Raw genomic sequence first — 126,968 nt, 5'->3', positions numbered from 1 at the left:
AGCTCAGATTACCATTCTTGCAGTTATGTGGATGATCAAAGAGAGCCATTCAAGCCTTTCAAGGTAGATGATTATTACTTATAAGATGCTTACTGTAACAGAGATTATAAATGCCTTTTAACCTTCTCAAAAGGAAAAAAAAAAAAAAAGGATATTAGAGATATCCCTTCGTATGTTGGCATTTAGGCATAGGGAAACATACTAAGGAAAGAAAAGAGAAACATCTGCATAAAAGTACAGATACGTATACATACAAGAAGTTTTTATCTATCAAAATTAACTGGATGTTCCTCAACTAAGAAAGGTGTGCTTAAACCACAAGTCTTTTAACCCTTCCTTGAAACTAGGTGATGTTGGTATGATCAAACTTCTTCAAGATGAAATGGAGCTTGATATCATTGTTGCAGGACCTAGAGCATCATTTATTAGAAATAATGTTGCAATCTCTTTCAGCTTAAGATCCAGATCATACAAATCTAAAAAGAACAGATTGCTGATGGAATGTGAACCTTTGACCAGACAACCTGTGGTTCTACACAAGTTAAAGGTCACAAGGAAGTCATTGTATCATTGGTTACAGTTACACAGAAAAGTCGGTACAATCAGAAGGTAAGAACCACAGAAAGTAACAAAGCCAATGTCTGTATAATACCACTCATGGGTATTACAAAGAGAATGGCTCACCTCATTGTAATAGTTATGATGTAAATACAGTAAAAATGCAGGCCCACTGCTAATGCCTAATTGTAGCATGCAAATATTGAAATTGGAATACAACTCTTTTACTGATTTTCCTTCTTTCCCTTTTGTTCTTCTATTTCAGTTAAAAAAAGGATGAAAGTGGTTTTACCAGTTGGCTCTTACAGTTTCTTATATTGGTAACTGAACTATCTTGATTTTATATAAATGAATAATTGATTTACAAAGTCATAAAGGGAACCAATGAATCCTTCTTTTAGTAGGCTAGTCGAAACTACCTACCCCCATTCCAATTGTTATCTTTCAAGGTACAATTCAATCTCTATGAGAAACCCGACCACAAATTCATGTTTAAGAGCCCCTTGCAGCTAAGGTGTAAGCCAATCCATTGGCTAATCTCTTTACCCAATTCAATATGTTCCTATTTTCCTATCCAGCTGCATTACCTCTCTTATGATGTGCCTATACATCCAAGGTCCTTTGTTTTTAACCCATTCCACCACCACCTTAGAATCCCCCTCCACCACGAGATTATTGTAGTTAAGGAATTTAGCCATTCTTAATCCTTGCAATACTGCTAACACCTGAGCTCTAGTAAAATTAACAGGTAGGCACAGAATAGATGGTCAGTATCACACAGCAATAGTCCCTAAACACACTCTTTTGCAATGCTTTTTGTTTTTTTTTCCCCTAAAGGGCAGCCAATATAAATGTGTGCATCCGAATTTTGCCTATTAACATCTCTCTGAAACTTAATGCTTAGCTAGCACTTTTTCATCAGCAACAAGGATAATCCTTTACTGAAAATGAAAGAAAGAGACCTAGAGAGTACAATGCCTACTCTCCAAAGGATGTAGGTCTTCCATCACCAAGAGCTGTTCAGTTGGCAAAACAAATAATGAAGAAACTGGAAAAATTACATGTTAGCATCCTCCATTTTAAGGTCATCTTTATTGACACCTTCCCTATTGTCAGCAAAGCTTTTGGAAAGCCTAGGAATCCACCCAAACAAGTAATTCAAGTTTGAAGCCAAAACTTTAACTTCTCTAATCAGAAATCTTAGGGTTCATGATCCTTCCTTTCCTGATAGAAACCAACCCACTGACATCTGACAGTTGCCTTTTACAAGTCATCTACTCCAGCCCACATTGAAAGTTAACTTAGCCCTTGGAGCACTGCAAGAAGTTTGGCTCTTAAAGAGTTTCCAACTCCAGCATGATCTGAAAAGCTTATCAGAATATTTCTTGCATGATCTTTGAAAACACCCCCAAACTCCCAGGTTGCCAATAAAGCTGCTGTCAAAATCCAATTTTATGCAATCATCACTGGTGCCTCACAAGGTCTAGAAGTCACTTGTAACCTATGTTTGATCAGGGAAGCCAACCACTGTCGACCATCCTTTTAAAATAGAGCCCACCACTGTCGACCATCCTTTTAAAATAGAGCCCACCATAATGCCTTTCAACTCTTTCCTAGTCAACGCACACTTTATAACTCTTTCTCTTACAACATTAAGATCAACAATGGTGTTTGTAACTTCTTTTGATTCTGGAATTGCACTCACTACAAGCACTCCAGAGAAGGGCTGTTCTAGTGTACTGCCACAGAAAGGTGGAACATTCTCTCTACTCCTTAGAGAGATGATGCATGTGTGAGGAGATAGGTACCAATTTGCCTATCTACACTGGAGCATTTCATCTGTGTCGATGATCTTCAAGAAAGCTTCTCAACAAATGCTTTAACCTTAGGAGCAGGACCAACCCAAAGGGCTCTAACAAGAAATGGAGGTAAGGAATAGGGAGTATTAACCAGGGCTTTGAAGAATCAAGCACAAGAGAAAGGGATTTAAGGACCCAACATCTTATCAAACTCAATAGGAGAAATAAATGCATGTTTAAGATTTCTAAAAGATGGATTAATGAGAGCATTTTGCTAACAGCACTGAATAATTTATTGGCAAATTTACAGGAAATATTTATGCAGCATTTTCTTAAGGCATCATTGGCTGGAAAACCCATGCTATGGAAATCCCAATAAAACCCATAAAAAGTCTGTTAAAATACTGAGTGGCATAGATACTGAAAGGCAATGAAAGAGAAAAACTCAATGACAGAATGCAGACTGTATATTTCTATTTGTGCTCTTTAGAACATCCATCATTGGCAGGAGAAAACTAATTGACAAAATTAATATGATCTTGTGACTACCGTTTAAGGGAACAGTGCATGTACAACTGTAGCTAGACAGTCAAACAAACTCTTGCATATAGAACAAACCAGAAAGAAAGGTGCACATGATGCATGCTTTGCCATCTAATTTGTTAAGATGATTAAGCTGTATTAAAATGCAAAATGCATTTGTATGTGCAGCAGTGTGACCAAGAATAGCCTAGGGAAAATCCATCATGTATTATTGATATGGAGCCACCATCAAAGCCAGTGTAGCATATGATAACTTATAAATGACTGGTTTTCAAACTGAATGCCTTGAAACTAGGGGCTGGAACCCTGAAAGTTCAAGATGCACTGCACACAATCTCTGATAGATTGAATTGCTGCTTGATGTGCTATGCATGTAAATCTGCAGTTTAAGGGTCTAAAGGCCAGATTGAGTTTCCAGTAAAAATCTTAGGGTCCTATTATCCTAATTTCCATTTACTGATCTTGATCCTTTTCATCTATATAAGTACTGCCATCACCAACAAGTTGATGATGAATGAGAAGGCTAATTGGTTTTGTTCTGGACTTTGTTCAAACCATCAAATTGGGATCAAGAACCTGAACATCATAAAAGCAGATTCCCATTATCCAAGCTAGATGAATAGCATTGTAAACAATGTATAGATATTACAAATTGGAACCCTTTTAAAAATGGCACAGAATATAACCGGACACATCCTACTTCACTGTGGCACTGCCAGACCTAAGTACTGCAGCAATCATGGACACGCATGAGAAGGAACTATTCTTGAATGCAATACAGCACTACTTTGAGATGTCTTTCTGTGTATCCGAATATCCAAATGAAGCTACTAACTATGGTCTGATCTGTTTTACTAAAATACATGTAAGATGATTAAACAAGTCATAAACAACCATTCCATCCCCTGGTCCCCCAATTGGAAAAAACAAGTATGATGACAGCAATGGAAATTGATACACTTCTACTGCAACAGACAGAATTACAAAAAAAATAAAATAAAATAAAAATAATAATAATAATAACTGATGATTTCTTATTTCTCGTGCATTAGGAGAACAGGTAAAACAAGTACCAGTAGTCTCTTTTTCCCACTTAATCATAACCAGTCCTTTTGTTGTAGCTTCAGCGGCAGATACACTTCAGACAAGTATTGAAAACCAAATGAACTCAAGGCCTGAATCTCAGCTTTTTGCTTAGTCTTAACCATCAAAGTTAACTCTTCAACCCATCCTGGATTCTTCTTCACAAAATCTTCCTCTAGCAAATCCTTCCCAGTCTTAATATCTTGCTCTGTCATGGGCAACCTACATTGTTCAGGTATTTTATACTTGTCCAAGTCGCTTGGCCTGATCCCTAACCACTTAATATCAGGTGTGGTCAGATTCGCACTATCATACGACATATTCTTGGATCCACAACCATATACCGATAGAATCTTCAATCCATAGGGGTCACTATCCACAAGTGCAAGTACAGGAAGCTTCAATTCCATTTTCATCTTCCTCAAGAAGAGCCTCGTTGCCACGTCTGGTTGCCCTTTTGCAGTAACTATAATACAGGGAAAGCGATTATAGAACCGATCCTCGGCCAATCTAATATAAGCAGCATCCTTCTCCACGAGAAGAATAAAGAAGGCGTCACTCTGCATATCGCCAACCCTGTCAATATTCGGAGGAATTGCCTTCCCACCCATCCCCATCTTGGTACAATCAATCATATCGCCATTGTCGCTAAAAATGAGCCTTCCAACAACAACCCCCTTCTCCGCAGCGATCACATTGAGACTCGACCTGGTGCATCCAAGCATACAAGCAACGTCATCAAGTACAGCGTCAGACTGCGTTTGATCTTGGAAAAGCTTGACATCCGTGTAGAAGAGGTCACGCTTGGTGACATGAATGCTCTTGATGCAGAGCTGGTGGACAAGCTGGAGAATTCGAGCTGTAATTGTTGTTTTACGAACGGTGGATGCGTTGGAGTAAGGGCGGAGTGAGGTCTTGTCCTTGAGAACAATACGGTCGAGTTCGGGTACGTATAGTTGGTTGGCGTTGCCGCGGGCGGGGACGTCAAAGGCGAAGCCGTTGCCGGAAAGGATTGACTGGGCAACACGGAGGATAAGGCGTTCGATGGTGTCCTGGACGGAGGAGAGGTCGAGGTCGCAAACTTCGCGGCAGGTAGAGGAAAGATCGAGGTCGGAGAGGGTTAGGGTTTTCTCAGAAGTAGAGCTGGACCTAAAGGAATCGGTAAGATCTTTTAGCTCTGACAGGATAACGGAATCAGCCTTCAAGCGTTTCTTGAAGGGGAGGGGTTTGCGTCCTCCTCCTCCATAATCTTCTTCATCATCTGAGCTGGGATCAGCTCGACGGCGTTTCTTCTTGTCCGCCATCAAAATCTCTCAGATGCAGTAGCGGTAAAAGGGACTTGATCCTGCTCTGGCCTCTGAGTGTGAGTGCTGTCTGTCAAGTGTATATACCAGGTAAGGGCTCTCGGGCTCTCGGGCTCTCGGATGGGCCATTCACAGACGCGAGTCATGTGACTCCCATGCCGTGAGTGGACAGCCCGGCCCAGAAATTCCAGGCGTCGCCGCTTGGACCTATTTATTCGGGTTCGGATCGGGCCTGAACCCGGCCTACCTATGCATAAGCTATTTTATATATTATATGTGTATATATTATAATATGATATTTCCAAACTTCACTTGCCTGCAACCACAAGTCCATAAATTGTTTTTTAGGCCGTGTTTGGTTGCAGTGAATATGGGAGTGCAAATGAAAAGAATGCAAATTTTAATTTGATTTTGTTTTAGGTTTTACTTCATTTTGTTTTAGATCTCATTTCATTTCATTTATATTGCCTTCGGTCTACTTTGTTGTTTGTCCGGTTTTCCTTTGAGAGAGAATCCTAATATCTTTATTTTCAGGTCGCCTTCTATACATTTTGCCACTTGTTGGATTTTCTTTTTTAAGAGAGAGTCCTAACTTATATACGTTTTGTGTGTGTGTTTGTCTTCATGTGTAGGCAATTTTTATTTTTGTTTTCCTACAAAAAAAAATATGATTACTATTTGATATGTGACTCAATCCCAAAATGATTCAGGTTGGTCCAATTTGACAACATTGGTAGATAGGTAGATAGTGGACTTACCTCACCCCATTAGAATTACAAGATCATGCATACCAGCCTTCCTGTTTTCTCCAAATCCAAGAGCTTTCAATGGCACAAACCTGGTAACAATTACGTTACATATCATGCCCATGTCAAGCCATCAAATGATGCTTTTTGGCCACCTAATTATCAACCGTTTGTAATGGAACTTGAAGTTACTATTGTTAGCAGAATTTTTGGGTACAAATAAAACAAAAAATCAAAGAAGAAGAAGAGAGAAGAGAAGAAAATAAGAGGAAGAAGAGCAAGAGCATGAGAGTGATGGGAAAAAATCACTTACTGCCGCCCAAGGCAATATTATTTATATGTTCAACATAATATTAGGTAAAAGGACAAAAATGCCCTGCTACCTACAATAGTACATGTAAGCAAGCATAAATGCAAGAAATAAGAAATAAAAACTGAACTTAAGGACTACATAAACAAGGAACATTATGTCTAGTCCATTTTATCACTACACTCCCCTTAAGTTGGGAATAGACATTTATCATTCTCAACTTGCACAAGTCTGATTCCAATTTGACTCTGGTGACTATTTTAGTGAAGAGATCAGCGAGCTGGATATCAAAGGTGACATAGGGAAAACAAGCATCTTGAAAATCAACTTTCTCGTAGATGAAATGATGGTCAACCTCAATATGTTTAGTTTTGTCATGTTAGATGGGATTATGAGCAATATTGATATCAGTTTGTTTATCATAATACAACCTCAACGGTTTCTCATACTCAATCCCTAGTTCCTCGAGAAGATATCTCAACCATAACACTTCAGCCACACCATAGACCATGGACCTGTATTCTGCTTCAGCACTTGAATGGGCAACAACATTTTGTTTCTTACTATGCCATGTCACAAGGTTACCTCCAACAAAAGCCAGAATATCTTGAAGTTGATCTTCTATCATCAACACATTCAGCATCAATATACACCTCAATTTTCATATGACCATTATTTTTAAAGAGTATTCCTTGACATGGACATTTCTTCAAGTAAGCATGGATTATTTTCAAAGCCAATAAAAGATTTGTTCTAGGAGAATGCATGTATTGGCTTACCACACAAACAGCACAAGAGATGTCAGGACGAGTGAGACATAGATAAAGGAGCTTTCTAACTAGTGGTTGGTACATAGATTTGTCTTCAACAGGCTCACCCCCTTCAGCACTGATCTTATGATTCATCTCAATGGGTGTGTCTACGGGTTTAACCCCTAGTTTCCCGGTGTCCTCAAGAAGATCAAGGACATATTTCCTTAGTGAAATAAAGATACCATTTCTAGAGCGGGGCACTTCAATTCCCAAGAAATAGCATAGATCACCAAGCTCTTTCACTTCAAATTCCACATGAAGGAATTGTTTAAGAGAATTAATCTCATCGGGATCACAATCAATCACAACAATGTCATCAACATACAATGCAAGAAGAGTGTGAGAAGCACCATTTCTCTTAATAAAAAAAGTATGATCGAAGTGGGCCTATACATAGCCAAACCTTTCAAGAGCCAATCTAAATCTGTCAAACCAGGCTATTGGAGATTGCTTTAAACCATATAAAGCCTTTTGCAATTTGCAAACTTTATTTCCTATAGCAGCATCATAAAAACAAGGAGGTAGTTCCATATACACCTCTTCCTGCAAGTCCCCATTAAGGAAAGCATTATTGACATCGAGTTGGAACAGAGGCCAGGAGAAATTTGCTACAAAGGATAGTAGAACTCTAATGGTATTCATCTTGGCAAGAGGTGCAAAGGTTTGTAGGTAGTCAATGCCATAAGTCTTATTATACCCCTTTGCCACCAGCTGAGCTTTATACATTTCAACCGACCCATCTACATTATGCTTCACAGTGAACACCCATCTTGCGCCCAACTGATTTTTTTTTCCTTTTGGCTTGTCAATTAGCTCCCAAGTCTTATTTTTAACGAGAACACCCATCTCTTCTTCCATTGCATTCTTCCACTTAGGTATTGCAAGAGTTCCTATAGAGATCTAGGAATATGTGTAGCTGAGATATATGCCAAGAATGACTTATAGGATGGTGAAAGATGATCAAAGGTGATAAACTAAGATATGCAATGAGCAGTAGATGAAATGCATCGACGCTTTCCTTTGTGAACTGCAATGGGAAGGTCAAGATCATACATAAGGGGTAGAGGATCATAAGATGAGGGTAATGCATCAACAGGCAAGGAGGGAGAAGTATCAAAATCTGGAACTCCAGATGAGAAAGGAACTGGCCTATACTAATTATGAGCACCGAAATCAACCTGCCTCCATCTCTTGTGGTAAAATTTCAACTCCCTACACTTCTAACAAGCACCTTCACTACACAACTCTCCTTAAAGAATAGGGATAGGTAGAGGAACTCTAGGACAATGACGATCCTTCTCATTATTCTCCCCCTGAGAAAAAACATATGGGTAATAGGGGATATCCTCAAAAAAGGTAACATCCATGGATACAAACCGAGAACCAGAACTAGGACTATAGTAGCAATATCCCATTTGTTTCTGTGCATAGCTAAGGAATATACCTTTAGTAGCTTTAGGATCAAACTTAGAACGATGGGGTCCTAGAATTTAAACAAAACAAGTGCACCCAAACATTTTAAGAGGGGTGGTGTATAAATCTTTCTTAAGATACAACAATGAAAATGAGTTTTCATATCCAGAACACAAGAAGGGATTCGGTTGATGAGGTACACAACTGTATTAATAGCATCCCCCAAAAAATGAATGGAAACATGAGAATTCAACATAGTACTTATTGCAACTTCCAGGATATGCCTATTTTTCCTCTCGGCTACTCCATTTTGCTGAGGTGTATGAGGAAAAGTACTTTGATGAACAACCCCATACTCAATAAGATATGAATTCAGACATTTAGTAAAATATTCTCTAGCATTATCATATATGAAAATTTTGATTATGACTTCAATTGGGTGAGCACCATTTGATGGAAGGCACTGATTAAGGTAAGAACCTCATATCTATAACGCATAAGATAAACCCATGAGAAACAGGAGTAATTATCAACAAACAACAATAAATACTTATACCCCCCCATAGTAGGAATATGATATGGCCCCCATACATCAGTATGCACAATTTCAAAAGGAGTATTGCTTCTTTTATTACTAAAAAAATATAAAGATCTACAATGTTTTGCAAGTTCACAACTTTCACACTTCAAAAAAGACATATAGACTGACTTAAACAAAGTAGGAAACAAGTTTTTAAAATACCCAAAAGACAAATGACCTAAACGATTATGCCAAAGCATAATCTGACTCATAGACTAACAAACAAAAGACTCTGCAACTCTTTTATCACTTCAAGGGGTTATTGTGCAATTTTGGCTTTTTGTAAGGCTACTAACTGAAAGTAGATTAGTGCTAAGCTTAGGTACATGCAAAGTTAAGGATAAAGCAATGGCATCAGAGATTCTGATGTATCCCTTACCATAAATGGGAACAAGGGAGTTATCAACTATGGATACTTTATCCCTGCCTGAAGACAAGTTGTAAGAAGTAAATAATGAAGACAAAATTGTCATATGATCTAATGCACCAGAGTCAATAATCCAAGTAGGGTTAGTGTTACCTGGAATAGTGGCATGAAAAGTAGTGGCTCTTGTACCTAAGTGGGCAAATGTTGATGTGGAGGAATGAGGTGCAGTAATAGTAGAAATAGACTGAGATGATCCTGCAAGCCCAACTTCATTCTCCAACTGAGTCAATGCTACCCTGGATGCAACATTGGCCTCCAAAGAAGTGGATCAAGGCCCCTAAAGGGAAGAACCATATAATGTAATAACAACATTTGCATTCCCTTTCTTATTCCTGAGTCTTTCCGGAACAAGATTCGGGTGAAGCTTCCAACAGGTGTCTTTTGTGTGCCTAGGTTTCTTGCAATACTCACAAAACACACCATTGTTTCCTTCATTATTTATCTTTTTCTCCCTCTCATTGCTATACATGTGTCTTGTAGTTGCTAATGCCACTTCCATTTGATAATTTTGAAGCCCTTCCTCCTACTCTCTTCACTATATACTAGAGAGTAGACTTGAGACAAGGTAACATTTTCCCTAGTGAAAAGATGTTGTCTAACAATGTCAAAATCAAAATTCAGACCCACAAGAAATTCAAAAACTCTATTTCTTTCAACCAACTTGTTAAATGTTGCTACATCTTTATTACTCTCCCACTCGATTGTTTCAAGGTGATTTATCTCATGCCATAGGGATTTCAAAGTGGAGTAATAAACTGATACGGGTTTCTCCCCCTGCTTCAAATTGTTAACTTCGAATTTTAACTCAAAAGCCCTAACCCCATCAAGTGGCTAGGAATAAGTCTCTTTCATATTGTCCCAAATATCCTTGGCAGTCTTTGCCATGTCACCACAAGATAATTTTCTTGAACCCATTTGGAATGGGAAGAGTCATCATTGGCTGGTTTCTTAGTGTCTCCAATCAAATAGCTTATCTTTCCCCTTTCTCCAATTGCCGTCATGGCAAATTGAGTCCACTTCAAATAGTTAGAACCATCAAACTTGGTTGTAGTAACTTGGAAAGGGTTGTTATCAATAATACTAACTGCCCTTTTAGCACCCTCTCTAATAGGTTTATGTTCACCCCCCAAAGAACTCCATGATGAAACCAACACAAAGAATAACAAAACCACACTCGACTCCCCTTCAGAAACCCTAATTAGTCCAATGAACTTCAAAAAGTAGTCGCACCTTTCAGAGGTTTCAGAAAAGAGCAAAATTCAAAACCCTAACCAGTCCAGTAAACTCCAAAAGGTAGCCGCACATCTCAGAGATTTCAGAAAAAAGAAAACTCTTCAGTAATAGTCCTTTGGAAGGTTAAGGAGAAAAAAAAAACTACCCAAAAATTTATGGGTGGCACCTTCAATATGAGATTAAACCCTAAATCTCACCTCAAAACTTTTCTTTGGTTCTTCTTGATTGTTGGGCAAACTCCAAGAACAGAAACATCTTGGGCAAGGCTTCAAACTCCACCAATCTCCAACAATCAGGTCACGAATAGAACTAGAACTCCAGTCCTATTAAACTCTCATGTAGCCGGCTGGGAAGAGCCTACATGAGATTCACGAGCAGACCTAAACCAGCTCTAATACCAACTTGAAGTTACTGTTGTTAGCAGAACTTCTGGGTACAAAACAAAACAGAAATCAAAGAAGAAGAAGAAGAGAGAAGAAGAGAATAAGAGAAGAGAAAAGGAGGAAGGAAAGGATAGAAGAGAGTAGAGGAAGAGCAAGAGAGTGATGGGCGAAAATCAATTATTGCCACCCAAGGCAGTATTTTTTATATATTCAACATAACATTAGGTAAAATGACAAAAATACCCTACTACCTACAATAGTACAAGTAAGCAAGCATAAATGCAAGAAATAAGAAATAAAAACTGAACTTATGGAACCACATAAACAAGGAACATCATGTCTAGTCCACTGTATCACTACAATGGAGATGGCAGTTAATATATCAGCAACAACCTAACTAATTGAACAACTGAACCAAGTTCCCAAGTTGGCAACAGTTTGTTAATTGGTTGAGGAATTAGTCACATGTAATAAGAATCAGTATAAAAGAAAATATGCACAGAACTGAGAATAATGAAAAAAGTATGGATTTCTTTCTATCACCTCTCTCTCTCTCTCATTCTTGAAGGAGGCAGCTCCACCTTGAAGAGGGGTTGAGTTGGGGCAGCAATCCAATAAGACTCTTTTTAAGTTTACTTTTACAATTACCTTGGTGAAACAAAACTCTTCCGTGTTCCCTAGCCCTTGGAGGAAAATAAAATCCTTATTATAAGCTATAGGGTTCCAATCCTGAAATTTAGCTCATTTGGATAAATGAGACTGTGAACAATTAGCTTAGATACCATAAGACATATGATGTTTGATGTATTATAGATATAGTATTTTGGAAGCAGTAGTGGATGAAGAGAATCACCTTCACTAATAGAATAAATGCAAAGTAGCTAAAACCTTCTAATAGCAATGAATTTTGAAGTTAAAATTGTTGGGGGTACATCTACATCCAACTTTTGAGGAATCCCCTATTATTGTGCTTGATGTCGCATGAGCACTAAGGGATTTCAGTATTATATATGTCATCAACTATTGGTTCCCAAAGTTGACTCCTTAATTCCCTTAAGTCAAGCTGACTTCAAGTTTGCCGATTCAATATGACTGATAAATCCAAAAGGTTGTGTAAATCAATCTTTGGAACTTGTCATGTGATTTCTCTCCCTTTAGTCAAGTATAAATTCGACCTGACCTAGAAAAGAATCACAAATTTTCAATCTTATCAATTTCGGACCATGACTGTTGTATGGTGTTATAGCAGCTCCACTAGCTTCATGCATTTAGCATCCACAAACCCAACAATTAATTTGAGATCTTGTTAAGGGGCTTAATATGGGAAAAGCATATTGATGGAATTCAATTTGCTTACTCTGAAATCCTTGGAAACAATTGAGAAATATCCATCTTGTTGTTGTGGCTTGAGACCATCTAAGTACAGAATTGGAGCAATAGGAAAAGCCTATTGTATTTGTCGTCGTGGCTTGAGACCATACTAAGTACAGATTTGGAGCAATATGTATGTATTTGTACTGTACATAATATATATATATATATATATATATATATATATATATATATTTTATATATGTACTTTTTCAAACTGAGCCTTCGAAAAGCCATTGGCTAATACATTGAGAATTATTTTTCAAAATTACAAGTAAATTAGTCCGGATCTGCTCCTATCACCAGCCTCACGGTTATATTATCATTTATGGGAGATGTTCCCAGTACACGATGGATGTAACTGTGAGGTGTGAGGTCGGTGTAAAGTATGGTATGCCAAGAGCAGATGGCAAGTCCAAGGAAAAGTGGGGAAATAGATAAGTGTGACTTTTAGTCAAAGAACATACGTTCTTAGCTAAGCAATTACATGAGCAATCATATTACCTGTACAATAAACAAAAGAAATAGAACTAGAAGTAAAGCTTCCCAAAAGTCTCATGCACTTCCCTATTACAAAATGTAACAACAAAGGAACCTCAACATTTGGGTTCAACCATTACCCCCCCCCAAAAAAAAAAAACATCTAGGTTCAACAGGAGATGAACAACCTTCAGGGCATCCCCTTTAATAAGCAACTAGCGGAGGGGGCCCTATGTTGCAGTGGACAAAAAAGGTATAGGTTCATCATCATCATCATCATTATGGCAAAGTCCTTCATTCTATTTCACGTTCTGTCATATTGCCCTTTATTTTCCTATGCGTGCTTGTGTGTGTTTTTTTGCCCCAACAAGCATTGAAGTTACTGCAACCTTGATTTTGAGATGGTATTTCTCTTATTCTTTACAGCTCCATCAGCCATCTATCTTTTGAAGGGTTTTGGAGATTTATCCAGAGATAAAATGCTTGTACGGGGTAAAATTAGTATAAGTGCCCTCTTATGTAGAACACTGGTAAGATGATCTTCGTGTTAAATCCAATTGGACTTCATACGAGAAGCATGGACAATCAAATAAGTAGAAGACTAATACACCATGACCCATTGTTTATATGGAACACGTATATATCTGGTTACTGGCTGATATTTCTCAAACCAAGATAGTCATACAGGTTGATAAAATGGATCACTTGAAAGTAAGAGGTTCCAAAGCCAAAATGTTCCAAAATTTACATCATCACAATTCACAAAATTAAAACATACATAACCACAAGTAGCATCTTCATGTCATTTGATATGATATTGTACATCAAGAAGACCAATAAGTAATTCCACCACAGTTTTCAGCAACTAAAATGTAAGAGTGGTTTTTTTATGAGTAGCATGCCTCCAGAACATCTTCAATATCCGGGTCATCCCCAGCTTCTTTGTCCTGTTTAAGCAAAACAAAGAATAATGCATGAGCAACCCATGTTTGGAAAGAAATCCTTAATCATGTCATTGCAAGAGCACTCACTTATGGTATACTACAGGGTTATGGACTTATGACATGGTTTTACTGAATGTTCCTTTTTCCTAATTCACTGCTACATGAACAAAAGATGGTTTCAATTCCCAAAAAGTATTTGAACAAGTGTTACATCAAGGATACCAACTGATGGTGGCTCGGTTGGTAGGTTCTCTGGCTTGTTGTAGTGGATACCTGGGATCAAATCCCATTGCCATCAAAGGTTGGGAGTTTATGGGCATGGGTGATAGGCCCCCCCTTCCCCAACCGTGTAGCCCCATGAAGCCACTAAACAGAGCCTTATCCAAATTATATTGGGTCTGATTATAGTCTACAATTCTTTACATTTCGAGCACGAATCTAGCCAAATTATTTCAACTCGATTACCTTTTCAGGTGCTGCACAAAAGAGACACTTTTACTCTGTAAAAATTGTTACTTCTCTTATGTTCTAACTTACCTGTTACTTGTCCTATTGCAATTTATAAATTTGACATGGAAGAGACATGTCCACAACTCCACATTGCCTATTACTGTAAGTGGAATTTGAACTTCACAACTGACAAATGTCACTACCCATAATGTAAGAACGGTACTTGCAGAAAGAAGAAAGGAAACATAAAGAAAAGGGGAAAAATGGAAAACTAACCTTGTGGACGTATGAGATATTATTTCTACCAGGACCTGCAACAATTATTCCTCCTTGCTACCTGGAAAAAGCAAAGTTGGGTAGCTTTATCTGTCTCTAGATCTAGATTTGTTTATAAAATGAATACAAAGGTAGAGTAGTTAAGAACATGCTCCCTATGACATGCTAACAATAAAAAGAAACTATCATTTTTCATACCCCTTTCCATTGTCGTTGTTTTGATCAATCACATGAAATGTTATAGGCAACAGGAATAGCTTAAAATTTGTTGTGAATATTTTGACCTATCTATTTTCAGCTAGATCTTACAAATGCTGAAAATATAATCACATGGACCTTTTTGGCAATAATTGATAGAAAGACAACTTCTAGATGAAACTTTTAAATGCCAATTAATAAATTTCCCCTGATTAAGTGTCACAATCATGAGAAAAAAATACACATTAAGGAAAACTTTCTTAAACAATTTTGGCAGCATTTGATAAATAGGTGAAAAGCAGTATCTTTTTTTTTCTGTTATATCAGGTAATGACTATGAATCTTTAACTTTAAGGACTTATTTCCAATTTTTATGGTAGCTAACATACCAGCCACCTCTTGTCACAGTATCTTTCTCAAAGGAAAGCCTCCAGTCTTGTCTGTACCCTTCCATGTACAACTGTATTATCTTCAGACCAGCCTACAATATCATGAACGTAATTTGAATAGTGATCCAAGATTTAGTCAATAAACACAGACTCCATAAATTTTGAAAATGAAGTTTACATGTGCATGTGTTTCATGTATCTAATTTTTTCCCTCTACTGATGTTTCTTACATACCCCTGGAGTGAATGTTGTTGAGACCCCAGAAACAAAACTCAATGCCTTATATGACAAGTGACTAGGATCTGCATAAACTTCTGCATTGAACAATAGATTTTGTTAGTGAGATACAGTGGTTAGAAAATGATAATAGTAAGAAATTGAGAAAGGCTAAGAGATAATATTGCCAAGAAATGGCCTTTTTCCAAGTCTTCAACAGAATTCCAAAGGCAAAAAAAGTTTGAAAGTTATCTGAGTTGCAATTAGGTTACTTACTAGTTTGCTCTTAGATGCAACAATTATTTCCTGTTCTGGGTTTCTAAGCTAGCATTAAATGGTGCCATCATCAACTATGATTAGTTCTTTTATAGCAAAGCACAGAGTGCCAGTGGATATGGTGTGCAATTTGAGCTAGATTGGGTCAGGTTGAGGTCAACCGATTAGTTCTTTTATAGCAAACAACAGAGTGCCAGTGGATAAGGTGTGCAATTTGAGCCGGATTGGGTCAGGTTGAGGTCAACCGAAGCCCAGACCTAGGCAATGGAACCCTGATCTCAATCCAAGCCCAACATAACCCAAGTAACCCCAATTTTTGTAATCAGGTTGGGTTGAGTTAGCCTGATAGATGTGTGAAAAAAAATCCTATATTATTTTTTCCTGAAATGACTTTTTAGGTCTCATAAAAATTTAATTATATTTCAACAATACTTCAAGGAATAAATAGGAACATACTAATTTATACGTTATACATGTGTATATAATAAAATATAATACTTAAGTATATAAGGAGTCAGGTGCCTGAGGCCTCAACCCTATCCAATTCATCCTAAACTGGGTTGGATTGAACTTTATTTTCATCAACTTGATTTCTAAACATCCCACCCCAGTGGGGCCCAATGTTAGTTGGGTTTCAGGTTGATCCAAACCAAAATTGCACCCTACGTGTTCTGAATAAGACTTGAATCCCAAGGCATTTTCTGAATGACCAAATGGCATTCTTCCATGGAAACAGAGAATACATAACCCTGATGCCTAATTGAGTAATCTGATGATTTTAGAATGTAAGATAGACATTGATGTCCATAAGCAAAACTTAGGACATGACAAATAGTGAATTTCACTTGGTTTCCGGGTTAAATAATGTTTGGTGAATAAAGGACAATGGAAAAACAGATTATTGTTGGGATGGTTTTATCCCACCAAGAGGTTTCTTTTTGGCCAAATTAGGTCTCTCCTTGTTATCTATCAAATGATGGATCACGGTCCCTTAATCTCTAACACGTCCCAATAATCAATTAAAGATGCTAAGAATTTGCACAATCTTGTAGACTGATCCCCACCTTGTTTTAGTTAAAAACACCAACTGTTATGAATCACATGTAGTATCTTAGGAGATTCCATGTTTTTTTAGAAGCATACCTCCTTTGAATTTTGTCTGCTCAGAAAATGCCTTTGCCTAGAATCAGAATACATAACAGTGATAAAAGAAATCAGTCTAGTTGTCAAAAGAAATCAGCCTAGTTGTCTAAAGCAAAAATAAATAAATAAATAAAAGGTTATATATACAGAAAATGATTCTGATAACAGGTAATAGTTACAATATTTTGTTAGCTATGCTTTGACCATTAGAAAAATATACTTTTTCCAAAACCCTCAACTTTATTACAAGAGCCACAGATTACTTTATCTTCTGTAGAATCGGGAAAACAAATCCTTCTTTTCCCTTTCTGGGGTGAAGGAATAAATCCATCAAATTCACCTATTTATAAGGCGGTACATACAATGCCATAGGAAAACCTCAGTTTACATATTATCATTTTCATACACGGTCATTAACACGTGGATTGAAGCGCCTGAGCATGCATGCGTTGGAAACCCATGAAATTTTTACAGCATACCTGATCGACACTACCTGGTCCAATTATAACAAGAGCCACTCCAGATGCATCCATTCTATCCTGTAAAGGACCAATAAAATTACAAGTATGCTGGCTTGATAATGAAAAAAATGTTCCTTTTTCTTTCTGTTCTTTTGATTTTTCTAAAAAAGAACATGTAAACTAGTTGCAATTCATACATCAATAAATGTGAAGTAATATTACATCTACCAGTGGCACAGTAAGTTCTTTTAGTCAATAAACACACTACACAAGAACAACGCCATTATCCATAGCCATGGTTAGCAGAGTTTTAGCCTCATATAGGTAACCAAAAGTAAAATTCTATGAACTTTTGTAGTAGTAAGAACAATTTTTGGGAGGGGTAGACTGGATATGGACCTAACCTTTATTTATTTCCATGCAAAATGGCCTCTCTCATAGTCAAACCCATGTTCTCAAGCTTATCAACCCGAGATTTTATAATTACACTAAGCAATGACCCCTAAGTCTGGGTTCTTTGAGTATCTTGAACTAAATGATTGGGAAAACAACCAGAAATGTATCCTAATCAGGCCAATTAAGCTTCTTTTCTAGATGCCCTGACTACTCATGCCACATGCCTACAAGGGACCTGGACTGTCCATATTTGCACTCCCCAGCCCATTGCAGCTCCTTAGCGTCTCTGTAGTGGAGTTTTTGTCAGGTGATATTAGCCATAAAAATATTTTATTTTTAACTTAAAAAATGCATCCAAGATGGCTTATTCTGGATGTAAGGCCAATCTTTTTTCGACTGAAATTTGCTCTATGACTAAAGAATTATAAGAATAGCAGAAGGCCATATTGCTACTAGGAACATTCTTGGGCTGTTATTGACATACTCTCTACACAACCCAACAAAGATTGTATTTCAAATTGCAATGTTTTTTAACATATTGTGAAAATGCAGAATGAGAAAATTATTGAGGTAGATTAGTCGTTTCTTAGATTCATTCAGTACACCACATTCAATGTTGATATATACATTTCAATGATATCATGAACCTTTCTCTTTGATAGCAACATATTTGAAGACAAAACCCTCTAGTGGAAGTTGTGATTGGAGAAGGAAGTCTAAAAATCCCACATCAATTATTATTCTCAAATGAATTGATAACAAAATGACGAAATTTTTTCTCTTGGATTCTACATCATTACCTTCTTAGAAGCAAGAAAATCAGCACGCCGACGACAAAGGACACACCTGCGTCGACAGAAAAGAAAGAAGCATTAAGAAGGTATTACCAGATTGAATAAGTTGCAGCAAAAAAGAACAAAATTTCTCTGCCAAAACATAGAACATGAAATCAAAAAACCAAAAGATGATCACCCGAAATGACGAGCAAATGCAACAACTGCTTTCGTATCTTTCCACAAATCAGATATTGGAATTGATTTTCCATTCAAATCAAACACTTCCACCGTATCCAACGAACTTATGGAGTCTTCACTGACACCAGAAGATGCAATTCCTATCCATATTACACGAGAAAAATCCGATTATATTTGATAGGAACTTCATTAAAAATGGTTTCCAGACAACTTTTTTCCTACACAACATGAAACTTGCCAGGAGAGCCAGCAGTTGCGAAGACAGTGAAGCGGCCTCTTCCTTCGGAGAATTTCGACAGTTTGCCGATCTCTTTGAGTTTGAGATCAACCGAGAAACCTAGATTCCGTTTTCTTGTAGCTTTTAGTACACTAGTTGCAACGGGATTTTTCCCATGCGAAACAGCACTCTGAGTTTGAAACACGGTAGTTTGGATTGAAGCCGCCATGGGTGCTCGGAGAGGGAAGACAATCAAGCCATACACGATAGTTTGGATTGAAGCACCTAGGCTGTGTTTCGCAACTCTTATTCCGGTGGACGACACAATTACTGTTAATGATATTGAAACGTGGAAACCCAAAAATTATACACGTGGCACATAATCAACTCACATTTTGAGTTGGGATTTACTACCGACAAAACACGTTCCAATAGCGGTGATGGGATCTACTCTCACCAATGGGCGCCTCACAGGCACATCTACCGTGCATTGGAAATATCTCCTGTAAATAATAATAAATAAGTACGGAAAATGATTCCAATGCATGATAGGATGTGCATGTGAGGCGCCACGTGTGAGGAGCAGATCCGGTATCTAAATAGTTATTACAAAGAATTGGGAATTTGGGATCTGTTCCTCACGGAGCGGTGTCTACATCGACTTCACAGCTATATCCCTTAATAATAAATACAAATATGAAAGATGTTCTCAATGTGCGGTGTGAGGAGGAGATCCGGACTGTCTTTAGAATCTTCTCCAACTCATAAATATATTAACCAGTAATGTGTATGTAATAAGGCCTAAGGACTAGGGAAATGAAGCCTAACAATATTTTTTGTCTTTTTCTTATAAATTATAAGAATGTCACTTTCTACCAACTCTCTATTTTGCTTTTTTTTTCTTTCAAATTACAATAATACCACACTCTCCTACCAAATTTCTATCTCTTGCTTTTTTTCCTTTCAAATTACAAGAATGCCACCCTCTCTTCTACCAACTCTCTCTATTTTTCTTATAAATTACAAGAACGTCATCTCTCTCTCCATATAAATTATAAGAATGCCACTCTCTCTCCAATTGAGGGAGACCTCAACTCGGCATCTCGAATGCTAGGGGACCTGTAATCAAAGGTAATCGAGCTGAGCTCAAACTTTTGAACTCAAGCTCAAGTCTCTAATTCGAATCTAGCTCGAGCTAGACGACACCTCGAACACTGAGAGAGACCTTGGCTCAACACCTCGATCACTGAGGGAAATCTCAGTTCAGCACCTCGACAACTAAGAGAGACCTCAGCTCGACACCTTGTCAACTAAGGCACACCTTAGCTTGACACCTTGTGTCTCTAATTTGAATCGAGTTTGAGCTAGATGACACCTCGACCACTGAGGGAGACCTTGGTCACTGAAGGAGATCTCGACCCAACACCTCGACAATTGAGGGAGATCTCAGCTCGACACCTTGTCAACTAAGGGAGACATTAGCTTGACACCTCGCCTACTAGGTAAAGCTCAGCTCGACACTTCAGTAGTTGAATGAGACTTCGGTTTGGCATATCAGCAATTGAGGGAGACCTCGGCTGCTTTAGAGATATGTAATCAAAGGTATTCGAGATTTTGACTCGAGTTAAGCTGAGCTCAATCTCAAGTCTCTAATTCAAATCGAGATCGAGTCTGATAGTTTATGAGGGAGCCCCTGCAACGTAGAGCCCCCTCCGCTAGTAAATATATTAAGCTTAAATGCATACATAAGAAGGCCTAAGGATGAGGGAAATGGAATCTAACAGTAATTTGTGTCTTTTTTCATATAAATTACAATAATGCCATTATCTCTTACCAATTCTCTCTCTCTCTCTTGCTTTTTTTCTTTCAAATTACAAGAATGCCACTCTATCTCCTACCAACTCTCTCTCTCTCTCTCTTACAAATTACAATAATGCCATCTCTCTCTTTGCTTATAAATTACAAGAATGCCACTCTCTCTTCAATTGAGGAAGACCTCAACTCGGCATCTCGGCTGCTAGAGGACTCGCAATCAAAGGTAGTTGAGTTCGAACTAAGCCAAGCTCGAATTTTTGAGCTTAAGCTCAAGTCTTTAATTTGAATCAAGCTCGAGCTAGACGACACCTCGACCACTAAGGGAGGCCTCAGCTTGGCACATCAGTCACTGAGGAAGATATCGGCTCAGCACTTCGACAACTGAGGGAGACCTCAGCTCGACACCTTGTCAACTAAGGGAGACCTTAGCTTGACACATCACCTGCTAGGGAAACCTCAACTCAACACTTCAACAGCTGAGGGAGACCTTGATTTGGCACATTGGAAATTAAGGGAGACCTTGGCTCAACACCTTAGCTGCTTGAGAGACTTATAAATATATTAAGCTGAAATGTGTACATAAGAAGGTCTAAGGATGAGGGAAATGGAATATAACAGTGTTTTTTGCCTTTTTCATATAAATTACAAGAATGCCACTCTTTACCAACTCTTTATCTTTTGCTTTTTTTTTTCAAATTACAAGAATGCTACTCTCTCTCTTACAAATTACAAGAATGCCATCTCTCTCTTTCCTTATAAATTACAAGAATGCCACTCTCTCTTCAATTGAGGGAGACCTCAGCTCGGCATCTCGACTGTTAGGGGACCTGCAATCAAAGGTAGTTGAGTTCGAACTGAGTTAAGCTCGAACTTCTAAGCTCAAGCTCAAGTCTCTAATTCGAATTGAGCTCGAGCTAGACAACACCTCAACCACTGAGGGAGTCATTGGCTTGGCACTTCGGTCACTGAGGGAGATATCAGCTTAGCACTTCAACAACTGAGGGAGACCTCAGCTCGACACGTTGCCAACTAAGGGAGTCCTTAGCTCAACACCTCACCTGCTAGGGAAATCTCAGCTCGACAGTGCAGCAGTTGAGGGAGACCTTGATTTGGCACCTTGGAAATTGAGGGAGACCTTGACTCGACACCTCAACTGCTTGAGAGACCTACAATCAAAGGTAGCCGAGCTTGAACTTCCAAGCTTTTGACTTGAGCCGAGCTTGAACTTCCAAGCTTTTGACTTGAGCCGAGCTTGAGCTTAAGCTAAAGTCTCTAATTCGAATCGAGCTCGGGCCTAATAGTTTATGAGTGAGCCCCTACAACGCAAGGCCCCCTTTGCTAGTAATGTATTAAATAAAATTGGACAGTTCATGTTAGCATGTTTTTACTCTGAGAAAAGTTATTTATCTGTTTTTTCATTTATTGCAATTTTTTCTATTTTATTTTATTTTAAATATATAAAAAAGTAATAATTGCTAATTTTGACTATATTAATCAAACTGCACACTATTAGAGAGAGAGAGAGACATTTGGATTTTCTAATGCCTCTTATTTTAATGCATGTTATTATTATATTTAAAAAAAAATTTAAAAGATAAAGGGAGAGAGAGAGAGAGGGATGGAGGGAGTAGTAATAATAATTAGTGTATTTTAAAATTTACAATATTAATGACAGTTAACAATATTTTTATTAATTAATAGTATTAACCATGTTCATTAAAAATAGTGTATTTATTAATTAACTATATTTTTAATAATTATAGTATTTTAAAATAATCATCAGTATTTATTCAAAATAGTAATAAATACAACATTTTAATTAACATAGTATTTTTAGTAATTACAACATTATTAATTAATTAATTAAAAGTATTTATCAAAATACTGAATATATTAATTAATAGTATTTTAAATTAATATATTACTTTTAATAATTACACCAATTTTAACAATTACTGAATTTTAATTATTTTTTTAAAAATAATTTATCATTTATTAAAAATATTTTTAATAATTATAGTATTTATAATTAACCATGTTTTGTAGTGTTTTAAATAATTGTAGTATTTATTAATTAATAGTGTTTATTAAAATACTATATTTATTAAAAAATGTTTACATTTTCAAATTGTTAATTATTGTAAGTTATAATTTAAATTGTATTTTAAGTATTGTTTAAATTATATTTAGTTATATTTTAAATTGTAATTAAAAGTAATTATAATTAATTAATTTATTTAAATATAATTTAAGCTATAAATAGCATAAAATTACATTTAATGAACATAAATTAGCCAATAAAATAACCAAAAATAAAGTACCAATAATTTTGTCATAATTACAAAAAATTAACTAAGAAATTACCAAAAATGGATTAACAGGATTTCCAATAAATATGATACATTACCAATAATTAAAAATATATAACCATTAAAATTACTTTTTGAGATAAGCTATTTATATATATTCTCAAAATTTTGCATTGTTCCTAATTTTTTTGTTTTAAAAAATATAAAAAAAGTAATCATTGCTTATCTTGATTAGATTAATAAAGTTGCACACTATTAGAGAACGAGACCTTTGAGTTTTCTAAGGCCTCTTATTTTAATTCATATTATTATTGTATTTAAAAAATACATTTAAGAGAGAGAGAGAGAGAGAGAGAGAGAGAGAGGAGGGAGGGAGGGAGGGAGGGAGTAGTGAACTAGTGATAATATTTATAGTATTATTAATTAATTAAAAGTATTTATTAAAATACTAAATTTATTAATTAAGTATATGTTTGGCATCAATGTTGTAGATACAGCACGGTGATGCTGATGTGTGGGTTGGAAGCACATTTTCTTAGAAAACGGTGTTTTTTTTTGTTTGGAATCTTTGCTACCAGGTAAGACGTTTCTTGGAGCAACAACACTGTTTTCTGTTTAGTACCAATGCTCCATGAAACGTTTTAAGCACTGATACCCATTATCCAGTGCCACATTAATTACTGTCACCTCACATCCTTGTTGGCAGCAACAAGCTACAATTCCAGGAAACGCCAAATTCGGTGTTACTCCAAGCCATGCCTTCTTAATTCCTAAGGTGTGGCTTAGAGCATCGTTTTTTATGAAAAAAAATGATTTTGAACAAATGCATGTTTCCTAGAACATCATTTTTTCCGACATGGCACTGAAGTGACACTGTTTTCTAGAGCAATGGCAACGATGCCAAATGGACGCTAAGAGTATGATTGGAATCTTCTTATCATTGTGTCTTCTATGTCTTGGTTTATAATCTGTGCCATTCGTCTTAGTCCGAGGGCAAGATATTTAATCAATGAACATCCATTGTAAGGTATTTGATCACCTTAATAGTCATCAGATTTCTCATAAGCCGATACATTACACAGGTTTATATTTCATTTTGATCCCTTTACTTTATCCAATTGAACATCACAATTTCATTGCACCGGCCCCGCTAGTAAAAACATATAAATATAAAGATATTCGCAATGCACAGTTGGAGTAGACTGTGAATACCGAATACAGTCAGGTGAGGATCAAATCCGCTCTCTTTTCAACAGGAAATCGGATTCAGTCCTCTCACAAATCGTTCTGACACCTTGCTCAGTTCTCACAGCCGCTTGTAGCTGTGCATTCCCCGGAATAAAGACATATAATTATGAAGGTTTTCAACGCATGATTGCAAAAAAGCTGTGTGTAAGGAAGGTTTTGTGATGACTGAATCCGGTTTAGACACTAACGGGAATTCGGATCAGGTCCCAACAACTGGTGACAACAGCTTTTGCAGCCGTATATTGAGAGTATCTCACAATGAATTTATATTTTATTTTCGTTTAGGCTGTATTTGTTTTAGGTGTAAATTCAGTTTTATAATGATAGGAAATGTGAACTGGTTTAATTGTCGATGAAAATTGGGACCAGTAGATTTTGAAAATGTACACCGATTATGTTTGGTTGTCAAGGTATAAATTTAGTGAGACGGGAGCTATAGTTGACACAGAAAGAGAAGATAAGCAAAGGAAGAAGAAAAAGGAGGACGAGAAGAAAGAATGAGAGAGAACGAAAGAGAGACATATAGAGAGAAAAAGGTCTGAGATGGGTTCACACATTTATTGCGGTGGAACAGAGAAAGAAAAAAAGAGAAGAAGAAAAAGGAGAGAGAGAGAGAGATCGTATTACCACTGCCGCCTTGGGGTTCAGATCCACCCTGGTTCATATTGTTACTGCTGCTGCTGGGTTTTTCTTCTGGATGTTTGATGGAGATGCATTGGTGCTAGCGAGAGAAAAAACGATAGGAAAGAGATGTTAATTTTACATCGACAATTTTGATGTATATTTTACATTGATTATTGGTATAAACAAGTTTAAAGATAAGTTTTACACCGATTTACAATGTAAAATCACACTCTTTTCAAACATTTGTAAAATCAAACCAGGGTGTAAAGTTTACCCGGTTAGATTTTCCACCCCAAACAAACGTGGCCTTAACCTTTTTTTAATTATTATTTTCAATTTTGAATTCCGCAATCGGTAATTTGATATCCATCTATCCGAAATTCGAATTCAATCTGTTTAGATTAAATACGGATCAATTCCTATCCGATCCGAAATAATCCGATTCAGTTGAAAGTAAAAATAAATATTTTTAAATAATTAAAAATTATTTTTATTTAATTATATCAATTATATAAATATTTATCTCATTCGAATCCGATTTCAAATATAAAAGAATCCGATTTCATGCGTATTTTGCACCCCGCGCTTCTGGTCGGAATCGTGAGCCCAAGCATTACTGTTGAAGAGAACATTTCTTCAGCTTAACAGCGCTGATGGCAATCCTTTAAGCATCGAGAAGGGGAAGAAAATGAGAATTGCTACCTTATTTAGGGTTTTGCGGAGTAGAAGCAGAGCGCCATTATCACTGCTTCACACTGTTGCTTCACGCTCGTTCTGTCAACTGCTATATCGGCCCGAAAGGTTCGTTTCTCCATTTTCTTTAGTCTGTTTAATCTCCTGCTTGTCGCATCCGTTGGCTTCTCAGTTGATTTGAATACTAGCAGACCTTCTTTTGGGATCGCTTTTGATATCGATGGAGTTATAATTCGAGGCCACACTCCTATCGGAGGCTCTCAGCAGGCACTAAGAAGATTATACGGTGATTGTGGTAATTAGACCTTAACATTTCATTCCTATTATTTGTTACGTACTCGTCAAGCACTCTATATTGTTCTAAATGCGAATCTTATCGCACTTGCTAATTTCTTGTTTTGTTTTACCTCAAACAATTTAGTTGCTTAACCTATAAAATTGTTTTCTATTAACAAAAGTTTAGGATGATGTAATACTGATGATTCTTATGGTCTGGAATAAATGTGGTGATTCTAAAACACCGGATCCTAGATTATGATTATGAAAGGGAACTAGAGATTCCTAATTGGGAAGCCAACAATATTCTTATTGTGTGTGTGGGGTGGGTGGGTGGGTACTTGCACCTTCTATCCTGGGGATTAATGATGCTAATGAATAATTAGATGCCATGGCCAATTGGTTAGTTTCCTATATATAGCACAGTGACTTAGTGAACACCCTGTTGATCCTTGTGGCTTGGAGTACCTACTAGAGATTCTAAAACAAGGATCCTAACCAATGTTTCCACCTGTGTACTGCAATGTGGAACTAGATAATTTGAATTGGACAGCCACAAGTTTTTCCCACTATTTTCTTTTGTGAAAGGTGGGGAGGATAGGTGTACCTTGTTTACCTTTCACTTTTGAGGATTAGTATTGCTAATGGTGATTAGATGCTATTGACAAGTAGTATTAGTTTCAAACATATAGAACATTGAACACCCTCTTCTAGTCTAAACTCTCTCTCTCTCTCTCTCTCTCTCTATCTATCTATATATATATTTGTAACTGTGGAAATTTTAATGATTAAGTGAAAGAATGAATGTTTATGAAATGCTGAAAATCCCCAAGATATAAGTTGTCCAGCACTCCATTGAGGCAATTCCTCACCCGACACTTATTCTCTTACAACAAGTTGCCCCAAAAACATCAGTTTCCTGTTCTCCCCTTGCCTAGCCATTGCATCAGCTAGCACATTTTCTGATTTGTAAGCCTAAGTGAAGCTTTACATTCATTTAAGTTTCAAAATATCACAACGTATCAGTGTGCATTGTATATATTGTTTTTTAAACCCACTGAAATGCTGAATAGAGATACTTATGAGGTTTCTATGGGTGTAAACATTAGAAACCATCCTAATAATATCCCTCCTGAAAAGTCAGACAGAGAAAAGTACAGAAAACAACAGAATCACACATTTTACACGTTCAGTATTGAGTGTGTTGATACTTTGAACCTTGCATGCATTTTAGCTGCCAAGGTTCTCAGCTCCTTGGCTATCAAAAACAGAAAGGTTCTCAGCTTCTTCAATTAGTACCAATATTGCTAAAGGCCCTGTTTGCTTTTCTGTAGCCAATGCACTGCCACCTTTGAGCCCCCCCTCCACCACTAGGTTCCTCAATCTTAGTATCCTTGCCATTCTTAGACCTTGCAATGCTGCTATCAACACAGCTCTGATTGAATTGCTCTCCTCTATGGGTCCATAGAATAATGCCAAGATGTTCCCACTTTAGTCTCTAAAAGTACCTCCTATTCCAGATGTTCTGGGGTTTCCCATGCTACATTTCATCAAAGTATAATTTGACTCACCTTCTAATGGAGGAACTTACATGATCATGGATGTTTTTCTCCTGCTTTACTTGGTCTTCCTTTCTAGAGCTAGGAAAGAAAAATCTTACATGATCATGTTTGTTTTTTTCCCACATGACTAGGGGTGCAACTTGGGTTGGCCCAAGTTAGCATATTACACTGCTTCTGTCTTGGGTTTCTGGGCCAGGCCCATTCAAGTTGTCACAAAAGTCCAACCTGAGCCCACCTAAGTTGCACGCCTACACTTGACCACCCAACCTTACTTAGGTCAAGATTTTCTCTTCATTGACTTGATAAATGTTGATACAATGTGATCAAAGTGTCATCCACACATGCTACAAAACCAAGGATGAAACTTTATAAAAAAATAAACAAAATAATATTAATTGTCATTATCATCATCTAAGCCTTGTCCTAGCTTCTGGTTAAACGGGTCCTTTTTCACTATTCTGTTCTATGCAATGCCATATCCATTGTTAGAAATAATATTAATTGTTATATTATTAAAAAATCCTTGGTATGCATTCATCATTTGTTTAAATAGAAAAAATGACGTCTAATTTGTCGACAGATTGCTTGTCTCTTGGTCACTGGATTAGTCTACACCTTGAAGATTTTCAATCAAGGACCCATGTTCACTCCTTCTGATCTCTTGCCAACTAGGTCAAAAATTGTCAGCTTGCCTTTAACCCCATTGACTTCATGTGCCTTCTACAATCTATAGCCCTACAAGTTTTGTCAATGAGATTGCAACCATCATATCTTTTGGCATTTGTTTTACGAGGATCTTTTTCCATTGGTAAGCATTCCCCAAAGCAGTCTCCTTAAGCTTTGCTAGCTTTGATGGTGTTTTGCACAATAATAAAAGAAAATAAAGAAGAAAAGAAATAGTAGAATAAGAGAAAAAAAAGATTGCTAGGAGAGTCTCACTACTAGATTCTAATTATTTACTTCAAAGTCACTAACCAAGAGAAGAGAAAGGAGGGGACTTGTCACCAGGAGGGAGAAAACGCCTCTCTTCTCCAAAGAAAACAAGTTGATAAAGCAAAGTTGGTAAAATTTCATTAATTTGGTAGAGGGATATATCACTGTTTATAGGGAAGGCTAGGAAGGAAGAGTCAACTCATTATGAGGGTGTGGGGGAGGAGGTGGAGAGAATACGGAAGCTGATTTGTACAGAATCTGATGAAATCAGAATGAAGGTTACTTGGAAGTGAATCCTCAGAAAAATGGATTGTCTAGTGAGGAAGGAGAGGGTATTGAAATAAAAGTTGATAAGGAGATAGAATTGAATCCTAAAACAGGAAGAGGTTATCAAAAGGTTGACCTTGGGGTGGGGAAAGAAGTAGATAAAACATACCATAGGAAACCTGAGGAGAAAAAAGAGGAGAAAAAGGAGCATAAAAAGAAGAAAAGAACTGAGGTGCAAAGGCTAATATCTGACATTGAGGCTGATCTTGAGTTTAGAGGAAGGGGAGAGAGGAGGAAGAACTCTAGGTGAGGAATCGACTTCAGGAGGGACTTTATTGAAAGTGTATCCATGAGAATTATCAGCTGGAATGTGAGAGGATTGGGAAGTGCTAGGAAAAGGAGGGTAATAAAGGATTTATTCACAAGAGAGAAGCCTGGTATTGTGATGGTGCAAGAGACGAAGCTCTCTGAACTGGATGGAAGATGGATAAGAAGTTTTTGGAGGACTAGGGGTGTTAGTTGGTCCTTGGCTCCATCTTGGGGAGCCGCTGGAGGAATTGTCACCGTCTGGAAGAATGAGGTAGTGGAAGCGGTGGAGGAGCTAGTGAGTAGATGCTCTGTCTCCATTAAATTCAAGAATTTGGAGGATGGATTTTGTTGGGTACTTACCAATGTGTACGACCCTAATACCTATAGAGAAAGGAATGAATTGTGGGAGGAATTGTATGCAATTCGAGGTTTATGGGATGGGCCTTGGTGTTTAGGAGGGGATTTTAATGTCACAAGATACTCAAAGGAATCTAGTAATCATGTACAGTCAATTACAACAAGCATGAGGAAATTTAATGGGTTTATAGAAGATTGTGAGTTAAAAGAAATTCCCTTGATGCAAGCTAGATTCACCTGGTCTAAGTTTCAAGATAATCCTCTGTTCAAAGCTGGATAGGTTTCTATTCAACCTAGAATGGGAAAACTACTGGGGAAATCTAGTCTCTAGTGCTTTGCCTAGGGTCACTTCAGACCATTGTCCCATTAAGATCGGTGTGGAATCCCTAATTAGTGGACCTAAACCATTTAGGTTTGAGGATATGTGGTTAACTCATTCGGATTTTGAAAGCTTAGTGAAGGATTGCTGGAATGAGGAATTAAGGGGAATAAAGTGGAAAGGAGTCAAATTCCATCAGGAGTTGAAGAGACTGAGAGTTAAGTTGAAGGAGTGGAATAAAGATCACTTTGGTAGGGTAGAGGAACAAAAGCTGAATCTGTTCACACAAATTGAAAAGCTGGACGAGAGGGAAGCCCAAGGGCTGTTGAGTGTGCAGGATAGAGAATCAAGAAGGCAATTGAAAAAGGATCTAGAGGAGGTTTTACTCAGAGAAGAGATTTGTTGGAGGCAGAAGTCAAGGCACAAGTGGATTAGGGAGGGGGATGGGAATACTAGGTTCTTTCATGAGTTGGCAAATGGTAGGAGGAAGAACTTAGTGGCTAGACTAGAGTTAGAAGGGCAGGTAGTTACCAATCAAGCGGATCTAGCTAGGACCTTTGTAGATCATTTTAAAACTGTCTTTAGAAGGACATTGAATGAGAGGGTGCCTATGGAAGGATTGGAATGGCCGAGTTTAGATGGAGAAAAAGCAAGGTGGTTAGAAAGGAATATTGAAGAAGAGGAGACCAGAAGGGCAATGTTCATGATGGACAGATCTAAGGCGCCAAGTCCGGATGGATTTACTATGGCTTTCTACCAAGATCGTTGGGACATTTTGAAAGAGGATTTATGTGATGCTGTTAAGGAATTTGTTGAGAATCATATAGTAAGTCCGGGAGTCAATGCCACCTTTTTGGCCTTAGTCTCTAAGAAACCAGATGCTTTCCAACCTAAGGATTTTAGGCCAATTAGTTTGGTAACTAGCATTTACAAAATCTTGGCTAAGGTGTTGCTTTTGAGGCTTAAACTAGTTCTCCCATCCCTAATAAGCCAAGCCCAAGGGGCCTTTGTACAAGGGAGACAAATAGTAGATCAAATCCTAATTGCTAGTGAGTGTGTGGAGGATATGAGAAGATCTAAAAGAAAAAGTCTTTGTTTGTAAGTTGGGTCTAGAAAAGGCCTATGATTTGGTGGACTAGCACTTCTTGGTACAAGTATTGAGAAATTGTGGCTTTGGGAATAAGTGGTGCAGTTGGATTTTTGGATGTGTTATTTCCCGCCATTACTCTGTCCTAGTTAATGGAGTAGTGAAGGACTTCTTCCTAGCTTGTAGAGGTATCGGGCAAGGGGACCCTCTACACCTTTCCATTTCACTCTAATAGCAGAGGTGCTTAGTAGAATGATCTCAAAGGTTGACAAAGAAGATGCGATTAAAGGGTGGAGAATAGGTAGGGATGGTATTCTAGTCACCCATCTCCAATTTGTAGATGATATTCTGATTTTCTGTGAAGGGGATGATATTGAGAAAGTGAGAAATCTCAAGGATCTGGTTAGAAGCTTTGAGAGATTGTCAAATTTGAGTGTCAACTTTGAAAAGATTTGTGTAGCTAGTGTTAACTTGGAGGATAGGGAGGTGGAGGCTATAGCAAGAAGCTTAGGGTGTTCTATCTTGTCCTGGCCTATGACCTACTTGGGGCTTCCATTAGGGGCAAACCCTAGGGAGAGTAGCTTTTGGTGTCCAGTAGTAGAGAGATTCTAAATGAAGTTAACCTCATGGAAAAAAAAACTATATATCTTTGGGGGGTAGAATCACGTTGATAAGAGCCACACTTGCTAACTTACCAACCTATTTCCTGTTTGTGTTTAGGAAACCACCTAGGGAGGCTAAGAAGCTAGAGAAGTTGATGAGAGAGGAAGGGAGATTAGGGTTAGGGAATTTGATTGAAAAAAATAAAGCACTGCTAGGGAAGTGGTTGTGGAGGTGGCTAGTGGAGAGAGAAAGACTTTGGCATGAGGTGGTGGGTATTATTTACGGTCATGGTTCAAAGTATCGATACGCCTTTGCGTATCGATAGAGGTGTATCAGTACTTTGAACCATGCAAAAATATGGTTTTATTTTCATTAAAAAATAGTGGGGTCTCGAAACACCTGTAAACAGGCGTATCGGGACCCAAAGGACATGATACGATATGCCCGATATGGGGAGTATCGTATCGATTTTTTGAACCTTGTTCACGATCGCTCAGAAAATGGATGAGATGCTAGAGTATCATGGCGGACAACCTTGGCAGCACCTTGGAAAGCTATTCATGGCATTCTCCTTCAGTTTCTCAGTTTTGTCAGGTATGATGTTTGCAGTGGTAACTCTGTCCTATTCTGGGAGGATACTTGGGTTGGAGAGGCTCCATTGAAGGACCTTTTCCCTTCTTTGTTCTCTATTTCAAGGTATAGAAAGGATTTTGTGTCAAAGTTTTTTTTTTTTTTTTTTTCATTATGAATAATCCATTAACACCAAATTGGGACTTTGGGTTTTGTAGAGGTTTAAGGGAAGAGGAAATTGTGTCTCTAACAACTCCGCTAAGCCTACTTTATATAGTGTGTTTGGACCCTTTTGAACCTGATAAATAGATTTGGATACCCCAGTCGAATGGATCCTTTTCATGTGCTTCTTTCTTTAAATCCACATTACTCAGTCTACTCCCAACCAGCCTTTCCCTCTTAAGGAAATATGGTGTAGGCCTGTCCCCCCTAAGGTTATGGATTTTTGTTGGGAAGTGCATCATGGGAAAATAAATACCTTAGACATTCTACAAAAGAGAAGGCCTTTTCTTTGTCTCTCACCTTCTTGGTGTATTCTTTGCAGGTCACATGGTGAGGACTGTAAGCATATACTAATTTCTTGTTCATTTACTGCAGAGTTATGGGAGTGGCTCTTCTCATTGTTTGGGTGTAGGTTGGTTAGGCCAGCAGAAGAGGAAGAATTATGTGGAGGTGTGCAAGAGCAACGCTGATCTGGTCCGTGTGGGAAGAAAGGAATACCAGAATTTTCCAAGAGAAGAAGAGAAGCCTAGAAGAGATGAAGGACTGCATTCTAAATAGGGTGAACCTGTGGCTAAAATCACTGGACCTATTCCATCAATTCTCGTTTAATGATATTTGGAGGAATTTGTTAGCAATGGCTAATTGTTCATCCATAAATACTAAAGTGAGTATGGCTTGGGAACCCCCTCCTGAAAGCTTCTTGAAGCTGAATTTCAATGGAAGTAGTCTTGGTAATCCAGGTCCGTCAGGGGTGGGAGGGGTACTGAGGAATGAGACTGGGAATGTGGTTCTTATTTACTCAGGACCTATAGGAGTTGGGAACTCTACTAGGGTGGAACTTGCTCCTGCTATCCAGGGAGTACAACTATAAATGCAGATAGGTGTGGAATAGTTGATAATAGAAGGGGACTCCAAGGTGGTATTGGGCTGGCTACAAAACCCAGACTCTATAGTGTGGTGTTTTAAGAATGAAATTAAAAGATTCTACAAAACAGTAGAATCTGGACAGTCACCCCCTTGGGTTCTTTCACTTGTGCTTCTTTCTTTAAATCCCTAACACAACCTTCTTCTTTGGGTTTGTCCTTCCCTGTTAAAGAGATGTGGTGTCTTCCTATACCTCCAAAGGTTGGGAGTTTTTTGTTGGGAAGCCTTTCTAGAAAGAGTTAATACAGGAGATTTACTTCAAAGAAAAATACCTAATAGTTGTTTGTCTCCTCACTGGTGTGCTCTTTGTAAAGCTGATGGTGAGTCTGGATACCATTTACTAATCTCCTGTCGGTTTACTAAAGTCATTTGGGAATGGTGTACTTCTTTGTTTGGGTGCAGGTGGACCCCCCCTTTGAATGGCAAAGTTTGTTCAGTTCCATGCTGAGTTGGTCAACAAAAAGGGCCAAGATTATGTGGAGATGTATGAGGGCTGCAGTTTGTTAGACTGTTTGGGGGGAGAGAAACTCACGGATCTTCTCAGAAAAGGAGAGAAGCTTGGAAGTAATATTGGAGGTCATCCATTATTAGGGTGATACATTGGTTGAAAACTTTGGCATTGTTTGCAGATTTCTCAGTGGATGAGATGCTAAGAAACTGGAAGGAGATCGCAGAATTAGCTTCAACTAAGAAGGCATCAATCTCTTGTTGGATTCCTTCACCTCATGGCTTCATTAAACTGAATTTTGATGGCAGCAGTATGGGTAACCCAGGGCCATCCGGTATAGGGGGAGCAATAAGAGATGAACAAGGGAATCTGTTAGCTATGTATTCTGGACTAATAGGGGAGGGAGATTCCTTGAGGGCTGAGATTCTTGCAGCTCTTGAAGGGGTACAAAGAGTCAGGGATATGCATTTTAATAAACTGATCATAGAAGGAGACTCTGAAGTTGTGGTGAACTGATTAAAAGAGGATAACTCTAGGATATGGAGTTACAGCAATGAAAAGAGAAAATTTAAGTGGCTGACTAAGGATATTGAAATTCAGTACAAATGGGTAAACAGAAGTGCAAACTCACTGGCAGATGGTCTAGCTAGACAAGGGGTGAACAGAAACTCTATATTTTGGGCTGTATTGTAATTGTATCTTGGTGTTCAATGGTTGTACTTGGGTGCTAAGATTGTTTAGCCCCCTTGCTTTGTAATTTTTCATAATCACAATTCAATACAATTCACAGTTATTGATCCAAAAAAAAAAAAATTCAACTGCCTAACAAGGAGCTTGACAGTGAGAATACAGTGGGTGGGGAGATCAGCAAACTGTATGGCTGATGGTCTTGCAAAGCAAGGGGTAAATAGGGAAAGTTTGTATTGGGCTCAATTGTAGACTGAATCTGTTTTCTATCTTTTGTCTTTCTTCCTATTGTTAGGAGAGGACGCAACTCATGCCTCTCCACAGGAAGCTTGTAACTGCATTAGTTTTCTATTAATAAAATTTATCTTATCTTATTTATCAAAAAAAAGCCACAAATATCTTCATAGAGCATTCTTCTAGAATACTCCCCCTCTTGGACTCTGGTTTCTTAAGTAATACACAGTGGAGTTGGCTTCAACTTTTGGCCATGGATATTGGGCTTACTAGAAAGCCCACTTAGTTTTGGGAAATATAAGTAGTAAAGGAATTGGAATGAATCTAAAGCCACATGGCGAGGTCTATCTGTGCTGTATTAATAGTGAAAATTACTTCATAGGATTTGCAAGGAAGTTATCCATGTCTAGTTGCGAGCTCAAGAGTGTTTTGAGCTCCTTGCCTACTTATGCCCTATCTTTATTTCCTATCCCTGCTAGTATAGTAGGGAAATTGGAAAAAACTGATGAGGGATTTTTTATGGAATGGTTGGAAGGAGGGGGGAAACTTCATTCAGTGGGCTGGAAAAAGGTTTGTTAACCCAAAAAGAGTGATGGTTTGGGGGTAAGAAGCTTGAAGCTCCCAAACAAGGCACTTTTAGGGAAGTGGCATTAGAGGTATAATGAGGAAGTGGGCAGTCTGTGGAGGGAAGTTATCCATGACAAATATGGCCAAAGGGGAGATAGCTGGGATCCATGTGGTGTTGTTCCTTATGGATGTATTCAAAGTACTGTGGAAAGGTATTCAAAGGAGATGTTGTTGTGCACTGTGGAAAGGTATTCAAAGTACCAAATCAGAATTCTTACAAGGAATAAGATACAAAATTGGGGATGGTATGAGAAGAAGGTTTTGGGAGGATCTCTGCTTTGATGAAGTTAGGTTGAAAGATTTATATCCTGGATTGTTTGATTTAGCTGTGAACAAGGAAACTTTGATGGCAGACCGGTTGACGTTTTAAAATGGGGCAGCAGTTTGGTCTCCTACTTTCAGGAGGAATTTAAATGATTGGGAGGTAGAGCAGTTGGCTGACATGCTACATAAGCTGTATAGTTTTATACCAAGTAGACTAGGGGAAGTTGATAAAAGAGATTGGAGATGGTGCAAGGATGGCTGTTTTACAGTTAATTGTTTTTATATTAAGCTGGTAGAGAGGGGGAGAGAAAATTTCCTTGGAGAGTGCTTGGTGCACAACTGCTCCAAAGAAGGTTGCTTTTCTTATGTTGATGACCTCTCTTAACAAATGTTTGACTAGAGATTGTAGAGAAGATGGGCCGAATGGCCCATAGGCTGTTTATCTTTTTTATCTTTTATGTTCTTTGTTGTAATGGGCCTTAATCTGAGCTTTATTATTTCTTATGTTATTTTTTTAATTTTCTGTCCAACTAGGGGTATCTCTGTAAATTACTAAAGTTTAACTTAATGAAATGGAATTAGGGGTGAAAGAGAGGAGGCTATGTTCGAAAATCTCTCTCTTTGAACCCTAGTTGCCGCCACCTTCTTCTCTCTTCTTGCAACCTGATTTCTGCTACTTTTTAATCAGTCCTTTCTTTTCAAAAGGCTGTTTTTCTTCTTGGTATCAGAGCAGGCTTGACTTTTCCCTCTTTTCACCTCTTTTTTCCCATACACAGTATGGAGAACTGAATCGTATGAATAGTTAAAGAAACATGTTTCAGCCCAGTTGTTAGTGGTTTCTGGAGAGAAGGGGACTGGCTTTGTTGTCCTCCTGACAGATTCAAGTGTGTTTCCCGAAACCCTAATTTTTTAGAGAAATTTGATTGCGGGCCCCACAGGGAGTTTGACCTGGGCACTCAGTGACTGAAGGTCTTCTCATCCTTCATCTTGAAGATCGAATCAAGTGGATTGGTGTTCTGTGAAGTCTACAAGGAGTGGCTGAGATTTCTCTGTTTCTCCCGACTTCCGGGTGTGATGCAGGTACCTGGTACGGCTGCATAGAGGTTGGCTCACAACACAGTTTTTGTTCTGCCTTCATTTGTTGTTATTCGAAGTTGTTAGAAGTTATTTTCGAAGTATTTAAGAAGATGAACCCTTCAGAAGTTGAAAACAAGTATGTTGTTGAATCCAGACAGGTTCCGGGAGCCTCTGTAGACTCTCTACCGGCTGTGACCACAGTCAAGCTGGATGGAACTAATTATCTAGCTTGGTCACAATCAGTAAAAATTCAATCTGCAGTAGAGGCAATTGGGGTTCTATCTCCGGGAGCAAGAAAGCTCTTTCGGAAGATGATCCATCATATGAAAAATGGATGCAAGAAAATTATACGGTTACTGGATGGCTTGTGAATTCAATGCAACGACAGATTAGTCAGCACTATTTGTGGATGAGTTCAGCAAAGGAAATTTGGGATAGTGTTGCTGAAACCTATTTCCAGAAATTAATTGTTGCCAGGGTTTACAAGTTGTGAAGTGATGTGAAGAATTTGAGACAGGGGGAGAAACCATTAGCTGTGTATTTCTCAATACTGAAGTCTTTATTGGCAAGAAATTGGTTTGATAGAAGCTGTAGCCTAGGACACCACTAATGATGATGAGACCTATAGGAAACTTGTTGAGAGAAATAGGGTGTTTGAGTTTTTGACAGGGCTGAATCTTGAGTATGACATCACAAAGCAAAATATTTTATCCAAGGATAGTGTTTTATTGTCTCAAGCCTATGCCTTGGTAAGTAGTGAAGAAAGCAGGAGACTTGTCCAGGTCCAAGGGGCTGGTCTAGATGATCACTTTGCTAATATGGGAGTGAAACCCAAGGGAGTTGTAGGGAATCTAAGTGGCTCAGGGAAGAAATAAATTATTTGTGAGTACTATAAGAAGCCAAAACACACTATAGACAAGTGTTGGAAATCGCATCCTGAGCTTCTTCCTCTTTGGTTTCAAAAGAAGACTGATAATATGAAGGCAGGGAGTGCCAATATTGCTGTTGGTCAAGATAGTGACAGATACCAAACTAAAGAGATGACTGCTAGTGAGCAGTTAGCAGTTATGAAGGCAGAATATGAGAAGTTTGGAAGGATGATCAGTCACTTAGAGGGTGTGGCCTCTTCTTCCAACCCTCTAAGAAATTCAACCTCTTCTGCATTTGCTCATTCAGGTATACGGGCTTCTGCTAATCATGCAACTATTTCAGGTAATCGTAGGATCCCTTGGATTATCGATTCTGGTGCTTCTGATCATATGGCCAGCCTTTCCACTTTGTTTCTTATGGTTTACTTCCTGGCCGTGGCAAAATAACCCTAGCCGATGGCTCTCTTGCTCCTATCTCCGGCAAGGGAACCATCAAGGCTACAAATTCCTTGGTACTTCCTTCTGCTCTTCATGTACCCAAGCTAAATACATATTTGTTATCTATAAGTAGCCTAACTAAGTCATTGAACTGCTGTGTAACCTTCATTTCTTCCTACTATGTTTTTCAGGATCTGGAGTCTCAGAATGTGATTGGGAGTGGCCATGAGGCGAATGGAATATATTTGCTGGACATTCTTGGACAAAGCCATGAACAACCTGGAAAAGCTTCTTTTGGGTCTACATCTACAGAGTCCATCAGTCAAGTCATGTTATGTCATTTTCGTTTGGGTCATCTTTCTTTTTCTGCATTAAGTCATTTATTCCGAGAACTGTTTAAGAGAATTAGTCTGTCCAGTCTTCATTGTGAGTCGTGTGAATTGTCAAAACATTGTAGCAGCAGTTATCCTTTGAGTAATAAAAGATCTTCTTCTCCTTTTCATATTGTGCACTCTGATGTGTGGGGGCCTTACCACTTACCTTCTGTGGGTGGTTACAAATATTTTGTCTTGTTCATTGATGACTTTTCTCTCGGTTCACTTGGATATTTTTGATGAAGTCCCGTGATGAAATTCCCTGACTTGTGAGGCAATTCCATGAATTTGTCCTAACCCAGTTTGATACCAGAATTGAAATTTTTAGATCTGACAATGCAAAATAATATTTTGAGAAAAACCTGACCTACTATCTTACTGATTTGGGGGTTATTCACCAAAGCTCCCGTGTTAGGACCCCAGAACAGAATGGAGTTGCTGAAGAAAATAGGCATATTGTTGAAGTTGCAAGAAATATTCTATTTGCCTCACATGTCCCTACAAAATTTTGGGGTGATGCTGTTCTCATTGTAACCTACATAATCAACCGTATGCCATATAGGGTTTTGGGGTTTAAGTCTCCATTCAGTCTTCTTCATCTGGGCAAGGATCTTTTTCCTATTCCTCTTCATGTCTTTGGCTGCACTTGTTATATACATATCCCAAGTGTCTAGAGACATAAATTTGAACCAAAAGCCCACAAATGTATCTTCCTTTGTTATTCCCCCACACAGAATGGTTATTGTTGTTTTGATCCGAAGACTGGCACTTGGTATGCCTCCATGGGTGTCACCTTTGATGAGCTCTCTTCCTTTTATGATTCTTCTCAGGAGAGGCAATGTCCAAAGGGGGAGAATTTGTCAAAGTTGTTTGCTCTTCCCCTTCCTGTCTCAGTTGAGTCTTATGTTGAGACTCTTCCTCCTTCAAATGAGTCAAGGGAAGACCAGTCATTTCATTCTCATTCCAGTGCTCCTATCCCTCATCCTTTACCTCTTCGTCCCTTTTTAATCTCGCGTTGTACCAAAGGCAGAGAACCAGAAATGAACAGATTGTTTCCCTTACAGCACATGAGCCTCCTACACTTCCAGTCACAGAAGAGATAACAGGTATTGATATAGCCCCTTTGGAGTCATCATTCCCAGACCTTGATACCCCATTGTTATTAGGAAAGGAAAAAGGAAGTGTACTACACATTGCATTTCCAAACACCTTTCTTGTAGTTTGCTCTCTCCTTCATATTTTGCCTACATTTTTTCTATTGCTTCTAACACAATTCCTAGGTCTGTGTCAGAAGCTCTTACTATTCTAAAATGTGGGGATGCTATGAGAACAGAAATTGATGCCCTGCACAAGAATGAAACTTGGGAAGTGGTTGATTTGCCTAAAGGGAAGGATCCAGTAGGTTGTAAGTGGGCTTTTACTATTAAATATCATGCTGATGGCACCATTGAAAAGTACAAGGCTAGGCTGGTTGCTAAATGTTATAAACAAACATATGGGATTGATTATTTGGAGACCTTTGCTCCTGTTGCCAAGATGACTTCTGTGAGAGTTCTGCTATCTCTGGCTGCACACTCAGACTGGCCACTTTATCAGCTGGATGTAAAGAATGATTTTTTGAATGGAGAGTTACATGAGGGGGTCTATATGTCTCTTCCTCCAAGGATGTATGAAACAGATATGAAAGGGAAGGTCTGCAGGCTAAAGAAATCTCTTTATGCACTTAAACAATCCCCTAGAGCATGGTTTGAAAGGTTTAGGGCTTCCCTTCTTAGCTTTGGCTATGTACAGGCACAGTCTGATTATACCCTCTTTGTGAAGAGGAGAGGATTCTTGGCCGTTTACCTGATTGTGTATGTTGATGATATTGTTGTTACTGGTAATGATGTATCAAGGATTAATGATCTCAAATCCTTCCTTCATACAGAGTTTGAGATCAAAGATCTGGGGGAATTGAGATACTTTCTTGGCATAGAAGTTGCTAGATCCAAGGATGGGATCCTTATCTCTCAGAGAAAGTATGTACTTGATTTACTCTCTGAAACAAGAAAGATAGGTGCTAGACCAGTTGCTACTCCTATTGATATGAGTCATAAACTCTCTGCCTTAAATGGAATATTGTTGAAAGATAATGGAGTCTTCCAGAGACAACTTGGAAAACTTCTCTATCTGTGCATGACTCGGCCAGACTTTGCATATGCTGTCAGTTGCATTAGTCAGTTCATGCATGCTCCCAGGGATACTCACATGGCAGCAGCAGAGCGGATTTTGTGTTCTTTGAAGGGTTCCCTTGGAAAGGGAGTTCTATTTGCTAAGCATGGCCATATGAAACTTGAAGCCTACATAGATGCTGATTGGGCCGGAAACATTGATGACAAAAGATCTACCTTTGGGTACTGTAGCTCGGTGGCAGGTAATATTGTCTCTTGGAGAAGCAAGAAACAATCAGTTGTTGCCCGATCTTCAGCCAAAGCTGAATGCAGAGCCTTGGCTCATGGAGTTTTTGAAAGATCCTTGATAGAGGAATTGGGTATTGAAGCCAATGATGTTATACTGTGATAATCAGACTGCCATCAACATTGCTCACAATCCAGTACAACATGACAGAACTAAACATTTTGAAGTTGACAGACACTTCATTCGAGAAAGAGTAGCTTCTAGAGAGGTGTGTCTACCTTTCATCATTTCTGAAGGATAGTTAATTGATTTCCTCACCAAGGGCATTCCCAAAGCTAAATTTCAGCATGATACTGGCAAGCTTGGCATGATGGGGGAGTGTAGAGAAGATGGGCCGAATGGCCCATAGGCTGTTTATCTTTTTTATCTTTTATGTTCTTTGCTATAATGGGCCTTAATCTGGGTTTTTTTCTTTCTTATGTTATGTTTTTTAATTTTCTGCCCAACTAGGGGCCTCTCTATAAATTACTTAAGTTTAACTTAATGAAATGGAATTAGGGGTGTAAGAGAGAAGGTTATGTTCGAAAATCTCTCTCTCTGAATCCTAGTTGCCGCCACCTTCTTCTTCTTCTTCTCTCTTCTTGCAACCTGATTTCTGCTAGTTTCTTTTGATTTTCTGCAACTTTTTAAGCAGTCATTTCTTTTCAAAAGGCTGTTTTTCTTCTGAGATAATTTACTGAAAAGGGGGATTTTATTGTATAGTACTATGTTTTCTGTACTGGGGAAGTGGAATACGTTGACCCCTTATTTTTGCCTTGTTGTTTTTCTAGAAGGTTGTAGTCTAAGGTTTTAGACATTTTAGGGCTACACTTTTGTTTTTCAAATTCTGTGCTGCAGCTTCTAACCAGTTGGCATTTGAAGGGACTGAGTGAAAAAAGGGATAGTAGTTTGGGAAATGATTCCTATGACAATTTTTTGGACTGTGGATGGAAAGAAACAACGGAATTTTTGAAGCTGTGGAGAAATCAGGAGTTTTAATTGTAAAGGAACTATGGGGTAGAATTCACTCTTGGTTTGCAGTGAACAGAAGTTTTTTAGATATTCCTCATAGCTCTTTTCTGAGTTCAACTTTATTATTTTGTAATGGTTGAACTTTATTTATTTATTTATTTTTGTACAGATGGTTATATTGTATTCACAACTTCTTGCTGTGTAGAGTGGGGGTGTTTTTCTTTAATACAATACATTACCTTTTTTCAAAAAAAAAAAGGACATAAGCTAGTGTGACACAAGTTGTTATTCCTGTTTTTCTTTCTGTAATACCCATATGAAGAGTTCTATGTAAAAGAGGATTCAATGTCCTCCTCCTTTTGTGTCTTTGTCATACTGTATATGTTTTGTTGTTATTGGTGAACATAGCCCCCCTCAGTACAGCTCATCCTCTCAAGCACGACCTAGAAAGGTTGTTTTATTAAAAGAAATTAGCAAACTTGAGAATACAAAATATTCACTTTAGAAGCACTTCTACCCTTCAGTTTTAGGTGTCTAAGCTTCATGGACTATTGGAACCTTTTGGCATCCATCCAATAAAACATGAGCATCCAAGCCCCATTGCTATTTTCTTGGAACTTCTATTTTGGATATCGCGGGGTTACTTTTACATGACTTTTATTTTAGCTTAAGGCCATTTCTCCCTTTTAAGTTGTTATCACTTTATTTTTACTATTAATAAAATTTTTAGGTGGCCATACCTTCACCCAGAATAAAGTTGGGGGCTATCAAATATTAATTGTTATAAGTGCACTTAGAACCATTTTCTGACCTCTATTGGAACTGGTTTTCTTGCCTTATATTGCTTTTATATATTGGCAGAGTAAATACAAATAGACCAGTGACATTTGCTCAGAATTTGCAGTGCTTTATGAACTAGTTTGCATTATATATTTTTTTCAAATCACATATATGATGGCTTTGTGAAATGTTCAGTTCCTTTTGATCACTGGATCAGTTCTTTTTGTATGTGAACTGAATTCAGAGCAAGAAGAAAATAGATCTAGGGCTGTCAAGAATAGTCGACCCCCACCACAAAGAGTCTCTTTTATACTAAAGAGATAAAAAGTAAGTACAGTTATAAGAATGCCCTTACAGGGCTGAAAGATAAAAATAACAAATAAAATAATAAAAACTAAGATACTGTACAACAAGAACTACTCTAATAATGTACATCAAGATATATCTTCACGCTCCCCCTCAAACTGATGCGTAGACATCAACATCAGTTTGCCTACAAGAATGAGATGTCGACTTTTAGTCACGGCCTCGGTGAAGATGTCAGCAATTTGCATGTGAGAGGCAACATGAGGAAGAAATATAGAACCTGCAACAAGGTGGTCTCTAATAAAGTGACAATCCACCTCGATATGTTTAGTCCTCTCATGAAAGACTGGATTAGATGTGATCTTGATAGCACTGGTGTTGTCAGCATAAAGAGGGATAGGAGTAGGAAGAGAAATACCAAGATCAATGAAAAGTGACTTCAGCCAAACAATCTCGCTACATGCAGAAGACATAGCTCTATACTCGACTTCAGTGGAAGACTTAGAGATAGTTTGCTGTTTCTTGCACTTCTAGGAGATGAGAGAGTCACCCATGAAGACGCACCACCCAGTAGTGGATCGGCGAGTGTTAGGGAAACCAACCCAATCAACATCAGCATAAACCCTCAACTGTATGGATGATGAGGAAGAGAAAAACAGTCCCTGAGAGGTAGTGTCTCTAACATAACGGATGATGTGGTGTACTGCAGTCATATGAGGTTGTCTTGGGGCAGAGACAAATTGACTGGCGACCTGAACAACATGTGAAATATCAGGCCTGGTCATAGTAAGATAAATCAAAGAGCCAACAAGCTGACGGTACAAGGTAGCATCAGGAAGGATGAAGCCTTCAGATTTAGATAGCTTGACATTCAGCTCCAGGGGGTATCAACATGCTTCTCATCAGTGATTCCAGCTAGTTTGATGAGATCAGAGGCGTATTTTTGTTGATAAACAAAATATCCTTGATTGCTATGATGAACCTCCAAACCCAAGAAGTAAGTGAGAGGACTTAGGTCCTTCATGTGAAATGAGTTATGAAGTAAGGACTTCAGCTCACAAATGTCGTCATGGTCATCCCCCGTTAGGAGCATGCCATCAACATATAATAGAAGAATAGTAATACCCTGGGGTCTTCTCTTAACAAAGAGGGAGTATTTAGAGGAGCCCTAATTATACCCAGCTACAACAACAACATTCCGGAAGCGCTCAAACCAAGATCTAGGTGCTTGTTTCAGGCCATATAAAGACTTCTTCAGGCGACAGACACGTGAATGATCATTGCAATATATAGGCGGAAGTTTCATGTAGATTGTCTCCTTTAATTCACCATGAAGGAACGCATTCTTCACATCTAATTGGTAAATAGTCTAGGAATAAACAACAAAAATGGCCATAAGAGTCCGAACTACGGTGGTCTTAGCAACCGGGGCAAATGTTTCTTCATAATCAATCCCATACTCTTGACTGTATCCTTGGGCAACTAACCGAGCCTTATATTGATCAAGAAAGCCATATGATTTCAGTTTGATTGTATAGACCCAACGGCTTCCAACAATTGAAGCATCTAGAGGAGCTGGCACAAGATCTCAAGTGTCATTCTCATGGAGGGCTTGAATTTTGGCATCCATATCTTCTTTCCACTGAGAACTTCTAATGGATTGCTGATAAGATCTAGGGATATCTGTGGAAGAAAGTACAACAGAAAAGGAACTATGGTTTGAAGGAAAACCATATTGGTTAGGAGGTCGAGAGATATGGGTAGAACGACGAAGTGGAATAACCGAACTACTATCTCAAATAGGAGGATCTTGGGTCAAGGTATTACTTACAGAAGATATCTGAGATGAATGCTCTAGACCGGGTGGAAGGGAGGGTTGTAGGCACAGGAGCTGGGACACGTAGCCGCTTGTGGGTGAAGACAAGAAGATCTCTCTCAGTTGAGGAAGTAGTAGTGTCATTTGAATCAAAGTCCTACAAAACAGAGATGAAAGCAGCAAACAATCTAGCAACCCCAACAAAGGAGATATGTTCAAGAAACACACATTTTGAGAAATCCGAATATGACGAATAGCAGGATCATAACACAAAAATCCTTTGTGGTCAAGACTATACCCCACAAAGGCACACATAGCAGACTAAGCAGTTAATTTAGATCATCCACGAACAAGAAGATGAACAAAACAAAGACAACCAAAAACATGAAGGCTAGAGAAATCTGGGGGATAACCAAAATATTATTGGAAAGGAGAAGTGTTGCCTAGAACAGAGGATGGAAGAAAATTGATCAAATACACGACTGTACTGGCTGCTTCTACCCAAAACGAAGTTGGAGTATGAGACTCCTGTAGTAATGTCCGCACAACATTTAGAATATGCCCATTCTTCCGTTCAGCCACACCATTTTGTTGTGGAGTGTCTGGGCAGCTGCGTTGAGACTGAATTCCATAACTCCTCAAGTAGGCCTGAAAGTCTCTGTCTCTATATTTTTTGTGCCGCAAAAAATAAATCCAAGTATATCTGGTACAATCATCTATAAATAATATGAAATATCTGTACCCCAATCGTGAAGTAATAGAAGCAGACCAAACATCACTATGTATTATCTCAAAAGGTTTAGTGGCATGTTTAGGTGTACGAAGAAATGGTAAAACATGACTTTTACTCAAACAACACGTAGTGCAAGAAACATCAAAAGTATCAGCAGGGGAAATTTTATTCTTAATCAAACCAAAGTCAAAGGGAATATGGATGACCCAATCGTTTTTGCCATAAATCCCAAACATTATTTCTATCTCAACAGAGAATCAAACAAAGAAGAACTAAGTAAAGCTGAGGATGCCCCGATTGAGACTTCTCAAACTCCAACGCAAATAGACGGCCTAGCCTACACCCTTTTCCCTTCACCTTCCCTGTGTACCGGTCCTGTATCAAGCAACCATCATCAGAAAAGGTGATCTGGTTGGTGACAGTTGAATGGACAAATCATTACTACCAATGATGTCTAACTTTTCACCACTAGCAATAATAATATGTTCATGGTGAGTTTTAGTGGAAGGGATTGGGTGATTGAGGTAGGCTCCTGTCATATGGTTGGTGGCACCTGAATCTATAATCCAAGCATGTGAAGGGGAAGAACAATATGCAGAGAACTTACCAGACAAGCCAATAGCAGAGAAAGCAGAGGAAATAGCAGAAGATACTGGTTGCCGAACCCTTTCTTCATGTATGACACCTATTGATTCACCTTTCATTGAAGACTCACCCTTGGTAGATACAATGTCTGTTGCTGGTCCATCTGTTGCCTGATAGGTCCGGGGCTGAGTCTTTTTCTGAGAGCCCTTAGCTGGTCGGACTGGACAGTCTGGAATGATGTGACCATGTTGCTTGCAGTAGGTACACACATTCTTCTTCTTACAGTGAGATGCAATATGTCCAAAACCCTTACACTCATATAGCACTAGGTTTTGGAGAGGTCCTTGGGGGTTGGTTTCTTACCCCCATGAGCAACAAAGGCTGTTTCACCCCAACTTCAGCCATCTTCCCATCAAACCTGGCTGTAGTGAGAAGTCTAGTCTCTTCTCTCAGAAGTTCCCCTAAAATAGAATCCATATTTGGAAATGTACCCCTACTTAGAATGTTGGACCTGATTATCTCATATTCAGGTCTAAGTCTCATCAAGAACTGAGTCACCTTTCTCTTCTCAAAGTGCTTCTGAAGATATTTCACACACTCCATTGGATCCGAGGGTTCAATGTGAACAATCTCATATTCAGCCACTAATCAAGAAAACCAGAATAATACTCCTGTATCCTCCAATTTCCTTGGCTGTAAGAGAATATTTCTGATTCTATCTGATATTGTTTAGATACGTTAGACTGTTGATAAACTTTTTCTTGATACATGTACATCTCATATGCTGTTTTCATTCTCCTCATAGGTATAGATATATGATAGTCAATAGAACTCAGAATCCAAGAAACAAGTTTACCATTATCCAACTTCCATTGTTGTAAAGCTTTGGCCTCGGTCTCAGCTGGTTTGGTAACTGTTCCATTCAGATATCCTTCTGAACCCTTTCCCTCAACATAAAAGTCGAAGTGGAACTTCCACATCCCATAGTTCTGTCTACTCACCTTTACAGGAATGATATCACCTTTGTATGAAGCCATTACAGCAAGAAAATAGCACAAATAGGGTTCGACTGAAGTTTAAAGAAATTAATCTGAAGTAAAACTTGATCCAAAGACAAGTGAAATAGGCTGTAATCAATCCAAGAGAGTTAAAAAACTGAGATAGAAACCCCTTACTTTCACCGGAGATTGTTCAAGATCCAAAACAAAGAAAAGCTGAACACAGTCTAGAAAAGGAAAGTTTGGGTGCAGCCGCCAAGAAGAAGAGTCCAGATCTCTCTCAAAACTTCACGGATCTCTGTAAAAATTTTAGAATATGTTGAGAAGGGCTAGGCGACAACTCCTTTCAATTCTTGCTGCAAACGGAGGTCAAACGAGAGAGATCCAATAAAATCTCTCTTTGGGTGCGCAGAAAATAGAAGAGTTCTTGGATAGATCAAAACAGTCCAGGACCACTTGGCAGAAATGTAGGTTCTCAATAGATCACGAAGACAAGATGGATCAGAGAGAAGGAAGATCAAAGAGCAACAATCTGCTCTGATACCATGTGAACTGAATTCAGAGCAAGAAGAAAACAGATTTAGGGGTGTCAAGAATAGTCGACCCCCACCCCAAAGAGTCTCTTTTATATTAAAGAGATAAAAGTATGTACAGTTACAAGAATGCCCTTACAGGGATGAAAGATAAAAAGAACAAATAAAATAATAAGAACTATGATACTTTACAACAAGGACTACTCTAATAATGTACATCAAGATATATCTTCACATTGTCAATGCATCTTTTTATGCTATTGAGTTTTGTTGTATGTTGTTATGGTGCACTTTTAAACTATTATATTCATCATTCTTTATTCTGTCAGTGCAGCTTAGTCACCACAAATTTTCTTGTCTGCAGGCATGTTGAAGATTCCATTTGTATTCTTGACAAATGGTGAGTCTCTCTCTAGCCAAAAGAGCACATTAAGCTATCTTCTACTTTTTTTTTGATAACAAATAAAAAGAAACTTTATTAATTAAAAGGAAAAAAGTACAACTTAAGTACCTATCAAGAAAAAGTACAACCACAGAGAGGTAATGGGGCAGCACCCAAACAACAAAGAGAAGAAGCACTATACATTTTTTATTACAATTTATAATTGGCTGCTGAAGCTCTAAGCAGGCCCAAAAGAGAGATCTAATCCACTACTTTTCATTATCTATCAAGATCTAATCCAATATTTGTTGTTCTCTTACAAAAACACTGTGATATGCAATGTTGTTGCAGCTTAGTATATCTCTGATTCTGAATGTAGTTGTTCTGAAAGGACCTTTCACACACTCCCAATTAGAATTGTTGGTCTAAAGTCTTTGGGATCTTCAACTCCAGATTTCTTTGGGATCAGAGAGATGAAGAAGCGATATTGCTGATTAAATTTAGACACAACTCAGTAGGATGCTGGACAGAATTTTATGGATGCTTTCTGTTTTATTCGTCTTGCATATTATCATCAGTTAGATGTCCTTCGAATGGATTAATTCAGTGAAATTGTGCATGCATGTATGAGCTTTCATCCTTTTGAACTTTTCTTATTGCAATTTGGACATTGTTTCGAATTATTTCCAGATAAGGAATCCTCTGGGTACTTGTCTTATAATAGGCTAACACATATTGCCAAACTATTTTAATAGGAGGTGGTGTACCAGAATCTAAACGAGCCTCTGAGTTAAGTGAACTTTTGGGAGTAAACATTCTACCTTTACAGGTATTATTCTGAAGATCCAAATATCTTTCTGTGGCCATACGACAGTCATAGGACTTGGCATCTCCATTGGTATTTGTTCTTCTGCAGGTTGTACAGGGCCATTCACCTTTCCAAAACCTAGCAAAGAGGTAGGTCTTGATTGAAATATCGCACTACTGAAATTCACCATCTAAAAATGCATTTGTTCAGGCACATTATTTACATTGTTCTCTTTTTCGCTTAGGTTGCAAAATGTTCATTATTCTACTAATTAGTGGAATCTGGAAGTGTATTCGATGTGTTATGTTTTTATTAAAGGTTATTTGCTTTTAGCAGATATGAGAATCAACTCGTTGTTGCTGTTGGAAAAGGGGAACCTGCTACAGTGATGTTTGAATATGGTTTTAAGTAGGTATTCGCATGATTGTCATAGTTCAGTTATTCCTTGATCTTTTGAGTTGGGACTTTCTATTCCATTAAACTATTACATATGCTATCCAGCATGCATCTTCCCTATAGTTATACCTGCTTAATTGATTTTATTTGCAGAAATGTACTTTCAATAGATGAGTACTCTTCCTACTTTGATGGCATTGATCCCCTTTCTCAGTTTAAAAACTGGGCAATTAATGGGGAAATTAAAAAGAGGAGCACCTCCAAGGAGATCACTGCAAGACACAATATTTTCTCTGAAAGAGTTAAAGCAGTTTTTATTGTTAGTGATTCTGTTGACTGGAGCAGGGACATCCAGGTCTTCTTCTTGAGCTGTAGCTTACCTCCTTCCTCAGCAAGACTTATTTTTTGGCCATGTGTCTTTTAAGAATATTGTTGAATACATCACTCAAATCAGGTGATAATTGAACATTCACTGGTGAAAACATAGCAAGGATTCTCCTTTACCAGTATAAGCGATCAAAGGACTAGATGAATCAATGTCTACTTTGAAAATTAGAATCCATTTGTGCCACACCATGAAGTGATTCTTATTTTCATTTTCATTTTCTTTCTTTTATTTTTTTAGCGAGAGGGGGAGAGAGTTTTAGGGAAATGCTTCCAGTGGGAAATCCCATCTGGTTGGAACTTACCAAGGAAACATTTCTGCTCGAATACAAGGTAACCTACTGGAATTGCATGTAGGAAGAGGACAGTGTTTCTTTTTTCTAGATTGAATAGGACAATGTTTGCTGCATCCATCTACCCCCTCCATAAGAAAAAAACAGAAAACAAAAGAAGCTCTTGATAATAATGATAACAACAACAACAACAACAACAACAACAACAACAACAACAACAACAACAACAACTATTATTATTATTATAGAAAACTAAATTTTCTTATTTCTTAGAAGGCTCTTGGGCCAAAACCAGTGAGGTGCATGCCTTTTTTAAGCAAGGTGCAAAAATACAAAAAAAAAAAGCTAAAAATCAAAATAAAAATGTCAGAAAATTAAAAAAAGCCAAAAATTTAAAAAATGCAAAAAATTCAAAAATATTAAAACATAATGTTAATAAAAAAATATAAACTTAAATTTTAAAATAAATGTTTTAAATAACCTATTATCTAAAGTTAAAATACATACACATAACATGTAAAGCATATTCAAATGAAAATTTAAAAATAAAAGCAAACATATAAGGCATTTTCAAGCATGTAAAACCCACAATCTCTTTTTTTTCTTCAATTGCATTACTTCAAGTAGCTAATGTGATGTAAAACATATTGCATTCTTGATTCTACTGCCTTTGTACCACGCCCCTCGAGGCAAGCCCAATCAAATCCATGTTAGGGTCTTAAATTATTATTCCTTACATAAAAAATAATGATTTTATAACTTGAATTGCCTTTTAAGAAGATATATATTTTTGGAATGAATGAATGAACAACATTAGCAAATAGGGGGTTCTCGGAGTCAATGCTGTTTTTTCCAGCAAAAAGCATTGGGCTAATAACTGGAAATGATATCAGGTTCTCTGTGACATTCTAAGAACTGGGGGTCTTCCTGGGCGGGAGAATGGGCAGCAACCACGACTGTGTTTTGCAAATGATGATCTTGAGTATCAGGTTAGTTGAAATGCTAATTTGGAGATTTTGTTTTGAGAAAGCTAAAAATAGTCATCTAGACAACAAAAGGTCAATCAACATCAAAACAGTAGGAATTTGCTGAATTAAAAAATATGAAAGAAAGTAGTTTCTTGAAGAGAGAAGGAGGAGAGAAGAAGAAGAGAAGTTGAAAAGAAAAGAGAAGAGAAGAATTAAAAAATATGAAATAATCTGGCCGCCCCCTTCACTAAAATAATAGAACAGTACAAAGACAATTATGCCCTTATAGGGTGGCAAAACATAGAACATCATATATAACACTCTAAAAACATAATAAAATTTGGACTCACATAACTACTGTGGTCCCCACCTCCTATCTAACAACTAGCATAAAACATCTACTCAGAAAAACATCATAAAACTAATTAATCTTTAACACTCCCCCTCAAGTTGGGAGTAAATGTCACACATTCCCAACTTGCGTAGATCATGTTCAAGCTTGTTCCTTGCCACCCCTTTAGTGAGAACATCAGCCAGCTGCAACTTTGAAGAGACATAAGGAAAACAAACTTCTCCGGTTGTTACCCTTTCTCTTATAAAGTGTCTATCAACTTCAATGTGTTTTGTCCTATCATGCTGAATTGGATTGTGGGCAATATTGATTGTAGCCTGATTGTCACAATATAACATCATAGGTTCCTCTGCTTTCACCCCAATCTCACTCAAAAGAGATCTAACCCAAAGAAGTTCTAAGACACCATGAGACATGGATTTATACTCAGCTTCTGCACTTGACCTTGCCACAACAACTTGCTTCTTACTCTTCCAGGAGATCAAGTTTCCACCTACAAAGGTACACACTCCTGATGTAGACCTCCTGTCATCTAAGCATCGTGTCTAGTCTGCATCTGTATAGGATTCTAGCTTCAGATTCTCATGATTTGAGAAAAGAATGCCTCTGCCAGGGGGCTTTTTCAGATATGCAAGTATTCTCTCAATAGCTTCCCAGTGCTGAAATCGAGGTGCATGCATGTACTGGCTCACAACACTGACAACATAAGAAATATCTGGTTGTGTCATACACAAATACAACAGTCGGCCCACCATTCTTTGATATCTCCCTACATCCTTTACCAATTCACCATCCACACCATTAATTTTGTGATTTGGATCAATAGGAGTGTCTGTTGGTTTGGTCCCTAGCTTCCCGGTCTCTCGCAGTAGGTCAAGTACATACTTTCTCTGTGAAATGAAGATCCCATGCTTGGATCTTGCAACTTCAATCCCTAAGAAGTATTTGAGCTCACCAAGATCTTTGATCTCAAATTCTTGCTGCAATGATTTTTTGAGATCATCAATCTCCACTAGATCATTTCCTATCACCACTATATCATCCACATACACAATCAGAATTGACACCAAAGCATCTCTCCTTTTCACAAAGAGGGTGTGATCAAACTGTGTCTATGTGTATCCAAAACGGACGAGTGCCCCTCTGAACCTATCAAACCAAGCCTTAGGTGATTGTTTCAGTCCATACAGAGATTTTCCGAGTCTGCACACCTTTCCTTTACCAACATTTTCATAAAAGCCTGCTGGAATGTCCATATATACATCATCCTGTAAATCACTGTTGACGAAAGAATTTTTGACATCAAGCTAGAACAAGGGCCATGAAAAGGTGGCTGCTAGAGATAAAAAGATACGAATTGAACTCATCTTAGCTACTGGTGCAAAGGTTTCCAGATAATCAACACCATAGGTCTGAGTATACCCTTTTGCTACCAACCTTGCCTTGTACCTCTCTATCTTGCCATCGGCCTTATACTTCACTATGAATACCCATTGACACCCGATTGTCTCCTTGTCTGGGAGGAGATCAACTATTTTCGAAGTTTGGTTTTTGACCAAAGCATTCATCTCATCTTGCATGGCGGTTTTCCTCTCAGGTTTGGAGAGAGCCTCAATAACATTCCTGGGTATAAACACAAAATCCAGGGAAAAAAAGAAAAGCATGGTAGGAGGGTGATAAGTCACTATAGGAAATATGGTGTGAAATGCGGTGGGCTGTACACTTTCTCTTCCCCTTACGAAGTGCAATGGGAAGATCAAGGTCAGTGGGATCAACTGCAACAATGGTGCTAGGGACAGAAACATTATCATCAGAAAATATAACAGGCTCAGGCTCAAGAGGAATACCTGGAACTGTATCTACCAAATTTGGAGTTTCAGAAGGACTGACAGAGAGTGGTGTGGGTCGAGGATGTGTCGAGTCAACCATCATTTGCCGGCGCTGATATTGCTGTGAGGCTGCTTGTAGTGGCTCAGGTAATGAAACTGGAGGTGCAGGTGCTGGCTGAACTGATGGTGTAGGTGGTGGTTGAACTGATGGAGGCACCACAAAAACAGGAAGAAGAACAAATTGTACAAATTGTGAGTTCTCCTCCCCAAAACTCTCTTCCTGAGGAGAACCACTTGAGAAGAAGAGTGTGGATTCGAAAAAGGTAACATCCATAGTGACAAATCTGCTCCTCGACACTGGGTCATATCAGCAATACCCCTTTTGGTTCTGAGCATACCCAAGAAAAACACATTTCTTGGCCTCAGGATCCAATTTCTTGTGATGAGGGCCAAGAATGTGAACAAAAGAAACACAACCAAAAACCTTCAGAGGTATATGAAATATCTCTCCATCTGGAAAAAAGAAGGCTAAATGGCACCTTAAACCCGTGAAGGAACACGGTTAATCACATGTACGGCTGTAAGAACTGCATCTCCCTAGAACTGCACAGGAACTGAAGCACACACCATAGGACTCCTTGCCACCTCCACAATGTGTTTGTTTTTCCTCTTAGCAACTCCATTTTGTTGCGATGTATATGCACAACTGCTCTGATGAACTACACCATGTTCTAAGAGATATGCGGTTAGGTCCTTCTCAAAGTACTCTCTGGCATTATCTGATTTAAAAGCCTTAGTTCTCACTCCAAATTGTGTGAGAACCATTTGGTGGAATTGTCGTACTAAGTTAGGAACCTCATCACGTGATCTCATCAAATATATCCAAGAATATCGTGTATAATCATCCACAAACAAGAGAAAGTAACGGAATCCTCCCATGGAAGGGATTTGCTATGGCCCCCATACATCAATATGAACAATATTAAAAGTAGTACTTCTTTTATTACTTGGTTTAAAAACTGTCTACAATGCTTTCCTAACTTACAATTCTCATACTCCAAAGTAGATAATTGAACAGAATCAAATAACTTTGGGAAAAGACATTTCAAAGAACTAAAAGAAAGATGTCCCAAGCGATTGTGCCAAGGCATAATCTGGTTCACTAACTCTGACCCACTACTACTGTTGCTGCTAACATGATGGCCCTGATGTCTCGGAATCTCATCCAGAAGGTAGACTTCATTCACCTCACGACCACTCCTAATCATCTTCTTTGACTCCGGATCCTGCAAAACACAATTACCAGGAAGAAAGGTCACAAAACAATTCAAATTTTTTGTCAAAGAACTAACAAACAGTAGGTTGGTATGAAGTCTAGGGACATGTAAAACAGAAGACAGAGTTGTATCATTGGTCACTCTAACTGTCCCCCTCCCAACAATGGGCATATGTGAACCATTTGCTGTAGAGACTCTGTCTCTACCAGAGCACAACTGATAGGAACTGAAAATGGTAGGGGCATTAGTCATATGCTCAGATGTTCTTGAGTCTATAATCCAAGGAGGTCCCTCCTTACCTGAAGTGGATGCAAGATTTGCAGTTGCATATGAACTACCTATATGTGCAAATGAAGTGGTGTAGTTGGCTCCTGCATTCTGCTGTCCATCTGGAAGGCTAGAGTTGGGTGAATCTTTCTTACTCATAAGCTGTCCAAACCTCTCTAATTCTGTTCTCACTGCTGCTATTGCAATAGATTCCCAATCAGTTTGGGGGAGAGGGGCTGAAGAGTCTCCTGTAGTGGCTACATTTGCATTTTCCTTCTTGTTTCTTATCCGAGCAGGCATAAGATTTGGATGAAGCTTCCAACAAGTGTCCCTGGTATGCTTAGGATTCTTGCAATAATCACACACCAAGTCCTTCTTATCTTCCCTTCTAGTCTCACTACTCCCCCTGTCTCCATTCGGCTTAGGTTTTGTTGTACCAACCATAGCTGATTGGTTAATCCCAGGCTGTCTCAGCATTACATTCCTCCTACTCTCCTCTACAGAGACAAAAGCATAGGCCTGAGAGAGTGTCACACTCTCCCCAGAAAGAATATGTTGCCTAGCAATGTCAAATTTACACTTTCCCATACCACAGTTTCTAAGTGATCTATTTCCTGCCATAGGGTTTTCAGCATGGAGAAATACACAACAAGAGGTTTTTTTGCCTGTTTCATACTTATCACCTGATTTTTTAACTGATAGGCTCTGGCTTCATTTTGTTTTTGAGAGTAGGTTTCAATCACTCTATCCCAAAATCTCCTTAGCAGTATTAGCCCATAGGAAATTTTTTGTAATATGAGGTAACATAGAATTACACAGCCAATACATTACCTTGTAATTCTCTTGCACCCATTGGGAAGAGTCTGTATCAGGTTTCTTCTCCTCCTCAGTGAGATACCCTAATTTTCCACGGGCACCAATAGCCATCTTAGCTGATTGTGCCCACTCCAAATAATTTGTACCATCAAGTTTTACTGTAGTAATGATCTCAGACCCAAAAATATCACTACTACTTCCAACACCCAGTCCCACGATACTAGTAGATTTCATCTCGGTATTCCAACTCTCCATTTTACTTCAAACAGTTCAACAGTAAGAAAAAATAGATTGGAGGCCTTCAAAAAATAATTTAATACCCCACACACAGAAACCAACCTTTATGGAAGAAGAAAACCCTAGCTGGAGGGAAATCTCTCTCCTCCCCACGCCTCCCAATAGAGAGAAAAGTGAATCGATCACTCCGGGAGGCCTAGAAAATTTCAGAAACCAAACTGCCCTCTTCAGAAAATCAAAAGAAAACTAACAATTCCTGGCCGCCCAAGATCAGATAAAAAACAAAGAGTCCAACTTTTCTGGGACTCTTCCCCGAACTCCAGTTCTTCCTGATTTTGATGCCGAACAGTAGATCACCTTCCTGATGTCTAGATCCCACTAAAAACTCCAAGAACTGGGCAATTTATAGCAGATTGATCAGCCCTTTACTACTTCATGCAGTCGGCTGATCTAGAGCTGCATGAGAATGCTTCAAGAAACCCTAGTCGATGCTCTGATACCAAGTAGGAATCTGCTGAACTAAAAAATATGAAAGAAAGTAGTTTCTTGAAGAGAGGAGGAGAGAAGGAGAAGAAGAGAAGTTGAAAAGAAAAGAGAGCAATAATCTGGCCGCCCCCTTCACTTATTATTTATACTAAAATAATAGAACAGTACAAAGACAACTATGCCCTTATAGGGTGGCAAAACATAAAACAGCATATATAACACTCAAAAAACATAATAAAATTTGGACTCACATAACTATTGTGGTCCCAACCTCCTATCTAACAACTAACATAAAACATCTACTCAGAAAAATATCATAAAACTAATTAATCTTCAACAAAAACCATAGATAAGAACTTGACAGAAGCCAGTGTTTAACTTTTTATGGGTCCTATTTATGCCAAAAATCAAACTACTTAGATGATCTTAGTCATATTTCTGTTGAATCATCAAGTAGGATCTAAAGACACATGGGTATATGCCATGGATTTTATATTCGATGCTTCAACTAAATTTTTATCAGGTTGAAATTGGCTAGTGGGATATCTTTGTGTGACCCATGAAAGTGGGGTTCCATTCCACTAGTATTTGCATCATATTGGTGGCTATTTTATATTTCACTGTAACTAACACATAAAAAATATGGAGTATAGTATTAGGTTATGTTACCGCAGGGACTTTTCTCCACTGAATTTAATGATAGTGCTTATAAATAGGATCTAGGCTCTCTAGAGACCAGAATCATGTTTTGGCTTATAAATATTACCAAAATTATGGAAGTACTGATTGCTTGCTGCTCAAAGCAGGGTGCATTTCCTTCTGAACGTCTTGGCATGGGTGCTTTCAGAATTGCACTAGAGAGCATATTTAACAGGTAGGGTTGAAACACTTGTATTTGCAGAGTCAGGTAAGAGCCATGAAGCCATAAAGTAATTGTACCTGTCAAAACTCTGAATATTTAGTGTAATATGAGCTACAGGGGTACTGTGGTCTTTTTACATGTTTTTTTTGTTGCTTTAGTATATAATAGAAAGCTGGTGCTGCCAACCAAGACATTTGATTCTCCAATCTCAGTTTCTCTCCTCTCTTCTCTCTCACTCTTCCTGTTTTTCTTTATTTTTTATCAAGAAAACAAGGTATCAGAGCAGATTTTGTGGGCCTGAAGACAAATCGAACTATTTTTCCCCCTCTCTTGCTGATTTCCAGATCGATCTCAGAAGAAATTACATTAGATTGATCTGGGAGTAGTTCCTCTCCTCCCCTCTTTATTTCTTGGTCGTGTGCCAAGATAAGGCTGTTTGTTTGTGGTGACTAAATGCTGTTAAGGTTTTGGTGTTGTTTAACACCTATATGGATCGTGTGATCCTTTTGTACCTAGATGGGTGGAGGATTTAGATCAGGTATGACTGGTGGTGGCTGTAACAGCAGTGGTAGGTTTTTTTGGTGACTGGTAACTGTGTGACCATTTAAGTGAATGACTGATTGTAGGGCCTGTTCAGCTTGGTTTTTTGGGTACCTTGGCAGTGCTGTCCTATTAGGTTACCATAGCAGTTCTTGATAGTTATAGTACTGTGTCTGTCCTATTAGGTTACCTTAGCAGTTCTTGATAGTTATAGGCGGGTAGTAGACCTCGGTGGAAACCTTAATTTTTCCATATGTTAGAGGGTTGTTTTTATTTCGTTTGGAGAAGGGGAAAAGATAGTCACTCACTAGGTAATTTTATTTTACACTTGTTAGCATTTCCGTGTTTTTATTGCTGGGTTGTGAGAAACTGTTATTACCATGTTAACTCATCGAAACCAAATAACTCAGGCATGCACTCATTGGATGATTTGATTTTTCACTTTAACGAATCTCTTAACATGTTAGGATAGTTTGATATTTCTAACTTGTCTTGCTAAGATAGTATACGATGTCAGCATGCCATTGATAATAATGGAGAATCTAGTTGATTGTTTACAACCCTTCATCCAGCAAATCTATTTCTCGCCAAAACCTTTCAGCTCAAAGATTTTCCATATGCAACTTCATCCACTTTACCGCAAGTCTTTTCCAAGTCCATCTTACAAACTACACCCCCAAAACTTATTCTCTGCAACACATTTGTTAGCAATCAGCACACCATCCACTTTTTGTCTTCTTTCAATGGAAGCACTCTGGGAGGGAGCAGCAACCTCATTTATTACTTTCATCAACTTTACTCAACCTTTGCCACTATTTTGTAAAGACTTACAGTGAAGCTGATGGTGCGGAAATCTTTAACACCAAGAGGTTCAGATTTTTTTGGGTTAAGCTTGATGAAGATCGCAATATTGCTTATGTTAATCTTAGCAAAACTATAGAAGTCTTCAAAAACCTCCACAAGTCTTCTTTAATATAATTTCCCAGCATTCCTAATAAAAACACCATAGAAAATCTCAAGGAACTGTTCAACCTAAAAGCTTAAGCTGTTAGGTGAGGCCCCTGAATATGTTTTATTCTCTAAAACACCCCCTCACATAAAAGCCCATTGGGCTTGAAATGTGGTCAAGCACAGGCCCACCCATACTTTGTTTTGAAATTTAATTAATTATAATGGGACAATGAGGGTTGAACACTAGACCACTTTGTCAAACAGATACTAATACCATCTCAAGGAATTGTTCGACCTAAGAGCTTAAACTGTTAGGTGAGGTCTTTGAATAGGTTTTTATTCCCCAACAGAAAACACATATGGGCCTGGAGTCTTGTCCTCATCCAAATCAAAGAAAACTTGCCTGATTAACTCTTCATAGAAGCAATTTTCCAGCCAATTTCTTTTATTTGCCGAGAGGGAGGGATCTTCCCAACCTAACAAGGAAGAGTGCTAACATCTATCTGAAGTATAAAGCTCCTTGAAGTACTCAATGATTTTCATTCTTATCTGTGATGGCTCTTCAATTTCTTGACCCTCCACTTGAAGCTTTGAGATGTGGTTCCTTTTTCTTAGTATGTGTTTAGTATAGCATACGTTTATTAAATAATTTGTACTTGATTTGTCTTCAAAACCGAGAAAAGTACTTGAAAGTTTTTTCTTGGGATGGAGTTCAGGGCGGCGACTACATGGAGAAGAAGGCTGGAGGTCGAAGCTAAGAAATGTGTTTGGAGCTTGCAGAAACATGGGACAAGAGAGCTTGAAGATCACCATTTTTCTTTGCAGGGACACAGTGTTCTGGCTGAAAGGTTTCGTTGATGCAGTTACATATAGCATGAAACAAGTCGGATGGAAAGGGCAGTTGAAAAGGGGAAGGAATAATTATGCAGCGGAGCTGAGAAACAATAGAAATGGGTGGTTTGTGGTAGTTACAGAGAGCTTTGGGAAAAGTAACAGGAAATACATGTGTATTCCGGAAGGTAAAAGGAAGACAGGGTGGAAGGGTTATGCAGACAAGTTGCAGGAGTATCTGGTAGTGATGGAGAAGGAGAAGAGTCAGCAAAGGATATCAACTGAGAAAACAGTGGATGGGGTGGGAGATAACGTACATAGTGAAAAGGGAGAGTAGAAAACCCAGAAGGTAGTGGAGGATTATGTTGCGTGCTCCGTTAAGTCGAGCAAAATGGAGTTCGAAGTGGATAGGCAGGATTGGGGGAAAAAAACTCGTGCTGATAGCTAGGAGGAAGGTCACAGATTGGCAGTTAGTCGCAGAGGAGATAAGGAATAAATTTGATATCAGAGCCCGTGTTAGTGTTACCTTTTTGCAAAAACAGAGCCATTCTCGACACAGGGGGGTGAAGATAGAACTCTTTGCAGTTGAAACGAGGGAAGGTCTTATTGTGGTTGAAGAATGGCGTATGTCTTGTAATGAGCGAGACATTACTGTTGCGTGTTTTGGAATCAAGCTCCTTGGGGTGCCTTTCAACCTCTGGAACAACTCCTTCGTTGGAAGGCTAATCCATACGATGGGTGGTGCAATGGAGGACTGTAACTTCAGGGACTTGAGGGCGATCGAGATGAGAATTCGAGGGTTGAAGCCGGAGGAGGTTCCGCGGGTGGTCACGTGTTACTCGGAGGGCCTCTGGAGGAAGATCTGGGTCTCGACAGAAGTGGAAGCATCGCTGTGGAGAGAATGTTCGAAGGAGGAAGAAGATGGTGACGTGGATGAAAGTTGCTTACGTGGCAGAGCATTAGTGGGAGGGAAGGGGAAAGAGTAGGGGGGATATTTTAAGGAAGGGGAAGAGTCAGATCTGGAGGGGGATTTGGGCGGCCACATCGAAAAAGGCAATAATTCAAAAACACTTAAAATGAACTTAAAATCGGTCGGCCCATCATATGCTGATGTGGCGAAGAAGTTATCCAGCCCGAATTTATCTGAGCCGGTCAGAGTCAGGGGCGGGCTGGTGGCTGAACTGGGGGGTTTTAAAAGTGGGACACGTGATAACTTAACGTATCACGTGGGAAAGGGTAGGGGCGGTCTGAATAGAGAACCGGGGGGACGAGTCAGCAACCCACGTGATCACTTAAGGCCTCACGTGGGTCGGGTTAAGGGGCCAGCATGTGGGGCGATGATAGACGATGGCAACGGTCTACCATCGTCTACCTTGGGGCCTGTAGAGAGGAGAAAATCGCAGGGGCGGAACTCGGCTAGAGAACTGAGGTGGGTACCTCGCCGGACTCCCGACGTGCATCGTTCGGTGCGGCGCCCTTCAGAGAAACCTAACCCTAGGTATACTAGGGAGAGAAATGATGAAAGAGAGGACTGGGATGAAGACTGGATGCAATGTGGAGCAGGTAATGAAGAGATGAAGAATGCGAAATAAGTGATTGGGGTGGTTTGAATATAACAAGCTTATTTCAGGAGGACGCAAAAGAGGATTGGAGACTGAATCTAGCCGATCAAAGGAACCCAACAGATGGTGGAGGAAGAGTGGAGTCAAGTAAGGGGAAAGAAGACATCAGTCAGATAGGCGCGCTCCCAAAGCTTGCAATTGTGCAAGATGCAACAATAGGGGTTAACCCGGAGAACCTGAGGCAGAGCGGAAACATGACAATAAGGGACAAACAATGGGTAGAGAGGGCAGATCACCAGAACATCCAATGGACAGAAAGGTCTACCAACCATCTCAGGGAGGCAGAATTTGACCAACCCTCTGAACAAGTAAGGGTGGGCGGTGACAACATCCCCGGTCCCCACTTGTCACCTCAGTCAAACCCAGGTAACCAATTGAATTCAGTTTGTGTTACTAATGCGCTCTCGTTGTCCTATGTCTCAGATTCCGTGCCTAATCCAAGCTCAATAGTCCGTGTATGTGCTGCCAGTCAGGGTGGCAGGCTCTTAAAGGGCGGGGAGAAGAGAGGGGTGGACAACGGGGAGAGGCTGGAAGGAAGGTATAGGAATGAGAGAATTTTGGAAATTATAGAAAAAGTCTTAAAGTAGAACAAGAGATGAGATGGACAGGGACTTTAGAGGAGAGAAGAGGTGAAGGTTCAGGTGGAGTGGAAGAAGGAGAGAAGGGGAGATGCGGAGGGGCTTTTGCGGTAAGGAAAGTGGAGGAGAATCCTAATAAAGAGGACATGCTAGCAGATTTTGTGGGGAAATTGGGGTGCAGATTGGAAGATTTGAACGTGCTGAAGGAAGGCCTATTGCAGAGGCAGAAGGAAACTAGAACAAAGAAGAAGAAATTGAGTGAAGTTGAGAGGTTGAGAAGAGATGTGGAGGGTGACAAGAAGTTTGGGGTAATAGGGGATAAAAGGTAAGGGGGAAGGTAGGGGTTAGGTGAAGAAGGGGCTTAAGAAACAAATGAGAACGAAGATACATAGCTGGAATGTGAGGGGAATAGGAAGTGCTAGGAAAATAGCGTTAATAAAGGAAGTAATAAAAAGGCATGACCCAAACATTGTACTTTTGTAGGAAACCAAGAGAATGGAGTTTGATAATAGATGGGCGAGGAGTGTATGGAAAGCTAGAGGGATTAGTTGGGTGGCTGCTTCCTCGTGGGGCGCATCAGGAGGGATAGTAACAATGTGGAAGAGGGATGCAGTGGATGGAGTGGAGGAATCGATTGGAAGATACTCAGTTTCTTTGAAGTTCAAACAACAAGAGGATGGGTATGTGTGGGTGCTCACAAATGTATACAGACCAAATGATTATAGGGAGAGACGGGAGTTGTGGGAGGAGTTGGCTGATGTTAGGGGGTTGTGGGATGGACCTGGTGTGTGGGTAGAGACTTCAATGTGATCAGATACTCAGAGGAAACTAACAAGGCCAATCAGAGGGTGACAACTAGTATGAGGAAGTTTAACAGGTTTGTGGATACCTTTGAGCTCAAGGAGATACCCCTTGCCCATAAGGCTTTTACCTGGTCCAATCTCCAACCTAGGCCCATCTGTTCCAAGCTGGATAGGTTCATGTTCTCCTTGGACTAGGAAGAACATTGGGGAAATCTGGCATCTAGAGCTCTTCCTAGGGTGATCTCTGATCATTGGCCCATAGTAATTGGCAAGGAGGAAAGGAGTGGAGACCCTGCCCCGTTTAGATTTGAAAATATGTGGCTACTTCATCCTGGGTTTACCGAGAGAGTTAGGGAGTGGTGGTATGAATGTAACCCAATTGTGGAATGGGAGGGAACGAGATTCCATAAGAAATTACAATTTTTGAAAGCAAAGATTAAGGAGTGGAATCTTTTAGAGTTTGGGATGCTAGAAGAAAGTAAGAGAGCTTTGATGGACCAAATTGAAAGCTTGGACTCTAGAGAAGAAGGGGGAGAACTTGGAGAGGGAGACATTGAACTTAAAGAGACTTGAGAAAGCAATTAAAGGACTGCCTACATAAGGAGGAAATTTGCTGGAGGCAAAAGTCTAGGTGTAAATGGCTGCAAGAGGGAGATAAGAACACTGGATATTTCCATTCTTTGGCAGTGGAGCTAACACAACAAGAGGAGATTGTCGGGGCATGTGTTGAGCATTTCAAATCCATTCTAAGAAGGCTTATAAGTGGTGGGGTGTGGGTAGAAGTGTTGGATTGGCTTGATGTAGGGATGGACAATAGGAGAAGGATGGAAAGAAGGTTTGAGCTGGAAGAAATCAAGGAGGCTGCGTTTTCTATGGATAAAACAAAAGCCCCAGGGCCGAATGGATTCACAATGGCTTTTTATCAGGATTGTTGGAATATTTTGAAAGATGACCTTCTACTGGTATTCGAGGAATTTCATAGGAGAGGCATTGTTAACCTAGGAGTGAACTCCACCTTCATAACTTTGATTCCAAAAAAGAAAGAGGCCTCCCGCCCAAAGGATTTCAGACCAATCAGTTTGGTTAATAGCCTATATAAGATTATTGCAAAGGTGTTGTCTTTAAGACTGAAGGAGGTATTGCCAGACATCGTTGCACAAAATCAAGGAGCCTTTGTGAGTGGAAGATAGATTACAGACCAAATCCTCATTGCTAATGAGAGGGTGGAGAGTTTTAAGAAGGATAAAAAGAAGGGGATGGTGTGTAAGTTGGACCTGGAAAAGGCTTATGATTTGGTGGACTGGGAGTTTTTGAGGAAGGTTATGACTAAATTTGGGTTTGGGGCTAAATGGTGTAAATGGATCATGGGTTGTGTTCGGAACTGTCATTGTTTAGTGCTAGTGAATGGGACGGTGGTAGATTTCTTTCCAGCCATTAGAGGTATAGGACACAGAGACCCCCTTTCTCCCTTCTTGTTCATTCTGATTGCTGATGTTTTGGGGAAATTGATACACATGGTAGATTCTAGGGGTCTTATCAAATGATGGGGGGTTGGAAGGGAGGAAACACCCCTCACCCATTTACAGTTTGCTGATGACACAATCCTATTCTATGAAGGAGGTAATGTGGGTTTTATCAGGAACATGAAGTTGGTGATACAATTTTTTGAGCAAATGTCAAATTTGAAGGTGAACTTTGGGAAAAGCTGTGTAGTGGATGTGAATTTGGAAGAGAGAGAGAGATTGGGGAGTGTGCAGAAGTGCTTGGGTGTGAAGCTTCGGAATGGCCTTTAAATTACTTTGGGTTGCCTCTAGGTGATAACCCAAGATAGCTTTTGGAACCCGATGGTGGAAAGATTTGAAAAGAGACTTGCATCCTGGAAAAAGAACTACCTTTCCCTTGGTGGAAGGATTACACTGATTAAGGCCACACTAGCAAACTTACCCATCTACTTCATGCCAGTATTTAAAGTCCCATTGAAGGTGTCTAGCAAGTTGGAGAGGATGGTGAGAGACTTCCTTTGGGAGCTGGGAGAGGAGAAGAGGGATCATAGAGTTAGATGGGAGGTGGCGACTAGGAGTAAAAGCTGTGGTGGGTTGGGGCTCGGGAATATTAGAAAAAGAAATATGGCTCTTTTGGGGAAGTGGCTGTGGAGATTTCCTTTGGAGCAGAAACTGTGGGCTAGGATAGTGGCAAGCATACATGGCTGGAGCAAAATGGAAGGGATGCTGGAATCAGAGCTAACCACAAGTTCCTCTCCTTGAAAAGCAATTCATGATCTGCTACCAATTTTCTCCCTTTACATCAGGTATGACTTGAATTCAGGTAATTCCATAAAATTTTGGGAACAGATTTGGGTGGCGTTTGTACCTTTAAAAGATTAGTTTCCTTCTTTGTATGCTCTTTCGGACCTTAAGAATGAGCCAGTTTCTTCTTTCATCACCCCTTCCTCTTCCAATTCTAGGCCTGGGTGGAACCTATGTCTGAGAAGGGTTGTGAGGGACTCAGACCTAGACAGTATCTCGAGCCTCCTTGATCTCCTTGATAATGTCTTCTTAGACCCCTCAAACATGGACTCTAGAATTTGAACCCCTACCCCAAGTGGATCTTTTTCTTGTGCTTCCTTCTTTAAAGTTTTAAGCTAGTCCACTGATCTTGTTACCCCCCCTTTCCTGGTTAAGGAGGTTTGGTGCAGACCAATTCCTCCCAAGGTTGGTAGTTTTTGTTGGGAAGCCTATCTGGAAAGAATTAATACTGGTGATTTGCTCCAAAAAAAAGAGACCCAGTACTTGCTTGTCTCCTCATTGGTGTGTTCTCTGCAAAGCAGAGGGGGAAACTGGTTTCCACTTAATGGTATCTTGCCAATATGCAAAGTCTGTTTAGGAGTGGGCCTTTTCTCTCTTTGGGTGTAGCTGGAATCCCCCATCAAACATGCAGAGTCTATTATCCCCTTCTTTTTTCAGGTGGACAGTGCAAAGAGGAAAGATTATGTGGAAGGGACTGAGGGCTGCAGTATGTTGGTCACTATGGGAAGAAAGAAACTCCAGGAACTTCTCAGAAGTCGAGAGGGGGATTGATGAACTGAGTGCCACAATTCATATTAGGGCCGTACAGTGGCTGAAATCCTTAGTGCTATTTACAGATTACACAGTGGATGATATGCTGAGGAAGTGGGGAGAAATTGCAAACCGTTTGCAGAGCAAATCAGCAATGAGTGTGCCTTGGACCCCCCCTTGCTGGATTCTTAAAACTGAATTTTGGTGGCAGTAGAAGAGGGAACCCTGGACAGTCAAGGATTGGAGGTGTTTTCAGAAATGAGAATGGGGTCATTTCTGCATTATACTAGGGTCCAATTGGAGTGGGGGACTCCCTTAGAGTTGAGATTTATGCAGTTATGGAAGGGATACGGAAAGCTAAAGAGATGAATATCAGAGAAATCATAATTGAAGGGGATTCAGAGGTGGTAATAGGGTGGCTGAATAAAGACAACAGTAGCCTATGGAATTACAGTAATGAGAGGAAAAGGTTTAAGCGGCTGGTGAGGGAGATGGAAGTGAAGATGAGGTGGGTTCAAAGATCAGCTAATTCCTTGGCTGATGGGTTAGCTAAACAAGGGGTAGAAAGGGACTCAATGTTTTGGGCCAATTTGTAAACTACTGTTTCCATTTCCTTTTCTTTTCTTAAGTGCTCTAGCTGTATGTGGAAGACAAGAGTGCTTGTCTTCTTCTTTGTAATCATCTTTATCCTGAATTAATGAAATTGCTAATGAATGCGTTATTGATAAAAAAAAAATAACCCGTTTATTGACAACTAGGCGCCATTAGGCATAGTTGTCGCCTAGGTGACTAGACGGTTTTACAGTGTTGCCTCACTCAAATGCCCATAGTTTTGTATACTAGGCGACCAACCCAGAGACTTAGGTGGGCCCCTAAACACAAGGTGGGCGCCTAAATCTAGCTTCAGTGCTCTTTATTTTTTGAAAAAACAGGTGCTTCTCTTCCAGCTCAACTTCAGTTCTTTTTTTCTTCGAAAAAACAGGGGCTCTGCCCCTATTCTCCTCCCTTCTTCTTCTTCTTCTTCTTCCAGCCCAGATTCAATGCTTTTTTTTTTCTGAAAAAACAGGGGCTCCACCCCTATTCTTCCTCCTCTTCTTCTTCCAGCTCAGATTCAATGCTTTCTTTCTTTCGAAAACCCTATTCTCCTCCTCCTCCTTCTTCCCTTCCTAGTTACTGGCTTCCTGTACTTGTTATTTTTAACAGCCGAACCTACTCTACTCCCTTCCTAGTTCCCAAATTTATAAAACAGTTTAGGTCAGATTTCATCGCCTAGGTGATGCCTAGTTGCCCCATGGTCGCCTAGCCTCACCTAGTCGCCTTGACAACTATGCCATTAGGTGCCACATCAGCGGAACAGTGAATAAACGCTCGACCGTTGGGGGAAGCGTTAAGACGAAGCTTCCCTCAATGGTTGGTGCGCACATAAATCAAAATCCACTTTTGTGAATATCAATGCCTATGGATGAACATGATGGAAATATGCTGATTTGGCGATGACATAGTGGCGTTTTGATAAACGCCTATCACGAAACGCCCATGGAACACACGCTTAGTCTTATCTGATAAGGGAGGTTTTGGTGTTGGGATAATATGAAGTTGCCACAAACAAAGGGCGCACCAAATAGTCAAGGTTGCACTCTTTTTCTGAAAAACAAAGACTGACTACCTAACTTGGCCTATCCAGCCTTCCTTTTCTATACTTTCCAAACAAAATTTATAAGCTAAATGTTCTAAGACTGCAGCAATATCTTAGGTTTAGAATAGTCCTTTTTTACAGTCTATCAGTCAGCACATTCATACACTAGTCATTGCATCAACTAAGGAAGCCAGAACAATTAATCATTATTGCCTCACCTCATTAACTACATTAATCCTATCTTATGTTTTAAGAACAGTGTTTGGCATCACAAAAGTTGAAAATTTGGAATTATGCTCTGTGCCCAATGTGTGTTGTCTGAAAACATGCAGAATTCACCCTCATGCTTTGGAGTATACATGTTTTGGAAAACCAAATCCTTTTGTATTCAAGAACGCAGAAGCTGTATTGAGACAAGTTCAGCTATCCCCTCATCATGACCATCAGGCTGTGAATAATGGCCTTGCTGGAGGTCATCCTTTCAGAACCCTATATATGATAGGAGATAATCCTTTAGTTGATATAAAAGGTGCAAGACAGGTTTGTCCCTGTAGAACTTTAGTTTTCCTGTTAGTCATTCATGTACACCATTGTAAGATTTAAAAAGTTCATTAACTTGTATATTATGTTGAGGATACAAGGATGAAGGTTATAGTTTTGGCTTTTCAGGCAGGACACCCATGGTTTTCTATTTTGACAAGGACAGGTGTTTTCAGGGGAAAAGAAAATCATGCAGAATTTCCAGCAGATCTGGTGCGTTCTGACATCAATGATATATTCTTATAGTTGAAAAGTGTAGAGAACACTGAAGTGGGTCCCACAGCTACGGTCCCACTGTGTTCGTAGGGTAGAAGATATTCTAGTCTGCCTAGGGTTAGCTATTGGTCATTTAGTTGTTTCAGTTGTTATTTATTTCAGTCTTTGTTTTACTCTATTTGTTATGTAAAGACTAAGGGCAGATCTGTCCTTTCCATGTAATGAGCATAACCTATAAATATTAATTAAAGTGGCGGCGGCAGAACATGAAGCTTCTGCTCCTCCTTTCAACCCTTGTGTTCTACTGCTTCTTCTCCCTCTTTCTCTTCTCTCCTCTTTCTTTCTGCTTATCTTCGATCCTGAGATTCATTAGGGTTCAAGACTGATAACAGTCCTGAACTTCTAGTTGGTATCAGAGCTAAGTTCTCTCATGTGAACCTAGTCCAGCCGACCACATGAGAACCATCTAAGGCTGGAAGACTGAGAAAGCAGAGTTCGTTGACTGGTTCTTGGAGATCTCCAGAGGATTAGCAGCTGTTTGAAGAAGTATCACAGTTGGAGCAAGTTGGTGATCAGGAAGAATCAAAGAAGGCTAGGGTTCGGGTAACCTTGGTAGGCAGCGAACTGCATTCTACTGTAAGTTTTTTACTTTCTGAGAGAAGTAACATCAGAAAAGATAGGTTGGACCTATCCAGTAAGGGTGGCCGAACTACTCTAGGGTTTTATCTCTCTATTCTCTAGGGTTTCTCTAGGGTTTTGTCCTATCCCTACGGAAAACCCTAGTATTAGGCCGAAACTTGTGATCTTATTCCTGCGGCAAACCCCAGAATTCTCCTCAACATTGATCAGTTTTAGGGTTTCATATTAACCCTAATACAAACCTTATCCGTAAGGCTCTTAGGACTGATTAAAACCTCGAATTTGCTTCAGCATATCAGATTGCCCTTCAAACTGTGTTTCAGTCTTTTTTTGGGGTTTCAAACACTTTTGAAGGGGTGAAAACAGTTCGGGCTGTTGCTGTTGTGTGTGGTTATTGATTTCAGATCAGTCTTATATATATTTCATGCACATCTATCGTGAGTACAGATTGGTTCTCTACTGATTTTGTGACTGTTGTTGGGATTTCTAGTGCTGGTTTTGACTGTAGTAACCATAATCTTTGATACTTCTGGTTCTTGACTGAAATGGAGCTTAAGAATCAGGCAGAAGGCAGTTTTGGGAACAACAGTTATGGTGGTGGTTCTGAGACATGTTTTCAGATTACAACCGTAAAGTTTGATGGATCAAACTACTTGGAATGGGCCCAATCAGCCATGATGGCTATTGGGGGAAGGGGCAAAGTAGGGTATCTCTTGAGAGATGTAGCAGAACCTTCCAAGGGAGACCCTACGTATACCAAGTGGGTCCAAGAAAACTACTTGGTTATGACATGGCTCTGTAATTCAATGCAGCCCCATATCAGCCGAAATTACTTATGGGCAAAGACAGCCAAGGAGATATGGAATGTGATGAAAGAGACTTACTCCCAACCCCTTAATGTTGCCAGAGCATATGAGTTGAAATGTGAGGTGAATGCCCTTAAACAAGGAGAGAAACCGGTGTCGGTCTATTTCTCTAACTTGCAGTACCTGTGGCATGAGATTGATCACTTAGAGACTCTTGAGTGGGAGAGTCCCAAAGATGCTCAGATACATAGAAAGCACATTGAGACAAACAGAGTGTTTGAGTTTCTGGCAGGACTGAATTCAGAATATGATATTGTGAGGCAACAGATCTTGACCAGAGATAGTGTGGCCCTCTCTCAGGCATACTCCTTAGTGCACAGTGAAGAGACCAGGAGGAAAATCATGATGCAACCTCAGCCGCTTACACCTGCCTTGGTAGCTGTCAAACCCAAAACAGAGGGTGATTCAGAGAGGGACAGAAAGAAGGAAGATAAAAGGGATGTGGTGTGTCAGCATTGCAAGAAACCTAAACACACAAAAGAAACATGTTGGAAGTTGCATCCACATTTGGTCCCGGCAAAGTTGAGAAATAAAAGGAGTAATGCTCATGTGGCCACGACTACTGATTCAGCATCCTCATCTGGCACGAGAGGCACACCATTAGAGACCTTAGCTGCAGTTCGGGCGCAATCATCATCAGCTCCAGCTACATCGGCCTTTGCACACTCAGGTACTCGAGCCTCAGCCTACCATGCCTCCGCTCTAGGTACTACTGAACCGTGTTGGGTAATAGATTCAGGTGCATCTGACCATATGACCAGCTTGCCCTCTCTGTTTACTACTTATCACTTATCTTCTGGTAGGGATAAAGTATCTATAGCTGATGGCTCTCTTGTCCCTATTTCTGGCAAGGGTGACATCAAACTGTCAGATACTATATCCTTGTCCTCTGTCTTGCATGTTCCTAAACTGGATACTAACCTCCTTTCCGTCAGTAGCATTACCAAACATTTGAACTGGTCAGTAACTTTCTTTCCTGACCGATGTGTTTTTCAGGACATGGAGACGAAGAAGGTGATTGGGACTGGCTGTGAGACGAATGGGATCTATCTGCTCGGGGAGAGTTCTCGTCGGGAAGAGTCAGTGGATAAGAAGTTACTGGTTTCTCAAGTTGTGAGTCCGGTTATGTTGTGGCATAACCGATTAGGTCATTTATCTTTTCGGTCCTTGAAGGGTCTGTTTCCTACTTTGTTTGAGTCTGTTGAGTTATCTCAATTGAAGTGTGAAAGTTGTGAGTTGGCTAAACATTGTAGAAACTCTTATTCATTGAGTAATAAAAGGAGTAATAGTTCTTTTGATATTGTGCATACTGATGTTTGGGGGGCATATCACATTCCTTCTATGGGGGGGGGTACAGGTATTTTTTACTATTTGTTGATGACCACACCCGTTTTTCATGGGTTTATCTTATGCGATCACGAGATGAGGTGTCTGTCCTGATCCAAAACTTCCACCAAATGATCCTAACACAATTTGATGCCAGGATAAAAGTACTTAGATCTGATAATGCAAAGGAATACTTTGCTAAGCCATTGGCATCGTACCTCCTTAATCATGGGGTTATCCACCAAAGCACGTGTCCTCATACACCTCAGCAGAATGGGGTTGCAGAGAGGAAGAATAGGCACATCTTGGAGGTGGCTAGAAGTATTATGTTTACCTCCAATGTCCCTATTCGCTTCTGGGGTGATGCTATCCTTACGGCGGTATATCTTATTAATCGGATTCCTTCTCGGGTTCTTGATATGAAACCTCCTTTTTCCCTTCTATACCCCAATGAGGAGTTGTTCACTATTCCCCTCAAGACATTTGGTTGTACCTGTTTTGTTCAACTTCTTGGTCCCATTCACTCCAAGTTTCAACCCAAGGCCTCCAAATGCATCTTTCTTGGTTATGCACAAACTTAAAAGGGTTATTGTTGTTATGATCCTGTCTCAGGGAAAAAGTTTGTATCCATGGATGTCACTTTCTTTGAGGAGACACCCTACTATTCTCGGGTCTCTCCTTAGGGGGAGAGTAGTGAGCGTGGAGATTTGGGTCTTTTTCTTCAGGGGGAGGAGTGCAGTGAGGACAGGGTTAATACCTTTGGGGTTGTTCCCTTACCTATTCCAGTTGATGATGAGGGTTGTAGTAGCGAGGGTGGTCAAAGGGATCGGGAGTTGAGAGTCTATCATAGGCGATGCAGGCAGATTGATCCTGGTCTTCAACAGTCCCAGCCAGCTACAATCTCTTCTGCGGCTCCAAGTCCAGATATTACAGTCCCAGGGCCCACAGAGACTCCTTCCATTGTTGCTACCTCACCCTCTGCAGATGACCTTGACCTTCCCATTGCCCTCCATAAAGGAAAACGGCATTGCACCACATCTACAGCCCACTGCATCTCCCAGTTTTTGGCCTATGATCGCCTATCTCCCTCCTACAGGTCCTATCTCACCTCTGTTGCTGATGTCCCTATTCCGAGAACAGTGCAAGAAGCCCTCTCAGTCCCGGAGTGGAGAGGTGCAGTGCAAGTTGAAATGGATGCCCTGTTGAAAAATAATACCTGGGTGCTAGTTGACTTGCCCATAGGAAAGAAACCAGTTGGATGCATGTGGGTATTTACTGTGAAGCATAATGCGAATGGTTCCATTGAGAGGTTCAAAGCTCAGCTAGTTGCAAAGGGGTTCACTCAAACTTATGGTATAGATTACTTGGAGACATTTGCCCTGGTAGCCAAGATGACCACCATTCGGTTTCTATTATCTCTTGCAGCAAGCTACACTTGGCCTTTGTACCAAATGGATGTTAAGAATGCTTTCCTGAACGGGGACTTGCAGGAAGAGGTTTACATGCAGTTGCCTCATGGATTCTATGATACAGAGGCAGGTAAGAAAGTTTGTCGGCTCAATAAGGCTTTGTATGGTTTGAAGCAGTCACCTAGAGTTTGGTTCGACAGATTCAGACTAGCCCTTGGGAAGTTCGGTTATGTACAGGCCCAGTCAGATCATACATTATTCATCAAGAGGGTGGAGTCGTCACTGACACTACTTGCAGTTTATGTTGATGATATTGTGGTCACAGGAAACGACAACCATGAGATTGAGTCCCTCAAACAGCTTCTTCATCAAGAGTTTGAGGTGAAAGATCTGGGTACACTACGGTATTTTTTGGGTATTGAGGTTGCTAGATCTAAGCAGGGGATCTTTGTCTCTCAGAGGAAATATGTGTTAGATCTCTTGGCTGAAACTGGAAAGCTAGGTGTCAAACCTGCAGATACACCTATTGAACAGAACCACAGGATTAATGCAAAGAGTGGGGAGCTGCTTGAAGACAAAGTTATGTTCCAGCGGTTAGTGGGAAAGCTCCTATATCTATGCCTTACCCGACCAGACATCAGTTATGCCGTTAGTGTTATCAGTCAGTACATGCATTCTCCTAGAACCACACACCTTCTAGCAGCAGAAAGAATACTAGCATATTTGAAGAGATGCCCGGGTAGAGGTATACTGTTCAAGAACAATGACCACATGAAGGTGGAAGTCTATACAGATGCCGATTGGGCTCGGAATGTTGATGACAGAAGGTCTACCTTTGGATATTGTGCTCTTGTGGGAGGTAACCTGGTTTCTTGGCGGAGTAAGAAACAAAGTGTTGTCTCTCGATCCAGTGCTGAAGCTGAGTATAGGTCAATGGCTAATGGAGTGGCTGAAATTCTTTGGCTGAGATCACTACTTGAGGAGTTGGGCGTTGAGTATGAGAAGCCCCTGATGTTGTATTGTGATAATCAAGCGGCTATTAATATAGCACACAACCCAGTGCAGCATGACAGGACTAAACATATTGAAGTTGATCGACACTTTGTACGAGAGAGGGTCTCATCACAAGAAGTATGTCTCCCATACATCACCTCCAATATGCAACTGGCAGATATCCTCACTAAAGCTGTATCACGGAAGAAGCTAGAGGCAGATCTATCCAAGTTGGGAATGATAAACATTTATTCCCAACTTGAGGGGGAGTGTAGAGAACACTGAAGTGGGCCCCACAGCTACGGTCCCACTGTGTTCGTAGGGTAGAAGATATTCTAGTCTGCCTAGGGTTAGCTATTGGTCATTTAGTTGTTTCAGTTGTTATTTATTTCAGTCTTTGTTTTACTCTATTTGTTATGTAAAGACTAAGGGCAGATCTGTCCTTTCCATGTAATGAGCATAACCTATAAATATTAATTAAAGTGGCGGCGGCAGAACATGAAGCTTCTGCTCCTCCTTTCAACCCTTGTGTTCTACTGCTTCTTCTCCCTCTTTCTCTTCTCTCCTCTTTCTTTCTGCTTATCTTCGATCCTGAGATTCATTAGGGTTCAAGACTGATAACAGTCCTGAACTTCTAGTAAAAGCAAGTTCTACTACTACATAATATGAAAATACATAGTTTTTCTGAGAGGGTTTGCAATTTTCACTTTCCCTACAGTGAAGTGCAAGGATGTTCCAAAAACTTTAAGCCTTCCATGCTAAAAGTTTATTCAACTGTGAATTTTTGCTAATATATTGCTGAAGATCTTCAGTAGAGCCAGAGGGAAATGAATATACCCTTTATAACCTGTGATTTGCATGCTATCACAATGTACATAACAGAACAAAAACAATGGAATCCATCTCTAGTTTATCTGGATTGCCTGCTTCATCAGCATTCTCCAATGGTTTTTTTCCTCATGCATACAAGGCATATTCCCGATTCATGTTATAAATTTTCTGCTTCGAGGTGCCTGAACATGAGTCTAATATATAGCTGTACAGTATCTAGAGACATAAGGTTAAAACCATGTAGAGCAACCTCTAAATTTATCTCATGTATTGCATGTTGCAGGTTGTTGACACTGTTGAAGAAGCAGTGGACTATATTTTGAGAAAAGAGTTCTCATGAAGCCTTTGTGTTTTCATGTTTCCATTCATTACTTTCCTTTCCAGGTCTTTATTTTTCTTATCCTTTTTTCCTTTGCAATTTTAAAATGTGTGCAACTCGTTTGAAAAGTGGAAGATCTGGGAAGAACTTGAGTCATAGAGCATTTGATATGCACAAGTATGGCTAGGTGTACAAGTCAAGCACCTGAACCTGATCTGAAGATTTTCCTCTGCATTGGTAGCAAATGTTTAAACCCGAACCTGCCCAAATTGGACCACTAAGCATGGGTTTTTAGCTATTTGTTAAGTGTGCAAGTAGGTATTGAACCTTGATGGACCTCCTTTAGTCCTGCAACTCGGAGTTATTTTTGTGAACCAAGTTGAATAAATTAGTACTTTTCTTTTCCTTTGAACCACTGTGTATCCAGTACTTGACCATGCTGCTGTTTGCACTTGTGCAGTTGTGCCTAGGGGCAGCAAGCACGATATTAAAATTGATGGTTTTCTATGGTTAATGTGAGGAATATGAAATAACTTACATAGATCGAGCTTTTACATGCTTGGATTGAAGACCATGGAATGGAATGGTGGTTTCTAAATTCTAACCACACTATGTCAATGCGTAGCTTAAAGGTTCTGGAGTTTCCGGCTTACTATCAAATGCTCTTCACCCCAAAGATCATTTCAAGGTTTCAAAAACTGACCCAGAACCAGAACCGATCTGGCCACCGGTTTCCAGGTTGATGATTCCACTGTTAGGTTTGAACAGATGGCCTGTTCCAACTTAAAAAATAAAAAATGGAACAGGTTGCACGGGTTGACAGTTTGACCATCGGGTCAGCGGGTTGTTGACTAAACTAATGGTTTTTGGCCAAGAACTGGGTTAAGGGTGAAACAGAACTGGTTGCCTGGATGGTTTCCAGGTTGGATGGTCCAACCATCTGGGCCAATGGTGGTTCAAAAACACTGAATCATTTACCTTGAATGCTGGATTGAACAAGTGATTCTTGAGTTACCAACTTGGATGCTTGTCTAGATTTCTTGGGGATGGATTTAAGTTTAGCCATTCATGTATTACACAACAATTGAACCACTTGAACAGCTTTATGCAGTTTTAATGTCGACGCAAGATGACAAGGAGGATGTAAGCTGAGGTAGTGACAAAAGATTTGAGCACCTTTCTTTCGACAAGGGATACAATCTTGGGTATATAGTAACAGGTGAAAATGTGATACGTAGTCGACTGTGAACAGTTGAAGCGGAGGGCTTCTGAGGTAGTTTGTTATGCTGTTGGAAGTCCGATGTTCAATGCAGCCTAATCAAGTCCAATAAAAGATTAATCCATCTACAGCTCTTGGATCATCCACCTGGAAAGAATTGGGATCTTCATTTATGGACATCCTTCCGAAAACCAGCGTAAAAAATTCTGGTTAGACCTCTCTAATGATCTATCACTTGGAGACTCACCTTGGTTGGTAATGGGAAATTTAAATGATATTGTCTCTTATCATTATTGCAAGGTCATTTGAAGAAAAAATCAAAATTCTCTAAATCATTGACCCGTTTCATTGAATTGAAGAATTTATGTGATTTGGGTTATAAGGGTGCTCCTTACACTTGGTTAAAATGTGAAATGGTCAAGTAGGATCACATAAAGTGCAGAAAAGGATAGACAAAGCACTAGCTACATGTCACTGGTTGGAAATATTTAGTGATGGGAATTATACCACCTTCCTCCAATTCACTCTGATCACTCGCCTATATTATTAAGTACACACCCTATGAAGAAGAAAAGGAGAGCCTAATTCCACTTTCAGCCATTTTGGACTGAACATCAAGAATGTTCAAAAATCGTTGATGATACTTGGAAAGAGCAAGTTAGTGGAGATCCAGCATCCTAAATTTTGCAAAAACTTAAAGCTTTCCAAAGTAAATTAAAGGAATGGAAAAAAAAAAAAAAAACCAAGTTTGGGTGGATTGAAGATCAACTCTTAAAGCTCCAATTACAAATTCAACAAATGAAGCAAAAGGAGTCTGGCCTATCAGAGTAAGAATTATCCACCTTGAGCTCACTTCAAAATCAATATGACAAGTGGTTGCTAGTTGAAGAGCAGCTATGGAAATTAAAATCAAGAGAACTTTGGCTACATGAGGGAGATAGAAATACACGCTATTTTCAACAAATAGTAAAGGCCAAGAGAAGAACACAAGGAATTAACTAACTGGATGAAAATAGAAAAGAGGGAATGGATATCAGATAAAGAAAAAAATAAGGAATTTCAAAATTTTGTTGAGGAATATAGGCAACAAGAGGAGAACTTTGATCCTAGCCTCATTTTAGATTTACATTTTACTCAACTTTAAGAGGCTCAAAGCCAATCACTCATGCTACCTCTTAGTTTTGAAGATAACTGAGGTAGTGAAAAAAAAACTCACCCTCATAAAGCTCCAGGTTCTGATGGCTTTACAACTTTATTTTATAAAAAATATTGGCAAGTAATAGGCCTAGATGTCTATGAAATGGTTCTTTCATTTTTTTCACACAAGAATTTTTCCCTTAGAACTGAATAATACAAATTTCACCTTTATTCCCAAAAGAAGAGCACCAAAGACTCCAGCCCACTATAGGCCACTAAGTTTATACAATGTGCTCAATAAGATCATTTCAAAATGGATGGTGGGTAGAATGCAACCTTTACTACAAGATCTTATTTCTCAAAATGAATCAGGCTTCTTCAAAGACGGACAAATTTCAGACAATGTCACACTTGCTAGAGAAATTATTCACTTTCTAAGAAAACAAAGAAAAGGCAAAGGTTGGATAGCAATCAAGTTGGACATGTCCAAGGCTTTCGACAAAATGGGCTGGAATTTTTTTTATCATTAACTCATCAATAGAAGATTTACAATAGGAAGATAAACATGCTTATCTTCCAAGAGCAACAAAGAACCTCAAGAAAAGGAAAAAAAAAAAAGAAAGAAAGAAAACACACTATAGTTACAGCTTAGCCCAAAACAGTGAATCCCTTTCTACCCCTTATTTAGTTAAACCATTAGTTAGGGAATTAGCTGATCTTTTAACCCAACGTATCTTAACTTCCATCTCTCGCACCAGCCACTTGAATTTCCTCCTCTCATTATTGTACTTCCATAAGCCATTGTGATCTTTAACCAGCCACCCTATCACCACCTTTGAATCCCCTTTAATTAAGAGTTTCCTGATGTTCAACTCTCTAGTTTTTTGGATTCCTTCCATAACTGCAAAGATCTCAGCTCTAAGGGAGTCACCCACTCCAATTGGGCCTGAGAACATGGCAGAAATAACCCCATTTTCATCCCTAAAAACACCCCCAATCCCCGATTGTCCCGGATTTCCCCTACTACACCCATCAAAGTTTTAGTTTCACGAATCCACCAGGTGGAGGGGTCCAAGCCACACTAATTATTGACTTGGTCTGTGTGCAATTTGCAATTTCACCCCACTTCCTCAGCATTCCATCCACAGTATAATCTGTGAAAAGCTCCAAAGATTTCAGCCACTGTACCGCCCTAATATGAATGATAGCCCTCAGATCTGCTGCTCTTCTCTGAGCTTCTGAGAATATCCTAGAGTTTCTTTCTTCCCAAAGTGTCCAGCATACTGCAGCCCTTAGTCATCTCTACATTGTCCTTCCCCTTTTTATCCACCACCTGAAAAAAGAAGGGGAAAAAAGGCCTTGCAAGTCTGATGGAGGATTCCAGCTACATCCAAATAGGGATAAAACTCATTCCCAAATTGACCTCGCAAAATGGCAAGACACCAGTAGGTGAAAACTAATCTTCCATCCGCTTTACAAAAAACACACCACTGAGGTGACAAGCAAGTATTGGGTCTCTTCTTTTAGAGTAGATCAACAGTGTTGATTCTTTCCAGATAAGCTTCCCAACAAAAACTACTAACCCTAGGAGGTATCGCTCTGCACCAAACCTCATCAACAGGAAAATGGGCTGGAATTTTCTCTTGGTCATTTTAGAAAAAAATGACTTTTCCAGCACAATGGAGAAAGTTAATTGAGTAATGTATTAAATCTCCTACTATCTCTATAAAAATCAAAGCACAAGGTCATTTCAAACTTAGTAGAAGTCTCAGGCAAGGAGATAGAGGATCTCCTTACCTTTTCATCATTGGCATAGAGGCTTTATCCCACCTCTTTAATTCAGAAGCTGTGTTGAACAACATTGAAGGCATCAAGATTAGTAAGTTGGCTCCACCCATTGTTCATTTGCTTTGTGCCGATGACTGTTTTATATTATGCAGGGCACACCTTAATCAAATCAAAACTCTCAAGCACATTCTTGAACGCTTTGAAGCAATCTCGGGTCAAAAGCTAAATTACTCAAAGTCATCGGTCATGTTCAGAAAGAATATTCATAGACAACATCAGAAATTCATATCTCATGTTCTCTCTAATCCCAAGTCTAATGACAAGGTAAAGTATCTTGGAGCTAAATTATGGTTAGGAGGTAACCTCTATTCCTCTCATCTTGAAACTTTAAAGAGAGTAAAGAGCAGAATTGATTGATGGAAAGCTAAATTGCTTTCTCAAGCTGGGAGAACCACTCTAATCAAGTCAGTGGCCCAATCTATACCTCTATACTCTGTGTCTACTACCATATTCCCGGTTAGAGTTCACAAAGAGTTGAGCAAAATACGAAGAGATTTTTGGTGGAATGGCTCAAGCAGCCAAGATAACAAGCACACCATTTCATGGGACAAACTTTGCATTCCAAAAGCTAAGGGAGGTCTTGGTTTCAAAAACTCCAGTATGAACAAGGCAGTGTTTGGGAACCACTCAAACACATATAGAGATGGATGAAGCATCCCAATTATCTATGGTCTTGGCGTATCAAGGCCAAATACTTTCCTCATAATAGTAGTTTTCTTGCAAAGCCAAAAGCTCACCACTCACTTTGGCGAAATCATGCAGTTGAGATTGTTGGTACTTTAGAGTGAGTTGATATGGCTAGTCAAAGATGGGACAAAGATTGATGCTCTAAACGGTCCCCGGGTGCCTACTATCCAAGGAGGAATTCCAATAAGAAACAATCATAATGAAGTTTTAAATGTTAAACAAATTATGGTGGCAGAATTGCTTCAACTTGATGGCACCTGAAACCTAAGCTTTCTCCTTCAGTTCTATGACAGGGAGTCTGTTGAAATATTCTACAAACACAACCTGACCCCTGCCTATCATCTGATACCTTGTTATGGAAAAAGAACAATTCAAGTGCTTTCACTGTTAAATCGGCATATCAAACTTTTCGGAACATCCATTCATCCGCATCAGCAACCAGTTTCAAATGGTCACATATTTGGAAAACCAAAATTCCATGTCATTATCAAGTTTTTCTTTGGAAGGCACTATAGGATGGAATATTAACCAAGGATAAGCAGGCCAAGTGGATACCCAATGGACAAACCACCTGTATTCTATGTGAAAATTCAGAAGAATCATTTCATCACCTATTCTTCAAATGCCCTTTCGCTAGGGCTTTATGGTGTGCTTTACAAATTGGTATTAACCCAAAGGGATTCAAATTTGGCCATTACACAGAATTTTCACCAAATGGCTATCTAACCCCTCTCTCATGCTGAACAAATAACAAGTGAACAGGTACTTCTTTTTTTACAATTAGCATTATACCATGTTTGGAGGGCTCGTAATGACAAGCTGCATAATAATATCCACCTTCAACCCCACGACATCTTAAATCAAATCAAGAGGTTTATGGGAACTCACGAGGAGAACACTTTGCATCTCAGTGGTCCATTAACAACATCTAATCTTCCTTGTAAAAGCGAAAATGCTTAGTTTTATTTATTTACAGATGGATCATATGACCCTAACACAGGTACAGCCGGAATTGGGTATGTTCTCCAGCATGCTTCAACAAATGTTTATATTGCTTCAGGAGGCTATCGAAATAAAGCAATCAACAGAAGCAAATCTCAGTTTTTTTCTGATGCCAAAGAACTTATAGATAAACTTAATGACTCCAACAAGGATTACTCGTGGATAAATCAAATTTATGCGAACATTTTCCCTACACTGCTAAGACGTTTTGACCTTGTAAAGTTTCAGTTCATAAGTAGGGGTGTTAGCTCACACCTTCGCTTTTAATGCCTGTAAATATAATATGCAAAGCTCACATGAACGATCTGATGTTATATTAATGTTAAATAATTAATATACTTTTTGCCTAGGAAAAAGAAATCTGGAACATAATGAACATTTTGTTTCTCAAAGAGCAGATCTCAGGAAAAAAGGAAAAGAAAAAAAGAAATGAGAAAGCATTTAGCATTTTATATCTGCATCAACTTTGTTTCTCCAAATATCTACAGAAAGCAAGAAACATGAAGTTCTCTGCCTGCCTCCCCATTTAGAATCTAAGAACTTGTTTAGAGTGGCTTCCTAGTTTTCCAAGTGCCTTATCCAGTGCCACATGGAAATCATCAAATGGTACTAGCTCCATCCTGCAAAAAGAGTGTTCCAACATATCAATCTACTCTATGTGACACCAAAACGAACGAAGATCAACAAACCAGAATATACCTTACATATTGTTGGATAAGAATATAGAAAGCTAGTCATCTTAGATACTTTCTAAGACCATTACATGGATAGAAAATTTTGGGTCTGACACCGCAGGGTCCAAGATCCCGTCCATGCATCTCTACCTCACTAAGTATCACATAGGCAAAATAAGGATGAAGGCCTGCCCCATATGGTTCCCAGTTCCCACCTCAAGTACTTCCTAAGCCAAAATTCAGCTTGATGTTCTTATCTCTACAGCTCTTTATTTAAATAAAATTTCCTTTATTTATCAACCAAATAAATGCAACAAAATTACATTAGGCTGTGTTTGGTTGCAGTGCATATTTATTTGCACCAGTACAAATGCCTGAAAATGCAAATGTAAAAGATGCAAATTCTTGTTTAATTTTGTTTTGGATTTTACTTTATTCGGCTTCATGTCTTAATTTACTTCATTTGTAATGCAATCAAACAAAATAAGCTAAAATTTGAAACAAAAATAGGTCAGAATTTACACTCAAATCATTTGCACTGCCATTTGCATAAGTGCAAATTTATTTGCATTGCAACCAAACACAGCCCTAGTTGCAATCATCAAAGATGAAAGCACGCAGCACCAAAAAAAAATCACTGCTTTAACTCCCTTCAAACCAACCCCTACCATCATATCAACAAAATTCAAAACATTAAAAACCTTGACCGCCCTAAAGAAAAAAAAAAAAAAAAAAACATAAATGTATTGAACTGAAGCATTCACCAACCCTTAAAAGAAAGCAAAAATAACTAATACAAGACATATGCCAAACTGGAAGCCTGTAAACCAAACCAAATAGACCTAAAACATGATTGACACTTGAATCCACACTCCAAAACATTCACCAACTTTGGCTTAACAAATTAACCAGAACTTTCATACGAGTGAATCATCACAAGAATCACTTAAAATCCAAAAGCACCAACTTTCAAATATTAAATATCCATCTCTCTCTCCACAAACTGTCCATTTGAATCAACTTATACCCAGTAAGTACCTATTTTGGGGTCCATTCATGGTCTGAAGGACACATGTCCAATTACAAGCTCCCAGAGCCTAAACACTACGTGCCAGGTTGCCAGCACATAGAATTTAACCAACTCATCGATGCCACTGTGATCCTTTTACAAATAAAATACGCCTCTGGAGATGCCATAATGAGGTCTCCCTAACTTCATGGTGTTGGCATATACATGTTAACCAACTGATTAAACATCAGTGTTTCTTTTGAATCCACACCTCTAGGTCACACCATGGCCAAGACTAAGTTCTTGGTGGCACATGCAGGTTAGCCAATTCATTAATGCCACCATGTTCTTTCTGCATACACCTCCCAGAGATGCCATTAGAAAGCATATTTGGATGGATAATAAAAAATGTGATCATTGGACCAGCAATCTGGGTTTACCAGATGAACATGAGTTTGGGGGCATTGCATATCTAGTAAGTGGCTCATTAAACAGGCAGCAGAATCAATGAGTTGGTGGATGCAAGTACAGTTTGTTGTGTCTGGTATTAGCAACTTCTACTGCTAGCACTAGAAATATGGTTCTTGTTCTTTGAAGAAAACATACTTGTATTTGAATTTTCCCTTGTGCACTAGGTCCAAAAGATAATCTATCATAACTCTGCAATCTTTTGCTCTTTCAGAACCCATCCATTTCTGCAACCAAAACCCACGCAAGGAAAGATCCTGCACATAGATTAAAATGAAGCCTATGAGCAAATACCAACATACTTTTATTGATTTCAGTGACACATAAGAATTTTCTCAGAATGATACTTGTTTGTCTCAAATACCAGGCCAATGATACAAAGTTACCCAAGAAGTGAAAACCTACTTAACATTGAAAGAATTGAAAGAAATGTGTAGTACAAGATAAGGATGATAATACAAATCATACTAACAAGGTGTATAGAAATAATGCTTTGAGTGAAGATTTGAATAAAAAATTTGAAGAGGTTGTTAGGGTCAAGAGAAGGTAGGTTTGAAATAAAATAGCATGAAGAAATCAGGATAGCATCAACCAAGGGTTAATGTTTTTCAAGATTAAGTGCCTGTTTGGGAGGGCTTCCAATGGCTTATGGCTTCATGAGGTGGGCCCCATACAGACAGCCTATAAGCTATGTTTGGTGAAAAACCTGAAAAACCCAAATACTCTGTCCTTCAGCCCCAAAAAAATTGGCTTTCTGGTGAAGCTTGTTTCAGTAGCTTATTCAAAGCCGCTCAGTGAAAGTAGCTCAATCAAAGTTGCTCTTGGAAGATAAGTATGTTTGTCTTCCTCTTGTAAATCTTCTATTGATGATTTAATGAAAGTGTTATTGATCAAAAAAAAAAAAAAGTAGCTCAATCAAAGCTTCAGCCCTCCCAAACTCGCCCTAAGAAAAACAAGGCTAAAAATAGAGTTTCTGCTGTAGAGAATAAGGGCATCCCAGTGCGCAAGGCTCCCACCAATGCGGGGTCTGGGGAGGGACAGATGTATGCAGCCTTACCCCTGCACATACAGAGAGGCTGTTTCCAAGAATTGAACCCTAGTCACCCAGGTTACAATGGACCAACCCAACCGTTGCGCCATCTTATACAAAATTACAGCTCCATTGAGCCAGCCCCTTAATGTCATCAAGCAGAGAAGCCCAAAAAAACTGTTCCCTAGATACCCCTTGTTTGGTGAGAGCATTTTCCAAACCATTTGCTGATCTATATAACCCATCTGAATGATGCCTCAACATCTCTTGCTAACTGTCTAATTTCTCTCAAAACTTGTTTGAAAACCATTTGCTGATCCATTTTTGACAAGAAATTAGTCTTAAAATGGGCAGAAAATAGGACACAATAAATTAGATCAGGAAGGGATCAATCCATTCATGGACAACCATCAGTTCATATTTAATTCAAGTATATAATTAAAATAGCATTAAATAAATAATAGACAAGTGCACTATGAAAACCAAACCAATAATTTCCACAAAAAAAAAAGAAAACAAGAGGGCAAAAAGGTTATGTAATATGTATCCTAGTGAAGATTTAAATTACACTTTGTATTAAATTTTAAATGAATCCTGTTTCAGTATTGACAAAGTAGGGCCATTTATTAGCAACACCGATCATAATTTATTAATGAAGTGTGAAAAAATCCTTCATACCAAATAGATTTGGAGTGAAAGGAACAACTAGAAAATAATAGCTGAAGCTAAACTATAGATGAAACCTCATTAAAACAAGAAGCAAGATTACAAATTCAACCCCAGACCTCCCGCTCTTAAATCAGATCGTTTCCTCCCTAGCTAAGGGATCAGCTAGGCTATTAATAGATCAAATGATTGATGTTAACAAGCAGCCCATGTTAATACCAAAACCTTTGCCTGTCTTATCAGGCACCTAGGAATCATGGTCTGTTAACCATCAAAGAATGGCCATATAGGTAGTACACAGCAATCACCTTCTACCACCGAAACAGACCAGCTGAGGGAGAATGTTAGAATTAACCCATGAAATAGTCATGGTTCATCTTTGACCTCAATATATGTCTCTGTAATCTTTTAAAGTCAAATCCTACTGGACATTTTTTTATCAACAACAGGAAGCATTTCATTAATATAAGAGGTTAAAATACAAAGAAGGGGAGATAAAATATCTGAACTCCCTGAGGGATCAGAAAAAACACCAAGTAGACTACAACGGATTTACTCAAATCCTACTGGACATACATTTAAACATTTAAATCTATTTATCAAAAAAATCATTTAAATCTAAAGCCTTCTAAGCAAAGTTAATTATAACATAATAAAACACAATAAACTAAACAACTAGATTGTGACCTGCCTGAGAGATTAAGAACTAAGAAACAATTTTAATACAACTTTGAGGCAATACAAGGATTGGCCATTTGGTGTACTTAGGTAGGAGTGATTAAGAACTAAAAAAGAACTTTAACTTGAGTTTGAGAGACAATTAGGTTTGTCCATATTAAGTATTTATGTAGGACCCTATAAGGGAAAGCATCATAATTATCCAACAACCATGACCTTTTTTTCCTTTATTTCTGGATTCCAAGGGAGACTTTTGGTCCAATCCCATGATAGGGATTGGTCACCATCTAAACACTCAAGATGAAAAAGATTGTATGCAGTTGTTTTGGGGGTTTTAACATGGTAAGCATCAATATGTTTATCAACCACTACATCATCAGTGGAGAAGTCTCTGAACACCTCTTTGCTAATAACGTCATTGTGATAAAATCCATCAGTTTTTAAGATGCGTGCACATGAAATTCTAATTCTTGAGCACATACACCCCATGGTCCATTATATCTGTAACAAGACTTTGATTGATTCCCAAATGGTAGAATGTCTGACATCATGCTTTATGCTATTGTTAAGAATGACAAGGTAATGCTCACAAAATTTATTCTAAGGCATTACCTTGAAAATGAAAGAGGAAGTTGATACTGTGACAGGTTTCTTAGACATTCCACCATATGTTACCATGGTTCCTCCTTGCCTGCATAAATATAATTTCATCAGGGAAGGAACAAATTGATATGGGAAAAAAACTTAATTTTATTTAGGAATTAAAAGCAAGATTTACCTTAAGAATTTGAGGACTAAAGAAGCAGAATTTCCACCAACACAGTTGAATCCCAAGGCAGGTTCAGGTAGATTACCCTATGAAAGTAAATTTAAACATGAGTAAAAAGAAAAGGAATGAAAGAAACTTCTGTAAAATCTAATAAAAATATAAACAGAACATCAATCTCAATAAAATATAATCTGAGGCAAAACCATTACTGAAGCTAAAATGCATCAGACAAACCCCTTCCAAATATAATATTGTCAGCAATACCAAGTCAAGCAATCAACAATACCAGGAGACTCTTGACATTCTTCATTTCTAACTGACTCTCGGTATATACTTCATCTGCCCCAAGTTCCTTGAGTCTGTCTTTAACTTCTTCTGAACCAGCCCTGCCATAGATCAGGAGATAGAAGCTATAGGTACAATCCTTGAAAAAGGATATGTTCACAATTTGTAAGAAGCTTTGTTGCATCAAACTTACATGTCAAACATCCATCCTTTATGAATACTCATTTTCTTTATTTGGCATATAGTATATATTCATATCTTGTGCTTCTATTCAATATACAGTATATTTTTTCATGCATAATTTTAAATACATTCCTCATATAGTTGAGACAAGGTTTGGTTGAGTTGAGAGTATTCTAAACACATTGATAGTGACATGTCTCCAATTTGGGTTTTTCACTGTATCTAAAGACATTGAACTGATTCTCAATATTTACCTCGTCAGCCAAACTGCTCAAAAAGAGGGCCTTCTTGGCATTCAGTTTGAATCCAAAATAGAAACTAATAAGAAAACACAGAATAAAAATTGAAGGATGATAATCATTAGGCCTTACTGTTTGAAAACAACCACTGACTTCTCCTAAGTCAGGCTACAAGACATCCAGTTTTTGTGGGATTTGTTTTACATTCTATTTCTGGATTGTTGGGACAGGGTTACCCTCTGTTTGGTGTAGCTTTTTTTCATCCTACCAAAAAAATTCAGATACTCTGGTGCATTGACCTCCACTCTATGAGATTATTAGGTATATCATTTAACAGAAGATTTTATCCCAATTCCCAAAAAGAGTTAATGGCTGAGCAAGATTTGTGGAGCCAACCCAAATTGTTGCAGTAAGGCTTAGGTACTAGGGTACATCCTTGTTACAATGGATTAACTCCATTTAAGTTTAACCTTGACAAAGACAAGTTTAGTTTGAACCCCCAAATGCTATATATATATATATATATATATATATATTGTTTATTAGACCTTGTTGAAACTGGAGTTTAACAGAGTTAGACGAAATTGTTCATAAAGGAATTGAATCAAAATTTCCAAAGTTGCACCTGTCTCTGATGACATTAATGCTATGGGTGCCTCGGATTCGTGCGAGCTGAATAATGCACTGCCCCACCATACTTGTAGCACCATTTTGCACAATAGAATCTCCTAGTCACGTCAGACTGATCAGAGAAAAAAAAGTAAAAGGAAATGTACAGAACTGAGTTAGAAACATTGGGACATGATAAATATGATAACCAGAAAGTACCTGGCTTCAGCTCAGTAAAGTCTTCGAGCATGCGTAAAGCCGTCAAAGGATTTACAGTTACTGTAGCAGCATACTCCATAGGTATGTCTTTACTAATTTTGTGCCATGCATTTTTCTCTTTCACTATGTAAGTCTGCCATGTCCCTAAGAAGCATATACTTGTCATTTTCAAAGAAGATCAAGTACAAATAGGTGAGAAGGTAAGGCAAATTTATTAAATGGAAACAAAGATTACAAGAAGCCCTCTTTAAGAGCAATAGACCAGGTCCAAGGACCTAATAACCGGATTACAACTCAAACAAACTACAAGACCCCAGCTGAGACCCAAGCACCCTATGGAGACCTTTTGCAGCTGCTGTCCAGGAGATCAGCTTCCCATAGGAAATGGAAATTAAACTGTTGACTTCACTGGAATGGTTTTGAAAAATTCTTTCATTTCTTTCCTCCCAAATAGTATTTATTACAGCAGCCAGGATTGTCTTCCAAACACCCAAGTACAAATAGGTGAGTTTGGAACAGAAGAAATCTTATGCCATAGCCGGAAAATAATCGAAAAGACTAGAACAGCTTCATTAAGAAAAAGGGAAAGTGGGTTATTGATTTTTAAATATTCTCACAATGTTGAGTACAAGGACAACTCGGGTCCTTTCACAATGGAGGCCACCTGATATGAATATGATAACATTGCATTCTGATGGTGCAAGGTGCCAACTAGCTGGTTAGTAAGGAGGTCTCCTGCTGGTCGTAGCGGAGACTTGGGACCGAATACCACCTGCACCTGGGTTAAGGAGGTTCAGGGGATGGACTATCCCCCATTGTGTAACCCTTCAAAAGAAATTATAAAAAAAATAAAAAAATAAAAATCATTGCATCCTGATGGCTGCACTAGAGGCAATCTAGGCCCCACAGACATAGGAGGGATTTACAGAGATTGTAACGGGATCATCGCTGCCTTATTTTCTGGATCCATTTGCCATGGAAATTTCATAAAAGCAAAGATAACAGAAGTGCTACAACAACTGATACTGGCACTGGCAAACAAGGTTCAAAGAATCGATACAGTCCGATACGCCAGATGGGGCGTATTAGACTTTGTAACAGCATGCTATATATTTCTTTTAGTTCTTTTTTTAACCTATTCAGGGGGTTCGGTATAAGGACTGTCTAGCCCCTGAAATAGGGGTTTACCCCAAAACACCAAGGATTCCATGTACCAGTGACCTACTGATACAATACATATCGGCCGATATGGCCCGATACGTTGCAAAATTTTGATCTTTGCTGGCAAAAGCTTTTAATTATAGAAATTTTCTAGTGAAAGGGGAATAAAAAATGGTGGTGAGTTGGTTCAGAAATGACAGTTTACTCACATGGCAATATAGAAAGATTATGAGGGAGGTAAAAGAGTTGGAAAGAGATATAGCTATCAATGTCAATTGGATCCATAGATCAGTCAATGGGCTGGCTAAATGGCAAAGCAAGGGGTCAATAGAGGTCGCTTATTTTTGAGACTGGCGAGGAATAAATATAAAAGCAATAAAAAGAAATATAGAGCATAAGGACTATACCAAAAGATGGAGGAGATGGGATGACCCAGTCACCAGGGGAGAGACCCCTAACTGCAGATCCCAAAGAATGTACTTCCCCTACTCCTTCATATCCTCCAATTGCAGGCAATGGAGGCCTCACAGGGTAAACACCTATAGTAACAGATGAGATGCAAAGTTATTGAAAGAGAGCCCATTTATTATAAATAATAATAGGTAGATCTAGGTAAGGAAAACAAAGCAAAGAAACAACATGAAAAGAAAAAGAATTTTTAACTTATATGTCATTGACAATATGGAGTTACATAATAGAATCTGAGGCAACAATCCACAGTCAATAAAAATTCTTTGAAGAAATAATGTAGTTAGATTACTAAAATAACAAATTATGATTCACCTACAAAACAAAGAAAAAAATAAATAAAAGGAGCAGAATCAAGAGAGACACGTGATAGTGTGTATGCTATGTGTCATTGTGTGCATGTGCATGTGTTTGTGTGTTTTAGAGGAGGGGTGCCACTGAGTGAATAGTAGTCGATCTAGACTCAATCAGTCTTGAATTAAAAAGAAAAAAGGATGAAAAATTGAAGAGAAGAAGAAGAGAAGAGAGGAAGAAAAGAAGTACACGAAGAGAGTTTCAGAAAAGAGAGAGAGTAGGTCATAATTTCTGCCGACCCTCTCTTAGTATTTATATAACTATTGGCTAACTGTAAAAGGGCTGAATTGCCCTTATTGCTTACATGGCAAATAGAATAAGAAATAACTAATAATAAAACTGAAATAACTACCAACTAACGTCATATCTAACAGAAATATTGCTGCCATACGAACACTGTGGGGACCACATCAGTGGGGTCCACATTAGTGTTCTTTACACTCCCCCTCAAGTTGGGAATAGATATTTGTCATTCCCAACTTGCATAGATCTGCCTCTAACTTCTTCCTTGGAACAGCCATGGTGAGAAGATCTGCAAGCTGCATGCTGGAGATGATATACAGAAGACACACTTCTTGAGATGAAACCCTTTCTCTAACAAAATGTCGGTCTACTTCAATATGCCTAGTTCTGTCATGTTGTACTGGATTATGAGCTATATTAATAGCAGCCTGATTATCACAATACAGCATTAAGGGCTTCTCATAAGCAATACCCAACTCCTCAAATAGTGATTTCAACCATAGGATTTCAGCCACACCATTAGCCATGGACCTGTATTCAGCTTCTGCACTAGAACGAAAAACAACACTTTGCTTCTTACTCCTCCAGGAGACCAGGTTACCTCCTACAAAAGCACAATATCCAGAGGTAGACCTTCTATCATCAATACTCCCAACCCAATCAGCATTTGTATAAACCTCTATCTCCTGTGATTATTATTCTTGAATAGTATAACTCTACCTGGGCACCTCTTCAAATATGCTAATATCCTCTCAACTGCAAGTAAGTGAGTAGTCCTAGGAGAGTGCATATACTAACTGACAACGTTGACCGCATAACTGATGTTCGGTCGTGTGAGACAAAGATAGAGGAGTTTTCCAACTAACCGTCGGAACATAGCTTTATCTTCAAGTGGCTCTCCACCCTCTGCACTGATCTTGTGATTCTGTTCAATAGGTGTATCTACAGGCTTAACACCTAACTTTCCAGCTTCTTCCAACAAATCTAGAACATACTTTCTTTAGGAAACAAAAATCCCATGTTTAGATCTAGCTACCTCAATACCCAAGAAGTATCATAGCTCTCCCAGATCTTTCACCTCAAATTCTTGATGAAGGAGTTGTCTGAGAGACTTAATTTCACCATTATCATTCCCTGTCACTACAATATCATCCATGTATATAGCAAGCAAGGTCAAGGAAGAATCCACTCTCTTAATGAACAATGTATGGTCTAACTGGGCTTGTACATAGCCGAACCTTTCAAGGGCTTGTCTGAATCTATCAAACCAAGCTCTGGGGGACTGTTTTAGTCCATACAAAGCTTTATTCAACCGGCAAACCTTCTTTCTTGTGTCTGCATCATAAAATCCATGAGGCAATTGCATGTAGACTTCTTCCTGCAAGTCTCCATTGATGAAGGCATTTTTGACATCCATATGGAACAAGGGCCAAGAATAACTGGCTACAAGGGACAATAAAACTCTAATAGTGGTCATCTTTGCTACTGGAGCAAAAGTCTCCAAGTAGTCTATACCATAAGTCTGAGTAAATCCCTTTGCAACTAACTGAGCCTTATACCTTTCAATGGAACCATCAACATTATGTTTCACAGTAAATATCCATCTACATCCAACCGGTTTCTTCCCTTTAGGCTGGTCAACTAGCTCCCAAGTATTATTCCTTAAAAGAGCATCCATTTCAACCTTCATTGCATCTTTCCACTCAGGAACTGACAAGGCCTCCTGCACTGTTCTAGGGATAGGAATATCAGCAATAGATGTGAGGAAGGACCTGTAAGAGGGGGACAAGTGATCATAGGTCAAGAATTGGGAAATGCAGTGGGCTGTGGATGTGGTGCAACGCCGTTTGCCTTTACGGACTGCAATGGGGAGGTCAAGGTCATCCAAAGGAAGTAAGGGCTCAACAGTGGAAGGTATCTCAGTGGAACCCGGATCCGATAACGGAACGGTAGTACCTGGATCTGGATTCGCAGAAGGAACTGGGCTGGCCTGGACTGCTGATGACCGAAATCAACCTGCCTCCACCGCCTGTGATAAACTCTCAAATCCCGGCACCTCTGACACCCCTCCCCATTACATCCCTCATCACTCAATGGAACAGGTAAAGGAACTTTTGATGAGTTAACCCCACACTCACTACTCTCTCCCTGAGGAGAAACCTTAGGGAAATAGGGTACATCCTCGAAGAAAGTAACATCCATAGAGACAAATCTTTTCCTAGAAGTGGGTTCATAGCAGCAATATCCCTTTTGAGTTTGTGCATAACCAAGAAAAATACATTTGGAAGCCTTATGATCAAATTTGGAACGATGAGGTCCAAGAATCTGAACAAAGCAAGTACAACCAAAGGTTTTAAGGGGAATAGTAAACAAGTCTTTATCAGGGTATAGGAGGGTAAATGGAGGTTTCATGTCAAGAACCCATGAAGGAACTCGGTTAATGAGATACACTATTGTAAGAATAGCATCTCCCCAGAAACGAATAAGCACATTGGAGTTAAACATGATGCTTCTGGCCACCTCCAATATGTGCCTATTCTTCCTCTTAGCAACCCCATTCTACTATGGTGTATGAGGACAAGTACTTTGATGGATAATCCCATGGTCAAGCAAATAGGAGGCTAATTGGTTGGCAAAGTATTCTTTCGCATTATCGGATCAGAAGATTTTGATTTTGACCCCAAATTGGGTTAAAATCATCTGATGAAAGATCCGGGTCAAAGTAGAAACCTCATCTCGAGAACGCATAAGGTAAACCCAAGAAAACCGGGTATAGTCATCAACAAACAACAAGAAATATTTGTACCCCCCACAGCAGTGATATGATAAGGACCCCAAACATTGGTATACACAATATCAAAAGGATTATTACTTCTTTTATTACTCAATGAATAAGATGTTCTACAATGCTTTGCAAGCTCACTCTCACATCTCAAATTGGACATCTGAACAGACTCAAATAAATCAGGAAACAAACTCTTCAAAGACCAAAAAGATAAATGACCCAACCGATTATGCCAAAGCATAACCTGACTAACGGACTGAGAAACAAAAGACTTCCTATTTTCACTATCTTCCCAATGTGAACTTTCTCCAAGCAGATAGATCCCACTTGTCTCACGGCCAGTCCCAATCACCTTCCTTGTCTCCAAGTCCTGAAAAACACATCAGTCAGGGAAAAAGGTTACTGAACAATTCTGATGTTTTGTAATGCTACTGGTTGAAAGCAAATTAGTATTAAACTTAGGAACATGCAGAACTGAAGATAAGGATATGGCATTAGACAACTTGATATCTCCCTTGCCAGAAATGGGAACAAGGGAACCATCGGCAATGGACACCTTATCTCTACCAGAAGATAAGTGATAGGTAGTGAACAGTGATGGCAAGCCAGTTATATGGTCAGAGGTACCTGAGTCTATTATCCAACAATGTTTAGTGTTACCTGGATGAGCAAAAGCTGATGTGGGAGCTGATGGTGACTAAGATGATTGAGCTGAATTGCCAACTTCCTTTTCCAACTGAGTCAAGGCAGCCCGAACAGCAGCTAGGGTGTCTAGGGGTGTGCCTTTTATGCCTGATGAGGAAGCACAATCAGTATTAACAACCATATTAGCATTGCCCATTTTGTTCCTGAGTTTTGCTGGGACTAAATGAGGGTGCAGCTTCCAACAGGTGTCTTTAGTATGCTTGGGTTTCTTGCAATGTTCACATACTAGATCCCACTTGTCTTCCTTCTTTATATCCCTCTCTGTATCACCCCCGGACTTAGGTTTGACTGCTGCCAAGGCTGGTGGGAAGGGTTGATGTTGCATCATAACCTTTCTCCTAGTCTCTTCACTATGCACTGAGTAGGCTTGTGATAGGGTCACACTGTCTCTTGTCAATAGCTGCTGTCTCACAATATCATACTCAGGATTCATAACAGCTAGGAACTCAAAAACCCTATTAGTCTCAACCTGCTTTCTATGAGTCTGTGCATCCTTCTGACTTTCCCACTCAAGTGTTTCTAGGTGATCAATTTCATGCCACAAAGATTTCAGTGTAGAGAAGTAAACTGGGACTAGTTTCTCTCCTTGCTTAAGGTTGTTAACCTCACATTTCAGTTCATAATCTCTAGCAACATTAAGGGGTTGGGAGTAGGTCTCTTTCATGACATCCCAAATTTCCTTAGTTGTTTTCGCCCATAAATAGTTCCGGTTGATATGTTGTTGCATAGAGTTGCACAGCCATGTCATAACCAAATAGTTCCCCTGAACCCATTTGGTATAGGTTTGGTCCTCCTTAGTTGGTTCTTTCACATCTCCCAACAAGTAGCTCAATTTTCCCCTACCCCCAATGGCCATCATGGCCGATTGAGCCCATTCTAGGTAGTTTGATCCATCAAACTTAACTGTTGTAATTTGAAATGTATTCTCAGACATGTTACCAAAATTACTAGTCCCAAAAACACCTTCCCCTTGACTCTTGAATTCCATTCTTGATCAAGAATTAATAAAAAAAAAAACCATTTTTTAATTACTGTAATAAGAGAAACAACACCCAAACAACTTATAGCAGCCGGCCTAGTTCTTCCAATGAACACAAAAAACAGAATTCCGAATGAAACCAGTTCAAATTCTGATCTGAAACAAATAACAGTTCTGAATTTTAGGGTTTTCTCTCAAAACCCTAAAGAAAACACAAAAATTCGGAAGTCGCACCTCTCAAACTAAACCAAGATTATCTTTTCTGAATAGAATCACAAGAAAAAGCTTACTTTATGAAAAAATCTCTGGCCGCCACCTTCTGGTTGATGCAAATCCCTAATCTTAAGGATCCGAAGCTTCTTTGATTCTTCCTAACTACTGGAACTCTCCCAAACTTCTACAATCTCTTTAGTAGCAGCGGCACACTACCAGTAACCTCCAAGAATCAGCCAACCCTCCTTCCTTGTTGAAAAACTTCCAAACCTAGGTGGTTCTCATGCAGTCGGCTTAATCAGACTAGCATAAGAGCTCCTATGTCGGCTTTGATACCAAGTAGTCGATCTAGACTACAATCAGTCTTGAATTAAAAAGAAAAAAGGATGAAAAATTGAAGAGAAGAAGAAGAGAAGAGAGGAAGAAAAGAAGTACACAAAGAGAGTTTCAGAAAAGAGAGAGAGTATGTCATAATTTCTGCCGACCCTCTCTTAGTATTTATAACTATTGGCTAACTGTAAAAGGGCTGAATTGCCCTTATTGCTGACATGGCAAATAGAATAAGAAATAACTAATAATAAAGCTGAAATAACTACCAACTAACACTGTCATATCTAACAGAAATATTGCTGCCATACAAACACTGTGGGGACCACATCAGTGGGGTCCACATCAGTGTTCTTTACATGAATAAAACAGAGCCAGGCAGATAGAGAAATGAACACATGTAAAGAACAATCAATATTTAAAAATCTAAATGATGACAACCTTCTATCCGATTGATATCTGAAGGATTTATTGGAGATGCAAGCATTCTGACACATACATCATTGCCCTTAAGCTCCACTGGGGGAAGGTTAATAAGCCTGCAGGTAAGGCAATGAAGATTCACATTCCTTAGGAAACAAGGCTAACTTTTGGTGTTTCTCCTGATCCATTATGAATAAATTTCATTAAAAACAAAGAAAAGGAGAAAGGGAGAAGAGTTTTCCACAAGAAGTTAAATCATAATATAAATTGGTCACAGTGATCAATTAGCTGATAGAGATGAAAGCATATTGGTTGAATCGTACACCTCTTAACACTGACAAATGCTCTTGGGAAACCCAAGTCCTTAGATATCAAAGTTAAAAAAAAAAAAAAAGACCTTCTGAGATAGGAGTCATCAGAGATAGCACAGGGTATAGTGGTGAAAATGATGGCAGTTTAGTGAGTGGAGCTTCTTGTCCTTCTCCAAAGTCTTAGATTGCTATTCTCCATAAGTTTTGTGGGGAAAATCATTGAGGCTAACACCTAAATGACTATTGGATAGATTACAATTACAAATCATTCTCTAAGCCTATTTGGTACTCCCTTCTTTTCCAAAATAACAAGATTACTTTAAATCATAGAAGATTTTTACATGGATTTCAGAGCAATGCCCACTATGGGGGTTAACCACAGTTAACACAAAAAACAGTCAAGTACAAAGATTACAACTCCCCCAGGGAACTAGTCTGCAATATTAAGTGATTCCTCTTTTTTTTTTTTTTGAGAAAAGTTAACTGATTATATTAAAAAGAAGAGAGGTACACAAGGAGATGTACATACTGCAGCTAAACCAACAAAAGGATATTACAGAGGCAGATTTCTTTCACTGTACATACTGCAGCTACACCAATTGGGCCACTATATGCCCACATGATGCTTTCCTCCCTCCCTCTAAAACTCCACCAATTCCAGCAACTCCAGGATTTCCCAAAGCACTACCATCAAAATTTAGAGTCAGCTCTGATATCAACCTTGCAGGAATAGCAATTGACCTGCTTGAAGGTGCAAATGAGGAGAACAGGATTTCCCCCAAGTTTCTTTAAAGATCATTCAGAGAAAAGCCTTTGAACTTTGCAGAAATAGAGACCCACAGATTACCCAAGAAAGTAATGTGGGAGAGTTATCTTCAATGGTTCTGGTTTTGTTTTCAAAGAGGCAATTGCTTCTTTCTTCCCAAACACACCATAACACTCTTAGGCGATAGTGCACCAAGAAATTTCCCCCCTGCTTCCAAGACCACTGCCCCTCCATACCAAATGAAATCAATTAAGCTTCTAGGAAAAACCCAGCTGTACCCTACAAGATTTAGGAAGTAATACCAAAGTTTCCTAGTTTCTGGGCAGTGAAGAAAGAGGTGATCAGTGGATTCACCTTTTTTCAAACATAAACGGCAGGCATGAAATAAACAGTCTTCCTTTATTCTTCTTCTAAACCAAATCGCAAGTGTTGATTTTGTGGAGACAGGTCTCCCAAACAAAGAAAGAGACTCTAGGGGGAGTGTTGGAGCACCAGACACTAAGGGGAGTGATTCCTTGTTGCCCCTTGCTTGGCTAATGAATTTGCTAAGGCATTTGCAGATCTTGGTACCAGGCCACTGTGGCACTGAGAATACTCAATATTTCTTTTGCTTCCCTTATTGTGTGTCTATATTTCCAAGGCCCTTCTTGGTTTCTCTTTAGCCACCCTGTCACCACTTTTTAGTCTTCTTCAACTATGTTTGCCTTAGGTTAAGGACTTAGCCCTTCTTGCCCTTCTAGAGCTGCCCAAAGTTATTCTCTAGTTTAACCTCTATAGCCTACAGGTCCAGAAAAAAGTGCTATAACATGCCCCTCCTCATTTCTAAAAACACCCCCAATACCAAATTTCCTGAATTGCCCAAACTGCACCATCAAAGTTCATTTTGATAAGAGCAACTGCTGATTTCTCCCAGTGGATTGTTAGAGGTAGTCTTCTCAAGGATGACGGTTCAGCCATTGACTTCCAGTTTGTTAGTATATCATCAATGGTATACAAACTGAAGTGCTCACTTGTTTTGACCCAGTGTGCCGCTTTGATTAAAATGTTTTCAATGACCTATCCTGCACTTCTCTCTTTATCCTTGAACAGCCTTGCATTTCTCTCCTCCCAAATGCACCATAACATTGCCAATCCTAGTGCATCACCATAATATCTTGCCTCTTCCTTTTCTTGGGCAGAAAAAAGATTGGCAGAATAAGCTTCTTAGATCAGAGGGAGGGACCCACCTGCATCCAAAAAGATCAAAGCAAAACATTCAAATCATAGATACATACATACACTAACACAAGAGATTAGCAAGTGGAAACAGTTTTCACCGTATGATTTACATAAAGGGCAGCAATGAGGGGGGATACACCAAAAAGGTCTTCTCCACTGTAATTGCTCACAAGTATTAATTTTATCATGATAGACCTCCCCGTAGAAGGCTGCTTTATCTTTGGCAGCACAGGACCATTCCAAATGTCCAAACCCTGCTATCATCCTTGAGGCATCTAGGTGGAGATATTCGAGGCTAAGATGTGTTTCCAGCAGATGTAAAGGGACACTTAGAAGCTTGGTGGTTGGGAGGTCTTAGTAAGGCCGGCAAGGTGGCATGGAGTATCATCACCGCTGCTGTTATGTGGGCAGTGTGGAGTGAAAGAAATAACAGATTATTTGAGGGAACTCAGAACTCAAAAGAAGATGTTATAAGGAAAATTCTGGGAATGATCCATTCATGGCTGGCAATACACCTGATGTTTAAAGGCAGATACCCAAGTGTATTTTTTTTATTTTAATTTTATGCTTGTAAGGAATGGATAGTTTTTTTTGTTTTCGTTTGGGGGGATTAAGGCTGTTAGGGATAAGATGGCTTTTTGTATATCCTCTGTTCATTTCTCATTGTACAGGGGTCTTTATTATGGATCTTTTAATTAATGCATTTTACTTTACAGTTTTCAAAAAATAAAAATCCTTGAGGATCTAGGAAAATCCCTTCTTAGAATTCAACAAAGAGGTCACAACTGAGGACTCTAAATCCCTTAAACCCCTTCTATCATATATTTTCTCTAGAATCTAGATTGATGAATACTATATGAAGACCCCCTGCCCCTCCCCCAATTCAACTTCATTCAGGTGGGGACAAAGTGGGCGTGTGTATTTACAAAGATGTCTCTCCCCCTCCTCTTCTTTGCATTGGACCAAAACATAAAAACAATCTAGAAACCCTGTTGTTCTAGAAAAGAATGACTTGTAATTGCCAACCTCATTTCACTTATGGATAAGAAGATTAAGACTGGTCAAAGAGTAGATAGCTTCCTTCTTCTCTTCCTCCCCGCAGGACATCTATAGGAAACGGTAACTTTCATTAAAGAATTGAAAAGATTACATATTTACCACCCACAAAATGGATGAAATATCAAAGCAAAAACTTACAAACAAGCCCAAAACAAAGCCTCTCTAGTAGCTCCTTGCTTAGCTAAAGTGTCAGCCATTTCATTTGCTGACCTTCTTACCCATTTAAAATGCACCCCATCTCCCTTGCTTAGCTAACAATCTATCTTAGAAGCTGCCTAGGAGACCAAACTCCCAAGTTTCCAGATTGCATCCACCCTATTACTAGCTCGGAGTCTCCTTCCACTTCTAATTAGGGGTGCAAGTCGGGTTGGCCCAAGTTAACAGTTTACACTATTTCGGGCTCAGGTTTCAGGTTGGGCCTATTGAAATTTTGACAAAATCCCAACCCTAACCCGGAAAAGTTGCACCCCTACATCTAATTGCTGTATTCCCCATTGTTTCGCCAGTCTCAAACCTTGAAGTAAGGTCATTAGTTCTGCCCTTAATGAATCTCCCACCCCAATTGGGCCCGAGTAAAGGGCCAAGACTTTTCCTTCCTCATTTTTGAACACACTCCAACTCCCGACTGGCCTAGATTACCCAAGAGCTTCCATCAAAATTTAGGCTCACCCTGGCGTTGGTACCCAACTTTCTTGTACCACAGGGGAGGAAGGGGAGGATAGATATAGCACTCCAATTTCTAATTAAGTCAGCTAAGAAGTCCTTCAAGAGATGATGTAATTTCAGCCAATGCATAACCTTATGGTGATAACCTCAGTTGAGTGCTTCCTTGGAAGAAGCTAGAGTCAAAAAGTTTCAGCACACCGAATGCCTTTTGAATTTTCAATTAGCAGTAAATACCAGAAATGAAAAAAAAAATGGTCAAGAGCGCAATATCCACTAGCCCAAGCGTGAACAACTATTGTGCTCTACTAAAATTGCAACCAGTAAATCTCAACTACGCAATTTTGCAACTGCACATCGATAGCCGAATCTGTTAAATATGGACGAGTCGAATTTGCAACTTGCCAAGCGGGAGAAGCGGCGAAGGGAGAATTTCACCTGGTAACCTGGTCAGGTGACCCGTGCTGTTCATAGACGACGGCCTTCGAAGGTGGAGACATAGTAGCAGAGTACGCGCGAATGCTGACTGTTTCATTGCGCGGGAAACCGCTGGGCAAGCCATTGAAGATGGAAGGCGCACGCAGAGCCTTCGGGGCTACTAGTCTCAAAAACCCCATACCAACTCTTTCTGTGTGAGACTCGGAGATTACACTGTATGTCTCCCGGTCTTAACTCTTAAGATTGTTGAAATTTTACAGTCGAATATCGATCGTTCTCTCTGGAGTCTAGAAGTTCCTGACCGGAACTCTGGACTCTGCAGTGTATCGATGTTGACGCGTAAAGACGAGAAATGCTAGCACCACGACCTACGAATGCTTCTCCTCCATTTTATTACTGTCATTTATATGTATGGAGCCTAGATGACTAGATCATATCTAAACGGGACAGTGATGGTCTCATGGGAATCTCGTAAATCCGCATATCGTGGCACTAGCATTCTCCGAGAAGAGATGAAAGATGACGATGTTATCATTACGTACCATTATATCGTGGCACTAAATTCTAACCGTAGATCAGAGGCTTTTGTTTCCCGCAGCTTTTACAAGAAAGCGTTAAAGGACATGAATCCAAACAGTACCTAATCGCTTTTACTCTTCCAAATAACGAAAACGCCCTTTCCGACGACGTTGGCGATTATGAAATATGAAAAGATAAGACCCCTTCTCTCTCCCCCATTCCCACTCCAGAGTAAGGTCTATAGAGTCCGTACTCCACCCTTTCCTCTCCCACACCTTCCTCCGCAATGGAAGCTTCTCTCTGCACATTCCCCTCCTCAAAGCCACCTTCCTCTCAGAAGCTAACCCGGACCAATTTCACAACAACAGTTTTTAAGCCCAAAACCGCTTTTCCGACAACCCACAGAACCTCTCACTTCCCTTCAATCCGCGCCGCTATCAGCCGAACCAAGAAGGAAGAAACGGTGGAAAACGTTAGGAAACAGTTGGAGAACTGTTACCTTGTCGCTGGAATCAAATACAAGGGCTTCACAGTGAAGCAATTTCAAGAACTCAGACGGAGTTTGCCGGAATCCGTCAAGCTCGTTGTTGCCAAGAACACGCTTGTCGGAAAGGCTATCGAAGGCACGCCGTGGGAGGCTCTGAAGCCTTGCATGAAGGGCATGAATGCCTGGATCTTTGTCCACACTGAAGAGATTCCTGAGGCGCTGAAACCGTACAGGAATTTCCAGAAAGAGAAGAAGTTGGAAGACAATGACTTCATGGGGGCGGTGTTTGAGGGAAAGTTTTATGGGCCCTCTGATTTCAAGGCTCTAGAGACAATGCCGACGAGGGCTGAGATTTATGCCAAGTTGTTGGGTTCGCTTCAAAGCCCTGCATCTGCATTGGTTGGTACGCTCCAGGCACCGGCTTGGGATTTGGTGATGACTTTAAAAGCATATGTTCAGAAGTTGGAGGCGGATGGTGGACAATAGAAGTAGCAGACGCTTCTTTATGGAGCTGTAAGTTTTTCTTATTTTTTGTATGTAATGTGTTGGGTTGATGTTAAATTCTCTAATTTTTAGCTGAATTCCAACTGTATCAAATTTGCAGATCTCTGTGTCATTAATATGAGGCTTTATGCTTTCACTTTCTTCTTAGTATTGTTTTGTATCCAGAAGATTGTAATTCCATGGTTATCAGCTTTCAATGTACAATTCACACACACGTACACACTTTGTGATCAATTATTTTATTTCTTGATGAGAAATTTTGTCATAGATGTACGAGAGTCTTGCAAAGGTATGGAACCACGTTATCCCCGTTTTAGTTCTACACTTCTACTTGGACTGCACTTTTTGGATATCATTGGCCTCTTCTCCTTTGAAGGATTGTGTATCAGTTCAGGTTGGGTGTATGTATGCTAAAAATGCCTTTTTGTTGGGGACATATGATAATGGACTTAATTGGGATCCCCATCCCTTAAAATGAGAACGAAAGGCTAGGAATCCTTCAAACCAGTGTTGATGTGATTAATCTGAAATTCTAGGTTGTAACATAGGCAAACTTCCTTCTAAATAATTAGGCTTACCCTTGAGAGCTAAGCCCTAAGTGCATTTCAAAATCCATTAGGGGCCAAGCGTCTATCTGAAGGAGGTTGTCTACTTGGGAATACAAGTGTCTATCTGAAGGAAGCAAAGCAACTCTCATCAATGGTCTGCTATATTATCACTGCCCACTTACTACCTATCCATGTTTCACATTCCTCCAGGTGTAGCCAAACTTATAGAAAGGAAAATGAGGGACTTTCTCTGGAAGGGGTAGAGGTATGATTTCAAGTTCCACCTAATCAATTAAAAAAAAAGTGTTTTCTCATGGAAATCCGGGCAAGTTAAGAATAAGAAGGTTGAAAGATATCAAGTTATCAACATTGCTCTATCAGGCAACTGGTTTTGGAGATTCAACACTTATAAGGGTGGACATTGGAGACAAATTGTTGCAGAAAAATATGGAACAAAGAATAAAGATTGGGATCCTGGCTTGGTCAGCTCACCCTATGGTTGGCCAATTATTCAATTGGTATCCAAGAGCTATAAGAAAAAGGGCCATCATTTGGATAATCTGGGGAGAGAGTAATGCTCATATTTTCAGAAGACAAAGTCTGCCCTCCAGATGAGAGCTACAAGGGAAACTCGGTTACCCTCCATTAATGGTTGGCAATCCAGTACCCCATACCTCTTACTTTAATGCTTATAGTCTGTTTGCGCGTGCATAAACTCTTTCTTCACATTTGTGTATTCCCATTATGCAGTCTCTTGGGGTGCATAGGTGCTAATGTAATTTTGTTCTTATTTTAATGCAATAGAATACTTAAAAAAAAACATGTATTAAATCTAATTTTAACTACTAGTCTGATGGAACCGATCTTCTCTTGATTATTCTGTATCTATTCCTACAATGCATTTCTTGCTTAAGTGAGCAACAAACGACCAGCATTCTTGAACTTGATACCATAACTACATGATACAAAAATTGCAAAAGATAAAAGCCATTAAATGGCAAGACTCAACCTTTTTTGAAGATTGAATGTTGATTCTTTGTAGATTCTGAACTCAAATGCTCTAGCAAATAGTTTATGGTAACACGTGTCTGTTGAACAGAAATTCGTCCAAAAGCTTCTGTTGAAGGATGTAGGAAATTGAGATGACACCCATGTCCAGTGTAGTTGGGATGTTGAACAGAAATTCATCCCAACTTATGAAGAATTTGCTTCATCCCCTAGAGATAAGTGGATAACACCCATGGAAAGAGACTTGTTACATGATTTAATTGTTTTGAAAACTTAACCTATGATCGGATTGAAATCTTGCCAAATAGATCAACCTGAACCCAACCTTGGTTTGACTGATTGGACCCAGTCCCATATATTGCATAACTTTTAGTCTAGTATTATACAAACAGAACTTAATACATGATTTTTGTACATATATAAAATTGTAATAAGCTTCCTCTTCTTATAAGAGAAATGGGTTTAGATCTTAGTGGTCTGGTATCGTAGTTTGAATAAATCATTTCATTAATTTTCAGTGAGTTTCTCAGCAAAAAATTACATTGTGAAGAAAATGAAGCATAATAAAAGACGACAAATAGAAGAGCATGACACTGCCTGCCGAGACATTAAGGTTGTGTTTGGTACCATGGACACTTTACTGGCAAGGCTTTAGGTTGTTGAATAAAAATTTTTGATAAATTTGTCTTGTCACATCACACCAGATAACCACTTCCACTAAAAAATGTAAGCATTGGATTGGGTTTTGAAACACCAAATTTGATGTTTTATGAAGAAACAACAATGATATCATTGTATTGACCAACCTAAATCGTTACAAGTAGCAATTATACCAAACACAACCTTAATGAGCTGCTTGATTACCAAGCAATGAATATGCTTCATTGAACATTGAGTGAATTTGTCAACCAGATTCCTGCAACCGGCCATGATATAAAACATGAAGTGCATCTCCCTCAAGGATAATATTAAAAAGGGAAAGTTCCCTATTAGTACCATGTACCTTGGGCCTAGTGCCGCTTTGGTCTACAAACTTTAAAACGTGACAATTCAGTACCTGAACTTTCAAAATGTGTCAATCCAGTACCTGCCATTAACCAGCTGTTAAGTGGCATTTAAAAAGACACCAATGCCCTTTAAGTGTCATCTAATTCTCTTTATCAACCATCCAAACATTGACAATAAATGAACAGTCCCAAATCCTTGTCTCTTCTATTCTAGAATGTTCTGGTGACCCTAATTTCTTGAATAGATGTAAGGATTTGGGGCTGTTCATTTTTTATCAATGTTTGAATGGTTGATAAAAAAATAGATGGCACTTGAAGGGCATTTGTGTCTTTTCAAATTCCAGTTAACGGCAGGTACTGGATTGACACACTTTGAAAATTTGGATACTGAATTATCGTGTTTTAAAGCTCGGAGACCAAAGTGACACTACATGTTACTAGACCTGTTCATGGGTCAGGCTGGGCTTTTAGTCTTCATTAACGGAAAAATGATAGGCCCGAGCCCGAGCCCGGCCCGACCAACGGGCCTAGAACTTGGGCCCGAGCTCGGTTCTGACAAAAAGCCCGAAGCCCGACGTTTCTGAGTCTCTTGACGTTTTTGCTTCAAGCACTAACAAGCTCTCATTTCTCACCCCATCCCTCTTTTATGGCTTACAAGTTACAACATTTCTCTTATTTTGTTGTTTAATATTATTTGATTATTTCTGTATATTAATTGTTCCTAGACAGAGAGAAGAAACAAGCCACTTCTGCGGTTCTGCCTTGTTCTTTTCAACAGGACCAATAGTTATAAAAAACAATAAACACTAAAGATTGTTATAGAATAAAATGGTAAAGAGGACTCATCGTCGCCGCTGGTGATTGTATTCGTCGGAGAGTTTGCGGTGAATCGGTGACTGTGGTCTGTGAGCTGCGATTTTGATAATTATCACTTGATCAGTTCGCGTCTGAGAAAGAGAGAGAGAGTGAGCGCGCTCACCGCCGCTGTCAGAGTTGTTGCGTCGGTGAACGCTCGCCGCCTCGCCAGTTGTGGCTGCTTGAGAGTGTGAGGATGAGAACTGTGCAGTGTGGAGGATGTGGAGAACTGGAGATTGGAGATGAAGGGTGGCTGAAAAAAAGAATGGGAAGAGACATAGATGTCTCGACTAGGGGTTTTATTTAGGTTTAAGTATAGGTCAGGCCGGGTTATTTTGGCAAATCTCGAGCCCGGCTCGAATTTATTGCAGGCCAGACTCTTTGGCCCGAGGTTAAGCCCGCGGGCCCATATACTTGTTCAAGCCCGTTACTAATCAGGAATTTTCTCAATTTAAAAAAAAATAAAAATAAATAAAAGGTCCCCACTCCATTGCTAATTTCAGGACTTCAAAACATGCATGGGCATTTGTTTCCTCACCCCGAAGCCTTGGCTACTCTTATGGTTCGGCCAAGCCTGAACAGGTTGAATGAACAGCCCTGTCTACATTAATATCTTGTACGTAGGAGCGGGTGGTTTCGCCCACCTTCAAAAGTATCCGACTGAGGATATACCATTTTATCTGAACATTTATCAGAGGTTCTACCCACAACACTCAATGCTCGACATGGAGCAGGGGTTGATTTTGTCTATAAGTGTTATGGGCTGCATAATGAAAGCATGGAGCAGTTAATTTTCTACGTCGAGAATGGTATGGTTTGGGTGTAGAATGTAGACTATCCACCACAATTGATTGCTTCCCAGTTCCCAACACGGTCAATGAGCCATACAACCAGCTCTCTAATTGGGTGGCCCTGACAGATCCTATGGATGGCAATGCAGTTTTGCCTCTGTACATTGGGAACATTTTCAAATATGAAAGATGTTCTCGTAAGGTTGTAATGAAGTGTGAGTAGGTTCTTTACTTCTTATGGGCAAGAGATTCAAACTGTTCTGATTTTTGGTAGTATTATCATGTGACATATTTAAAGGCAGAAATTTGTTCCTCACACCAAACTCACAACATGCCCCAATCGTGCATTGAGAACATCTCTCATATTTGTATATTGTTATTCATGATGAAATGTTTCCAGTACATGATGGGATGTGCTATGAGGTCGTGCTCTGTGAAGATGATATCCCGATTATGCAAATTGAAAACTGCTCTTTCATTTCATAGTAATTTATCATATATCAAGCTATTAGCCATTGGCATATATTTAAAATGCTGAATTATTAAAATATGTGAAAATATATGCGAGTAATTTCCACTGAAATGAATAAAATGGTAACGACATGGATTTTTAAGGATACGGTGATAAAGACAATTGGAAAAAAATTTCGATATATTTTATCATTTTATATTATTGTATTTTACTATTTTTAAAATGCATAATACGAAATGTTATACTATTTTTAAAATGTAAAGCATATTAACATGTGATGGGGTCGAATTAATCTCCAATGATGCCATGACACGTGGTGATAAGAGGGGTATTTGATATTTTGATTGCACCACATCGTGATACGTGGCAGTACAGCACGTGACAACACCTTGGAAGTCATTGGTGGCAGCCCAACCTAGGGTCTTCCGACAATAGCCGACCTGGGATGTGCCCGAACTTTTTAATCTTATTCAAATCAATATTTGTTCCCTACACTATCATTTTTTTTCTGTTATCCGGAATTCAAAAAATTTCGCTAATAACTGTTAAACCCCAGTTCTACACAACTTTTCTCTATATACGTTTGCCCCAAAACCACAAGCTTGCATTTTCTGCAACCATCATTTTTTTTAATTAGTTTTTGACTTTTTTCATAACCAGTAATTAACTACGTGCATTTGCACCTATACGTTTTAAATTATAAAAACATTTGTTGTTATTATCATTATTATTATTATTATTATTATTATTATTATTATTATTATTATTATTATTATTATTATTATTATTATTAAACTTTGTATTTCATTTTTTGAATAAATAAAAATAATTTTTATTTTAATAATTATTTTATTTAATATGATGAATATACAACATTAGAAATTTTCTCAAATGTTTTGATAAAATTTTATACTTTTTTCATTTTTTACGTTCTATCTTTTTTAAAATATCTATTATTCAATTATGGCATCATGAATTTCTTTGAAAAGTTGGATTATTGACCCACCATCTAAATAATAAAATAGCTTTACTTTCTTATCAGTTTTAAATTATATATTTCATCTATATTATATAAATAATTATTTATCACACTTGACTTTTGTTTGACATAATTAATATATATTATTTTGATTATTTGGACTTTTTATTTTTTTAAGATTTATTATTTAACTATCATATCATCGATCAATCTATTTGACCCAAATAACCCACCACCCGAAAATAAAAAATAGTTTGATTTCTAGGTTGACATTAATTTTTATATTACATCTCCATCATTGATAAAATTATTTCTTATGCTTATTTTAGTTCAATACAATAACTGCATAATATTAGAGATAAATCCAATATTATTTTTTATAAATATATAACATTAAATATGTGCCTAAGATTTTCTCTATTTTTTATTTTAGTGATTTTTTGTAATTTTTATTTTTTAATTTTTTTATTTTATTATTTGATTATGACATCATTTTATTTCTATGTTGATTTTAAATTTGACATTCCATTTTCATCATTAATAAAAATACTTCTTACACTTCATACTTATTTTTGTTTAGTATAATGAATATACAATATTAGAGATATGCCCAATTCTTTATTTTGTATTATATTCTATTATTTAATTATGACATTATTTATTAATTCATTTGACTCCAAATGATTGAATACTTGAATTGCTTACCCACCACTAGGAGGAAAGAAAATGGATTTGTTTTTAAATTACTTTTCAAATTATTTATTTTTATATTATTAAAATTAATATTGTAGATTTAATTAGTTTAACTTATTGATAAGAAAAAATATATATCTTAAATATAGGATTTAATGAGAGAATATACCTTAGATATGAGATTTAATGAGAAAAAATAGGAAAATAATTTTTATTTATAATTTGTTTTAAATTTTACATTCCATTTCCATCAATAATAAAAATATTTATTATTTATCATACCTATTATTGTTTAATACGTTGAATATATTATGTTAAAAACGTTTCCAATTTTTTTTAATTTCAAGATTTTTTTTTTGCATTTTATCTATTATTGAATTTTATTATTTAATTGTGACAACATGGATTGGCCCATTTGACCCAAAGTGGTTTAATTTCTTACTACCACTTAGATGAAAACACTATTTTTTAGGTAAATTTAAAAGTATAAGTTTTTGTGTTATTGGAATTATTAGTTTATTATGTATTAATTTAATTAATATAATTTAATGATGAGAAGAAACAAAAATGGCTTAAATATATGATTAAATGAAGGTGAATGCAAGTTAATACCTTAAAAGTTAGATTTAATGAAAGGGGATTGAATGCATTAAGTATCTTAAAATTACTCATTTTCAACTCATTTAATATCAATTTCAAATTACCATATTTGTCCTCATTTTTATCAATAAATTTAAATATAAAGTGGTAAATGTTGTCCTTAGAAAATTCCATAAATATTATTGAGGCTATTCGTACTTTTTAAAATAGTATAGATTTTAGTTATTGAGCTAAAAAAGTTTTGCTACTAAGGCCATGTTTGGGAGTGCTTAAAAATAAGTGCTTATTTAGAAGGAGACCACACCATTAAGCACTTATTGGTGTTTGGAAAATAAGCTTGGAATAAGTGCTTATTTTAAAAATAAGGGTTTATTTTTTAAGCCCAAATTTTCAGCTTTTTTTAAGTGTTCATACAATAAGCACTTATTCAATTTTTTCTCCCATAATTGTCCCCAATGAATTTTTAGAATACCAGTTATACCCTTTTACAAAAAGCACTTTTAGAAAATTAATTTTACAAAAGCACTTTCATAAAAGTACTTTTACATGAAAGCATTTTTTATAAAAGTACTTTTATTCATTCACTTTGGATTGGATATTTTGAAATTTTAAAAGAAAATGAAGGACAAAAGAGTTGCAATTACTTATTTAAGTGCTTATTGGAGAAAAAGACCACCAATAGCCCGATATAAAATAAATGTTTATTTTTTTAAATAAACACTTGAAAAAGTTGTGTGTCAAATGCAAATAAGTATTTATTCGAATAAGCACTTGTTTTTAACATAAACACTCTAAAACATGGCCTAACTGTTAAAATAAGTTCTACAACATTTTTATCACCGCAAACTAACATTTCTTGCGACCATGGTTGCAAGACAATCCGAAGACCTTTCAATAAAATGCAAAATATACTAGCATTTGCAATAAATTCACAACATTATGTAATTTTTTACTTTTTCTAATTGCTGGTGTAACTGTATTTCATTAGAATTTGCATGTGACATGATCGTATAAAATGTATTTTTTATCATTACATGACTACATGTTTCTTTTTTCTGTTTGAATAGCATGTAAAACAAAAAACAAAAAACAAAAACTCCATTGGCAAACAGAATATTGCATGGGATTTGCTGCAAATTCTGGCGTGTGGACCAGGCTACTGTCCAATAACAAATGAACACTCTGCAGGTAATTTTTTTTTTATTTTATTTCCCTCCCATGTATATTTAATTTTTGGTTTCTTGCTCTTGAGTCTTGATATAACCACGTTGTAACTGGATCCATTACTAGTTTTCCTTCAATCGGATAATATTAGTTCAGGTGTGTACCTTCTTTCAACCTCATGCCTTAGGCTCTAGGAACCCAATGTGCTTTCCTCTGGATTTTTTAATTTTGGTTACTGAGGGATTGCTCTTACAGTAAATTGATTTTTGTTGGTTATCCTAATTAATGCATGTGTTATTAATGAGGATTGTAGTGAATGCAAATGGTTGCAGCACTTCTCAGGCGGCAATGAAAACATTCACTCTAATGGATCGTGCTTTCATACTTTTTCTTTTCTGATTTTGCATTCTCTCCCTTTTGCAGACTATCTATTGAGTTGTAGGCTCTAATAGAGATGGTGGCATTCCAAAAACCCCTAAATCTAAGCGTGAGGAAGAAAATTTATAAAAGAGGCCAATCAATAGAACAAGAAAGGGTTGTGGTGGTTGACTGGCTTGGTCGTTTCTGATCATAACTGGTGAAGTTGAGAGAAGTCGCAGTTAGGAGCTGCTGCATGATCAATAGAGCTCTTGAACCAATCGACATGCTAGCTAACATGGAATTGAGTGCAAGACTATCTTTTATATATAACCTGATTTTCAATCTGGTGGGTCAAAAGATTTCAAGTATTATTCAGTGAAAAATTTTGTTTTTCCCATTATCAAAAGTGTGACAGACAAAATTACTGCATATTTTGTTTTATACAATTTTAGACAATAGGCCTTTATAGATGTAACGAGGTAAAGGCGAATGAACATGAGTTTAATAAGGTTTATCTTTTATAAATTTATTTCGGTTACTTCTTTTTTATAAATATATTTAAGTTTTTGCTCAATAATCCAATCACATTATGTTTGTGTGAATAGGTCACAATATTTAGGGCATTGAAATTAAAAATTGATACTCACATATGGGCTGGTTGCTTATAGTCCGGATTAGTTGAGAAGGCATCTAAGTCTTCGCTACAATTCATTTTATGCAAGGTCTTCTTAACAATTTTTGTAGTTCTTCCCCATTACCATTTATTAACCAAATCCATGACTACAGGAAAAGGCATCTTGACAAGCATGGGGTTCAGACAAAAAACTGAATAGCTCATTTAAAGATTGGTAATCAAAAAATCGAAATGAGTGGTAAGGGCAGGCAATCCCCTACAAAAGTTGAGGAAATGGAACATTTTGGTGAGATCAGCTTTTGTCACGTTCGAACACCGCTCGAATGACCTTTTTAACCTTGTGTCATAAATATCTCCATACTTACACACCCTATTTCATAGGGAGATATTCCCAATGCAAGACCCTAAAGGTTGTTCCCCGATAGAAGCCGAGTTCTCGTTTGGTTCCTCAACATTAAGGAAAGGGGATCTTTACGTGCGAGGTAGGCCATGTGGAATGAAGCCTTATTTTAGTTCACTTGCAGAGGCCCATGCTATGTATGGAAAAATCTGAAAGATTTAATACTTTTATTTTTCATTTAATGTTGATTTATAAAAAATAATTATTGTTAATTGAATATAAACAAATAGTTTTTAATAAATTTAGTTTTATTAATAATTATCTTAGCGGGACCCGTGCGATGTACATGATTTATTAAGCAAAAGATAAATAATGGAAATGGTCATTTACTAAAATATCCTTATAATTTCATGGATTTATTGAAAATTGACCCTGCAGTTAGCATTTTACTAAAGCACCACTTATAATTTGCAATGGATTTAATTAATCTTCCATTAGATGATAGTAGAAAATGACAGTGTTGACCCTAATATTCATTTAAATAATTTTAATCAAAAGATAATATAAATAAAAATACCCTTTTGCCCTTAATAAGACATGATCAACCACTCTATTGGCTAAGTAAATAAATTGTAAAATATATGGGATATTTTAGTAAAATGAAAACTATAAGGTAGGTTTAAGTAAATATGTAAAACTATAAGGTGTGTTCTAGTAAATTGCCCTAATATAAACACATAAGAGTATACAATTGTTTTATATTTTTAAATTTTTAGATAATTAATAATTATCCATGTTTTATATACTACTTTTAATAATTTTTTTATAATACAAAAAATAACAATAATTAATTTCAGTTAGGTTTATTCATAAAACTTATGAAACCGACCAACCTGATCAACTCGACCTGAATTGGTCGGTTTTCTAGTATTTTATGTCAGTTTTGGTTCAAAAAATTCACAATTCGACTAAGTTTGATCAATTTCACTTTGGCCATTTGTAAATTGACCAAAATTGAACGACCTAACCATGGATATATATATATTAACATTTTATATTTTAAATGTAGTTTTTAATATGAAAATGTGATAAATTTCTCATATTTCTTAGTCTAAAATGTTTCATTTCATAAATCTAATTTATAAATTTATTTTTTGATAGTTGTTGTGAGTGAAGTGGTTAGGTTACGTACGGGAGTCTCCTTGAAAGACAAAAAAGTCAAGTGTAGGAGGTAGGCAAAAGGCTCGGGCAAATGAGGTGATAGAATGATTATCCCGTTATGAAATTAACCCCTATTTATAGGGAGATATCTCAAGGTCCCGAAAGGAATGAGCCAAAAGTGTTTGGTTCCCATTATGAAAGGGAATATTGGGTTTTGTGTTAATTGTTAGGGAACACTGTTAGGGTTTCGCCATGTGTTTTATGAGATATCTCAATGACAAACTTTTATTTTATGTGAGGATTCTTATAATACACGTGTACTACTTCCTTTTCGTGACAATTTTGAAAAGACATAGCATGGGTGACGTTACAATTTAGCTTGTGCACCTTCATTAGGCTCATGGGGTGTCCCGTCACGCGCATTATTTAACGATGCACATGTTTCTATTATTTGTTTATGATTTGCGGTGAGTCTACGTTCATTGTGTTTATGTGATGGTTTTAAACTCATCGCAAGTCCACGTAGGTCCGAAGTCCATCACGGTTCTGCGATGGATTTAAACTCATCGCAAGTCCGCGTGGGATAGTATTCGTTTAACACCTCCTCTGTTTTGATGGTTTAAGTGACTACCATGTACCTATAATTGCACTATAACTTTTTAAATTAAATTAAATTTTTATGTTTAAATATTTTGAATTAACCTTTTGTGAAAACTGATCAACGATACAACTTGAGTGAGTCGGTTTTTACAAAAGGTTAGTCGGCTAGGAGTGCTCACGGAACCAAACCGTGGGTCTTTTTTTTGGACCGAAATGGTAGTACCAATTTTTTGAATACCAGTAACCGAAACCGAACCGAAACCAGTCAGTTAATCGACGTTTCGATTCATCGGTTTTTCAATTTGTTTGACTTTATAATATTTATTATAAATATATATAAAATATTATATTTAAATAATAAATATATATATATATATAATGTGTATTTATTATTTTATAATATAAAATGCATATAATATATATATATATAATATACATAAATATATAAAAATATATATACAAAAACATGTATATCGGTCAGTTCAATTAACCACCGGCTTTTTAAATTGGTTAACCGAAACTGAACCATTACCTTCAGTTTTTTAAAATCACTGAACCAAAAACCGAACCGATCAGTTTGGTTAACCGAATTTTCAGGTTTGGTTTTGGTCAGTTTTTCCTTTTTTTTTTTGCTCACCCCTATAGTCAACTTTAGCTGACTAACTCCCCAACCTGACAATGTCAATTTGTCGGCCAAATAGCCTACGACCGGTTCGAACCAACTCATGAACACTCATAATTTTAGCTAAATTAATAGTTTTATCTTCGATAAATAACAATACTTTAATCTCCAATAATTATTAAAAATTTATATAAAAAACACGTAATTATTGAAAATATATTGATAATGAAAAATACAATAATTACAAAAATGCAATAAATACTAAAAATATATTAACTTAGTCAATAGATAGTATAATCTCAAATAATAGTTTAATATCTAATAAATATTAATTAATCAATAAGTTATAAAAAAATACAATAAGTACAATAAATTAAATTTAAAAAAATTCAATAATAGTAGTTTAGTCTCCAATAATTATTGAAAGTTTTCTATTAAATGACAAAAAAATATAATATAATCATTGAAAATACATTTATCACAAAAAACTATAAATAATTATTGAAATACAATAAATATTAATTTTAGTATATATAATTATATAATAAATACAGATTAAGAGCTTAAATTTATTATTAATAAATATTAATATTTTTTAAAGTTAGTTTCTTGAATTATTACTTGATATATGTGAAATTAGTTATTTACAGTATTATATAAATATATTAAATTATTATTAATTTCAATATTATGTTATAATTATTTGTCTACTTTGAAGAATTTTTTAAATTTATTACATAATTTTGTTGTTTTAACTATTTAAAAATCTAGTTATGATAAATATTTAAATAATCTATAAAATATTTTAAAAATTTGGTTATTTGAATTTTATTTATTTAAAGATATTACATATTATTAAATACTTGAAAAACATTTCAATTAATAATCCGAATAATATAATTTAAATTGTTAGTACATAATTTTATGATATATTTTATAAAATTATATATATATTTTTTGTGTTTTTAATAAATGTTTTAAAGTTGTTATGTAATTTTGTTAGAATATTTAAATAATTCTTATATTTTTTAATCCAAACTTTATTTAGATAGATATAGATAAAAAGTAGGGGAGAGGATGAATAGGAATTAGAGATAATTTAGGAGATAAACTCTCTACTAAATTAAAGATAATTTTGGAGATAAATACGTATTATAGATAATTTAGAGGATAAATAAGAATTAGTGATAATTTTGGAGAAAGTGGGGGAGGTAGTTTTGGAGAAATTTTAGGAGAAGAGATTATTTAGGTTTTGGAAAAGTGCATCTCATTGGTTGTTTAATCTAATCAAGATGAGAAATGATTATTGTTTTATATTTTTAAAATAAAAAAATACAAAAAATGGAGAAAATAGATAAATAACTTCTCTCAAATGAGCGCTATGTAGACATGGCAGGAGCAAATTTAATATATATATATATATATAGATAGATAGATAGAGAGAGAGAGAGAGATGTGATAGAGGAATTTGTATGAAAGAGTAACAATGTTGAACCTATCGATTAGGCTTTGGGCTCTCTAGAAATCCATTGAATAGCCCCATGGACAAAGGCTTTAGGCTCTAAGCACCGTTGTACCCATAAAGTAGGTTGCTTTGTAAAAATCCATCGAATAGCCCCAGTAAATAAATGGGAAGATGAATGTTCAACCCACACCAGAATTCTTAACCCCACCGTATAGGTGGGATGAATTTTGACCGTGTATCAATAGGGGTGGCAACAAGCTGAGCTTTTCACGAGTTGTTTGAGCTCGGCTTGGTTTCAACCAAGTTTGAGTTTGAACTTGAGCCCAATTATGAAGCGAACTGAGCTCGACTCGTAAGTTGGCTTGAATATATGTATATATATTTGATATTAAATATATATATATATATATATATATATAATATGATAATATATATAATAAAATTATAGAAAATAATATATATAATAAAAATATTATAATTGTTAATTATTATAAATCTTATTTTTTTAAGTATCAAATAAAAGTATTTTTATTTTTATAAAATATTTTTTCTTAAAATCAAGCTCGAGCCGAGCCTAACCTAGCTTGAACTTATGAATTTTTTATCCAAGCCGAGCTAAAGCTCAAAGTTCTAGCTTGAACCGAACTCGAGCCTTATAGACCCTTAGTATCAATGCCAAATTCATGAATAGGATGCCGTTTATTGAGGGCCTACTAATAGAGTATGGGGTTGTAATTTCAGATTTTTCATGTGGAGTGCAATATGCTTCAATAAAAATTCTTAACACATTCCAGAATTCTTAGCCACACGTACGGGAGATGTTTACGGTGTACGATCAGGACATGTTTATGAGGAGCAGATCAGGTTGACCACTGAAAGGCGGGATTCGATCCCTTGTCTCTGTTACAAACAGCCGGAGACCTCACTAGCTAGCTAGCCGGCAGGCACATTTGCGCATGCAGTCTATCCAATGGCTCGTGTCGGGAACCCAACAACATGGTCCAATGCATGATTGGTGCCTAGCCAACGGCCAACGGGGTCAGACCAACATCCACCGACTCACAATTCACAAATCACCATCCATCTTTCCTTCACAGAGGCACAAATCACCAAAATATTAACTTTCCTTTTCAAATCCCTTCCAGCTGGCTTCTGTTAAATAAAACCCCTCCGTCGTCACTCCACTTGCCGTGGCATTTCCCTCGTACCAGTCCGAAGAACGGAAGGGCTTCTGGTGCGTGGAAACCACACAGAAGCAAGCCAACAAGCTAAGAAATGGACGACTACACCAGGGAGATGATGGATCTCAAAACACTTGTCACTCGAACACTAGAGAAGAAAGGTGTTCTCGCCAAGATCAGAGTATCTTCGAAAACCCCTTTTAGTATCCGCTTTATTTATTTGTGTTATCAATTCTGCTTGTTCCTCATTTTCTTTGTTTTGTTTCTTCTTGCTTCCGTCCACGATCTTCTGATGTTCGGCAGTTATTTGAAGGCTTGACGGGTGAAAAGTGGGGAGGGTTTGCTTTAGATGGAATTATAGTAGGAAGCTTAGGTGACTGAGTCAATGGATAGTTGGTCTAGGGTTTTTTCTACCCATACATTGCGATCTTATTCTGGTTGCAAGGGTTAAGAATACTGAACGGGATTCTTTCAAGACTGCAACAATGAAAAATTAGGTTATTATTTTTGACGTTGGGCCAGTTTACAGGAACGCTTTCTCACGACGGGAATTTATGGCAATTGTATTTGTCATTGCAAATTCATGGTGAGAGCATGCAAGTGTAGATTGGGTTAGTATGGAAATGGCAAGAGTCGTTGAACATAAAAAATGCCTTATCGACTTGTTTTATTTCTTTCCTTCTTTTCTTCCTTCCTCGTTTTAGTTCCCGCTTCACCTTCTTGGTGGGTTTTGGTCTAGTGATTCATAAACAGAAGAGTGTAGAATCTTTTTGAAAAGAAGTAAATGTTTATTTAATAAATAAGCTCGAATCCAAGAATTTCTGCTTTCGAAACCTAATTGAAATGTATGTGTGGAAATGGAAAATCTGTGATGCCAAATACTCAAAGAGAGAACTCAAAAAAGGATTGTGCATAAGAGAACCAAAAGGTTTATAATAAAATGTTCATGCTTAATAAAAGAAGAATTTAAGTTTTATTAGAAATGTTGTTTTCATTGATTATGAATATAGTATACCTTTTGAATTCTCTTACGCTGTTCTCAGTTGATATTAGCATAGACTTACTGTCTAATAGAAGGACATATGAAGAACAGTAAATGAAATAAAGTATGCTTATTCTTTATTACTCTCATTAAGAAATTCCATACAATTTTGAACTTGACTAAATTAAGAATTGGTTTTTGGTAGAAGTATTACATTGCTGGTTAGAAAAATTTCCTGTTTTACTTCAAGCAGGCTTACTTATTAAATAACTCATGTAAACCTGTTGCTATGAATGGGCATCTCTGTTTTCCCTCTTTCATTGTCATGTTTTATATTTCTCAATCTCATGACGAATAGTTGTTGAAGACCCTCGTGTTCTGGATTTTAGTTTCATCTGACTTTTTTTATAGGCTGAGCTTAGGGCTAGTGTATTTGAGGCCATTGAAGAGGAAGATCGGGCAGTTGAAAACGAAGATGGTGTCCCACCTGCATTACTGGGTAGCTGCAATGACCGTGCAAAGCAACTTCATGCATCTCCTTCAGGTTCCTTCATAAGACCTATTCTGTACATAAAATTATCTGCTTGTTTTCAATTCAAATATTCATAAGTTGCTAGGTATTGATTTTGGAAGACTCTGTATTGCTTGAATCTTGAACCATTCAGATCTGGACACTTGATTTTTTTTTTTGCATGCCTATGGAGGCACTGTTTCCCCCCTGTTTTTAATAGGAGGATATTATGCTAGAATATGATACATTCATATTTGTTCTTGTCACTAGATTTCTCTGGTTGGTGATAATGACTAGAATAAATATTACTATTTCATTGGTTCTTGCTATGCATATTTTCATCGATGAAAAAGAAATAATTTTCATTAAAAATAAAAGGAGACAGAATACAACTGAGCGGTGAAAAGATATCATATCCAAAAAACAAAATAACTGATCCAAACCTTACCCACATGGCCACACCAAATGAAACTTGACCTATGAGCAAGGTTCAAAGTATCAATATACCTTTGTCTCTGTGTATCAGCAGAGGTGTATCGGTACTTGAAAGTTAAAACCATGCGCCATTGTATTTTTTTTTAAATTTTTTATTTATGTGTAAAACATAAAATACTTTGAACCTTGCCTATGAGGCTATGACCAGAACACTTGAAATGATTACCTCTCAACTAACCTCCAAAAAATTATAGTCCATGTTTTATTCACTCCATTACCCATCTTCTACCTATCCTACAAGCAGCTAACATTGAATCAGTATTACATCAGTCCTATTACTCTCCAGTCATCTCCCAAGTAGGCGTGGTTTCTCACTCCATTTGACATATACTTAAACCTATACCTTATTCCTCCTTATATTTGCATACCATCTTCCATTTTGTGAATTAGTCATAGTCCCCATTTGTTTTTGTAGGTCCATGGCATTTTTCATCTTCTTTATCACCTTTGTGGAAGCTTTAGTATGTATGTTAATTGGTAAAGGTGTATCTGATGAATGATCTCACTCTCCAGAGAGATTTATATATGTAATAGATCTTTGGATGACAGTTGGGTTGTAATTCTTGAGGCTTCTTTTGTGTTGGATTTCCTCCTAGAGGGAGACCACGGCACGATATTTCAAAGGCCAACCTGATCTCTTACAGGCTTTCCCCTAGGATGGGAATGTAGAATTCCATCACTACCACCACTGCCTCCTCTTCCTCCTCCTTAGGGGTGATCATTTTCCGCCTGGCCTGACCCGGCAATTCTGGGCTTGGGACTAGGCTTGTGTTCAGGGTCTTCAGGCCTGGCCTGGGCCTGGGCCCAATACTTCAGGTCTGCCCTGCTCCTGCACATATTCATATACATGTTATTTATACATAATTATATATTTATATATAATATTTTATATTATATAATGCCTAAAACAAATTTTGAATACATAAATATAAATTCTTATATACATTTAATATTTTATACATAAAAGTTATAGGATTGGAATCAGGCTGAGCCTGAACCCTTATTGTAGGTGCAAAACCCGGCTCAGGACCGGGCTGGCCCAGCCCATAATCACCCCCATGATAAGGGTGTCTTCTTTCATGATTATTAAAAAAAATGAAAACAGGTATTAGAAGGGACACAAACATTAAACCTCCACAGCTTTAGGGGCAAGGCCCACTAATATCTCTAATGGAGGCAAATTAAGACGGCGAGATGATAATGTATTGAGAATCATTCAAGGACTTTTTAACATTTCTTGTCAACTAGCAGTCTAATTTCTTGATATTTCAAAAGCATAATGGTGTCATCTGCAACGTGTCAGAGGATTGCATCTTGGATGACAGCATAGGATTTTAAAATGTACCTTCATTGTCTTTCTAAATATTTGAGTTTGTACTTGTATCTATTTATATATGATGCTAAAATAGTTACACTTTCTTTTGTTTTATTTCCGTCCATAACTTTCATTTCTTTGATCCAACTTTGATATATTTTTTATCAATGTTTGAACTTTGATATCTACATGCAGGAAGGCTACTAACAGCACTTATATGTGAATACCTGGACTGGGCACAACTGGGTCACACTCTAAAAGTTTATCTGCCTGAATGTAATATGGTAATCATATAATTCTTTGTAATTCAAATAACATATTAATTTTCAGGTCTCACTTGAGACGTGTTATTTTTTTGTGACATTTTATATCTTCTTTATACATTCTTTTTTCTTTGTTTTTTTGCAGCAGAAGGATTTTTGGAAAGCTGAGTTGAAGGATTTTTGTAGCAAGAATGGATATGATTTTAACAGGAATGGAGAGAGTGGCCCTTTACTTCTCGATGTTCTTGAGGGGTACTTGAAGTATGAGGTTTGATACTAGATGTCATCCTTAATGTCTTCTACCATGGATTTAGACATTGTACATGAGAAGAAAAATAATAGTTACAATATGGTCCTGTTAGTGTGTAAATCATTCACTTCTGATTGCCTTAGCATTTTGGCTTTCTAAAACTCAAGTCAATTCAACTCTGCCTTAACTCTAACTATTTGAAGTTTGCCTCATGACATTTGTCCCTCCCATTTGCTTTATCAAGGGCCGTGTTTTCTGTTAAACTTTTTCTCATTGCAGGAAGTGTCTCACATGATTCATACTCATATTGGATAGGCTAAACGTTTCTATTTGACTGTTAAACTGTTAACCATACACAATCCCTGTACTTTATCTGGGCTTAGGACTAGCAGACAAGCTACCATTGGTGAATGGATGAGTGGTCTAAAGCTACACCCCTCCCCCCCGTGGACAACTTGACCTAACCTGAACCCGGCTCTTCTATTACTAATATACACATGTATTATACCATTATAGTCCTGCTACATATTATCATAATTCAACTATCCTAACTCTTAAGCTCTAACCCTAACGAGAAGCTGTCATTAGTGATTTTTGCTCCATAATTTTATGTTTTATAATTGCTGATTTCATGTTTTTGACTTTCAGTAGGAGATCTATCATAATTCTTAAGTCATAATATATTCTAATCATTAAAAACATTCTTTTTTTTTTCACTTTTGTACAAAAAAGAATTGATAAAAAAAATCAAACAAGCAAATGCCAATAAAAAATATGGTAAATATATGGTAATTAAAGTTGAGTTTAGGTCTCTTACTCAAAGACCAAGGGAATTTGAGAGATTTTAAGAGGATGTGAGCCCAACCCAACCATAAGTCAACTTTTGGTTGGGTTTTGTTGGGTTAGGGTTGAGGGTAGGTTGGGTTAGCCTTAAGTTTGGGGTTCAGAGTCTCAGGTTGTGCTAGGGTATGATTTTAGGCTGCTGACCTTCCTAAGGTGTATATTGAATTTACTAAAATACCCCTAATGCTTATAAAATTAGACTTTGTTGTTGTAAGGCTAGTGATGGAAGTTTTCCTCATCCCTGTCAAGTACTTGGCCTCCTTGATCTGGCGGGGACGTGGATGGAGACTGTCTTGGTTGGGATAGGGTCGGGGATGGGGATAAATAAGGATACCAGATTGGGGATGGGGACAGGGAGTGAAGTCCCCGCTCCAACCTAACCTCGATTCTATATTAAGTATGTGTACATATATTATATTAAATGCATAATATTATTTATATTATATACCAAAATATGTTTAAAATATTATTTACATTTTAAATTTTCCTTTATTTTAAATAAATATTTTTTCAAAAAAAACTTCTAATTAAAAATTCATTGATTCAGGTTCCCAATGGGGAACCCGTATTCGTAAGGGACTGGGGATGGATGCTAAATTTTTTTCCCGACTGGGATCGGGGTTGGGGATGAAGATTAATTTAAAACTTGGGGTTGGGGATGGGGAGTATGATCCCTGCCCCGAACCCACCCCATTGCCATTTCCATGCACGACATATGAATTTATGCAATATGGTTTGAATTTTATGTAAAGGATAATTGATAGTTCATGTGTTTTCTACATGTTTCAATCACACAATCAGAAATTTTGATGTTTATTCATGTTGTTTTGCTTGTATATAATAGAAAATTAGATGCAAGTTTCGGACCCTGCCTGTCCAACCCATAAAATTAGGGAGGGCTTGGATTTTGAAAATCCAACCCATTGTGGGTTTTGGGGAGGGTACGGGTTGGGAGGTTTGGAGGTGGTGAGGGTCTAGAAGACTATAATTTATAAAACCCTCCCTGAACTCACCTTGTTGCAATTCCTACCTTGGTCGATTGCCTTTTCATCACTCTAGTCTAGATCTGTTGGGCACCGGTTGAAGCAATTTGTTCCGCTTTCTATTGGGTGCCATGACTAGCTTTTCTAGAGTCTCTCTATACCTTGTCTAGGGTGGTTGCCTGGTTGACTCCTCACTAGCCCATTAGTGAAGCTGTCGACTAATCTTTGTACCCATTTAAAGTCATCTAATTTAATTTCTATAGCTCTAGTTCACTTTGCTACTTTTCATAGCCAGCTGGTATTTACTTTAGAATCACCCTCAACTTCAATCTGTCAACTCCAACTTCCTTAGCCTTTTTCTCCCCAAACACTGTTGCCAATATCTCTGCCTGGATGGAATCTCCTTCCCCTGTTGGACTTGAATACGTTGCAAGTAATCTCCCATTCTCATCCCCTATTACTCCCCCAATTCTAGATGGTTTTGGGTTGCCTACAACAGTGTCAGAATCTGCTTGGAAAACCACACATGTTATTGTTTGAACCAATCACCATCAAAACGGTATTTATCCAAGATTTTTGCTCAAACAGGGAAACCACTTGAAGATCACCTACTTGCTCAAAAACACTTTCGGAGTACATGCTAGCATATTTCTTTTGATCAATAACAGTGATTTCATTAAATGATTGAGGAGTGAAAATACATAGGAGTTAAAGTACATGCTAGCTAGCATGTGATAACCCTAGTACTGTAATGTAATTCTTGGGCTGTACTGTAATTCTTGATGTTGTTTGGGGTCAACACTCTTTGACTGAGTGGTTGACAGTGTAAGATGTTTGTTTGATATCCTTAATGAAAGTTACCGTTTCCAATAAAAAACCCTAGTATACTGGGGATTTCCAATTCAATCAGGACACTGCAAGACAAGCCCTAGCAAACTTTCCTTTGAGTCCTAGTGCCACAAGGACCCTTCTAATATCCTAGAGTCATCTCAGAACATAATACTAGAATCCTAGAGCAACTTGGACTTCTCTCTAGGAATTCCAGTTCAACTAGGAGTTCTCTCATATTTATCTCCGTGGCGTTCCCTTGAGACTAATACAGGAATCCTACCCTCACTGGGATTCCATTGCTAGATTCCTAGTTCAACTGGGTTTCCTAGCCATGCAAGTCAACTTATTGGTTGTAGCACTCTCTTGTCTAAGGGTTTGGATCCTTTATTGGGCATCCTCAAAAGCATAGTATCACTTTTAGCCTCTCAACATACAGAGTATGTTGTAAATACAATCCAATAGTAACCTCATTCATAGTATATCAAAGTGATTGATCATGATGCTACCGTCCTGAGAACTCGTTAGGTCGAAGGGCAAAAAGGTTTTTGCATTTGAGTGATACATTCTATTGGCGCAGCATAGTTTTCAAGACGTCAAGGCGAACCTAGGTGACACGAGAGCGCTTAGTCACCTGGTTGCCTAGGTGTCGCTTAATGTAAAAAAAAAGGAACAAAAAGGGGATGAACCCCTATTTTCACCATTGCAATAGAAGTAACAGGAGGGCGGAGCCCCTATTCTTGTCTTAGAAGAAAGAAAACATGAAATAAAAACCTCACAAATCATGGACAAGAAGGGGCGGAGCCCCTGTTTTAGTTCAAAAAATGATGAAGATGAATCTTTTTTCCAAAAAAGGAAAATGAAGGGGCAGACCCCTGTTTTTTGTTCCAGAAGGAGTGTTTCTGTTTAAAAAAAAGAAAAAAGTGTTCTAGACTTCTAGTCCTCTAATATTTCTTATTCAACGAAGAAGTGGAACTGTGGAAGAGAAAGGAGGAGGGGTGGAGCCCTTGTTTTTGTTCAAAAATTTATATAAAAACTTATTGTCTTATGAAGTAAATAAAAATAATGATTCAGTACATCATGTCTATGCTTATATTATAGACTTAGAATGTTACAAGATATTAAATATACAAAACTTAAAATAGGTTATATATCATATCATATCATATGATGTTTGGGCGATGCGAGACCCAAAAAGCGTCTACAAGCCTAGGCATCGCCTTGACAACTATTTGGCAGTGAGAGATAAATCTTGTGATGGATCAAACTCAATTGGATTAGCCATGGTTTCCACCTTCCACAACCAATTAAATTTCGGATGGGCTGAGATTTTGAATGTGTTTTTACATCAATTGGGGAAGGGGGTGAGATTCATGAGATTGTGAGAATTGGGAGGAAGGTGAAGGATAGGAGTCAGTTTTCGCTGATGAAGAGTGAAGGAAGACGTGGGTTTCGATGCAGGTGAGAGGGTGAGGCTTGGATGTCCATGGCTGCTCTATGTTGGTTCCCAGGCTCAGCTGGTTTGTTCTAGTGCTTGCTTCTTGTATTGGTTGCTGGCTTTTGCTGTTTTCTTTTGAGCTGGTTGGGGTGTTAGTTGTTTGGGGGCCTTTTGTTTGGGATTTGGATGCCTGTAGTTTATTAGCTCTTGTGTGTGTTCTCTCAACACCGTCCTAGGTTGTAATTGTTTTTTTTCTTTTTTAATAAAATTTCTTTTTACTAATAAAAAAAGTCTGTTCATATCAGACTTGCTGGTACATGAATCCTTGGAATTTATCTGCTAATGTTGAACATGTTGAAAGTTATGCTGGTTAGAAAAGGAGTTGTGCTACCAGATGTAACCTGTATGTTGTGTGGGAGGGGGGAAGTAACTTCAAACCATCTGTTTCTTCATTGTGAATTTTCTTCAACAATCTGGGCCCACTTTCTCAAGGCAATTCACTGCTCTACCTGCTTGCCTAATTCAGTAAAGGCCCTCTTAGAAGGTTGGGAAGTTTGGGGGGGGGGGGCATGAATGGAAAGGGAAGGATTCTGTGGAAAGCAATTCCTCTAGCAGTGCTGTGGTCGATTTGGAGGGAAAGAAACAGAAGGATTTTTTGATCAGAAGCAGCTTCAGGTTGAAAGGGTGATAAATTTAATTGTTGATGATCTCAGAGGGTGGCTGATCTCCAACTTGCTTTTCAAGGGGAATATTCTGGCTTCTTGTGTGGCTGTTAATTTTTTTGAGGTTTCTTAAAACTGTCATCAGTTGTACTTTTCTCTGTACAGTGAGCAGTTTGTTTGCTTTCCTATGATTAACAAAACTTGACCTTACCTTTTCAAAAAAAAAATGTCAACATCCAGCACATTCATAAAAAAAAATCAACATCCAGCACTGAAACTCACCTATTCATTATTGGTGGAAAGTTTTTCTTTCTTCCTATTCCTTTTTCCTTTTTGATAAATACTCTTTTTTGTCATTTATTTATAACAAATGACATAAGATTATAAAGGATGATTGCAAAAAATTTAGATTTTTAACTCACCCCTTGACTTATGTGGCATAAGATTATAAAGAATGGTTATATCTTTTTTATGACTGCACCTTCACATTCTTGTTTCAGGTATCTTGTATATGCAATAAATAAACATAATCACAGAACAAAGTCAGGTTCTTAAATGTGTCCAGATGCATGCAATTCTGCTTCTCGGCATTGGAGTTTTTAGCTTGATGTGTATTTCTTTAACATGAGGTGTTTGATTAAACTGCTTTGTCTTCTTTGCACCAAGTGTTTCTTGCATATTAGAAATGTTCAGTATATGTATTTATGCCTTGTTCAATACATTATTAGTTGTTTAGTGGTATGTGTACAGACTTCTGAATCATGTTCCTGCAGAACTTATCTCAAGCAAGGGCTACTGGAAGGAGAATAATTAGTCCAGAAGCAGAGTCCTTATCAAATTTAGAGTCCAGGAACATCCGAAGATCCTCATCATCATCATCATCTGTTGCCGGAGGATTACCACCACTTGGAAGGTAGTGAAGAAGTTTTCCATTCATAATAATTTCATTTTTATGAACCTGAAAATATTTCTTATTGTTGCTCCTCTCTCTAAATTTCACTCTTATTGATATGTTTCATTCACTTGTATGCTAGGCCAAATCCTGTCTCCCAGACCTCTGGTAAGTAATGGATGATGGAGAATTTTCTTGTTCTGTTGTATTTTGGTTACAAATTGTCTTTCTTGAGGCTTCCTAGTGTTCCAGATCGGAGAATAGGTTCCACTGTGACCGGGTATAGGAAAGATGAATACAACTGGAGATATGATAATGATGATCTTTCCGAGGATGTAATTCGAGCTTCCAGTGCCTTGGAAAATATCCAGTTGGATAGAAAAGCACGAAATCTAACAACATCATGGCGGTATGCCTTTCACAAGCTGTTGTATTCATTCTCTCTCTTTTGTTTTATACAAAATTACCTTCATCACCAACTTTTATATTCCTTTTATATAAAGCTTTTCTTTTATTACAAAATAACATGTCTTTCAAATTTTTGTTAATCTTTTAGGCAAATTGCTAATCACCAAAAGGTCCAAAAATCAATTTCTTTTTTTATTGGGTGAGTGCTTGTCTGTGTCGGGTCTTGACAGGGGCATCATGTCAACTGTCCTTCAACATACACAACTATTAAAATCTGGCAAACCCCTTTAGATGGCATATTGGAAACCAAAAGATACGATATGATACACCATGAAACACCGATACCTCGAACCTTGTTTGCCTATCATATGATACTTTGAATTTGAAGTTTGAACCTTGTTTGTACCTCATATGTGTGCATCCTACCTTGACTGGAAGATGAGGGCCCACCTAACTGGAAAAATGTTAATGCACTTGTGTCCAACTATGTCCTTGCCGTATCCAGGTAAAATAGATTCTGAGAATCTGATTCCCAATTAAACCCATTAACGCTAACTTAGATTGCAGGAACAGGTTCAAGGCAATCTGAACCAGCAAATCCTTTTTTTTTTTTTTTTTTTGTGTGGGGAGGGCGTGTGTTTCCTGCAGTCCTATTGGCCATGGTTTCCACTTTCCACAACCAACTAAATTTCGGATGGGCTGAGATTTGGAACGTGTTTTTAGATCAGATCTCGTTTCCACGTGTCATGTTGTCCTCTTTGTTACATGATAACTACTTGGCATATTGGATACGGCAAGGTATCTGCCTGACATGGACATTGCACTCATTCTGAAATGCTAATATTACATGGCATAGAAATTGGGTATGCTGTGACCAATATATTTGGATGGGGCGAAGGTGGAACTGGGAATATGATAGATATATAGAACAAAGCGAATGGCTGTTCCTTGTTAAAATCTCACTTTTTGTTGGTTCTTCCATGCAGGCATGCCGGGGATGGAATCACAGATGATGATGGCAAATCAGAACATATCTAGTCAAATGGTTACTGTATTTGTAGTTTCTAAATGTTTGTTTTTATCGAAAAGGTGAAAAAAACCAGGTCATGTATGATTATATTCCGTGATTTTAGTAATTGGTCGAGTTTTCTGTTTCTCTCGTGCTGTTTGTTTCAACGTATAAATGCTTATGTGAAGCCCCGTTTGATTTTTTTCATATAATGTTTATTAAGATCTCGCTATTGCTGACGTTTTTATCTTCCATTGTTTGGTTACTATAATTGGTGTTACGATCCTCCAACCCACCTTTCTGAGTTCACATCTACGCCCCACAAGGGGGCGCCCCACAGTGTCACACAGCACATCTCCCCCGTGCATTGGGAACTTCAGTCGGGAGATGTTCCCAATACACGGCGGAGATGTACTGTAGGACACTGGGGTGCCCCCCTTCTGGGTCGCAGATCTGAAGTCTTTCTTTCTCATCCCTTTGGTTGGCATCTATAATTGGTGTAATGATGCGCATGGCCATTGACGTATAATGCCAGATGTTACGTTACGTTTAGTCTAACAAGGACTGCATCAAGACACACGCATACACATGTAATTGGTTCCAACCTATTGTTCTATTTTTACTATCATTTTCTTGGTCACAAGAAACTGATGTCATTCAAGAAGAAGAAATTATATAGGACTCTCTATACCCTCGTTTGGCCCTGCTCACTTTTCGGTAAGTTATTTAGGTAAATGCAGTTAATGGGTAAGTTTCTTCTGGGAAATATTAATCCGGGTAAATGCATTTGCCCATGTTCTTTTATTTCTCATGTAATAAGGCAATGACTATTTTAGCTATAAAAATTCATTATTAAAAGGAGCATTTTTGTCTATTTCAAGTGTTGACAACTTTATTTATCCACTTAAGAGCAATGTTCAAAATATCGATACAGGCGTATTGGATGATATCAATACTCTTTTTTTTTTCAAAACCAATTCAGGAAGGCGGTTGAAGGCTTCACCCCCTGAACTGGTCAAAACCCCAATACACCCTTTGTAGGCGCATATTGAGGAGCTCCGAAATGATACGTATTGGCTAATACATGTCAATACTTTGAACTTTTCCTAGGAGATGGGTATTACTTACCTGAGTAAGTGATACTTAGGAAAATAAACTTTCCTTGGTCCCCATATAAATTTGAAAAAAGAACATGAGGTTTTTGGTCAATGGGAACCAAAATCCTATTGACCAACTTCCCCCTCTCAATTTGAAAAAAAGAATGCCCCCTTATAAACATATGCATGTTAAGGGGTTTTTTCATTTTTCAGGAAGTAGGGGTTAGTAAGTTGGTGAGTTATCTTCTAGAAAAGAACGATTTCAGAGTAGCTTAATTTATTTGAATAATTGTATTTTCAATAATATCATTGTTTGTTCTGGATAAAATTGTCATTATACAATTTGGAAATAAGGGAACACCTATAAATATACTCAT

At 38.2% G+C, this 126,968-nt stretch overlaps 6 protein-coding genes across 11 annotated transcripts; 3 read left to right on the top strand and 3 right to left on the bottom strand.

The window, feature by feature from the left end:
- Positions 1 to 3,722: 3,722 nt before the first annotated feature.
- Positions 3,723 to 5,419, bottom strand: RHL2 (Spo11/DNA topoisomerase VI, subunit A protein). The gene has a single exon (XM_088968946.1). It carries the CDS (start codon positions 5,285 to 5,287, stop codon positions 3,998 to 4,000), a length of 1,290 nt encoding a protein of 429 aa, XP_088825072.1. The 5' UTR covers positions 5,288 to 5,419; the 3' UTR covers positions 3,723 to 3,997.
- Positions 5,420 to 13,929: 8,510 nt separating this feature from the next.
- On the bottom strand, positions 13,930 to 19,211 carry LOC148868274 (thioredoxin-like protein AAED1, chloroplastic). The gene is made up of 9 exons (XM_088968219.1): positions 19,004 to 19,211; positions 18,764 to 18,905; positions 18,592 to 18,637; positions 17,414 to 17,473; positions 16,935 to 16,971; positions 15,534 to 15,613; positions 15,296 to 15,391; positions 14,713 to 14,769; positions 13,930 to 13,989 (listed from the first exon to the last, which is right to left on the bottom strand). The coding sequence occupies exons 1-9, from the start codon at positions 19,209 to 19,211 to the stop codon at positions 13,930 to 13,932; spliced, it is 786 nt and encodes a 261-aa protein (XP_088824345.1).
- Positions 19,212 to 25,408: 6,197 nt separating this feature from the next.
- Positions 25,409 to 74,202, top strand: LOC148868273 (hydrolase family protein / HAD-superfamily protein). 2 transcript variants are annotated; one of them, XM_088970323.1, is made up of 12 exons: positions 25,409 to 25,779; positions 25,863 to 25,966; positions 47,642 to 47,677; positions 48,415 to 48,488; positions 48,576 to 48,616; positions 48,804 to 48,875; positions 49,017 to 49,218; positions 50,434 to 50,529; positions 56,579 to 56,646; positions 66,984 to 67,191; positions 67,321 to 67,404; positions 73,755 to 74,202. In XM_088970323.1, the coding sequence occupies exons 1-12, from the start codon at positions 25,667 to 25,669 to the stop codon at positions 73,809 to 73,811; spliced, it is 1,155 nt and encodes a 384-aa protein (XP_088826449.1). In that variant the 5' UTR covers positions 25,409 to 25,666; the 3' UTR covers positions 73,812 to 74,202. The 2 variants fall into 2 exon arrangements, with proteins under 2 accessions (XP_088826449.1, XP_088826450.1); XM_088970324.1 differs by lacking the exon at positions 50,434 to 50,529.
- A 5,773-nt stretch (positions 74,203 to 79,975) lies between these two features.
- Positions 79,976 to 99,146, bottom strand: LOC148868272 (Polyketide synthase, enoylreductase family protein). 3 transcript variants are annotated; one of them, XM_088970666.1, is made up of 10 exons: positions 98,626 to 99,146; positions 94,189 to 94,286; positions 88,081 to 88,212; positions 86,513 to 86,656; positions 86,310 to 86,412; positions 85,264 to 85,363; positions 84,987 to 85,063; positions 84,821 to 84,899; positions 81,973 to 82,091; positions 79,976 to 80,303 (listed from the first exon to the last, which is right to left on the bottom strand). In XM_088970666.1, the coding sequence occupies exons 1-10, from the start codon at positions 98,802 to 98,804 to the stop codon at positions 80,210 to 80,212; spliced, it is 1,125 nt and encodes a 374-aa protein (XP_088826792.1). In that variant the 5' UTR covers positions 98,805 to 99,146; the 3' UTR covers positions 79,976 to 80,209. The 3 variants fall into 3 exon arrangements, with proteins under 3 accessions (XP_088826792.1, XP_088826795.1, XP_088826793.1); XM_088970669.1 differs by lacking the exon at positions 98,626 to 99,146 and adding an exon at positions 95,011 to 95,123; XM_088970667.1 differs by lacking the exon at positions 94,189 to 94,286 and having other exon boundaries at positions 98,626 to 98,988.
- Positions 99,147 to 99,223: 77 nt separating this feature from the next.
- LOC148868271 (large ribosomal subunit protein uL10c-like) lies at positions 99,224 to 101,542 on the top strand. 2 transcript variants are annotated; one of them, XR_016107403.1, is made up of 3 exons: positions 99,310 to 100,144; positions 100,894 to 100,948; positions 101,065 to 101,542. XR_016107403.1 is itself a non-coding variant. In XM_088970670.1 (2 exons), the coding sequence occupies exon 1, from the start codon at positions 99,431 to 99,433 to the stop codon at positions 100,115 to 100,117; it is 687 nt and encodes a 228-aa protein (XP_088826796.1). In that variant the 5' UTR covers positions 99,224 to 99,430; the 3' UTR covers positions 100,118 to 100,144; positions 100,894 to 101,542. The 2 variants fall into 2 exon arrangements, 1 of the variants encoding a protein (XP_088826796.1); XM_088970670.1 differs by having other exon boundaries at positions 99,224 to 100,144; positions 100,894 to 101,542.
- Positions 101,543 to 114,184: 12,642 nt separating this feature from the next.
- On the top strand, positions 114,185 to 125,733 carry LOC148868270 (protein TONNEAU 1a-like). Of its 2 annotated transcripts, none has more exons than XM_088972948.1 (8): positions 114,185 to 114,796; positions 116,009 to 116,141; positions 118,114 to 118,202; positions 118,330 to 118,449; positions 123,959 to 124,098; positions 124,220 to 124,245; positions 124,330 to 124,486; positions 125,472 to 125,733. In XM_088972948.1, exons 1-8 carry the CDS (start codon positions 114,710 to 114,712, stop codon positions 125,521 to 125,523), a joined length of 804 nt encoding a protein of 267 aa, XP_088829074.1. In that variant the 5' UTR covers positions 114,185 to 114,709; the 3' UTR covers positions 125,524 to 125,733. The 2 variants fall into 2 exon arrangements, with proteins under 2 accessions (XP_088829074.1, XP_088829073.1); XM_088972947.1 differs by having other exon boundaries at positions 114,241 to 114,796; positions 118,327 to 118,449.
- Positions 125,734 to 126,968: the final 1,235 nt, after the last annotated feature.

This window comes from Nelumbo lutea, chromosome 2 (assembly GCF_056320005.1).
Source record: "Nelumbo lutea isolate HS-2025 chromosome 2, American lotus-T2T, whole genome shotgun sequence".
NCBI lineage: Eukaryota > Viridiplantae > Streptophyta > Magnoliopsida > Proteales > Nelumbonaceae > Nelumbo > Nelumbo lutea.
Note: the sequence above shows the minus strand (reverse complement) of the source record. Positions and strands in the feature narration are given on the sequence as shown.

What these genes read in the sequence shown, in the direction of transcription:
- LOC148868274 (XM_088968219.1), bottom strand. Translation starts at nt 19,211, where the DNA reads ATGGCGGCTTCAATCCAAACTACCGTGTTTCAAACTCAGAGTGCTGTT. An exon ending in GCATTTGCTCGTCATTTCGG is followed by an intron (nt 18,638 to 18,763) that starts GTGATCATCTTT and finishes CTGTCGACGCAG; the next exon opens with GTGTGTCCTTTGTCGTCGGC. An exon ending in ATTTTCTTGCTTCTAAGAAG is followed by an intron (nt 17,474 to 18,591) that starts GTAATGATGTAG and finishes GGTCCTTTACAG; the next exon opens with GATAGAATGGATGCATCTGG.
- LOC148868271 (XM_088970670.1), top strand. Translation starts at nt 99,431, where the DNA reads ATGGAAGCTTCTCTCTGCACATTCCCCTCCTCAAAGCCACCTTCCTCT.
- LOC148868272 (XM_088970666.1), bottom strand. Translation starts at nt 98,804, where the DNA reads ATGGGGTTTTTGAGACTAGTAGCCCCGAAGGCTCTGCGTGCGCCTTCC. An exon ending in TCACCTGACCAGGTTACCAG is followed by an intron (nt 94,287 to 98,625) that starts GTGAAATTCTCC and finishes CCTTACCTGCAG; the next exon opens with GCTTATTAACCTTCCCCCAG. An exon ending in AAGGGAAAATTCAAATACAA is followed by an intron (nt 80,304 to 81,972) that starts GTATGTTTTCTT and finishes CTCTTTTTGCAG; the next exon opens with GATGGAGCTAGTACCATTTG.
- LOC148868270 (XM_088972947.1), top strand. Translation starts at nt 114,710, where the DNA reads ATGGACGACTACACCAGGGAGATGATGGATCTCAAAACACTTGTCACT. An exon ending in GGATTACCACCACTTGGAAG is followed by an intron (nt 124,099 to 124,219) that starts GTAGTGAAGAAG and finishes CTTGTATGCTAG; the next exon opens with GCCAAATCCTGTCTCCCAGA. An exon ending in AATCTAACAACATCATGGCG is followed by an intron (nt 124,487 to 125,471) that starts GTATGCCTTTCA and finishes TCTTCCATGCAG; the next exon opens with GCATGCCGGGGATGGAATCA.
- LOC148868273 (XM_088970323.1), top strand. Translation starts at nt 25,667, where the DNA reads ATGAGAATTGCTACCTTATTTAGGGTTTTGCGGAGTAGAAGCAGAGCG. An exon ending in TAAACATTCTACCTTTACAG is followed by an intron (nt 48,489 to 48,575) that starts GTATTATTCTGA and finishes GTTCTTCTGCAG; the next exon opens with GTTGTACAGGGCCATTCACC. An exon ending in TTCCAAAACCTAGCAAAGAG is followed by an intron (nt 48,617 to 48,803) that starts GTAGGTCTTGAT and finishes TGCTTTTAGCAG; the next exon opens with ATATGAGAATCAACTCGTTG.
- RHL2 (XM_088968946.1), bottom strand. Translation starts at nt 5,287, where the DNA reads ATGGCGGACAAGAAGAAACGCCGTCGAGCTGATCCCAGCTCAGATGAT.